Here is a 142,422-nt window from a genome sequence, read left to right as displayed (position 1 = left end):
ATGGAGCAGATCCACGCAGATGACGTCGCCGCAACATGACTGGAGAAGGAATTCTGGGAGTTGAAGTCCACAAATCTTAAAGCTGTCAGGTTTGAAGACCCCTGGGGATTTTTCCCTAAATGGTTATGGGTGCAAGGATCTTGTAACTTGACAGCTTTAAGACTTGCATGCTTCACTGCCAGAGTTTCTGAGCCAACATGACTGGAGGAGGAATTCTGGGAGTTGAAGTCCACAAGTCTTAAAGCTGTCAGGTTTGAAGACCCCTGGGGTTCTTTTCCCTAAAGGGTTATGGGTGCAAGGATCTTGTAACTTGACAGCTTTAAGACTTGCATGCTTCAATGCCAGAGTTTCTGAGCCAACATTTTGGTTGCTAAGCAGGAGCGTTGTTAAGTGATACTGATATTATATAACACTTTTAATTAAGCGGGTACCTTGAATAAACATAACTTTGAGTTTCAAATAATACTGATTTTGTTGTTGTCTTAGGTGACATCTGTGAAAAAAATTCAGGTGCTCAGGCATGAAAATATGCGCTCAAACACTATACTTTTCTGCTCACACTGAAAAAAAATTAGAGGGAACATTGGTTGGCAGAACCAGTCATCATCTGCAAGAGCTCCTTTGAGCTTTGTAACGAGGTCTTGTGTGACCTCCAATTTGGAAGTGGCCAGGCTTCTAGTGACAAGTATTTAGTATTTAGTACTGTACTGGACCCGTGTCCCTCATGGCTGGTTGTTAACAGCAGTGAGGTGACACGAGGCTGGATCCAGGTGGTTGTTACCGCCTCTCTTCGGGAGGGGCACTTCCCCGCCGCACTTAAAGCGGCGGTGGTGAGACCCCTCCTGAAGAAGCCATCTCTGGATCCAGCTGTTCTTAACAACTACCGTCCAGTCTCCAACCACCCTTTTGTTGGGAAGGTTGTTGAGAAGGTGGTGGCCTTCCAGCTTCAGCGGTCCTTGGAGGAAGCAAGCTATCTCGACCCCTTCCAGTCAGGCTTCAGACCCGGTTACAGCACAGAAACCGCTTTGGTCGCATTGACCGATGATCTTTGGAGAGCCAGAGATGGAGGCCATCCCTCCATCCTGGTTCTCCTCGACCTCTCGGCGGCTTTCGATACCATCGACCATGGTATCCTTCTGCGACGACTGCGGGAGGTGGGAGTGGGAGGCACTGTGTTACGGTGGTTCTCCTCCTACCTCTCGGACAGGTCTCAGTCGGTGTTAGTGGGGGGGGCAGAGATCGACCCCTAGGCCCCTAACATATGGGGTGCCGCAAGGTTCGGTCTTATCCCCCCTACTATTTAACATCTACATGAAATCGCTGGGTGAGATCATTCGGAGGCACGGGATAAGATACCATCAATATGCGGACGATACTCAGTTGTATCTGTCTGCCCCGTGCCAACTCAATGAAGCGGTGGACGTGATGAACCGGGGTCTTGAGGCCGTTATGGACTGGATGAGGGCTAACAAGCTTGTACTCAACCCGGAGAAGACCGAGTGGCTGTTGTGTTTTCCTCCCAATAATTCGATCAGTGTTCCATCGCTCAGGCTGGGGGGTCAAATTCTATACCCCTCAGAGAGGGTTCGCAACTTGGGAGTCCTCCTGGACCCACAGCTGACTTTTGACCATCATCTGACGGCTGTGACCAGGGGGGCATTTGCCCAGGTTCGCCTGGTGCGCCAGTTGCGACCCTACCTGAACCGGGAGGCTCTCACAACAGTCACTCGGGCCCTTGTGACCTCTAGGCTGGAATACTGCAATGTGCTCTACATGGGGCTGCCCTTGAAGAGCATCCGGTGACTTCAGCTAGTCCAGAACGCAGCCGCGCGAGTGATTGTGGGTGCACCTCGGTTCACCCACATAACACCTATCCTCCGCGAGCTGCGCTGGCTACCTGTTGATCTCCGGGTGCGCTTCAAGGTGCTACTTGTCATCATAAAGCTCTTCATGGTAGTGGGTCTGCGTACTTGAGAGACCGCCTCCTGCCAATTACCTCCCTGCGACCAATTAGATCACATAGATTAGGCCTCCTCCGAGTTCCATCTGCCAGTCAGTGCCGACTGGCAACTACACGGAGGAGAGCCTTTTCAGTAGTAGCTCCGACCCTTTGGAACGATCTCCCCGTGGAGATTCGTACCCTCACCACCGTCCAGGCCTTCCGCACAGCCCTCAAGACCTGGCTAGCCCGTCAGGCCTGGGGACAAAGATAATTGCCCCCACCCGAATGATGAATGAATGTTGCTTATTATTTTACTTCTATGTATTGTGTGTGTCTAATGTTTGTATATCCCCTCCCCTCATTTTATGTAAGCCGCCCTGAGTCCCCTCAGGGAAAAGGGCGGCCTATAAGTATTAATAAATACTCAAAAAATACTCAAAAATACTAGTATTTATTGGGATTTATAGGCCGCCCTTTTCCCTGAGGGGACTCAGGGCGGCTTACATTCATAGGGAAAGGGGAACTGCAATATAAAACAAAAACAGTATGTGAGTAAAATAAACAGTAAAAAACACAACTTTCATTCAGCATTCAACACTCGGGCGGGGTGAATTAGGAACTTATCCCCAGGCCTGGCGGGATAGCCAGGTCTTAAGGGCTGTGCGGAAGGTCTGGACGGTAGTGAGGGTGCGAATCTCAACGGGGAGGTCATTCCACAGGGTCAGAGCTGCTACTGAAAAGGCTCTCCTCCACGTAGTCGCCAGTCGGCACTGACTGGCGGATGGGATTCGGAGGAGGCACAATCTGTGTGATCTAATTGGTTGGAGGGAGGTGATTGGCAGGAGGCAGTCTCTCAGGTATCCAGATCCACTACCATGGAGGGCTTTAAAGATGGTGAGTAATACCCTGAAGCACACCCGGAGATCGACAGGTAGCCAGTGCAGCTCGCGGAGGATGGGTGTTATGTGGGCGAACCGCGGTGCGCCCACTATCACTCGCGCGGCTGCATTCTGGACTAACTGTAGTCGCCGAATGCACTTCAAAGGCAGCCCCATGTAGAGCACATTGCAGTATTCCAGCCTAGAGATCACAAGGGCTCGAGTGACTGTAGCGAGTGCCTCCCGATTCAGGTAGGGTCGCAACTGGCGCACCAGGCGAACCTGGGCAAATGCCCCCCTGGTCACAGTTGACAAATGATGGTCAAAGGTCAGCTGTGGGTCCAGGAGGACTCCCAAGTTGCGAACCCTATCTGAGGGGTGTAAAATTTGATCCCCCAGCCTGAGCGATGGGACACTGGCCAAATTGTTAGGAGGGAAACACAACAGCCACTCGGTCTTGTCTGGGTTGAGTACCAGTTTGTTAACACTCATCCAGTTCTTAACGGCCTCAAGACCCCGGTTCATCACGTCCACCGCTTCATTGAGTTGGCACGGGGCGGACAGATACAATTGAGTATCGTCCGCGTATTGATGGTATTTTATCAATTTATGGTATTTTATCAATTTATCATTTACAACAGGAATGGCCAGGCTTCTCGTTGGCATGACAGGTTGAACAACACTCAGCTTTGAACTGTTATATTGAGGAAGTCTGGACAAAGCATTAGCCATAAAGTTCTTCCCCCCTGGGATATATTTCAAAGTGAAATTAAATCTATTGAAGTGTTGCATTTGTTTATGGGATAGTTTCCTGGGGGGTTTCAACGCCTCTAAGTTTTTGTGATCCGTCCATACCTCAAAAGGGTGTTTTGTCCCTTCCAAAAAATGACACCAGGTCAGTAAAGCCCATCAGACAGCAAAAGCTTCTTTTTCCCAAATAGCCCATCGCCTCTCAGTTTCTGTAAGCTTACGAGAGGTATAGGCGCAGGGTTGTAACTGCCCCTGTGGATTCACCTGAAGTAGTACCGCTCCCATTGCAACATCACTAGCATCCGCTTGGACCACAAAAGGTGAATCCATGTCCGGGTGCTTGAGGACTGGTTCCTCTGCAAACAGACGTTTCAATTTCTCGAAAGCAGCCTGACATTCCATAGTCCAGTTCAAGGGTTTACTAGGTCTGGGTTTTCGTCCCCCCCCCCTCTTCGATTTCAGGAGGTTTGTAATTGGCAGAGCAACCTTGGCAAAAGAAGGAATAAATTGATGATAGAAATTGGCAAAACCCAAGAAGCTTTGTAACTGCTTATGTGTGGGGGGGGGCTGCCCATTCAGTGACCACTTTGATCTTTGCTGGGTCCATTTCTATTCCCTTGTGGGAGATGCGATACCCCAGTTAATCCACCTTTTCCTGAAGAAATTCGCACTTGGACAATTTAGCATATAGTTCTGCTGCGTGAAGTTTCTTGAGCACAGCATGAACCAGTTTCACATGTTCTTCACGTGTCTCCGTGTAAATAAGGATATCATCCAAATAGACCATCACACCTTTGTAAAGGTGGTCATGTAAAACCTCATTAATTAATTGCATGAAAACAGCTGGCACCCCTTGTAGTCCAAATGGCATAACTTGAAATTGGAAGCAGCCACGAGGGCAATTAAATGCAGTTTTCCACTCATCTCCTTCTTTAATTCGGACTCGATAGTATGCCTCTCTTAGATCTAACTTTGTGGAAATTTTCCCCATCCCCAATTGGGCTAGCATGTCCTTCATCAGTGGTAAAAGGTAGACATTTTGGGCACAAATGCCATTCAAGTTTTTAAAATTAACAGAGACGAAAGGAGCCATCTTTCTTTTCCCTGAACAAGACTGGAGCTGCCACTCACGGCCTAGCAGGCTCAATGAATCCCCTTTGCAAATTTTTGTCAATGAATTTTCTTAATTCATCCATTTCCCTAGGGGTCATTGAATAAATTTGGGGCTTAGGGAGTTTTACTCCAGGTAGAATATCAATGCTGCAATCCGTGGGCCTGTGAGAGGGCAATTTATCAGAAGATTTCTCACTGAAAAGATCTTTCAGGTCCCAGTATTCTTTTGGGATTTTCTCTTCCCCTTCAATTTTCTCTTGCCCTCTGGCTGCTAGTTTGGGGTCTGCCCCATCCGGTTCTGGAACCCCCTCTTCCCCTTCAGGGGGCATAGCAGACCGAATGCGTAACCAGCCTTTCCTCCAATTTATGTGTGGGTTCCATTTACGCAGCCAGGGTAATCCCAATATAAGGGGTTGGTCCATCCCTGGGGCTACAATAAAACTTATCATTTCCTGGTGGGTTGCCATCCACATTTCAATAGGTTCAGTAACAAAATGAGCAGCACTTCCCCCCCGGAATAGAGCCATCTAATTGGCAAAAAGCAATTGGGATTTTCAAAGTTTTTAGTCTTAAACCCAATTTTTCTACTATTTCTGGGCTCATAATGCATCGTGAATAACCGGAATCCAAAAGGCAAGAATTTTCTTTTGCGTGCCAGAAGAGGGCACTCTAAGCTCAACTGGGGCAGTCATGGGCTCTGAACGGGAACTTAACCAGAGATCAGCCTCATCAGAGTCACTGTCATTGGATGAGCTGGGGCTTTCGTTTTCTCCTTCTTCTGGCTGGAAATGTCGAGAAGGATCCTCTCCTGTTAAGGCTGGTTCCCTCCTTCTGCTGGGAGGTTTCTCCAGCTTTTTCTATTTCCGAGGGGGTGGGGCACTTTGGCTGATCTTGACTCGGCAATTTACGGCACGATGCCCCTCCTTCCCACAGTGGAAGCACACAGGAGGCTTGGGTTTGCCTGTAAATCCACCCTTCCCCCCTTTCAGCATTCTTGGGACGGGAGTTTTGGGGGAGGGGGGATTCTTCGCCCTCCCCTTCTCCTTTGTAGTAAAGTCTGGCTAGGTCAATTTCCACATCAGCGGCTGCCTCATACCAGGGCTGCAACCTACGGGGGGGTCTCCTGTTCACACATTGCTGGTAAACCTCTTTGTTTAATCCATCAGCGAAACGGTCTAGCAAGGCTTCTTCAGACCAACCCCTCATATAAGCTGACAGCTCCTGAAATTCTTGCACATACTCAGCCACTGATCTTTTCCCCTGTCTAAGAGTTGTAAATTTAATTCGTGCTCTGCGCTCAGTGAGGGGGTAATCGAAATGCTTCCTCAAAGCTGCCATAAATCTATTAAAGTCTCTTAAAAGAGGGGAGTCAATATTATGTAGCCCAATCATCCAATCCACTGCTTTTTTTCCAAAGCCATTAATACAATTCTCACTTTAGCCTCATCAGATCCCAGGTCTGGTCCATACATTTGCATATAATTCCATACCTGAATTAGAAATAGCCCGAGTTCTTTAGGGTCTCCTGCGTATTTCACACTTAAAGGAGGGACTTTAGCCATTCGGCATCGGTGACACCCCCCCCCCCCGCTCTTGGAATGTCTCTAGCCACAGGGATTGGGGTGGGCCCTGGGTCATCTTGGACAATTCCCCTTTCGCCCCCCCCCCCAGCCTCTCTCGAACTAGGCAAAGTATACCTTCTCTCCGATTCCTCCTCAAGTCCTCTGTCCACTCCAGTCTCTCAAGTCTGCCACTTTTCCCAGGCTCCTTCTAGAAGTTTCATGGCTTGGGACATCATGAGATCTTCCTCTTCAGGGCCTTGCCAGTCAGCTGCTGGTTTTCTGGGTCTCCTCACCATAATCCCAGTTAACGGTTCTTCCAATTCCTCTTTCTGTCCCACTCCCCAAGTCTACCTGGGTCGAACAGATTGTTCCTCTACTTGCAGGTCCGCCAACATTTCCATCACCGAAGGAATTGCAGCCGCTCCCATGTCTTCATCTTGATCACTGCCATGGAGGGACATTTTTCAGCATTGGGTACACCCCCCTCGGAAGGTGTTCTCTCCAGGATGGATGCGAAGTGAGTTCCAGCTTAATGTCACGCCTCCTTCATTTAATAACCAAGAAAGAAACCACTCAACTCCATGTTTCAGAATTAAGTGTACTTTTACTGATTATAAACGATGAGGAGTGAAGCAAAGCTGGAACTAAGTAAAAAAGTGCAAAAGCAATAGATATCATTACATGATTCATTCCCCTCCCCTTGGTACCCCAGTCCATAGTCCAATCATATATCACCCAACTGTCAGGTGGGAGACGTCTTCAAAAATCATCATCAGGATGGAATGCTGGACAGTTGGCCTCGGCGGGAAACTCCCCTTCTCACACATGCGCAAACGAATGGTGAGAATAACTCCCAATTAACAGTCCTCCTGCATAGATTATTTCCCTCACCCAAATACCATGCTCTCCCTCCCCATTTCAATGGCAGCCGAAAGCAAGCAGCAAAACAGAGGCTGACACAATATATTTTCCATAATATTGTGCTCCCTTTTATTTCTTTCCTCACCACTAATTTTTGTATAATCATTTTCCAGTTTATCTTTTTTTTAAAAAGTTCCACAAATCCCTTCAACTATACCCTTTTCATGATTTCTAAAGAATACCAAAACTTTTTGTAACTTTCTACTCGAGACATAGTGAGAGTTATTTATTGCAAAACATACTATCATAACTTGCTCCATTCAAAAACTCCAAACTTTACCAAATAACACAATAACCAAAATAACATTCAAATAACTATAATTAAAACTATTTTTTAAAAAGGTAAAGATAAAAAGACCATTGAACCATATGAAAAGTTAAAAACAGCATAAAATCCCAAATGTCTACTGGAAAAGGAGAATTTTCTTCACTTTGCTGAAAGTTTTTGTGAATGTGATGATATTGCCTATTTTAGAACTGGTAGCCATTTCTACGTCTACATTTTTTTTAAAAGCAGACAAACAAATAATGCAGAATTCCATCTCCTAAATTTCAATATGGCAAAGCATTGCAATATTACTGAAGAATGAATATACTCTAACGGCAAAAACTGGTTCCTAAATTTCAGATTTAACAACCCTGCCAGCTGGGCTTTGGTGCAACATGTTATGTCATGAGTTTAAAAAACAAAATGAAAGAGTTAGCTCCATCACACTACTTAAAATAGTGCTATTGTTTATTGTCATTAAAAATAGAAAAGGTTCCAAACCTAGAATATATATGCTTTATTGTAGTGTTTTCTAAGGGCTATGATTTATATAAGAGAAATATATTTTCAGGTAATACATTGAGAAGATCCTGTTTTGGTTAGGTTAATAGAAGGTAGGGTAGAAGAGTGTTTAAAAAGAAAACAAGTACTGTAGATCAGGTTACTCCAGATAAATGCCGGGAACTCAGAATTGCTGATGATCTTTGGGAAATGAGCATTGTTGCATACATTAATATCCTGAAGCACAACACCTTGTAGATCTGAGTGATAAGACCCAGTCCAAATTTGCTGAACACTAGAAAGTGTTTAGAGTTCTAGACTTCAGGAGCAGTTCCAAAACAAAATCTACCCAAGGAGAAATAAAAAAATAAGTGGTGGTTGGGCTCAATTAATTCCATATAATAAGAAAATAATGTATAGGGCAGCTAATCTCAGTTCTTTCTATAACGCAGTATGATGCAAAAGTCATCTGTTTCATCTTTTTAATAATCATTTCTTACTGTACAAAGTCAAATAACAGATTGAGGTTTTAAAGAAAAGTACAGATGAACTGCAAATATATTTATTATCATGACACAAGAGAGCTTAAGCAATTAATAGAGTTAATGCCAGGAGTTAGATTATTGAAATTCTCCCAAAGCATCTCTGCCACCAAGATGCCAGTCCTCAGACATATTGAAAAGTCCCTGCTGTTTCTGAAATGGTTCTAAATAGGAAATGCAAGAAAGTATGTCAACAATTTTGGCACTATAGCAGTTACCCACCCCCAGCCCTAAGCATGGTAGCATGCTACTGAAGGCTAAATTGGGGTAGGAGAAACAAAAGTTATTTTCCAGAGAAGTATCAGTATCAAAATGTTGAGCCTCTAATTGGTGAATGACAAAAAGACAATAATAGCTGGATTGCATTCCTCTTGCCTCATATCTGTTCAGTATTATTTTTATTTCTTTTCCTTCCTTCCTTCCTTCCTTCCTTCCTTCCTTCCCATCTAAATGTCTTTTGCTCGGAGTCCAATTCTACCCTGTTCTTTGTGTTTGGTTTTTCTACTTTGCTGTTTCTAGTGGAAGAGCAGAAGTCAGAGAGAGAATGTGTTTGTGTGTGTCTCTGTGTGTCTGTGTGTGTGTGTGTGTTGGTAAATTCCTATGCGCAAGATTGCTTCGCAGGTGTGTGACAAGAATGGCTGATAAATTCATTTAGGAGATCAATTTATTTTATAAATGGAATCGCTTCTTTTATGGGCAACTATAATGGTATGTGAGCGGCAGGAGGAAGAGACACAAAGTAAACAACAGTGAGATAAAAGGCAGCTGAGCCTGCAGAATGAATGGGAGTATCGCAAATATCTCTGAAGAGACCCTCCCTAGTTTCCCTGGCTGTAGATGTGAGGAGGGAGAAGTGTACTTTCAGTTGTGCAAGATTCTGTTAATGTAACCTTACAATAAAGATAGAACTAGTACTTCCAGATATTCTTCTTGTCTGGACTATTACACAAGGCTGCAGCAATTTGTTTTAATCAGCTGTTATATATCCAATGCAGGCTGGTGGCTGCACTGGATGACCCTGTGTAGGCTTAAGAGCAGTGCTTAGATTGGAAAGTGTCAGAGCTCTACCTTCAGGCTAGAAGGAAAATTAAAGAAACATTTCATCAAAAGAAAGCAGTAACTATCCTGTTGCTAAGATAATTGCGTAGGCATACCCAGGCAGTCACCAGGAGTTGACTCAAAAGATGAATTATTTTATTAGTTTTATTAGTCAATAATTAATTTTATTTATTTATTAAATTTATTTGCCGCCCATCTTGCATTGAAATGACTCTGGGCAACATTAAAATCCTAACCAATAAATATTTCTAAAATAATAAAAATGGTAATCACAATCAAAATAAAAGTATGGAGAGGGAAGGAATGGGGTACGTGCGGCGGGGAGGTGGGATTGCCTCTTAATTCATCAACCACCTCCAGGGTGATGTTCTCCTGTTAGGCCCCCAGGCCATCTGGCAGAGCCAGGTCTTCAGACTCTTGCAGAAGATCAGAAAGGTCAATCCGAACTCACTGTGTAAGATATTTCCAAAAGGCGGGAGCCACAGCAGAGGAGGTCCTTCTCCTGGACCCTACCAGCCAGATTTCCTTCACTGATGGGCCTCACAGTATGCCTCCTTATGATTGTCCCAGCTCAGCCCTTTTTTGGGAGTGAGTCTTCTGGCAGGTATATACCAAATTGGTAGGTTGCCAATTTTTTTACTACTGGTTTGGGCACACTCGTGCACATGCGCAGAAGTGTCTGGGTGGGTGGGCGGAGCCTCCCACCACTGCTACTACTGGTTCGCCCGATCCGGGCCGAACTGGGAGCAACCCACCTCTGGTATATACCTAGACATCCATACATCTGTGTGGGGGGTGGGGTGGGGGGGTGTCTCTGTCTGTCTCTGTTTCCCCCCTCTCTGTCTGTCTCTACCTCCCCTCTCTCCATCTGCAGGCATGTATCTTAATGTGTCACATTTACACATTTATTAGGAAAGGGGATCTTCACATCAAGTTTTTTTTAGAGTCAAGTATCCCCCATATACTATCATACTGAGTGGCAAAGTCCATTGAGTTGGTGAGGTTAGTTAATTCTTTTAGAAGTATTAGGAAATAAAATGCAGTAACATATATACAGCACAGTCCATTCAAGGACAGTTTATTGTCCATTATAAAGTTGGCTCTAATAGATCACTTCTGTCTATTCAAATGTCTTTCGACTCTTCATCCTCAGCGAGTCTTCCGTAAACCAGAGGGCATATCAGGGACTGTGCACAGTCAGAGTCCATACATAGTAGGCACAATTTGACCCAAAACTGCTTCTGTTTCACTCCCAAGAATTCAGCCAAAGCTTGTTTCGAAGCCTCAGATATAATTCTGATGTCTGAAATGATGTTGGATATCTGGGTGAGCTTATCAGATCGGTTCAGCCTTCCTACAAGAGGTGATGTCTTCTGCAGTAAACTCCAGAATCAACAGGTAGTGATTTCTTTATGACAAAATATTAGCCCTGGACTCCATATCTTTGAAATCATCTGAAAACACTTATGTGTAATTGATTTAAACATGTAATGCACTACCATAAATACAGTCTTAAAGTAATGGTTATGTGATAAAAGCACTGATGCAAAATTCAAAAGGCTAAATGAACCTGTTGGAAAGAGTTGGCAAAAAGTGGACTACTTTTGTAAGATGAAATGGGCTTTACATGAGCTTGTAAGATTGTTCTGTTGATAAGTTCAGAATCATTCACTCTTTCAGATTGTTAGATCATTAAGTTATTCTGGGCTTTATAGGTTAAAACTATAAAACTGAGCACTGAGCTCAGGCAACAATGTACTGCTTAGCAACCTAATTTTTATCTATTTGCATCAATTAAATGTGTCATATGTTTTGCAAAGCCAATGTCATGTAAATCCTTCACCTCTTTTTTTGGATGAGCACAAGAGGTCTCAACTGTTTAAAAAGGCTCAGTTTGTCCACTTTTGTGGGAAAGATTTTATATTTGGGAGAGGAGGATTGTGTTGGGGTCAACAAAATGGGACAGGATAATGCAATGGTAAAATTGTCAAATTAGAATCAGAAGATCTGAGTTCAACCATGCAATTTATTGGGATACATTGGGCCAATCACTTTCTCTCCGATATTGCTATTTCTATATGGACACCTCTAAGTAAAAGATTCATTTTTTATGAAAAAATGGATAAAAATGCAATAAATGAATAAAATAACTTTATCTGAGCTGAGGTGGCGCAGTGGTTAGAGTGCAGCACTGCAGGCTACTTCAGCTGACTGCTAGCAGTTTAACCGTTCAAATCTCACCGGCTCAAGGTTGACTCAGCCTTCCATCCTTACGAGGTGGGCAAAATAAGGACCCAGATTGTTGGGGGCAATAGGCTGACTCTGTAAACCCCATAGAGAGGGCTGTAAAAGCACTATGAAATGGTATATAAGTCCAAGTGCTATTGCTATTGTTATTTTGACCTCTGCCCTCCTCTGTTCTCAATAGCCAAATAGAAAGGCTGTTCAGAGGAATGGAGGGATACAGCCAAACAGCAGTCAAATGGAGAAGGTGCTAAGAACAGGGGAGTGAATCCTTAGCAAAGTAAAACATACAAATGCTCCATTCCTGTTTGGCCAAAACTATATTTTGCTGATTTTAACAAAAATTGTGCAATCGTCGCAAACCTTAAGTCTTTTAAAATTGCATCTATCATTTAAACTTGATTTGTTGAGTGTTTGAAATGTTTTCCTTACTTCTTTTGTGTTAGGTATTTCAGTTTTGGACTATATTAAAAAGTTACAATTTATACTTAGGAATTTATTCTCATGGAAAAAATCCAGTAAGAGGGAAACTAAACTTTTCACAGCTGGGCTTGTGCTGCCCTGACAACCCAGCCACAAATTCCTAGCCACAAGGACCTGCTGAACAGCCTTTTTCCATCTGTCAACTGCAGATTAAGATGATTTCCCATCCTACAGATGATTTGGGGGATTCTGCCTTTCTCATTACGCCTCTGTTTGTTAAGTATTCATACTGATCTTGATTCATTTCCTTTTTCAAATATTTTGCATTTAAGTTCTATGTCCCAGGTTTCTCCTATCTGCTACCATTCGCTAAAAATGTTGGGGCTGTAAAAAAATCCCACCATTTTGGAGGGCATGAAGTTGGAAGGCAGCTATCCCCCGTTACCTGCAGAAAACTCATTACAAACACACAAACAAACACACACACACCCTGACTTCTGAGTAGACAGTTGAGGGTTGGCCTTTAATATATTTTGAATAGCTGTGTATAAATACTTACCCAGGATTGAAGTCCAAACCTTGACTCTTTAATTTCAAAAGAAGCAGCATCCCAGTGTAAACACTGCTGAAACCTAATACTGATGTCTGCTTTCCTAGAAAGCAATTGTATCTTTCTGATGCCAAGCAGACATTTTGTTTAACCAGACAATAATAATGTAGAATGTTTTATAGCTAGGGGTGTTCATATGTGTTTGTGATTGGATTGCACAATTGTACTACTGCTACTAAGGGACGCGGTGACTCAGTGGCTAAGACATTGAGCTTGTCAATCAGAAAGGTTGGCAGTTCAGCGGTTCGAATCCCTAGTGCCGTGTAACGGAGTGAGCTCCCGTACTTGTCCCAGCTTCTGCTATCCCAGCAGTTTGAAAGCATGTAAAAATGCAAGTAGAAAAATAGGGACCACCTTTGGTGGGAAGGTAATAGTGTTCCGTGCGCCTTCTGCATTTAGTCATGCCAGCCACATGACTACTGAGACATCTTCGGACAGCGCTGGCTCTTCGGCTTTGAAATGGAGATGAGCACCGCCCCCTAGAATCGGGAACGACTAGCACATATGTGCAAGGGGAACCTTACCTTTACCTTTACTAATGCTACTAATTTTATCAGTTCCTTGATTTCTCTTATTGCACGCAGACTTGAGTTTCTAGTGATGGCCTATATATGTATTAAATTCACAAAATGTTGCAAACAGACCACTCAAAAATAGGCTTGATATGCAAGGAAACTAGAACTGCTGATAGACATTTCCGTGATAGTCATCTCAGCAGATACTGAGCTGCCATGGTGAAATTTCTGAGAACATAGAACTGTGGCTTCCTTCAGATACTCTCTGTGGCTTTACACTTAGATATGTTTAAAATTTAAAAAATGATTTAGAATGTCCTGTTAACCAACTGATAAAGTATTAACAGATGGTGTGATTATATCCGAGAGTTGATAAAACCGGCATGCTGTTGGGTGTTGGTAGGAATTCAGCAATGTCTGAAGATTTCTGCCACAAGAATGGATTGAACTCCATCATCTTATCAAGTATATCCTCCACAGACATTCAAATCCAACACTCCCACTCTTTTCTTGGCTTATTGCTTAGTTCTCCAAAAAGCTCCTTTGAACTTTCCAGGGGAGGTACAGATAAATAAATATTTTGCATTCTCCTAAAGAGGCAGAATTTCACTTACTCTCAATTTAATTAATATAAAATATAGTGAAAGACTTTTTTAAAAATAAATAAATAAAGAATTGGCTCTTCCTGCAAACAAAAAGTGGGTTATACAAATTGTACATTATAAAACCAACCTTTCTTAGTGTACACCAGTGGTGGGTTTCAAATTTTTTTAGAACCTCTTCTGTAGGTGTGGCCTGCTTTGTGAGAGTGGCTTGCTGGCCCTGTGACTGGGTGGGAGTGGCTTGCCAGCAATGTGACTAGATGGGTGTGGCCAACTTGTAAAATGTGATGAAACTCACTTAACAACACTCTTGCTTAGCAACCAAAATGTTGGCTCAGAAACTCTGGCATTTGGAGCACGCAAGTCTTAAAGCTATCAAGTTACAAGATCCTTGCACCCCTAACCCTTTAGAAAAAAACCCCAGGGATGTTCAGACTTGACAGCTTTAAGACAGCTTTAAGACTTCAACTCCCAAAATTCCTCCTCTTGCTCTTCATCTTCTTCTTTGGTATTGCTCATTCGTCTTATCCATTGTCTTCCCTTACCTCAGGGGTGTCAAACTCAATTTCATTGAGGGCCACATCAGGGCTGTGGTTGACCTCGGGGGGCTGGGCAGACCTGGCCGACTGGGTGAGTGTGGCTGACTATGTGGGTGTGACCAACTGGGTGGGCATGGCCAGCTTGACGCCATTCCCCAAACTGCTGGCATATTTCCTCTTCACATTGGGTAGACCGTGCTTAAGCCACACTGGTGTGATCTTTTCTCTTCGCATTGGGTAGACCAAGCTGAAACTACATTGGCCTGATTTCCTCTTCTCACTGGATAGACCAAGCCGAAGCTACGTTGCCCTGATCTTTCCGCTTTGCATTGGGTAGACCAGGACACACCCACAGGCCAGATCTGACCACATTGTGCGCTGACTCCAGCCTGCAGGCCTTGAGTTGATCTCCATTTCTATCAACTTTGTTTTTTTCTAGTCCATAATCTGCCCAGAATTAGAAGGTAAGCCATTGACTTTGGAAGGACATGATTTCTTGTGGTATGCTTTCTTGTGGTATGGGAAAAATAAGATACGTGGATTACATAAGGAATGCATTAATATTAGCATGGGAGAAAATCAAAGAACATCATTATTTGAGGATACCAGTTTGACTTTCAACAATGGAAGCACTGATTCCTTAATATGGGAAATATTGTTAGGTATCAAGACATTTTGAATGAAAATGGGGAGCTCAAAACTAAATAAGAAATGTGTAAGCAAGGGATCAATATAACATGGTACTCACAAGTGCAGATACAGTCTAGATATGAGAAATATGCTAAACTATATGGTTTTTTTTATAAAGAACTAACAGAATTAGATAAAATATTAACAGGAACAGAAGAAAGATTGATAAAGAAATTGTATAGCTACTTATTTGGTGTTGGAAGTTGGAAGAAGAACAAGTAAAAGAAACAATGATAGCATGGGTGAAAAATTTTGGTTATATGATAAGATTAGATAAATGGCAGAAACTGTGGGAAAGGAATGATAAATTAACAATGTCAACTGCATACAAGAGAATTTGTATAAGATGTTTTACAGATGGCACCTGGCACTGGCGAGACTGGCAAAGATGTTTAAAGATAAGTCAGCTAAATTTTGGAAGTGCCACCAGATACCTAGATCTTACTATCATATGTGGTAGACATGTGTAGAAGCAAACAGATATTGAACAAAAATAAAGACATGGTTGGCGAAGATGATAAAACAACGCATTAAGTTAAAGCCATAAATACTTTTGCTGGGGATTTTACCTGAAACTTATAATAAAGAGAATATCTATTCAATTATCCATGTATTAACTACAGCTAGAATTGTATTTGCACAACATTTGAAAAGTGAAGAGATTCCTATTGATGAGAAGGTAATCAGGAAAATATTAGAATGTGCAGAAATGAACAGATTAACACTAATGATTAAAGAGAAAGAATAAACTGAATATTATATGATATGGGAAGTATTTTATCAATGATTAGAGGAAAAAAGGAAAATAAGGGAAGAAGACTAAAGAAGAGTAAAAACTGTTAAGATAGAGGTATAAACAAGATGATAATTGTTAGTATGATCAGGAAGATAATTATGCTTAATGTCATTGTATTTTATTAGAAGTTATGTTAAGAGGGAAATGCAGTTAATAGTGTTCAATTGTTTACTAGACTATAATTTTAAGATTAGAGAATTAATATTAGTGTGAATGATGTAAATACTGAAAGCTGTTGCACAGAAATATTTGTACCCAGATGACACACTGTTTAAGGAAAGATGAAATGTTTATATGTTGAAAAAAGAAAAATTAAAAAGTTTTATATATAAAACAAGAAGATAAGTGGCCATAAGATAAACAAACAAACGAACAAATAAATAAAAATCCTCTTGCACCACATGCCCAAAGCAGGTGAGGTGTTTTTTTTCTTGCTGATCATATCTTCAAGAGATCACACTTTATTTGGCCCAGGATTGATAAATCAATTGTACTTCTGTAGAACATGGTACTTTCAATACAACTCCAGATCTATAATTCAAAAGCAGGCCCTTTATCTAGTTTTATCAGACTCATGTTACCACTGGAAAGACCATTGCTTTAGCTTTTCTTATCTTTCTTGTCACAAGAATTCATTCATGATCTTCTCTACGTTTATTATTACCTTCCTCCTCAAGCCATGAGAAGAAATCTCCTCCTTTACTTTTTCAGCATACAGTCCAATTTTATTCTTGAGTTCAAGCAAACAAAACTATCAGCTCATTTCCTTCATCATTAACTTTAAGCATTAAGCATTAAGCATCACTAGTTGATACTACCTGTGCCCTCCTCATATTTAACACAAACCCTTACTTTTCATTTTCAATATTATTTACATTATCAGTTTTTCTACAAATATATTTTCATATAACAACGGATGTGATCCAGATATCTCAAGTTGTTAGTGTTTTGCCTTTGTATCTTGACTCTAGTTAATTGTGCTATTCTTAAAGTACCGTAAGTTAAATTATTTCTGAATTCTCTGAATTCTGAAACTCTTTTCTACACAATCAGTGCTACAATTTTTTGTTGCAAATGTTTGTCTGAAAAATACTTACATTTTTTTTGTTATACTCATTAGCCTTAATATGGTTCACATTCCTATGTCAAAGCCTTGAATTTATCAACAAACCACATCCTTTTATTCTCCTGCTGTCTCCATTATCTATTGTATGTTAGCTACCAATTTTATATCCCTCTGTCTTTTCTCATACTAGCCATAATATTTAACTATTATGGAATTTAATTTTAAGTTTTTCTCAGTATAAGCTTGTCTGATCTCTGGGCCATACAATTTGGTTCTCTGTTCAGTGACCAAAGAACAACATTAATAATCTTCTAGAAAGTTACTTTTCAGAAATAGAGTTATCAACATATTTAACTGGTGCTTTTCCTGTAGCTGAATAAATTTTCATGTGTGCCTGAATTATTGCATTTGTCTAATCCAAATTTTCCAGTAATTTCAAGTTTCTCAATTTCTCCATTTTTGACACTTTAATTACCTATTAGTAGCATTGCGGCATTTAGGTAGTCCTTGACTTTCAACAGTTCATTTAGTGACCATTCAAAGTTACAACGGCATTGAAAAAAGTGATTTATGACCATTTTTCATACTTACAACCGTTGTGGCATCCCCATGGTCATGTGATCAAAATTCAGACACTTGAAAACAGGGTTATGGGATCACCTTTTGCCACCAAGCAAAGTCAATGGGCTTCCCAGATTCACAACAACCGTATTACTAACTTGCCACCTGCTGTGGTTCACTTAAGAACTGTGGCAAGAAAGGTTGTAAAATGGAACAAAACTCACTTAACAAGTATCTCACTTAGCAGCAGAAATTTGGGGTTCAATTGTGGCCATATGCCAAGGACTATCTGTAGTTACTTAAGGATACTTAGCCATGCAATTCCTTTGTCCGTTCTTATGGCTGCATAGTATATCCTCTAATCATTTGATTTAAAGCAGCTAAATTCATGTATTCCAAAAACGTAAAAGGTTTTGATAATTTCAAATGTTTTCTGGGTTTTATGCTTCTCATAATTCATGTTGTAATTGAGTATATCCTTTTTTTAGGACTGAAACCGCAATGTCAGATGTCTTTGCTGATTTGGTCTAGTCATATAATCATCTCCATATATCTACTAATAAAAATTTGAATTTTTTGTCTTCAGCAACTAATAGTGTGATATCTTCTGATATGGGAATCTCATCATCTGTTATCAAACTTCTCTAGACATCCCATACAGGAAGTCCTCATTTAACAACTGCAACAGAGACCAGAATCTTGGTTATTGAACAAAGCATTCAATAAGTGAAGCACCTTCCCCTAGATGAGGTAATTTTCCTCCAATTGCAGAGCCCTACCTGCTCTCACCCCCATTGTGAATTACCTTTCAGCAAGGATGACCCTATCAAGATAAGTTCTGCTAGTTTTGATCTAAGGGCCATTGAAGATACGAAGCCAAGTGTCAATGTTGTTAATCCCTTTGGAGTTTAAGAAAGCAACATCAACAAGAAAAAGCCTAACATTCAAGTTTTGTCCCAGGCACTTACAGATGCTGTGAAGAGAAGTGCAACACTGCCACCTTATGGTCAAAGATTAAAAAGGTAAAAAGGTGCACATACAGTAGAACCTCAGGTCACAAACACTTCTGACCATGACCAAATCGGGTGCCAACCAAAGCATCCGCTAAATGTTTCACTCTGGTCACGAACACATCCTTGGATGATGTTCAAACAGCAATTTCCCCTTCTACACCTTTTTTTTTTTTGTATGCACATGCGCAGTCAGTCTTGCTTTCGGTCATGACCAAATTGGGTTGCGACTGAAGTCCTGGAATGGATTATGGTTGTGACCAGAGATTTCACTATATGTGCTAGTTATTCCTGACTCTAGGGGGCAGTGGTCATCTCGATTTCAAAGCCAAAGAGCCAGCGCTGTCCAAAGACATTTCTGTGGTCATATGGCTGGCATGACTAAATGCTGAATGCGCACAGAACGCTGATACCTTCCCACTAAAGGTGTTCCCTGTTTTTTCTATTTGCATGTTTACATGCTTTCAAATGGTTAGGTTGGCAGAAGCTGGGACGAGTAACGGGAGCTCACTCCATTACGCGGCACTAGGGATTTGAACTGCTGAACTGCCAGCCTTTCTGATCGACAAGCTCAGCATCTTAGCCACTGTGCCACCACATCCCTGATCAAAGATTAGGATATCCCAACTTCTTAAATTGATCGCTTTTAATTTGTGGTTTTAATAACTCAGTGATCAGTTCAGTTTGTTTTTGACTATTTCTCCTTATTCGATTCCCTTATAATCAAAGGTAGCTATGTATTTTACTCTATGCTTTCTCTGTTATCACTCCTGAGATAAAATCTTATGGTACGTTTATAACTGTAACTGGGAGGAAGCCCAATTGAACCAACTTTGTAACTTTACTTCAAAGATAAATGCTTAGGATAGTGCTGTAAAATGGACTTGCTTCTCCCTTACTAAATATTTAATAATCTCCGAGGAAGTTACTGCTAAGATCTGCTAGGATTAATGGAAAGTAGGCACTATTGCGATGACAGAAAACCTTCCATTGGATTATATCTCTTGAATTAGATATGTTTGGACTTTCCACATGCAAGATCATCACTGATCTCAGATCACTACTTCACTCCACTGGTATTTTTTTACGATGCTTCAGTTTTAATAGTTGTCTGGAACCTATTTTTAATAGTTAACTGGAAAATCCAAAATGATTAATTCTGCAGATTAATTAGCTCTGCTTCTGTTCCAGAGGAAACGCTACAGTAACATTCAGTCCTCTTCCCATTTCTTAAGGTCTCTTTTCTTGCCTCAAAATATCTTTGCAGGATAAGGTAGAACTTGGTCAGGAATTGAATGCTGACCATAGCTGATGATTCCCATTGACAGACAGGAGGGAGGGTAGGCTGGCACCGGAATATGGAACAATTTTTTTTCTCTCTTGCTGCCTTTATAGCTATTTTTTCCAACTTCAAATCTTCTGGATGTGCTGGGACAATTCTTAAAACACCCAATAAGTATCACTTTACAAGTTCCTAGGGATAATGTGAATGGTTGTTTAGAACCTCTGAAGATTGCCAGATGATGAGACTCTTAAAAACATCTATAATTAGGCACCAAGAGCAACTGTTTCATATGGCTTACATTACTCAAGATTTGATGGACCTCATTTAATGCATGTTTAAAAATTACTGAATAACAGAACAGAATAACATAATAATAGAGTTGTAAGGGACCTTGGAGGTCTTCTAGTCCAACCCCCTGCTCAGGCAGGTAACCCTATACCATTTCAAACAAATGATTGTCCAATCTCTTCTTAAAACTCCCAGTGTTGGAGTATTCACAATTTCTGGGGGCAAATTATTCCACTGATTGATGGTTCTAACTGTCAGGAGATTTCTTCTTAGTTTTAGGTTGCTTTTTTCCTTGATTAGTTTTTTTCAGCAAGATATTCATAAGGGGAAATTAATACATCCCATGATGTTCCCTAATTCCTAATGTATACTACCCAGAAATAGTATATAAATGGTATACTGTTATGCTTGTTTTAATTAAAATATTTGGCAATCTTCATGCTTTTTCCTAAGGGTCTCAACAAAGTTTCCTCTTGAGTCATGACATTCTTTTATTACTTTTTTAGTCGTATGACCTATCCCCATAATTCTTTGCCAGTATTTTACTTTTGTCTCCACTCTTCTTTGATAATCTAACCCACAGATATATGTATATGTTCTGACCCTCCCTCCGTACGGTGAGTCACGCCGACACAAGATTACTGCTAGATAATTTATTCACAGTAAATTAACACACCGACAAGACTTTGGCAGCAACCCAGACTTCCCAGATAAGCAATACACACCAGAGCTTCTCCAGTTTTATTATAATAGTTGAATCCTGCAAACAGCCTCCTCCCAAAGTCTCATCTTATATATTCTCTTGGGAGAAGTCTAATCACAACCACCTGGGTCCAATTATCTCCTTTGTCTCCTTAATTGTTGCCGGCGCTTATCTGCCCATCTCTGCCGGGCGTCCAGGACCAATTCCCTCTGAACCTCATCACTGCTCAAGGGCCTGACATCTTCACCACTGCTTCAGGACCTGACGTCATGGACACACTCCCTTTGGCTTTCACTGCTGCTCCATGTCTCAGGTGCCTCCTGGTGGCCAGCCAGCCTCTTTGGTCCCTGCTCGGAGTCGGAACCCTGTCCAGGGTCCTCCACATCTTCCAAAGCCAACTCATAGGGTCCCTCGCTATCGGAGTCTGTTTGCAGCTCCAACGGCTCCTGCTGGGCCACAACATGTATGTATATATGTATTATGTATGTATGTATGTATGTATGTATGTATGTATGTATGTATGTATGAATTACACCAATACAAACATTATGTAAATTCTACATATATTCTCTTGAGAAAGCTATAGATATGTCATGCTTTCCAAACATTCAGTAGATCATGTCTGTTCCTCAGATAGTTTAATTCTGCAAAAATGTGTGGCTCATAAGTTATTAATCCCTGCCTTGATATCTCAAACAAGTGTTTGTGACTCTGCAATTTCAGGGCTCTACCTAGGCTTTTAAAAATTATTTTGTACTGATTACAAACTATTTTATCTATAGAAGCATCTATGCTGACCAATGAACATCATGGAAGAATAATTACAATAGATAGAATCAGTAGTCTGGTGAAGGTTGAATCTTGTTTCCATCCTGTTTTTTCCTGCCAATGTTTCCTCTTCAATAAGCCAATATCTTCATGTCTGGCTTAAAACAATGTTTTCTTAACTTTACAGCATGAAGCCACTCCTTTTGTGAGATTCACTGATGACATTTTCATTATTTGAACTCATGGAAAGAAATCTTTCATCAAATTCCATTATGATTTCAACTGTTTACACCAGGAGTCCCCAACCCCCAGTCCTTGGACTGGCTCCCTGCCGTGGCATGCCAGAAAGCAGGCTGTACAAACAAGTAAAGCCTCTTCGGTGGGAAGCAGGCAGCCCACGAAACCATGCCCCCTCTGGTCCATGGAAAAACATTTCTCCATGGAACCAGTTCCTGGTGCCCAAAAGGTTGGGGGCCTCTCATTTACACCCCTCCATCCACCTCAACTTAGACCTATCCAAAGAAAAATCTACTGTCTCGATGTCACTGTAAAGCTACACAATGGATATTAAACATCACACAGGAAATCTATAGATCTACAGATTGTCATGCAAATCTACATGCTTCCTACTGCCACGCAGAAGATACCACCAAATCCATCATCTATATCCAGACTCTGTACAACTGCATATGTTCTGTTCCAGTTGACAGAAATGCTCAACTGATGGAATTAAAGTGACTGCCTGATTCAGGAAACTAGACTAACCACCTGATGAAATGAGTAGACAAATCAATATAGCCAGATCGATTTTCACAGAAGATATATTGAAATTCTGACCATGGAAAGAGAACACCACTGGTTCTCATTTATTTTCACAGCTCATATCACTCAAATACATTATTAATAGGCTACAGCCCATATTGGACAATGACACTGCACTTTCTCAGTCACTGGATGGCTGGTCAAGACTTGCACAGAGACAACTTGCAGTCAGACTCTACCTGAAGAAGTTTCTTTCAAATAATAATGAGGGGGGAAAGGGGGGGAAATGTTGGGGTTTCTTTCTTTCTCTTGTCTGTTTGTCTCTTTCTCTGTCTTCTATGCAACCATGTGGTTTGTTTGTTAAGATTTGTGCCTTCCCTAATTTAACAGATTTGTGCTGGAATGACTAGGATGTGAAAACTTGGGAGTTCTTTTTTTCCCCCCTCTTATTTTCTCCTTGTCCTTGTCTAAATGTGTGCCTAAGTCTTTGTGCACCCTGAATGTAACTTATAACTAAGATGTCTCCAATCCAAAAGACAAGCATTTTAAAGTGTTCAAAGAAACAAAAAAGAGTAAACTGGCAGAAATTGCCTTCACTCAGTTTGTTGTCGCCCCACCACCAGAGAAGTTTTTTTCCCCTCCTTCCTTCCCTATACCTTAAAGTAACAACCCAGGAAATGTTTTAAGTTCATTTACAGGAAAAGTTTCATCCTTGCATTTATTGTGTGTTTAAATGATTTTACCTGTTTATTTCCTTCCTGAAGCATGTGAATCCAGACCCCATTTCTCATCTGTGATATCCCCATAATGTTACCAGTTTATCTGTTTAGTAACTGATGATTTTACCTTTTTTTAAACTCTGCCTGCAAGCTTTCTACCCACCCCCCAAGCCCCTCCATTACATCTAGTCGCCCAACAATGCCTTTTCTGTGGGGGAGGGAACCTTGTTCTCATGTCTTTCAGCCCTGGAAGATTATACTCTTCAGGTGAGTATAGATTTTTTTTCTTTTTTTGGGGGGGGGGAGGGGGAGACTGTTGCCTCTTGTGTGCATGTATGAGATGAAGGAAATTCCTACTAAAGGTTTGCCTTCAACCTGAGTAAAAACCCTCTGCACATTTATCTGGCCTCCAGAAGACAGTTTTGATTTAGATTTTGTCAACAAATTTGCTGATTTTCTGGCCACCATCATATGAACTGAAGAGAGGTTCTGCCTGAGTTTCTTCCCCAAAGTGACTAAGGAGCCCACAGGGATATGTTAGAAAGCTGTTGCAGCAGTAATAGTTGTCTTTAAAAAGAAAAGTAGAGCTCGAGCCCCACTCAGAGGCAAACGATGTGTTAATGAAAGTCTCCATATATCTTGGCCTTTAAAACTATCCCAGCAATTGTTGGGAGAACTAAGAGTTTGGATCTTAAAAAATATGCCAGTGCCCCGCTGGGAGATTCAACCTAGAACCCTGGCCAATGCAAACAAAGTGTGGACAAATATCTCTATGCATTGTCTCTATAAATCTTGATCTTTAAAAATATGCCAGCGTGGGCTGGGAGTTCAAGATAGAATTTGGATCTTTAAAAATTACCCAGCGTGGGCTGGCAGATCCAAATTTTGAAACGGAACACCCCAGGGCAGAGACAGGTATTAACAATCTAGTGCTTAAGGAGATAGAACAAAGGGTGTAACTTTGAGCAAAAGTAAGAAATTTAGCAGGTAATAAGGTAAAGCCTGTCTGAATGGGAAGACCTAGGTAATTGGACTTGATTAATTTAATGTAATGTCTGTTAAAATTCTTAGGTGTGCATCTATACTAATAACATGTAGAATTGAATGGCATTGAATTGTGATATGTTTGACCAGTAGCAAAATAAATAAGCTTGGGCTTGAAGCTGTGGGGGAGTGTAGTTAGGATTTAAACTGCTCTCTGAGTTTCCCCACTGCTTGGAGAATGAGCAACATGTTCCCCAAGGAAAAAAAAATTGAAAATTTAAAGGGACAGAACCACTGTTCCCTCTAAGGTGCGCAGCTGCGCGGCCGTGCACGTGGAAAGTACACACCGCGCAGCAGTTTCCAACTGCCGCACAGTGTCGTTTGCCGGACACAGACTGCAGTCTATGCACAATCGCGATTGAAACCCCCTCCAGCTAAACAGGAGTCTTGAGGTGCAGCAGGGCAGCAAAGTGAATAGGTTGAGGGCTTGTGGTGGCTCGGGCTTCCTGGAGCAACTATTTAGAGGGAACATTGCCCACAGCTGCCTTCGCACAAGTTTAAGAGGGCTAAATTTGTCTCATTGGGTGGGGGGAAGGGAGTGATTGGCTGAAACTCACTGAAAGTAAGTTCCATGTCTTTCTGACCCTCGTGATTAATTCAGCCTCTGAGATAAACGTATTGTGTGAAAGCAGCTGGCTTCCCTTCCTCTCCATCATCCGTGCCTCGATTAACACATAAAAGCCCACAAGGGGTGGGGGGGCTGGTCGCAAACCAAGAACGAGCTAACTAAGCCGAGCGTGGGTTGCTCCGCAGAGAACCCACGCCACCGTTTCTCTCGAGGCTACCCACCTGAGGCTCGCATTGGCAAATCCAGGGTGGTGCGGCAGTGATCCTAAACTCCCACCTAGAGTGACTGTGCCACAGAATCCAAATGCAAGAAGCAGGGTCTGTTTCCTCGCTCATCTCTCTCTTTCAAAGAAAGCCTTCCTTGTTCTACCTCTCCTGGCTGCAATCTCAGCTATCTTTGAGTCTCCCGCCGGCCAAGTGACATCACATGGTATTTGATAATTCATTGAGATTTTCAAAGTCATTGATAATAGTTTTGCTTTTAAGCTAATTAAACTTCCTATCTGTCAGTTTATCTGTGCAATTTTGTTGGATATTTTGGGTCACTAGTTACTATCACTAGTTATATGCAGAATTGTCTCCCAGAGTTCAGTAGTAGTAGGTTACTGAAACCACTTGTATAGAGACGAACAAATTGCCACAATTTTTTAAACAATCAGCAAGCGTCGTTGAACAGACAGGCAATAAATCCTTGAGTTTACAAATTAATGATGGAAGAAAACTGTTAGATGTGAATGAGACTTTATGCATGGGGATTTTAATCATTTTATTTAAAATAGCAAATTGCATATAATACATTAAAATGAAGTATATCAAGTGAAATTCATTAAAATGAAGTATATTAAACATTTACTATTTTAATATTACCAGTATTAAGTGCCATTTATATATTCATTTCAAAGCTCTTTTTTATTTAATCCAAAATGAATTTAAAAAGATAATTGTAGTGAGTTTGCTTTTGAACAAATATTTCTAAATTTATTTGTTTACAGTTTTATTCGTTTAAAAATTTTATTAGTTTGATTTGATATAACACCTCTTTCGTTGTTGTCTTGGGTGACATCTGTGAAAAAAATTCAGGTGCTCAGGCATGAAAATGTGCCGCTCAAACACTATAGTTTTCCTCCCACACTGAAAAAAAATTAGAGGGAACATTGGACAGAAGCTCCATGGTGTGTGTGTGTGTGTGTGTGTGTGTGTGTGTGTGTGTGTAATTATTTCCAGACCTGGAGGAAAGTTGAGATTCCTTAATAAGAGAAAATAGAGCTCATTGGCTTATGTACAGCTCCCTGAAATAATTGTAATAACTGCTTTGCATGAAGAAAGAATGAAATGGGATTTTTGTACGTGAAATTAATTTACACAAGCAGTCAGAATGACCCAGAAGGAAGAAAGAGGGGGGGGGAATTCACACAGGCAATCACAGGTCTCTGGATCCCTTCACTTATCACTCCCTGGTAAGTGATCATTTGCACTGATTGCAGTGCAAATGTGAGTATGTTGATGGTAAAAGTTGGTATGAATGTACTTTAATTCCTTTTCATATAAAGAAACAGTAAGTTGCAACATTGTTTAATGGTATATGTGTTTATATGCATGTGTGTTATCATTTCCAAACCTGAAGGGAGGGTGAGATCCTCTAATAAAAGAAAATGAAGCTTGGTGGCTTGTGAAAAAAGCTTCCTGAAATAGTCATAATGATTGTTTGGCATGAGCAAGCATGAATGTCTGATTGCAGTATGATTGTGAGTAAGTGTCCCCGATGCCCCAGGGAGTGATAAGTGAAGGGATCCAGAGACCTGTGATTGCCTGTGTGAATTCCCCCCCCCCTCTTTCTTCCTTCTGGGTCATTCTTTGGAGGGAAGCAGGAAAGGCGGGGAGAGTGAGTGTTTGCTCATTTTACAATGAGCGTGTGTATGAAATGCCCCCAGAGATACCTGTGAATGCCTATGTGCATCCCCCCGCCTTCTTTCCCTCCTTCCTTTTGGGACATTGAAGGGGGGTGAAGTTTTTCTGCTCATTTTAACCATTTTTTTCTCTCTCTCCTGAGAAATTTGGAGTAAATGGGTGACCTGCTCCTGCACCTTTACCTTTCACTGTTGTGATCTTTTCATCTGCATATAAACATTATGCAACTACATTTCCTTTTCTGCTCTGAATACAATTTTGATTTTTTTTTCTTCTGGAAATTTTTCAGGTTTAAATGCTTAATTAAACCTATAAAAAGAAATGATTTTGAGATATTTTGCTTACATTTGTAAATGTTTTAACATACTTAATGAGAATTTGCTTCCATCTGAATGGAATCTAATATTTTGGAGTATTGACTCAAAGTACCTCTTTTTTTAATTGCATTTTTTTTAAAGCTGTGCTTCTTCCCTTCCTCTTTTACACCTGAGTGCATTTTTAAAAGCTTATGAGTCAAGATGCTCTACCCTATGATATTTTGTTTGTTTGTTTGTTTGCAAAACGAGTTGTTGTCCCTTTTGGAAATTCACACATTTTATTGTAAAAGTGTTTCAATCATAGAGGCAGTGGGAATGTCATGTTCAATGAAATTTACATTGTCTGCCTTCTGGAATAATGTTTCGATTTCCACACTTGGACAGAATGGGTGAGATTCCACAACATGAGACTAAAGATATGTCTGTAAAGAACTGTATTCTTGGCTTCTCTTTTTCTTCACCTCAGAAATAAAGGACTGCTAGCTCAAACCATAACTCTTGAATTGGCTGCTGGTGATTGCATCCTGATAACACCTGACATGAGGGGGAAAAAACTTAGCCAAGCCTGGGACAGACTCTACCAAGCCTGACTGACCACTCTTATCAGCAAGCTAAGCCTAATGCCATCCAGCAGATATGAAAGAACGGACCCTGAGATGGAGAAGTAAAGATCAAAAGACTCTCTTCTATCCCCAGAAGACAGCTGTAAAGACTATGGGGAAGGGTGAAAATTGATCCTAAAGTTTTCTTTCTTTGCTTCCTTCACAGAAATTCATTGTAAGGTTTCTTTCTTGTCTCATTTATATTCTAATCAGTTTAATGTATTCATGTAAGAATTGTATTTGAGAATGGCTAGCACAGCAAGTTCTGAACCCCTTCGATGTCTGTCTAGTGAGAGGGAAATTTTGTCCAAAATGTCTGTATTTTCTGTATTGTAGAAGCAGCTACACAGACACACACACACACACAAAGAAAAAGAGAGGGGGGGGAGAAGGAGAGGGAGGGAGGGAGGGAGGGAGAAAGCCTACATAGAATTAGGTTGAAATTAGATCTCCTCCACACAAAGTTTTTCCTAGGTTGATTTTTGCTCTGGCACAAAAGCCTAAACAGTGATTTCTCCCTTTTTAATCCCATTGGGGGAGGGTCAATTCCCCTCAGGCAATTCCCCCAGTTGAAGAGCTAGCAGAGAGGATCTCCCCCAAAAAAACCCAAGCCCTCACTGTGATTAAAAAAAACCCACGCTGCCCAGTAAAGCAGGATATGTTACACTGGTGGTCTCATGAGTAGGAGTCCCCAGGCTCATTGTGTGTAATTTTACAAATACTAAATAGCCTGGATTGCACACTAGCTAAACTCAATTTGGCCTCACTAAAATAAGAGCTAGGGCAGGTTCAAGAACCATCCCTTCGAAATGGGCAGCCTGTAACTTAAAGGAAAGCATGGGTGTGAATAATTTTGGGATTTCTGCTTGCTTAAAACCTGTCTGGAAGCTCACAGAAAGTGATATCTGATACTAATTGGCAATCTTAATCTTTTTGTCAAAAACATGTGCGTTCCACTCACATGTTTTGGAAAAAAAAGGAGGGATTGTGGGAAGTTATCATCCAGCCCTCTCCCAGAAAAATGAAATATCCTAGGAAATATTGAAAAGGCAGAATATTTCTCTGGATATGAAAAGAAAGAAACATGTTTTAAAAGACAGAATAGTTGCCTGTAGCTTCCTGTCCATCCCCACTGTTAATGGGCCATTAAGAAGGCCAAGCTTGTCCACTTTTACATAATAAAGACTTCTCCACTGCAGCTCCAGGGTGAAGGGATTAAGGAATTTTATCCAACTGACCACATGGCATCTGAGAATTTAAACCAAATCTGGATTCAAAACACAGCCTAGAGAGTAGCCCCTGCATGGCCCCATGGGACTCTGACAACCAATAGGAATACATTTCTTACACAGGAACAGGAAACAGAGAGGTGGAGCTGAACAGGTTATAAAAAGCCTAGCAAGCCCCTCCCTCAGCACTTCTCTTCTTCTCCACCAACATTGAAGCATGTGATCACATTTTCTGTTCAGGGCTCAAGCCATGTGGCCCTGTCCACCAATAAACCATCTTTCCAAGCAACCTCCATGTCTCCAGTGTCTTTTTCCCCACTTGGAGCTGAACCCAGAAGGACATTTCTTTCATCATTGGACAATTAGATTTTGTAAAAAACATGTAAAAAGAATTAATAGAGACAAGTTTCACATCAGGCCTCAAAACAAGGACAAAATAATTAATGCAGGTAATCCTTGATTTCTGACAATTGGGACTGGAATCTTGGTCACTGAGTGAAGCAGTTGTTAAGCAAGATGGCCATGTGATTGCTTTGCTCAGTGACAACAATCTTAGCACTTTTGGTTTCAGTTGTTAAGTGAGCTTTCAGGTGATTAAGTGGACAGAGTGAAAGAGCCACCTGCCCAGCTCTTTTAGTGAAAGCAAGGGCCTGAAGAATCCAATCTGTCAATTTCAATAATATGGAAATAGGAACATCTTAGACTAATAAAGCTTGTTTCATAATTGAATTAAAACATATAATAATGTTTTACTGAAAAGCCACACTGATGGGACAATGTATATGTCTAAATAAAACATTAATCTCATTATTAATCTCTAACACGCCCTAAACTATGTTATTACAATGGACTCAAATGTCCAAATAATCATTTATTCTTGAATAAGACATAATAATAATAATAATAATAAGACAGAACTATTGAAGATTTTAATATTGAAGTTATCTCTCCCTAATGTCTATGCAAAAGAAGGAACCTCTAATTCCTTTTCCATTATTGAAAATGACATATCAAATCGGCTCATCACCAACAATATTGTGTAAAGAATAATTGATGCATAGGCTACTTCTATCATTATCTATATAGAAGTAATTGATAAACTGATTTAAAAAAAGACCTAATAAGATTCAGAATTATTTAAGGGCTAGGCTCTTACAGCAAAAATAATGGATCGGTAAGTCTCCTACTGAGCCTATGCATCCACTATCCACTAAGATAACCTCCCCCCCCCCCAACACACACACATACACACACACAACCACAACTTTTCGCAACATCTTATGGGCATTTTTGTCCGCCTTCTTCCTTTTTGCCTTGTGAAAAGGATTTCTGGATCTGGATGTCGGGCACCTCTCTTTTTCTTTTCATACGGCGAAACAAAAGGACCTCCAGGACTCCCGAGAGCAGCGAGGAGCGCAAGTTCCGCCAGGAGGCGCTGCAGAGACTCGGCGCCCGGCCCTTGCGTTCGGGCCTCTCGTGCCCGAAAGCCTAGCGCGCGAGTGGGGCGATCCCGCGGGTGCGTGCTGACGCAGGTGCTGCCCTGGCCCCGCCCCTTGTCGGAGCGCGGCGGCTGCAGACTTGGCGATCGTGGAAGGAGGTCGCGGAGGAGCTCGCGAAGGGGAAGCCGTCCGGTTCTTCGGCCTGGGCCCGCTTCCCTCCAGCATGTCTTCCGTGCCAGACGCTGCGGCAGGGGACGAGCTGAAGCAAGCCAAGGAGATGGAGGACGCGGAGAAATACTCCTTCATGTCCACGGTCACCAAGGCGCCCAAGAAGGTGCGGGCAGCCGGGGGACAAGCAGCAAACTCGGGCGGGGGGAAGAAAAGGCATTTGGTGGGGTGGGGTCTCTCGGGTTGTGTTGGGGTGTGGTGGGGCGCGGAATCGGATTCGACTCGGGCCTGGAAAGGAGAAGTGAAGTGCCGGCCGGGGACTGGCGTTCCCTGAAAGTCATGCCCTTTCAATGGGGAAACTCCTTCCTCTTGACCTCCTGGGATGGGATTGGGGCGTGTGGCTGACTTAGCTCTCTGCACATGCCCCGAGGAGCTCTTGCCCTTTGGATTTGTCCCGGAGGAGGGGGGCTGGGAATGAGACCCGGCCCCGAAAACAGAAAGGGGGGTGGCAGGCACCAATCGAGGAAGAGGGAAAGGTGGGGGGGGGGAGGAAAACTTCCACGAAGGAGAAAGAGAGGACGGGACTCTGGAGCTGGGCAGGCGGTGGCTCAGGTTATATGGGAGCTTTGGATTCTTGTAAACTGCTGGAAGCGCCCCGGGGTGTTCAGTCTTTTCAGGCCCAGGCGGGACTAGGTACCTCAGCTGTATTAAGGCATTTATCCTCCTCCTTTCCCTCCCTGCTGGAAAACCCTGCGGTTAGGCAGGATATTTAAAATTGGAACTTGGTGCCTGTGGTGTGATACTGCCTGCACCACTATCACACTTCTGGCTAGAAGCAATGTGGGGCCGGGATCCACACGGACTGTCCTCTACAAGATTAAACGTTAACTTTCCCATAACAATGGATTCAGACAGGACTACCCTTCTGAAGTTCGGAAACATCCTTTGTGACAATGTGACTTTCGTAGTTTGGGTGCTGTTCCAGGCTGCATCTTTGTATCATAAACCCCCAAGTATGTTCCTGTTACATCATTGCAGGGTTTTCTTTTTTTCTTCCCTTGGATCATGTCCTATTCTCTGAAATTGCCTGGATAAAATCCCTGCAGTTTTCTTGGCAAGGTTTTCCAGAAGTGGTTTGCCATTGCCTCTTTCCAAAGGCTGAGAGAAAATGACTAGCCCAAGGTCACCTAGCTGGCTTTTGTGTCTAGGGTGGAACTAGAATTCAGGATTCCAGTTTCTAACCTGCTGCCTTAACCACAAACCAATAGTGCTGGATTAATGCACACATTCTTCTGTTCTTTGTCTATGTCTTCCTTAAAGGTGCTGATCCAGAGCTGTCCATGAAAAATTGCACACATTGTTTGCACAACTTAAATGGAACTTAATTTCTACTCCTCTTTGCTTTAGACTTTTTTTTTAACTCACCTTCCATTTGCAGCTATTGCTTTTAGCGAAGCTGCTCTTGTCACCTCTTGAATAATGCACAATTAAGTTCTCCGTTTAGAATTGCTTGGGAATTCCATCTGAGCTGAACATTGAGTCCTCTGTAGATCCATAGTGCATGACTGAATTTATACTTAGAGCACAGAGCAAAAAGAGGCAGCAGGCTAAATGGATTGATACTGAAGCACAGTTGAACTTATTAAGATTGTTTCATTTACTTTATCTGGAAAGTTTTGTTTACTTTGTGCAACTTTCAGGTAGTAAATTCAATAGGTTGACAGTAACTGAAGGAGTTGCATCAAAAGGTGCTTTAATTGAAATGCTCTGTGAACCCAAATTTAAAACTAAATTAATAAAGCTTCCTTAAATATTGAAAAAAAATGAGATATTTTTCCTTCACATTTTCTGTCAAATTAGGTTCTTAAGAATTAGAATTTATGCTATAGATACCTGTTGTTTCTGTGAACTATATCTGTAAGCAAACAAATTTAATTCACATTTCCAAGATATAAGAAATGCATTTATCTTTACATTCTGTACTTATCTAAATTTTGCATTACAACTTGCCACTCAAAACTGGAATACTGTACAAGATTGTCTATTTGAAAAAGTTTCATCTAAAGATGTAATTTCTTTTTTAAAAACATGATTATGGTGAAATTTAATGAAATGATCTTATGATTGAAAATGGAATGTTTTAATGTCCACAGTATCTATGTTACATTAAAATTCAAAAGTGCTTACATACAGAGCATTTATTTAACTAATAATTTGCTTGCTTTGGTGTGACCATTTTGAACCTTATACCACCAAAATGTTTCTTGTAACCTTAGGATGAAAAGTTGTGGTTCTGATTTTACAAAGAAAACTTTCTCATGCGTGAGACTTTTCCTGTGCAAAACTAGAATTTTAAAACTAATGGAATCCTGTAATACCTTTATTTCCAAAAACTATATTTAGCATTTGATATGTAGCATGCAAAGACATATCTGGACCACATCCCTGAGAGTTCAGATTATGGAGGAAACAAATAATCCAATCTTATGCTGGCATCTGTCTCAGAAAAAATAATGGAGCATAGGGCAGATTAAATGCTTCTTGCTTGCATATGTTTTATGTTGTAGCTATTCTTACCTTATCTTTTTAAAAAGTATAATCTTTATTGTCATTGTACTTAAATACAACGAAATTGGTTATCTTTTCACATTTTTTCACATATTTACTAACTCTTTTGAAACTAGTAGGATTTATTTACTATAGGATTTATTTACTATGGCATGTATGTACATGGAGCCATATCTGAGGGCATGCGAGCCATTGCCCTATGTCCACTCTGAGCTGATTTTCATTTTTGCTCTCCCCAGGCTTCAGGAAAACCTGAAGTCTGGGGAGGGCAAAGAATGGGCCCACCGGAAGTCAGGAAATGTGCGGTTTCTGGCCTCCAGAGGGCCTGTGGGAGCGGGGAGGCTGTTTTTGCCCTCCCCAGGCTTCAAGAAAGCCATGTGCATATGCACGGGGGCAGTGGGGGGGTCGCATGCGCATGCACAGGTGGGCATAACATTGGGGGGGGCATTTAATTATGGATGTGGGCATGCCCGATAGCACATGCACGTGCTTTTGGCACCCGAGGGAAAATAGATTCGCCATCACTGTACTATAGGATGCAGTTGTAGAAGAAGCCCCTAACTCCAATTTCTTGCCAACAGCTGGAAAGGATTAAAAAAATTACCTCCAGAACCGTTGTGTAGAATTACTGGACTTGGGTATATGATTGAAGACCAAGAATGCTTAATATTCTGAAGGTCCAAAGTCCTCCTAGTTCGTGACATCAGGAATTATTGCTTTCAGAATTTAATGGTGCAGCAGGAGAAAGTTTTCAGTGTTTTCAGCGTTGCAATTTCTAGTCAGAGGTGCAGAATGCCTTCTCCAACTTCAGAGGGATGAATCTTACTGATTTCTGTGGCTACAGGTTTGTATAAAAACTAATGTTCATAACGTTTGGTAACTAAACAAACCTTTCAGAAAGTTCAGGGCCACTTCAGCAGTCAGAAATCTACGTAAGCTTGTTTCGTTCAGTGGACTAAGATTTTCTTGGTATATTGCAGTAATAGATGAGCCCTGTGATACTTGATCATTTTTTGGGGGGGGGGGGGGGGGGAATTATATGTTTTGCTTCTTAAATTTATCATATTACTTGGACCTTTTGGCACATGACGTATACAAGTATATGTCTACTGGTCATACATTTTCTTAGAATTCTGCATTTCAAAATAATAGATTCCTGTTTAGCTCGCCTATCGATTGCATAGGATATATTTCTTGTTAGAAACTAGAAACTATATTTCTAGTTTTCCAAATTGACCAGGTTTATTTCATACATAATTACATGCATACATACATATTGTGTTTTCCCCAAAATAAAACCTGGTTTTATTTTGTTTTGGGCCCCAAAATAAGCACCAGGTCTTATTTTTGGGAGATGTTTTATCCACTTACCTAAGGACCGCTGAAGCCAGGCCTTCCATGCCCTGACATCTGTTGCACCTTCCATGCCTTGGCACCTGCTGCCTGACTTCTGCAGTCGCTCACAGCCAGACACTGCGTGGTTTGTTGCACCGATGCTGCCCAGTGCTGCGTTGCACCATTGTGTACACAAGTAACGGCAACAGCACAACACGTGACCTGTCACAATGGCACCGGAGCAATATGCCATGCAGCCTCCTGCCATGAGCAGCAGCACCGACATGATGAGCCATGCAGCCTGCCATGAGCAGCAGCACCAGTACAATGCATCACGTGGTGTCTGGCCACAAGCAGCTGCAAGCAGTTGCAGAAGAAATTGGGCAGCTGTGTGACAGGTGTCAGGGTGTGGGAGGCCTGGCTGCAGTGGTTCTAAAGTAAGCGGGTGCAGGGCACATGGAGCAGCTCCCCTTCCCCCCACCCTAGCTTGATTTTTATGCATGCACCTCGCCCACCTTGTGCAACCAGATGGTGGGATGGAGTGGGTGGCGTCTTAACAAGGGCCTATTATTTGAGTAGGGCTTATATTAGGTGCACAAATAAAAATCAAGCTTCAGGATAGGTCTTTTGGGGAAGACGGTATATACATACATAGTTTTTAATACAAACCATGTATTATTGTGTTGTAAGATTTTTTTCAGAACATATATACTATGGTGATTATATTTTGTGATCAGAAATGATTTCTATGAGAACTGAAAATACAATTGTATTTTATCTATGTATTTGTTTGATGGACTTGCCCTTCAAGAGTTTAATACAGTGTACTTTGCACTCCTTTCCTTTTCACCTTGTCAGGTAGGTTATGCTGAAAATAAACTGACTTATCCAAAGTTACCCAGTGGTTTTGAACAAGTTTTTCTACATTCAGCCCAATACTATAACCACTACACTATACCTGTCAATTTTATTTAGAATCTTCATTGTACAGTACATAGTGGGAATTTAATATCCATGAAATACAGGATTTACATTCATTTTTATGCTTTTAAAAGTATTCTGATGAAATCCACAAATAGGAGTAACTTTGACATGCAATTAATTTCAGAATACTATAAGTGAAACTCATGCCTAAGTTAAAGAAGTGGTAACTCTGGATAGTTAAGAGGTCATGCATACCTGTAAGGGATTACTAATGGTTCATTTCTTAAATAAATGTTTCTCAGTCATATTACTAATGGTATACAGAATAGAGTTTGGCAAAATAAAATAAAAATATTTTCTAAATTGGGAAAGATCTCCTTAGAGAAAGCAGAGAACCGAAAAGAAGGGAGGCCTAACGGACCCTTAATGTACAATGAGGCAGAGGTTCTAAGTATCTTGGCAAAATGAGATACCTCAGAGGATTGAGCTTAGGATATCAAATATAATTAGATTTTGCATCAATTAGGTCTCTCATTTGGCTGTAGTGTTTTAGTCAGAGCTTAGGATAAAGTAGTTTCTCCAATGATACATACTGCTGCAGCCCTAGTTAGATTGCATTCATTATTTTACAGCAGAATTTTAATCAGTATTATGCAATTTTAAGCTCTTAAAATTTTTAACTGATAACTATAATGGCAAATGGATACAAACATACAAGAAAAGTGGGTCTATTCTACCTTTGATAGATTGATGGGAGTTCAGCCAAAACACTAGGAAACATATCATCAGCAATTTGCAGCTTTACTTGGCTGGTATCCCAGCCACCTTTGCACTGACTGGTACCAGTAATTTCCAGTTTTTCTGATTATGGAGTCAGTGCCTCCACAGTGCTTGGAATCAGCGCATGCTTCCCACAGTCTTTTGTTTCTTAATAGAATCTTCCATTCACCTGAGGGGATGAAAATGTAATCACAGCAAAAGAGATTCTGCCACCAAAGCAGTAATTCTGTATAACCACTCTATTGTATGATGGCAGGAAGAAGAAGTTAACAATTAGTTAACCTTTATTATTACCATGGTTTCAGTTTATAGTTTAACTTTCTACCTTACCCACAATATTAATTATGATTTGGAGCCAAATTCTTGCCAAGAATGGCTTAGAACAGAGGTTCCCAAACTTTGCACTACCATGATTCCTTAAAATAATTACTTAATCTGTATGTTCCCATCATAAATAAAATGAACAATTTCATCGGATTGGGAACGAGCAAGAATGAAATATATCAGTTCAAGAAATATTTCTTTTATATTATTGTAATTTATTGTATAGGATCTTCTTTAGCCATCTAACCATTATTTTGCCAAAAATAGCAGGCAGGCTTTAGGTCATGTCAATGGAGGCTAGATGATGCTCTAAGTCACTAGTATAGAAATTACCACTGAATCTATTGGTAGAGTCATAATCCTCAGTTTTTCTCTTACAACTCAAAAAGTGTTCTCCATTTTGAAAAGCTAAGCATTTAAAATTACAGGAAAAAATACTGAACTTCACTTATTTAAAAGAGCAGATGTGTTTTGGATTAAATATGCCATTTATCCCTGTTAGGGTAAAAATATTATGTAATATGATGATTCTTAGAGTATTCTTACAAGAGTTTTACATTCTTACATTTATGCCTTTTGTAAGAATACTCTTAAGAACGAATCACATTACACAATATTTTACCATAATAGGGGTATACAGGTGAAACTCGAAAAATTAGAATATCGTGCAAAAGTTCATTTATTTCAGTAATGCAACTTAAAAGGTGAAACTAATATATGAGATACTCATTACATGCAAAGCAAGATAGTTCAAGCCGTGATTTGTCATAATTGTGGTTATGGCTTACAGCTCATGAAAACCCCAAATGCACAATCTCAGAAAATTAGAATATTACATGCAATCAATAAAACAAGGATTGTACATAGAACAATATCGGACCTCTGAAAAGTATAAGCATGCATATGTACTCAGTACTTGGTTTGGGCCCCTTTTGCAGCAATTACTGCTTCAGTGTGGCGTAGCATGGAAGCTATCATCCTGTGGCACTGCTGAGGTGTTATGGAAGACAAAGATGCTTCAATAGTGGCCTTCAGCTCTTCTGCATTGTTCGGTCTCACATCTCTCATCTTTCTCTTGGCAACGCCCCATAGATTCTCTATGGGGTTCAGATCAGGCGAGTTTGCTGGCCAATCAAGCACAGTAATCCCACGGTCATTGAACCAGGTTTTGGTGTTTCTGGCAGTGTGGGCAGGTGCCACCTCCTGCTGAAAAATGAAGTCAGCATCCCCATAAAGCTCATCTGCGGAAGGAAGCATGAAGTGCTCCAAAATCTCCTGGTAGACAGCTGCATTGATCCTGGACTTAATGAAGCACAGTGGACCAACACCAGCAGATGACATGGCTCCCCAAATCAACATAGACTGTGGAAACTTCACACGGGACTTCAAGCATCTTGCAGTGTGTGCCTCTCCATTCTTCCTCCATACTCTGGGTCCTTGGTTTCCAAATGAGATGCAAAAGTTGCTCTCATCAGAAAAGAGGACTTTGGACCACTGAGCAACAGACCAGGTCTGTTTTTTTCCGTGACCCGACAAAAGGGCGAACGTCAAAACCGCACCCGACTAAACTGCGTCGCTGATGTCATCAACGCAGCGACAACAGCCAGCGCGGAGAAAGAAGGGTGCTTTACAATAGCATGTCGAAAGAAAGCCGATTTAACTTAAGGTAAGGGTTAGGGTTAGGGTTAGCTTTAGAGTTAGGTTTAGGGTTAGGTTTAGGGTTAGGTTAAGGGTTAGGGTTAGGTTAACGGTTAGGTTAAGGGTTGGGTTTAGAGTTATGTTTAGGGTTAGGTTTAGGGTTGGGGTTAAGTTTAGGTTTAGGGTTACTTTTACAGCGCGCTTCTGTCTCCGCGCTGTTGTCGCCCTGTTGATGATGTCAGCGATGCGGTTTAGTCGGGCGCGGTTTTGTCGTTCGCCCTTTTGTCGGTGAACCGTTTTTTTCTTTAGCCCAGGTAAGACGCTTCTGATGTTTGTTGTTCAGGAGCGGCTTGACAAGAGGAATACAACATTTGAAGCCCATGTCCAGGATCCGTCTGTGTGTGGTGGCTCTTGATGCACTGACTCCAGCCTCAGTCCACTCCTTGTGAAAGTCCCCAACACTTTTGAATGGCCTTTTCCTGACAATCCTCTCCAGGCTGCGGTCATTCCTGCTGCTTGTGCACCTTTTTCTTCCACACTTTCCCCTTCCAAATAACTTTCTATTAATGTGCTTTTATACAGCACTTTGGGAACATCCAACGTCTTTTGCAATTACCTTTTGAGGCTTTTCCTCCTTATGGAGAGTGTCAGTGATGGTTTTCTGCACAACTGTCAGGTCAGCAGTCTTTCCCATGATTGTGATTCCTACTGAACCAGACTGAGAGACCATTTAAAGGCTTGGGAACCCTTTGCCGGTTTTAATGCTGAATTAGCTGATTAGAGTGGGACACTTTGAGCCTAGAATATTGCACCTTTTCACAATATTCGAATTTTCTGAGATTGTGGATTTGGGGTTTTCATGAGCTGTAAGTCATAATCATCACAATTATGACAAATCACAGCTTGAACTATCTTGATTTGCATGTAATGAGTCTATCTCATATATTAGTTTCACCTTTTAAGTTGCATTACTGAAATAAATGAACTTTTGCGCGATATTCTAATTTTTCAAGTTTTACCTGCATGGCATATTTAATTCAAAACATATCTGCTCTTTTAAGAGTAAGTATATGGAGAATCATGGCCGTTAGTTGCAAGATGGTTGATGAGGAGAAATATAATTTGCTGACTAAGTTCTCCATTTTCCTTTATCTTGGTCAGACACAAAAGAGATAGAAGCAGTAGGAATACGGCAGAATACTTTGCCACAGAATCACAAGCTGACTGATTTTTATGTTTAAGGAACTAGGCTCTTTCTACTGGGAATATATTACAAATATAATTTAACCTAGGAACATTTTCCTTTTATGAATATTAAAAATTCAAATAAGGGAATACAAACTAGTAAACTAATAATTGAAGTATGAAAAAGCAAATAGTACAGAGTGAAAAAAGAAACAAAGCCAAAAGTGCAGAAAGAAAAAAAATAGAAAGAAAGAGAAAGAAATGACTTCCAACTTTATTTTACATCAGATATTATAAATTTACTTTAAGTTTACCATTTTTGCTACCCAAGCATTAAATCCAAATATCATAATTTCATTTTTTTTGTTCATGAAAAGTCCAAAACAAGTTTCCAGTCAGCATTAAAATTAATCAGTGTCTTTTCTCTGATAAAAGCTGTCAATTTTGCCACTTCAGCCAGTTCCATTACTTTCACCATCCATTCTTCCACAATAAGCAATGTCAGTTTTTCCATCATTATGTATATAAAAGCCTTGCTGCTGTGGCATGTGTAGAAACTTTCATATGTTTTTATACAACTATTCATAGCCAGGAACAATTTCTGATTAAAAATAATGCCTAGCCTTTTGTGACAGGCCAGTATTAAATTTCATTTTAAATTATTTAAAAGCCATTAAATACCACAACTTCCCTAACTTACCCTGGGGTAAGATGGGTGGCCAATACATTTTTATTTTTTAAATGTAGTTTGTGACAAACTCAGAAATTTTCAAAAGAAAATATATGAAAAGCATTAGATAGAAGATCTTGTGCAGTGGTGTTAAAAAAAGTTCCTTCGGAGGAAAAGAAAAGCCATGTACGTTGGAATAAAATAGAAAGAAAATAATAGCATAATAATCTGTTTCGTAACTATGTAACATGCTTCTTGAGTTCTAAACCTTAAGTTGCAGATTTGTACTTTGTTCAGACTGTATTGGAAAGAGTAACTTTTTATTGATCAAATCTAGTCAGCCATTTTAATTCACAAAAGATACTTGAGAAAAATACCAAGAGGCAACAAAATGTGCCTCAACTTCTTTATGGGCAATGGAAACTCTGAATCTTGTTATTATTCTTTGCTCTCTGGCCTATCAAATGTAGCTCCCTTTCCTGACCTCTCTCCATAATCATTACCATAAAAACAATCAACTGCTTTTCTTTCAGCTTTGTTTTAGTAATGTGTGATGGCATCAGAAAATTCTGCTGAAGCTTTTGGTGCGTTTTTGATGCCAAGGAGAATGTTAATGCCATGGTGCAGGTTTGACTCAGTACAATAAAGTGCAAACTGATGAGGAAAGATCATTCAGGGTGAACTCAAACAAATGGGGGCACCAGGGAAGCAGACTGTAGCCATATATAAGGCAATATTTAATTGGTTAACTGAATTTATCTCAGGTCCTTTGTAAAATGCTTCTGTGATTTTCCCCCCTCCTAGTTAATTAACCTTGATGCAGGAATGTATTCTTGTAAGATCCAAAAAAGGTTGCATTATAATTGAAACAATTGTCCCCTAAATTGTCCTTGGATTGCAATGGGTGCCTCAGGGCTTCTTTTTTCTGCAAAACAAATTAGATTTTACCTTCTTTAATAAATTTAATAATGAGAGAGGTTAACAATTTCTCAATATGGTTCTTTTTTATGGTGCCCTTTTGCAAAAGCTAATCATAGAAACTACTGAATCAGACATGTTTGGCTCTTTTATTTCATATAAGAAAAACATAGTTTCTTCCTGTGACCTCCTATATTTTGTTTTAATCTATTTGAATATTTGTATTACTTCCCTCTTCCTCCTATAATTGTCAAAAGCTCTTGGCACTAGTATTAAAACCTGCTTTAATACATAATGCTTTTTTTTTAGTTCCTATAAAAGAATCCATGTCCAGCTAGGGGCAATGATTAGCCAACTTTGGCTGATCTCAGAAAATGCCCAATACGTGAAAGGGAGAAAATCAGAAAATTAATGGCAAACTACTCAGTTTGTGAGAGTCTTTACAATTTTGTATGTATTGGCCTCTATATTGGGGTTTCATATAATTTTTAAAAAAGATTCCTTTTTATTGACATTAATTGTTGTTAAGTCACTCTGAGAATATACAAGATCTAGAAGATGGAATATAAATGTATTTCCAGTTCAGTTACAATATAAGTTGTCAACTGAGTGCTTGTAGAATTCCATGTATTCTAGATAGTTTCATGGTCTTCTAAATGGTCTGGGAAGTGCTGACAGAGGGTTACCAAAGGCCCAAATGGCATGCATAGTAGGTAGGATCTTTTGCCAGCTAAGCAATCCTTCCTGGGCAGTTACTTGGACTTTAACATTTGCTGCAGTCCTGGTATGAATTATACATGGGGAACCTAAGGAACCTTTTTATACCATAAGAAATGGCTTTATTTGCCATCAAAAGCCTTTTTGCTGAATTATCCACATTACTATTTCAAGGAATGGTGATCACTTCTTAGGCATAGCATCCTGTCCTCTTATCCTTTGCTTCATTTTGATTGGATCTTCAGAAAATGCTTTGGAGTTTATGAGAATATAAATATTAGTGTTTGAACCTAACATCTTAAAGCAGCCACATGTTTTCCAATGATCATACTGTAAAGCACGTTTGGAAGACATGGAATATGTTTCTCATGAGAAGCATTGATTTCTTTTGCATGCCAAGTAAAACACCTAATATTGCTGCCAAGAAAACCCAATGTAAAGTCACCAGGTGTTGACCCTGGCAAGAAAAATGTTTTAGCTTGAAAGAATGAATACGACGACAAGCATTTATTTGGATAGCATATTTGCTTCTTCATCTACATGTTAATGTAGACATATCTAGGCTCGGTCCTTTTCACTTCAGTATTCCATCGAGCATCCTTTTAAAAGATTGGACGTTCAGATCCATTATATTTTTCGCTGCTCTCTTAGTTTTGTTAACACACAGCATACCTATAATTATTTATTTCATTTCATTCATGCTTCCCTTTCAGTCCTCTTACGTGTTAAGTCACAATCTTCCATATACCACCATCATTACCAAATAGGCCCATATTATTGATCTCAATATTTTTATTATGATTTAAAACACTCTTACAAAAGGCGGATTTCCTTTGGACTAATTTAAGTCCTGGACCTTATAGTATGCCTTCCTGTCATTCTGAGCTAGTTGAACTATAATATGTGGTCTGATCAATAGTGTGTCCTTGGTAACAGGCTTACTGCTGTGCAGACTCTATTCACTTAAAGCTTGTAGTAGAAAAAAATAGCTGACCTAGGATCTGGACTGGAAGTGTGATGATGTATGCAGAAATCTTGTGGGTGAGGCAGATGCAGACTGCTCCAACAGTACGTGTAAGTTTCCCAAAGTTTCCATTAACATTTGAAAAGGAAGGTTTGTAAGTTTGGAAGTCAGGCATCTTGTTGAAGAATGGGTTAATGGGAAATTGTGGGGGATTTCTACTCATTTTTTTTGCAACTTTCAGCTATATTGTAATGTTTACATTGAAATATTTACCTTCAATTACTTTCCCCACCAAACCAGACAACAGATCTCACAATTGCATACATTTCTTGTTCAGTTCCATAAGGATAGTATTACCATGGACGGTTGTGAGCACTAGGTAAGACCATATTGTCTGTGCATGGATTCAGTGACTGAATACACAATAAACCATTATTGTTCTTTGCTTCATGAGACTACTTCCACTTTGTGCCTCTTGCTGCAGTTTATATTTGGTAATAAAAATCAGTAGCAATAGCAAGAGCATTTAGACTTACATACCACTTCACAGTGCTTTATAGCCCTCACTAAGCAGTTTACAGAGTTAGCTTATTACCCCCAAAAGTCTGGGTCTTCATTTTACCAACCTCGGAAGGATGGAAGGCTGAGTCAACCTTGAGCTGGCGAGACTCAAACTGCTGAACTGCAGTCAGTCAACAGAAGCACTGCATTCTAACCATTAAGTAATTAAAAACACCCTTTCAAACTGTATAAGAATAACTTACTTTTTCTTTCAGGCTCAGGTTTATAAGTGTGTGTGTGTGTGTGATGGAAAATCATTTTTGAAATTGGAAAAGCGTGTACAAAATAATGCATGTGGATCATTTGTGTTCTTACGTTTATCCACTCTCTGTTACCTCTCCCAATGAGGCACTAAAGTGAGAAGGCTGGCACTGGAATTGATTAATTGTTTAATTGACAATTAATAATTTCTTTATTTTATTGACACTTCCTGTACATTCTATTTCTAGGTGTACCTGTACAAGCATTGCAACACACAACTGGCTGTATTTTCATTTACTTGGTCTTCTGACAAAAAGATAAAATAATATCTACAGGCAGTGAAGTGAAGATTATTGGGCACCTACAACTATTTCTACTGATCAGTAAAAACAAAGTGCCTCTGAATGCCTATAGAATTTCCAGATAACTAATAATAGCAGGTCATTCAGTTTGGTATAGTGGTTTAAGGCACGAAGCTAGAAACCAGGAGACTGTAAGTTTTATTCCTACCTTGGACACAAAACCAGCTGGGTTCTTTGGCCTAGTAAGTCTTTCACAGCCTTAGGAAAAAGTTTTAAACCATTTCTGCATATTTTGCCAAAAAAAAAAAAAACCCTGCATGGACTTGTTCAGGTATTAGCAGGAGTCAAAAATGACTTGAAGGCCCAAGATAGTCCAAATTTCTTTGAAGATCTTTTTGAAAATTAATCATCATTTTTATTTTGCTGATAATGATTTCTCCATCACACTATTGATGTGTTGTGAGCTGCCGGTCAGTAGTTGTTTAGTAGTTTATGGAGTTAAATCTGGGAGTATTTGAAGCCGTCCATTCTTAGTCAAACAACAGATGTAACTTGCTTATTGAATTAATCCATATTTTATATTTTCTTACTAAACTGAACCACGGTCTGGTCTATAACGACTTGCTAAGCCACAAAAGAATTCTAAATAAGATGAAAGTCCATTTACCACTTACCTATGGTTAAAGTTCTTGCAAGACCCCCATTTTCTCTCTGCTCCTTTTTCTTCAAAGCCTAGTTTACCTGCTATAACATAATTTCCTTTCTGAGCATTTGTCCAAATCAGATTTTTCTACTTCTCAGTAGTCTTAAATGTATTCAATGAAGACAACTGTAGCATATTTAGGCATATTTGTGTTCCATTAGTATTCTGACACTGTATAAACACTCCTCAACTTCCTCCAACTTGGTTTTAGGAATCTCTAGAGCAGTCAGGTCAGAACAAACATTAGCTTTGCAAAATATTGCCATTGTTTTATCAAAACAACTCATTTCATAATTCTGCTTAAGCTTAAATATGCTGAAAGACTGCATTCTCTCCTATGAGGCTATCCAGTTTTTAAAATCTTGGAAAATGCCCTTTTCTCTTTGTAAGCCCAGTGGAGTTACATTTGGCTAAATAACAGCATGTTCTGCCAGTTCTGGAATTTCATGCCAAGGCCTCACCAGTCCCATTATTAATGACAAAAAGGAACCCTTTGGGACTCATTCTGATTAGGCCAAGATGTCCCCCAATGCCATCTTCCGCAGATAGAAGCAGTAGAATTGTAATGTTGTATCCTGAACACCCTCCACTCAAGAGTGCTCAAGAAGGTAACCATGGGAAGTCAAGAAGAATCAAAAGGAATTGTATTCTCACTTCGTCGCTCCTTGTCTAGGTCATCCATTTAGGCACCCAAATCTTACTCAATAACATAAGGCTTGAATCCAGATTGAAATGTTTAATAATTTATGGGGGGGGGTTGCTACATTTTTTATGCCAGTTGCTATAGAAGCTGATTTAGCTTTTTCTGAACAAAGGAAGGAAGGAAGAAAAAATAGTGTTATTGAGTAGAAAGTTCCTGAATGACAGGAGCCCTTCTCCCTCAGTTCTCGGGGACAAGAGACCATTAGACCTACATTAGAGAAATTTAATAAAAGAAAAGGAAGCCAACAAGTTCTCACTTCAAGATGGCCCATCTGGATCTGAGAAGTCAGAAATAGGGTTTTCATTCTTTTTCCTGTGCTATGGGAAGGGGAAAGAATAAGTAGAGCCTTTCTTTTAGGCTAATTAATTTCAGCTAATGAGAGAAAATATCTCTCAGGGATTATCCTAAAACAGAGGTTTTACTGTAAGAGATCAGATTTTGTGATGATAGCAGGTTCTGTCTTCAGATAAACCTTAATTTTGAAATTATAAATTATGGCAATGACTCAGTATTTCATTGAAATCCAGCATCAGACAAATAAGATAAATATGGAAATTGTATCTGTGTATACACATACAGTATATATAGTAGAACTAGCTTATAACCTATCTACCAATTCAGAACTTTCCAGTGAGAATGGTTTTAATTCAGTTGCAAATTAGCTGATTTCATCAGTAATTCTTGAAGGCAGATTTCAAAATATTCTCTATAATTTATGCCTTTATCCATGAGGAACAAATGTAAATGTAAGACTCCCTCAATATTTCATTTGCTGTCCTGTTTCTGCAAGGCTCTGGGAATAATGCTAGCATCTAACTTGCACTATGTATTGGTCAGATTGTTACAAAATCATTTTTCTTTGTCTGTTAACTATATTTTCCTTGGGGCTACAGCCTGGTTTGCAGCTGTTCCTAGGGAGAAATTGGTGCTGATGCTTGCAAACACAATCACATATGTTAGTACCTGGTTCTTGGTTTGTTATAGCATGTGCTATGCAAATAAAATTTACTGTTTCTGGGAGTGCTATCTGTGCTAACTACATTTATATAGTAAAACCAAGATTATTGTACTTCTTTGACTTAAATAGGAAGGTTAAAATCAGCTTAGATATTACATGATGACTACTTTTGTGGCTGTTGCTCTTAAGAAATGTCTATAAATTTTTAGTGTTGCCACCCTACAGAGAAGTGGGTGGAAGCACTACAAGAAGAGAGTTCACCAGAAGTACAGATATCCATGTTCCTGCTTCAGATATGTGATGCTTGAATATTATTAATGAAAAGTTTTCTTCTTCCATTAATGCAAAGTTTTCCTTCGCCAAGCTTGACTGCACCTTCCCTTTCAACTTGCAGGCTATCTTTAAATCTGTTGTGGGGGGGAGGGAGGAGATTCTTGCTAGCAATAGATTGAAATATCCATAACTTCAAATTTAGAACTTACCCAGTTTTGTAGATTTAAGGACATGGAACAATTCATCAAAATAAAACACTTTTTTATTGGTGTTTGTTTGTTTAATCCCTCATATAAGTATCATTGATTTGATGAAGAAGATCGATATTTGAGGGAAAGGACTTTGGTCAGGTTTTGTTGCAGGAACAATATGGTTTGTACATTCCTTTAAGAACACATGCCACCACATTGTCTGTATTTAAAAGAATTTTAAAAAGCAAGGTTCATTTCTCTAGATTGCTTTCCTTTCTTACTTCCCTTATGTACTTCTTCGACAAGAAGGACAAACTGCTCATGAAGAAGGAGGTACCTTTCAGCTCTTATTCTACTAATGTTATAAAACCATCCTATGCTTCAATATAGAAGAAGCTCTTTCAGTGTGATTCTTTCCAGAATTAACTTTTACATTGCTGGTGTTTCTGTCTATGAGCTATTATTATTCATCAGTTTTTTTTAGTAAATTTAATCTAGTCATCTGCATCTGGCTTTCCAGCACTGCTTTTTCACAAATACTTGTTATGGATATTTTCCATTTTAAAAACAATTGCTTTAAACAGCTACCTGGTTGTTATGTAAGACCCCTGGGCAGTTTCTGTGCATCAATAAAATTAGCATTAGTATGTACATTTTGATGGGAGGCCAAAGATTTGGTATAGTGAAAAATAAGGTTGCCTAGTTTCCCTTTTAACTCTTACAATGCAAACAGAGCCGAGGTGGCGCAGTGGTTAAATGCAGCACTGCAGGCTACTTCAGCTGACTGCAGTTCTGCAGTTCGGCTGTTCAAATCTCACCAGCTCAGGGTTGACTCAGCCTTCCATCCTTCCGAGGTGGGTAAAATGAGGACCCGGATTGTTGTTGGGGGCAATATGCTGACTCTGTAAACCACTTAGAGAGGGCTGAAAGCCCTATGAAGCGGTATATAAGTCTAACTACTATTGCTACATAGTCTCAACAGTGATTGTCTTTTCCAGTACAGCATATGTCAAGATTGACAAATTAAGGTTTACCTGAGATTGTACTGTCACAGAAAACTCCTCTTCTTCCTATCTGCTGTTCAAGCATTGCCCATTTCTGAAATTATTTTGTCTAATACCTTTGCCACGCTGGAAAATCTCATAAGGTACAATCCTAGATTTTGTTTTCTAGGATCATCTCTCTTGCTGCTTAAGAATCATTTGTATTGTAAACCTTTGCCTTTGTATGTAGTCTTTGAATATGGATATAGTTAATGAGTTTATGTATGCATGTATGTCAATTACGGGAGTAGTCTACCTTTGGCCACCAGTATTTCTACAATTATAATTCGAATGGACAAATCTGATTATATATAGTCCTTTTCCTTCCCCTTTAGTTTATTATACAAATTGTATACTATTGCCATTACTAGGAGCAAAGAGAAAAGAGAGAGACTAAACCCACTGCCTGTGAAAATTTTAACACACACCTTAAAATGGCTGGTTTCCAAAACATAATCTCAGATTTTAGCAGAGAAAAATTCAAGCTAATCTGCCTGTCATTCCCATTTTTATCATATTGAACACTGTACCATCTAGTTTCTACATGATTGGGAAACAGTCGTGCATTTATATGGTGTACAGAAGCAGAACTGATGTAAAGGTCACTGCATTTTGCGAAGTATGATCATTTGCTTATTATTTTAATTATTATTATTATTAATGATTATTATTGATTATTATTAATTATCAATTTTTTTAAAAAAAATCAATTTACAAATTTGGCAGAAGTGGTAACATAATGAAATAATGACTAGTTAAGCAGTTTGATTACTACTATTATGCAGCTTTAAATTTGTAACACTAGAATTTCATACTATACTTTCTGGATTTTGAAATGTTCTCCCTTTGTTTTAAAAATTGTAGTAGTTTTAGTCTGAGTCCTGAAGTTTGAACTATCGACATCAGTTGAGTAAAATAATAAAATGGAGGGAGATGTATGTTTGTGCGTGTTGGGGGGGGTAACTGCCAGATCAATGAAATATAATAGTATTTATAAAATCAACTTAATCAAAGATTTATTTATTTTATGCACTAAATCTAATTTTTAAAATAAATATGTAATGCTTGTTCTCTTGAAATGTAAAAAAATGGAAGAATTGTATCAGAACAAATATGATATAAGGAGAGAGAAAAACAGGTCATATTAGAAAAATCTAAAATATTAAATTTCTTAGCAGTGTGGCAATAGACGATAATATTATTCCTTCAGCATCATTGTACTATCATTGCTTGTTGTATATGCTTCTTGAGAAAGAAGAAATAATTTGGCTAAGTCTTGGCCACCTTGTAAATATATATTTATCCACCCCTCCAATGAGAAGAATGTCTGACTGACTGACTGACTGACTACACATATTCCAATCTCATTTATATGTTACATACATTCTTATGTAATCTTACTTGAACGGGGTCAATCTATTTCCAAAGCTATTGAAGGGAGAACAAGAAGCAATGGATGGAAACTAATCAAGGAGAGAACCAACCTATAAATGAGAAATTTTCTGACAGAACAATTAATCAGAAATTTAGATGATGTTGTTGCTCCATCATTGGAGATTTTTAAGAAGAGATTGGACAAACATATGTCTCAAAAGGTATAGGGTCTCCTGCTTGAGCAGAGGGTTGAACTGGAAGACCTCATTAGTCCCTTCCAACTCTGTTGTTCTGTTATACTTCTATTCCCACAACTTTATTTATTTTTTCCAGGTTAGAATTTCTTCCTATCATTTTATTACAACTAGATGTTTATACACTTGCATTTCATAAGACGATTGAGGAACAAAAGGATTTCTTGTTTTATTATTTTATTTAAAGTTCTTTGTTTATCTTATTTTCTGATTCTAAGCAATGGGGTCAGTTAGTGTAATTTATTTTGTAAGTACCATATGTGCCAAACAAATAAGTCACAAAGAAACTACATGCTGAGTTAAGGTGTTCTATTTGTTCTAAGTGAAATTCAGTGTGCTTAAATTAGCTAAGTAATCTCAGATATGTAGAGAACCAGTTCTGAACTGAGCAGCAGGACTGATCTGCAACCTACACATTTTTCTTAAAAGTGTATTTTTCCAAAACAAAACATCCGAGCCTGTAGATGTTTTCTTTCTTGCATTCAGTCACTAGCAAGGATTGTCTCCAGGAAATGCAATCGTTCTTTTTCTACCTGCTTCCAAAATGTGGCAGTGGGAAATTTCTACAGGTAGTCCTTGATTTACAAGCATGATTGAACTTCAAATCTCCATTGCTAAGTAAGACAGTTGTTAAATGAATTTTGCCTTTCTTGCCACCATTGTTAATCTGCAGTTGATAACATGATTGTTAAGTGAGTCTGGTTTCCCCATTGACTTTGCTTGTCAAAAGGTTGCAAAAAGTGATCACGTGACCCCCAGATACTGCTACTGTTGTAAATATATACCAGTTGCCAAACTCTGAATTTTGATCATCTGACCAAAGGGATTCTGCAGTGGCCTTAGGTGTGAAAAACGGTCATAAGTCACTTTTTTTATTGCTGTTGTAACTTCAAATGGTCACTAAACAAAAGAGCTGTAAGTAGAGTACTGTTTGTATTTGGCCCCATTGTATGAATGTTGTAGCAGATCTTGAGTTCTGGTCTTGATAATATTGCAATGAAATTTTTAGGCATTTGGCAATTTTCAGGTTAGTGTCATCAATATGTTGATGACACTCAACTTTTCTTCTTTCCTGCTGAGTCATGACAAGCTATGTAAGTGCTTGAATGAGATCCAAAAAAATCTAAAGTTGATTCTAGGTAAAGTGAAATCTAGATTACTAGAAAACTAGCACATGTGAGAGGAAGCATGACTTATTGTCATTGCGATACTAATTTCCTATATTCCAGGAGGCTGTAGATTAGTTTTTGGAATTATGTAGTTTCCATATGAGAGCCAGCTTGGTTTAGTCGTTAAAATATTAGGCTAGAAACTGAGAGACCATGAGTTCTAGTTCCACTGGCACAAAGCCAGCTGGGTAATATTGGGCCAGTAAGTTTCTCATAGTCCTAGGAAGGAGGCCATGGCAAATCACTTCTGAAAAACCTTGTCAAGAAAATTGTTTCCCCATGCAGACTCCCAAGAATCAGACATAATTGAATGGAAGAAAAAAAATGTGTACATACCTATCTGTAGGATGGTATTATAGTTTCAGTAATTGGCATTACATAGATTGCCAGATGCTTATTAAATTACCTTGGATTTAGCCTCATTCCTCTTCCCACCAACAAAGCAATTAAAAGTCTATTGTAATAAGCATTATGTATGCGGTCTAGTTTTCTATTAAAATTACTATTGCAAATTTAGAGTTCTTTTGCCCTGCAGTAAACATTTCATTCCTTTAGAAGTCTATAAAGTAGTTAATAAATTAGTTATGCTAAGTTGCCCCAAAATAGTCTTGTGGAACCTTCAACAGCTAAGTTTCTAGCTAGTCAGAAGAACAATTCGTGAGTATCACACCAGTGACAGTAAGTTTTCGTTTTCTCAATTTTTTTTTAGATTGTATATTTCAGCTGAGTATGTTTGTGAGACATATTGTTACTTCATGATTATATTTTCAATCTCTGGGGAAACACTCTATTGTAGGTAATTGAGGTTTTGAGTATCTGAAGCACAAAGTTAATAAGAATAGGGGCTAGGAATTCAGTGAGCAAATCGTTGGAGGTTTTTTTTTCCTTTTCCCTCTTAGTTTCTGAAACATCAACCTACTCGTTGTTAAGACTTGTAATCAGCTTTTAAAATATTTTTTCATATATTTGCCAAGCATTTCCAGGACAAACAAAAGTGGCAATATGCTCTGGAAATCTAAATCTAGTTAGTCTAGCTATCTAGCTATATCATCAATTGGTTTTAAGAAACTATTTTTATAGCTAAGATATTGGAATTATGCAACAAACAGGCATTTTATTTGAAAGTTGAGAGCACATGGAACTTTTAGCAATTGACAATGTAGCTTTTAGCTTCCCAAAAATAATCATTGTAGTAATCATTTTAGTAAATAGCAATTAATAGTTGGCAGTATGTTTTAATATAATCATATATCTCTTAAAATAATTTATAAAGTTAGAGTGTCCTACAGAGTAAGAGAGATACTGATTTTTGAATCTTTAGAATTAAAGCTCTAGGCAAGGACAAAATTACTTTCTTTGCTTTGTATTGAAGCTTTGGAATTAAAAATATTTTCTTTACTGCTAAAATGATGTTCCACCCAGTTAAGAAAGCAACTTCCAGATTTAAAACTAGTATGAGTTCCAATAATAAGATGACATTTTAAAAAATACTCTTGACTTTGAAAATCTAAAATATCTACTTATAGCGAAAAGGAATAGTTTGTTAGTTTTTCTGGTTGAAACAAACTACTAAATTCTAGCTATCTAAGCCACAAATGTATGTCTAGGAAATACTCTGCAACTGGAACTTCTATGACTAGGCAATGGAGGTGGATTTGGTGATTGATTTCATTAGAGGAAGACTTTTCCTAGATTCCCATTCACTTGTTACAACTTAATAAGCAGACCTAAGTGCAACTTGTTTTGTTTCTTTTTTTATTCTAGGCAAATATTAATAAATAAAAGGTAAATATGGGCCAATTTGAGTAAGAGAATCTTTGCTGTAGTTAAATAAGAACTTCTTACAAGACGAAATAGCAATCTCCTGTTGTTCCGAAGATACTGTATTTCTACCCTAAAGGAAGAATTATAGACTATATTTTATTTATTTGTTAGAGTTATATCTCCACCTTTTTTTCAGAAACTCAAGTGACAGAAGTCCATTTTTCATCACTGCAGCAACACGCCCTGTGAGTTAAATTAGTCTGAAATAAATGATTAGCCCAGTCATCCAATAACTTCCATGGCTGAGATGGAACTTCCTAGTACAGTAAAAGTCTAATGGTTTAACCTCTGCACCATTTTAATACCAAAGAAATAAATGTGATATTGTATAATCATTATATTTCAGCTTCACTTTGTTCAGTTTTAAAACTGAAACAAGACTGAAGATGTTAGTAGCCAATTTATCTTTACTAATTGCTTTAGGCGAAGCAGATGTTTTAAGACTGCAGAGTTCAAATGTGTTACAGTTAAGGCAATGTCAGATTATGGTGGTAAACTCAGTAAAGGTTCAGTAAAGGTTTAGCAGGTGAGAAGCCTCTGTGTAAAATATTTGCAAATAATAATTTTGATGCTGGATATCCTTTGTCTTTTATGATCAGAGCAATTAAAGTCACTAATACTTCTTTAATAGCATTGTCCCAACGTCTTAATTGCTATATATTCAAAACTCCTTGATTCTTTCATCAACTTTCTCAAATACAGTATGTTAAAGCTGGGAGAAACTGATTTATGATGATGATGATGCAGGTTTTATGGCTAAGCCTTTGGTGAGGTCAACAAGACTTGCTGCACTCAGCTAATGACTATAGTTTCTTTCTTGATTATTGCCTGGTTGTCCCAAAGATCCTTTCTTTTTTTTTTTTGAAAGAAACTGGACTTTGTTTTGCTAGAAGACATTTTGCTTCTCATCCAAAAAATTTCTTCAGTTCTGACTGAATGGTGGAGAATGGAAGGATTTATATTCCTTGCAGTCATGTGGCCATGCACCTTTGGGACAACCATGACCTGGACGACTGAGAATCTCCATAGACGTATTGCCTGATTAACACATCTTCTGCTTCTTATTTTGGAGCAAGCTCCTAAGTTCTTACTAAGCTTTTACATAGGCAGGGGACAGGAGGCTATCAAGAGCCAGATCTAACTTCCTAACAAGAACAGGCAGTTTCCTGGCTGCCTGTTCTTGAACATTATACCTTGCTCTTTGAAATAACTATCTGGCCCCTGCCTTTTGAAAACAAAGAAACTCTGTAGGGTTATGTAAAATGTTTGATAATGGGACATTCTGACCCCAAAATACACTGTTCTTAATATTATGACCCTGGGATAGGCTTGGTCAAGTTCCAAATACTCAAGTCCATTCTGAGTATTTTTGCATATCCCTCGAGTTCTGTCTCCTGACCCAAGCAACTAAGGAGAAACTGTAGAGATAACTTGAATTTAATTGGAAACAGTTTTAACCCATGGTTGGAAGCAGTGCATGCTTCTGTTGCCAGAGACACAGTTTCAAATTGATGTAAACATGGGAGAGACATCTAATAAGTTTCTTCTACATTTCTCCCAAAAGAATGCTGCTTGGAATTACAAAACAGAACTCTGGTAAACTTAATCTGTAGTTGGAAACTAGTGCTATTCATTACAAAAGTACATTCTCTTCTGATTTTTTTTTTACATGTTCATTTTTTGAGCCAAATTATCTTTGTTTTTATATCATTCTCAAAATTTACTGGATGACCTAGATTTACTTTGATAAGACTTGGAAGTCTCCTGCAGCAAATTCTAAATCTGTCCAAATCAGCATGATTTGACTGGGATGTACTAAATAATGTATTTTTCTTTCTTTCTTTGAACAAGTATACATGCATTTCCAGCGTTTATTCAATTTAATAAATGCCTAAATTTTGGTCCAAAATTTTTACCAAATTGCCTTTTATCTATAGTTGAAATAGTGTTTTATTGACACTGTACATATATCTTTCCAAGTTTCACAATATGTTTGGTCTATCTTTCATGCCAAAGAAATCTTTAATTTGTTCTTGCAGATTCCAAATATTGCTATTATACTAAAATGTATACTAAAATGACAGTCCTGGTGTTTCCAGTGGGTTTCAACTCAGAGCAATAAAGGGACAGGTTCATTCATATGATTTAATATTCCAACTCTTGAATTGCGTCTCCAAAAGAGAGATGATTGCAGAGAAACGTTTACTAAACAGCATCTTGAGTTATCCAGTATCTTCAGATAAAATGTTCAATTGAATTAGATACATTTGAAGATAAGAAACTAGTTTCACATTTTTAAAGTAACTATGTTAAAAAAACTTTCTAATTGGTTTTGGAATATAGCCCTAAGGAAAACAGTTATGGATAAAGATTTTAATAATTAAAGTTTTGCCCAGAAACTAGTTTTTATACCCATGAGAAATGAATGGAACTTGTTGGACTAGTCTGTACTTTTCATAATGGAACCCCAACAAGTCTGCTTGACACAGTCACAAGCCCTGTTGTTGGAGTTGAAAAATGTCAGAGCTGGTGTTTCATTGTGGTGAGACAGCAAGAATTTTTATGAAACTGCTGTGGTAATTTTCCAGGGCGCTGCTCAGGAGAGTCCAAGCAAGGGTTAAATACAGCCAAACTGCCCAGAGCTGAATTGAAACTTTAAGCCACGCCTCTGGTGCTGATTATCCCCAGATTTTCAATTCAGCTATCCCAGCTAAGATGCACTTTAAGTTTCTCTTTATTTAGTTTATTAGCTTGGACTCTCTTGAGCATTTACTGTGAGTATTTTCAGTTTAGGGGTGATCAGGCTGAGTGAGTGTAATTAGATTTCTTTAGTTCGTTTCTAACTCACTCTTTGGTTCTCCAGTGTCCTGCTTAACTCCCAGGCTCCGCGGGGAATGCAGGCAGCTGCTGGGGCAGTTAAAACCCTCGCTGGGGAGGGGGAAAGCCCCACTGAGGCTCCTGCGGTTGGCGTCCATGCCTTTGGTGGCCGGCGTGCAGGTGCGGTGCCTCAGAGCTCCAGATGGTTTGGTGGCTACTTTTAAAGTAATTAGAGCTCCCGGTCGCCATTTTGGGAGGTATTTGCAGTTTCGGTTTCTGATTTGAACCTCATGGCAGCTGCTTGCAGCCTGATTCACAGCAGGTGCCGCGAGGAGCCACTTTTTGTCCGGCCTGGCTGGCAATTAGGTGTATTCCTTTCACCTGAGCAGCAAGGATTGGGGCCGCTGGTCACAAGCCTCATTCCTGCAGCACTGGGAGCTGTTAATGCTCATGCTTTATTCCACCTGCTGGATATTGCTGTTGCGACACACACACCCCACGTCTCTCCAGAGTGTCTGTTGGTTTGCAGGGCTTTGCAAGGTGGTGAGTGGAGGTAGCCCCTGATTATATTTGGCCACAGTTTAATAATGGCTGAGCCAGCTCCCGAAGATTCCACCCAGGCAGAGGGTTCCTCCAGGATTTTCTCCAGGCAGGCTGGCGTGGCTGCCAGGGAGGCCATCAGGGCTCCAAACCATACTCCAGGCCAGCCCCGAAGCAGGGGCCAGATAAGGATGCATTGCGTCGCCAAAAGGCCCTTGAAAAGCAATTTTCCAAGGCCCAGCACCAAACACAGTCCTCCCAATTGGTGTCTCCTGAGGACCCCGCCATGGAGGTTCCTCCAGCCCAGCCAAGGCCTGTTTCAGACAGTGAGAATGAAGGCCAGGAGTTTCCCCCCACAGCTTCTATGTCTAAGGCAGTATCTCCAGGGGCCTCTATGGTGGATCAAACTGATCTTTTTGCTTACCCTTCGGATATTGAAGAAGGCCCTGCCACGGGCCCCTTGGCCCCTCAGCTTCCGCCTTCAAGGCCTAAACCCAGGGCGAGGCCCATGGAGGATCTTGGGCCTGACCTTTCAGTGGAAATGCAGGAAGTTATCAACAGGGCCATTTCCCTGGGCATCGAAGCAGGCATGTTGCACAAGGGCAAACGCACCCGCAAAACTAAGCACCTAGAGCCCCAGCCAGTTCCCAAGGTGGCTTCTCCTCCACGTCACTTGCATTCCCCCCACTCCTCTTCAGGTTCTGAGGCTTCTGACTGCAAGAAGGGGGATGACATCCTGCCTGTTCAGGAGGCTGAATTCTCTGGGGAGGAAGGTGCAGCAATTCAAAAACCGTCTTCTTCGGGACTATTTAACATTGCAAATTTCAAAACCATTTTGGACAAGGCCAAGCTGGCCACCCTTATGGGGTCCACTCCACCTGTTCAAGCTCCTGCTGAACTGGATGATTTGTCTGGGGATTTGTTTGAGGAGCCGGTCTTGGTTCAGGAGATCATTCCTATTCCCAAGATGTTTCTTAATTTGGTTCAGAAACAATGGGCTCAGCCTGCTACCATGGCTACCCCCTCTAGTAATGATAAGAGGCTGTACACTGTGGATGCCAGCCTGGAGGATTTACTTAAGCTACCACCTATCAATCCTCCGGTTGCGGCCCTCACCTCAACATCTGTGCTTCCGCCTGATCTGTTGGAGGGCCTTAAAGCTGAGGATAAGAAATCAGAGAATGCTTGTCATAAGACGCACCTGGCGGCCGCGTGGGTAATTAAAATGTCTGCCTCAGCTTCCTTTCTTTCCAGGGCAGCTCTCCTTTGGTTGAGGAAGCTGATGGCGAGGGTTGCAGTTAAGGATACCAAGTTGAGGCAGGAGATTAACAAAACCATGGCGGCCACCAAGTATACTACCAATGCCACTTCAATGTGTCTAAGTTCGCTTCTCAGGCCCTGGCTTCAAATGTTACCACAAGGTGTCTCTTGTGGCTGAGGCATTGGAACATTGATATGCGCTCCAAGTGGAAGTTGGTATCTGCCCTCGCAGATCTGTGGCGGCGTTCCTCAGATCGCGACCAGTAAGACTGCACTGCTATTTAGATGATGTGCTCATCCAGTCGTCAACCCCCCAGCAGGCGGTCGAGGATCTGCAGTACACTATGCAGGTTCTCCAGGGTCACGGCTTCTCCATCAACTTGGAAAAGAGCCATCTTCACCCAATGACCAGGCTTCAGCATCTGGGGGCGGTCATCGACACCGTCGCCTGCCAGGTCTTCCTGTCACCAGAGAGGATGGAGATGGCCATGCAGGTTCAGCGGTCTCCTCGTGCCAAGGTAGTTCTGCTGTCACAACTCCTGGGCAAGATGATATCGTGCCTGTCCATCATTCCGTGGGCACGTCTTCACTCTCATCCCCTCCAGTGGCTCCTGCTGCCCTATCCAAGGGCCAACGAGAGCAGCTCATCGCGGCTCGTTCCCGTCTCCGCGAAGGTGCGTTGCTCCCTCAGTTGGTGGTTGTTTCCAGCCCTGAAGAAGGGGTCTCCGTTCAAGGAGCCGACCCGGCTCACCATCATGACGGATGCCAGTCTGTACGGTTGGGGGGCTCACTTCCGCAACCAGATTGCTCAGGGCAGGTGGTCCTCGACGCTCAGCATCAACTGGTTGGAGCTGAGGGCGGTCCAGTTGGCCCTGCTTCGGTTTCAGATGGGCATTCAGGGTCATCATGTGAGGATACTGACTGACAAAGTCGTGACAAAGGCGCACATCAACTGCCAGGGGGGCATGCGGTCCAGGTCCCCGACGTCGGAAGCCGATGACCTAAGTCAGTGGGGGAGCTCCATCTGCTGTCCATTCAGGCGGAGCACATCTCCAGCACGGTGAACACCCAGGCGGACTGGCTGAACAGGGTGACTGTCAATCACTCGGAGTGGTGCCTGCCCCCGCAGCTGTTCCAGCACATAGTTCAGAGGTTTGGTTGCCCCCAGGTGGATCTGTTCGCGACAGCGGCCAACTCTCATCTTCCCAGGTTCTTCTCCAGGTTCCACGACCCAAGGACCAAGGGGGTAAACGCTCTTCACTGCCCTTGGCCAAAAGGTCTGCTCTACGCCTTTCCCCCGTTGCCTCTTCTTCCCAAAATCATCAGGAAGATCCTGGCGGAGGCAGCGGAAATCCTTCTGGTGGCCCCCTTTTGGCCCAGGAGGACCTGGTTTGCCGATCTGGTGAGTCTGTCTATCTGAGACCCGTAACAGATTCCTCCACATGAGATTTCTCTCTGCCAGGGGGCCCTTCTTCATCCAGAGCCCCAGTGGCTGCAACTAGCCGTTTGGCACTTGAGCAGGATCTCTTAAGCAAGGACAACCTTTCCACCAAGGTGATCCGCACCATTCAGGCATCACGTCATCCTTCCACGACTCAGATTTACGACACCACCTGGAGGTCCCTTGTTACCTGGTGTTCTTCCAGAAGTGCTTCAGCTTCTTCAGCTTCAATTCCTGTCATTCTGGACTTTCTGCAAGACAGCCTTGATAAGGGATTGGCGCCTAACACCCTTCATCATCAGGTCGCCACGCTCTCCACCATCCTGGCCCCTGAGGGGCAGCCTTCTCTCTGCTGTCACCCCACCATTCGCAGCTTTCTCAGGGCGACTAACTTGAGTCCCCCCGATGGTTCACAGATATCTGACTTGGGACCTTAATGTGGTTTTATGGGCTCTGGTTGAACCACCGTTCGAGCCTCTCCGTTCGGCCAGCTTGAAACATCTCACCTTTAAGACCGTGTTTCTCATTGCCATCACCTCAGCTAGACGTATCTCTGAGCTGGCTGCCTTGTCTGTCTGTGAGGACTTGTGCTTGTTTCACCAGGACAGGGTGGTCCTTCAGCTGGATCCTTCTTTTGTGCCTAAAATTAATTCCTGGTTCCACTGGGCCCAGGAGGTCATCCTTCCTGACTTTTGTCCGCACCTGAGGCATCCTCGGGAGGAGTGCTGGCACAAGCTGGATGTATGCGGTTACATCAAGCGTACGGTCAGTTTCGCCGTTCGGAGTTGTTATTTGTTTTCTTTCAGCTGTCATCTCAGGGCAGGAAGGTTTCCTCGTCTACGATTGGCGGATGGCTTAGGGCCTACATCGCTCTCGCTCATGTTCTTCAGTCTCGACCGGTACCCAGTCGCATCATGGCGCATTCAATCAGGAGTGCTGCCACCACCGCGGCCTGGGCAATGCAGGCTCCTATTGAGGAGATTTGCAGAGCGGCCACATGGACTTCCTTATCTCCGTTTGTGCAGAATTACAAGTTAGACAAGTTTGCTTCAGTAGACGGGGCCTTTGGGAGCTGTGTGCTGCAGGGTATTCATTCCAGCAGAGAGACCCTGACTGCTTATGCTTCCCGCCCTAGTGACATTTAGCTTGGGTATGTCCCTTGCTTGGGCTCTCCTGAGCAGCGCCCTGGAAAAGGACCATTGACTTACCTGAAGGGTCATTTTCAGGGCGCTGCAAAGGAGAGTCCACCCCACCCTGAGGTCTGGCTCCACTGTTATCACGTTTGTTTCTTTGGATGTTCCAGTTGGACTTGTTCCGGTTGTGTTTCCAGTTGATCCAATGTTGGACTTCTCAGCGCGCAACAGTTCCACATCTTCATTGAAAAATCTGAGGATATTCAGCACCAGAGGCGTGGCTTAAAGTTTCAGTTCAGCTCTGGGCAGTTTGGCTGTATTTAACCCTTACTTGGACTCTCCTTCGCAGCGCCCTGAAAACGACCCTTCAGGTAAGTCAATGGTCCTTCTTGGCAATGCAAAACATCAATAGCAATTATATTTTTCCCCACTAATATGAATATTGCCGCCATTTTATTTATTATATTTATGTTCTACCATTCAAGAACTCAAGGTGCAATATACAGTATAGCACTATCTCCTTCAATTTGTACCACCGCAATAATCCTGTGGAGTAGGTTAGGCTGCAAGTGACTGTTCCAAAATCACCCATTAAGTTTCCACACCTGAGGATGGTATCCTCATTCTAGTCCCCCATCTTAACCTATAAGTTTTAAATTTTGCTTGATTATTTGTTTAAAATACAAATAATTGGACTTAAATATATTCAGAATTCAATGACTTTAGTCATTATAGGATTAGAACAATTTATTCTTTTGGTCCTTAAACTGGATTCCATATCTTGAAACAAGTAAGAATGTTCCAAATGTGACCTAAGCCTAATATTGTTAACATCTTTAATGTTCTCCAATTCATGTTAGTATTTCTCACTCTATCTCATTAATCCTCAGCTATTCCAAAAAGCATGCATTTTATTTCCACAGGAAAGATAGTTCATTTGGGGGGAATGCAAGTTAAAATATTATTTAAACTGACCGTTAAAATCCCCCACCTCAATTTCTCTCATTATGTAAGTCACTTACTTGTTTCACTGTGATCAAATGCAGTAAAATTAATTATGGCAGCCTAGAGAAAACTACATTTCTATGCCATTTTGAAATATGTTTGCATTTCTTCCCCTTTAAGATCCTCAAATTTCAGCTCTAGTTCTTGGTATCCCCACTAATAAACTGTTCTCAAAGTCACACAAAAAACATGTGTGTGGTTTATTGAAATAATCAAATTACAGTGAAAGTAGTTGCTATAATGCCTGATTTGTATTCTTCAAGGATAAGATTTTTTTTAAAATAATGAGATGGTTTTCTATTTCTGTGATTTCCTTTTCAGAGATTAGCTATTAATATCTTATAAATATAGTATAGAGTATCAACAGTTATCCATTCAGAATGTGTATGTGTGTGTGTGTGTGTGTGTAATTGAATGAGAGAGCCAGTGTTGCTTCAAGTTTTGTAGATTTTGCAACAACTTAGAATAGTTGAGAATCAGAAAAATGTGCATCTTTTTTTTGTTTCCCTTATAATAATTAATTTTCTCATTTTCTCCTGGTTAAAAGTGTCAAGTTCACCTTGAAGGAGAATCTACTTTTCAGCCATGTTATATATTCACTGTGTTTTTTTAACAATCCAGAGTTACTTCCAAATAAGCAAAGTAATCATGGTTTGTTTAACCACTTCGGTTTTGTTGTTCCTTTTTTAAGTCATCCTACTTGGCACCCTTAAGGGTTAGGTTGATTAATAAATGAATTCATGAAATTGCACACATTGACATTTACTGCACAATTACAGTCAGTAAACTAATATCAAAGTTGTTTTCAAGTTTCAAGTTTATTAGAATTTGTATGCCGCCCCGTCCCATAGGGACTCTGGGCTGCTCACAACAGACAAGAAACATTTAATTTTAAAAAATAGAGATAAAAAATAAAAATATAGTATTAAAATTCATGTCACCCATTCTATCTAAGCGGGGCTGGATATCAAGCAACAGCCCCAGGCCTGCTGGAACAGCCAGGTCTTGCCGGTTTACGAAAGGCCGGGAGAGTGGTAAGGGTCCGGATCTCTGCAGGTAGATCGTTCCACAGGGCCAGGGCAGCAACAGAGAAGGCCCTCCCCCGGGGAGTCGCCAGCCGGCATTGTCCTGTGCAATCTTGTTGGTCGTTGGGAGGTAAGTGGCAGGAGGCGGTCTCTCAGGTAGCCAGATCCTAAACCATGAAGGGCTTTAAAAGTAATGACTAGCACCTTGAAGCGCGTACGGAGACCAATAGGAAGCCAGTGCAGCTTGCAGAGGATAGGTGTAATGTGGGTGTATCTAGATACACCCCAAATCGCTCACGCGGCTGCATTCTGGACCAACTGTAGTCTTCGAACACTCTTCAGGGGCAGCCCCATGTAGAGCATGTTACAGTAATCCAGTCTTGAGGTGACAAGGGCATGAGTGAATATTCGAAGTGCCTCCCGGTCCAGATAGGGCTGCAACTGGTGCACCAGGTGAACCTGGGTGAAAGCCCCCCTGGTTACAGCCGACAGATTGTGCTCTAACGTCAGCTGTGGGTCCAGAAGGACACCCAAATTGCGGGCCCTCTCTGAGGGGTGTATAATTTCACCCCCCAGGCTAAGAGATGGAATGTCTGGACTAACCTTGGGAGGCAGCATCAATAGCCATTCGGTCTTGTCTGGATTGAGTGCAAGCTTGTTTTCAATCTCTCTAAAACAATTCATATACTATTTGCTGAGTTCACATAGCATATTAAGCAAATACAAACAAAACCATAATATTGTTAAGTATGATCTGTGAAAGCAAACATTTTATGGAGTAGATATTTGTCTTGAGATACTTATCATGTTTTTGATTATGAGTTAATCACATGCTATTGTTATGATATCAGTGTTTCACCCTGAAGTTTTAATGAGAACATACAATATTAAATGAGTTGTTGTATTATGAAGATTGGAATTTATTTTTCAGTGTCCTTAGACTCTAGAATGAAAGTAGGTGATTTCATACCTTCTTACTTAAATGTCTTCTGGCTAAATTGTGAATGCTCCAACACTGGATTTTTTAAAAGATGTTGGATAACCATTTGTCTGAAGTGGTGTAGGATTTCCTGCCTAAGCAGGGGGTTGTACTAGAAGACCTTCAAGGTCCCTTCCAACTGTGTTATTCTATTCTGTTCTAAATACGCTAATACAGGGGTGTCAAATTCAAGGTCCAAGGGTTGGATTTGGCCCGCGGGGCCACCCTGGAAACAGTGAGGGACTGGTCCACGGTGCCTCTGCCAGCAAAAATGGAGCTCAGGAGAGCTGGGTGCAGCCCTCCCGAGCTCCACTTTCATTGGCATAGGGTTGCAGGAGGCCATCGCAGCTGAAAACAGGAGATTGGCAGAGTGCTTAGGACACCACAGGCGCCTCTGACGTGAGTGACGTTGAGCTGGCCATCAGACCCTGATGCGGCCCTCAATGAAATCGAGTTTGATACCCCTGCTCTAGTAATAGTAATAGTAATAGCTACATGAAAAATATTTATCAGATATTCCATCCAAAATGTGTAAATATTTTAATGATTATTACTTTTATATTATAATCTAATGTATTAATATTAAAATATTTTAATATTTTATATTATTGTATTACATGAATTGTTCCAAGTTCATAGCTGAATAAGCTTAAGAATATGGTATATTTTTGCATGAAACAAATTGTATTTATAGGTGCAAATTTGAGTAGCTGCCCAAATGTTGCAATCATTCTTGTTTTTATTATTAGGCATACATGATACATTGTCTGCTAATAGAAATGTCTTGCTACAAAGTACCATAACTTTATTGAACAGAAAGCTGGTGTCATCTATTTCATTCTGCAATGAATTTTCATGTACATTAATTGAATATTATGAATCCTGATATGTCCTCTATTTATATTTACTGGTAACATAAAAGGCCATATTATATCTATACAGGAAGGTTTCTTCTTTGGAATATGACTTGTAGTGAATACTGTAGAATGGGATCTTACGTTGCTTATGTTTTAAAAGTTGGAGAATTAAGCTTGTTGACCTTTAAAAAAAACAATAGTAACTTTTTATTTTTTGTTTATAGCAAATCCAGTTTGCAGATGATATGCAGGAGTTCAGTAAATTTCCCACAAAGACTGGTCGCAGATCGTTGTCTCGTTCCATTTCACAGTCTTCCACAGACAGCTACAGTTCTGGTAAGTGTCTCCCTTTAATAAGATTTATTTTCCTTTTGATTTATCTTCTGCTGATCCAGTAGTAGTTAGCTCAAGAAGCTTATTTGGCCCCTCAACTTCTTCCTTGTAATTTTTGAATACACACAGACACAAAACACACACACACACACACACACACACACAAACGGAAAGAGAGAGAAAGTCATGCTGCTGAATTTATTAATGTGATTTTTGTGATTTATTCAAATAAAAATTATTTTTTTAAAATCAAATACATATCAGCATATCCTTGCCGGATCCCCTGCAACTCTCAGAGGCTGATTGTTTTAAAAAAATAAAAATTCCTATCCCTGACCTTGTTATCCCTATACTTATTCATGTAAGTAGGAGGGATAAGTGGTTCATTACAATATCAGTAATAATGGGACTCAGTAGATAGTTGCTACCCATATTGCGGAAAAGAGTCTTGACTTGGTTACTTCCTGATAATCATTGACTTAGTTTCTTTTATCTATAGTCTCTTCTCATTGGACACTTTGATGTTGTTTTATAGCGGCATCCTACACTGATAGCTCTGATGATGAAGTTTCTCCAAGAGAAAAGCAGCAAACTAATTCCAAAGGCAATAGTAATTTCTGTGTTAAGAACATCAAGCAAGCTGAGTTTGGGCGCCGAGAGATAGAGATTGCTGAGCAAGGTAAAGCTCAAATTGCTAAAGCTTCTCCCTGGGTGTCATAAATTTTGTTCCATTAGTCAGCAAATATCTTGCTGGCAGTAAGCTCTTGGAAATGTCCACAAATGATGTAAATTTATAAACAAGGGCAAAAGTTTTGGATCCTATTAATTAAGTAGTATTGTACAATCCTTATGAATAGCAAGAAGTGATCAGTGTGATTTTGTTTTTAGTTATTTGTTTAACACATTAATAGGACCTTATTCACATAGTTCCATTTTGAGCAATTAAGCACACTTTGGCATTGTTCAGTTCAGGTTGCTGGCATTCTTCAGATATATACTAGGGCTGTTCAGAGTCTAGATTCACAGATGAAAGATAATTTGGAGTATCTTGTTTACAACCTTTTAAAGAAAGTGCTTTTTTCTGAGTTCATACAGCTGCTGCCATGTAATTCCAAGAAGACAGATGTTTGATTTAAGGAAAAGCTACTAAACACATGTGCTTTCATTAATTCCCCAAATCACTTTTCCCCCTTCAAATTGCTGCACAGCCTTATTATGTGCTACATTTTGGATTCAGAGTGGCATGTTTTCCTGAAACCTACGAAATAAGCACTTTGCCTTATTTTTGGGGAGGTCTTATTATTTTTGAGTTCATGGTTGCTGCTGTGTTGCAATATTTTGGGGGAGGGTTTATTTTGGGGGAAGGGTTTATATTAGCGCATGTGCTCAAAAGCTCGATTGGGCTTATTATCCAGGGAAACAGGGTAGTTGATAGTAAGTAAATGTGGTTTATTGTTGGAACCACAGACCATAATGAAGAAACATAGCATAAAATACAGTAAAATAAAATAATACAATTATATAATAAGAGTATTAAATACTAGGAGGCCAAAACAAGGTAAAGCCAGGGCTAAGATTAACGGCTTAAAAATTCTTAATGTTCTGAGGTTAAATGACAACAAACAAATTGGAAACCTTACTACTAACAGTGGGAAACATATCTACAAGAAGATAATTCAAAAGTTTGATGTCTGACTCCTTGAATTCACCTACCATCAATAACATGAGCCTAATCTCATTAATAGGACAGTGGAGGAGGTAGTAAATAATATCCTTCATTTGACCAGCACTGCAGAGAAACCCACACTATTCAACAAGGTGCTACACATCTCCCTTGAAGATATGCCATAAACATAGTCTGCAAGTTACAGGAGGCAAGATCTTTCTCGATGGAGCAAATTGTTTATTTCTCTTTCCAGAGCAATTGTTTTCTAGGAGCTTTTTACATACATCTAATTCTTTCTATGAACTGAAGATTATTGTTTGCTCAGTAATTGGCATGGGGGTTTGTTAAAGATACTTTTCGGTTTTTTTATAGATATGTCTGCACTGATTTCACTAAGAAAACGAGCTCAAGGAGAAAAACCTTTGGCTGGAGCTAAAATAGTGGGATGTACACATATCACAGCACAGACCGCAGTGAGTACACCTGTTTTTTCATTTGTATCTTAGTCTTTTATCTTTACTCTTTTTTGTTACCTCCAGAGGAACAAGGGAACTCATTTCTACAATGGGGTAATATAATTACTAAATCATCTTGATAAATATTTGTACTCTGCAAAGACAATTGGCCTTATGGAACTTCCTGGATCTCAAGTAGCTGATGATTTACTGTGGATTTTAACTAATTACTACAATTATTTGAATTGGAACTGCAGTCTTGAATAGCTCAAAGGACTGGAAATAAATGGTTTGGATCTTAGATAATCCTTTTCTTATATTCTAAAGGAGTAAGGAGTTGTGGCATCAATTAACAAATCTAGCCTAATTAAACCTCTAGAATCAGGTATATAAATGAAATTAAACTTCTGGAATCTAATTGTTTGTGAACTTTTTCATTCTGAGTTTTTTGTCGTCATCCCCCAATCCAATTAGTAATTACTGAAGCTTTTTAATTTGATGCTGTTTGCTTTATCTCTTAGGTCTTGATTGAGACTCTTTGTGCATTAGGAGCTCAGTGCCGATGGTCTGCTTGTAATATTTATTCTACTCAAAATGAGGTGGCTGCTGCCTTGGCTGAGGCTGGTGAGTATCGACTAACTGTACAAATAATTCATGCTAGAGTTAGAAATTATGTATTCGTTTTTGCAATATTTACTCATTATGACCTCAGCACTTAAGATACATAGTGTACCAAGTTATAAATAAGATATTTAACTTTTTCATGTGCTAAAACTGTTTCCTGAAGTTTCTCACTAATAAGCTTCATATTTTCAGGAAAAATAAGTGGATTTCATTCAGATGGGGAAAAAAACATTATTTTGAAGGAGAGTTTAATTAATTCCAAACTTATCATTGTAACAGACTAAGCATAGGTATGTTACCTATGTGGATGTGGAAGCTGAATAGAGAAAAAAACCTTTAATTCTGTGATTAAAATGACCAGCTAATGGATCAATGCTAAGTGATTAATAAGATACTACATCAAAATTGGATCTTGAGATATGGCTACAATAGTTAATACTATCTATCACAATACTTGCTTTCTAATTAGGAAGACGCTGTTTACAACTTTATTATGGCATTAATCAAATATGCCATTGCAAGAACACAAAAATAAATAAATATGATACTTACAAAAATGATGGCAAATTTAGGCTTTTCAGATAATTTTCTTTGAAAAGTAGCTCAAAATATTTTCTCTATTTCATTAGTTATATTAAAAGAAATACAACTGTATTCCTCACTTTGTTTTTAAGATTGTAGAAAAAATACAGTACAGAGTACTTTGCTAATATCCTTTTCCTAATATTTTTATAAATTCTCTCTATATGCCCAAGCTGTTGAGAAATCTGCCAGATCTTTTCAGAGAAACATTTCAGGTAGACTCCCTTGGATCTCTAGTAAGAGAATAGGTAACAGTAAAGGATACTTGTTAGCTTTAAATTATTTACTCTGTTCTGCATACATTTTTTCCTATGAACATTCATGTAACAATGAATATTTTGGTCTTTGGGTGCCATAAAATGTTTTATACCATTCTACTTCCTGCACATTCTGCCAAGAATCTGCTCTGATGGATTTTCTGAAAAACAAAGGACTCGTTGTCTGACCACTATTACTTATATAATTCTAAGAAAGCCTAAAGCCATCTGTAAATGTTTCTGATGGATTGCTTTAATATAACTTTTTTTTCCCAAAGGAAAAAAACACATGGTGCACTGTTCTGTTTTTAATTATAGTGGTCACCATAATGATTGGGATCTGATCAGTGGTCAGTTGCATGCGGTACACCCCGGTACAGGCGTACCGGAGCCTCCCTGGAGTACTGTACTGGAGGGTCCACCCACCCGCTTGAGCTCCTTACTGGTCTTTTAGTGTTTCTGTGCATGCGCACAGTGGGTACAGCGCCTGCACAACGCTCCACTGAGCAGCTGGAGCATTGTGGAGGTGCTAAGACACGTGCAGGGGTGCTGCGCACGTTCATGTGGATGCCGCCGGGGCCATTCCAACCGTACTGGTTGGAATGGGATCAAGAACCCACCACTGGATCTGATTCACACAAATTAAAATGGCCGATTAAACATATGACAAGCAAACAAATCACACAATGGCTTAGCATGATCTCTAATGATAGATTTTTATGTGTGTTCTGGTGATTAAAGCCTGGTTCATGTATAGAAGTAAACTATAATACAGTAACTTTTGACCAAAATTGAGTCCAAAATTTCTGTTGCTAACTGAGACATTTGTTAAGTGAGTTTTGCCCCATTTTACGATCTGTTTTGCCACAATTGTTAAGTGAATCCTTGCAGTTATTAAGTTCATAACAATGTTGTTATGTGAATCTGGCTTCTCCATTGACTTTGCTTGTCAGAAGTTTTTAAAAGATGACCCCAGGACACTGCAACTGTCATAAATATGAGTCAGTTACCAAGTGTCTGAATTTTGATCACATGTCCATGGGAATGCTGTAATGGTCATAAGTGTGAAAAACAATCATAAATCACTTTTTTAGTGCTATTATAACTTTGAATGGCCACTGAATGAATTGTTATAAGTTGAAGACTATCTGTATAGTTTGCCTCTAGCTTACTGTTCAGAAAACAGCAGTTAATGAATTTTGGCTTAGTTTTATATATAAACATAATATCAAATACATTTTCTAATAATCTGTTTATTTCAATTTTCTCAAAGCAAGAAAATCATTAGGCTAATTAAAGTAGGCAAATGTACTGTATTAACTATCTAGCTCTTGCAAAACATGGAAAGTATTTTCAACATTCATATAGCTAAAGTATGTGGAAGTAACAGCATGTTACATTTGCTACATGCCGGTAGTATGTTTAGCTAAGGCAAAATGTAAGAAGCCTTGCTTTTAAAAATTCATTTGGGCCTTTTTTGTTGTTTTGTTAGGTGTTGCTGTGTTTGCCTGGAAAGGAGAATCTGAAGATGATTTTTGGTGGTGCATTGATCGCTGTGTAAATATGGATACCTGGCAGGCAAATATGGTAATAGATCATTCCACTAAAATTCCACTGTTCTCATTTTTGTTGTCTTTTCCAAGAGGAGCAAAATGCTACTTCAGGAATGCCCAAGATTTTGGCACATTGAGTGGAAATATTGCTTTTTTCTTTAACCCACAGGAAACAATATACAGCAATCTCAGATGGTGATTATTTAACATGCAGAATATTTAAATCTAATCATTCCTGTTTGTACAAAACTAATTCCCCGGTTCTCTGGATTTAGGCTATTGCAGCACAATGGTGAATTTCTAGAGAACATTTTATAAAATGCATCATGTCAAGAGAACCTGTTCAATGTCAATTAGATGAATCAGTTAGATGAATCAATAATAGAATATCTGAATTAATTATATTTTCCATATTTCTAGATCTTGGATGATGGTGGAGATCTGACTCATTGGGTTTATAAGAAATATCCCAATGTATTTAAGAAGATCAGAGGCATTGTGGAAGAGAGTGTGACAGGTGTGCACAGGTAACAAAGAAGAACTTCTCTGTTCTTTAAATATGACGTTTTAGCTGTGTTGGGGCCTATTTATTTCTCTTTTGTAAGCACAAAATTCACTAAAGCTCACTATCAGAAAACTCTATAGCAGTGATGGCGAACCTTTGAGGCACTGAGTGCCCAAGGTGTATGCACCCATTGTCCGCCGAAACTGCAAGGCATGGGCGCATGTGCATCCGCACCCTGTGGGCATCCCCCACGCATGTGTGGCAGAGACCCAAAACACAGCTGGGGTGGCAGTGCACGTGCCTACAGAGAGGGCTCTGCGTGGCACCTCTGACAAGTGTGCCATAGGTTCGCCACCACTGCCCAGTAGTATAATAACTATTGACATGAGTGAGAAACAGGTGAAAAAAATCTATAGAGAGGAACAATAGAATGATGTTAAGTCAATATGTACATTTGCTTCTTATTTATTTCCCTAATAATACATGGAACTTTATATTATTTTAAGATAAAAATGAAGAATCTTTCTTTTAATTGCTTATACCACATTTTGGGTTTATGGTGAAGTAATTAACATGTTCAATTTAATATTCTTTTAACTTAAGAAATGGTTGGAGGTACTCTACTATGTTCACATTTAATTCTTTTTTACTCCTGTTCTCTTTCTCTTACAGTTTTAGTTTTAAATGTCTGTGGGAAATGCAACCTGTACTAAGTTTCCAGTAGTAACTCAGGGATGAATTGACAAGCATAAGACATTGTTTTATACCACATCTGACAATAGTGTCAGTTAGTTCAGTATCATCTACACTGGACTTTAGCCAAGGAAGAATATCTACAGCAGTATCTACAAATACTAAAGACTAAATAATTGTGTTATCACTGAGCTGTCACTCAAAATTGAATTAATGGATAAAGAATATGTTTCCTTGGGTGATGGCTGTTTTTGCTTCCCTTAAGGTAATACAGCTATTCTTTCATAAACTCAATATAATTGGCATTAGCAAAGATTTTCCTTAGATATTTGCTATTACTATCACTATTACACATACCACTATGTACATTAAAGCTTTAGTTATATTGGACTAAATAAATCTTGGAGATTTCATAATCCTTCCCTATTCTGATCTTTTAATAATTAGAATACTGTGCATATTCAAAAGATAATTTGTTAGAGTCCCATATCTATTGCTGCTACTTAAAATTCTTGAGCTTTGCTTCTAACAAAAAACTGTAATAATGTCTCTTTCTGTTCATTGGGTTTCTCATCTGATTTTTAATTAGGGAGCCCATATCTGGGCTGCAGAAATTCAAATGACCTCTAGATGGCAGCAGAACAATGTAGAAAAATGTACCATAACTGTTTGCTACTAACTAGGGGTTATCCAAATATTTGCAGACATGATATGATCATCGTACTTTAATTTGGAAATATTCCATCTTCCCCTCTTTTTTCAGATTGTACCAATTATCAAAAGCTGGAAAACTCTGTGTTCCTGCCATGAATGTAAATGATTCTGTCACCAAACAGAAATTTGATAACTTGTACTGTTGCAGAGAGTCCATCTTGGATGGGTGAGTTTGGACCTGGGGGGGGGGGGGGGGAGAGCGCAATTGAACATTCAGGTCTTATGCCATAACTTTATGTTCAGTTTTATGCAGAAGTTTAAATCAATACACTGCTATGGTACATAGTGACTGCAAATTTTATTTTATTGAAGAATCTAAGAGAACAGTATTTTCACAATGGGTTGCTTTCTTTTTTATAGTCTAAAGAGGACAACAGATGTTATGTTTGGAGGAAAACAAGTAGTAGTATGTGGCTATGGTGAGGTGAGTATTAGAAGCAATCCATGATCCTAATGTCCTTTTTTGAGCACACGAGTACAAGCAGATAGCTAGCTTTATACAGCCTTCTTTATTTGTTGTATTCATTATCTGCCTTTTACTAGTTTTACTACTTTTTTACTTGCTTAATAAAAAGTACAATTAGCAAGCAATTGTGTTGTAACAGAAAATGGTGTATCTAATTGTAAGCTACTCAGAGTAATTGCAAGCTGCTATCAGTGACTATTTTTACAACACTTCTATTAATAATGTATGTAAAATACATTAATTATATTCAGGATAATCTTAACGTGAATGAAATGTACTATTTCAGCATAGTACTATATAAATGGCAATGTGGAATTCTTTTTTAAAAATTTTACAACAGCAGCTAATTCATGGCAATAGTGCAAGTGATTGCTTATGCAAGAGACTTAACAGCAAGAAGAATCTGGAATTCTTTCTAGCTGTTCAAAATCAGTATTAAAATGGTTCAGTTCCTTTCCTATTCCATCCTGCCCCTTCCCTTCCCCCCCCCTTATTTTTTTCTTATACAGCAAAAAATTGACATGTATTTTTCCTCAAAATTTTGAGTCTTCATTACATGATTAAGCTGATAATTGTTGTGAACTAGGCCTTAGTAATAAACTGAGCTGAGGAAGTGGTAATTTCTTGGCCACATTTTATTTTAAACACTCATTTTCTCTCCTGTTTCCTCTCTCTAGTGTGGTATTATATTTCCCAACTCAGAAAATAAATCTAACTTAAATAATTTTTTTTAAAGTTGTTGATGGGAAAACTTTTTTTACTGATACGTATGGTGATATCCAAGATATTTATGGTTTGTAAGACAAGAATATAAAGGGCTGAGCTTTCAGGTTCTTCATTTTGTTTCTCTTTCCCAGGTAGGCACATACTCCAATTAAAATAAACACTTAAAAAAAAAAAGTCATATATTTGGAATCAAGTGCAAACATTATCAATTCCATTTTTAATTGCATCAATCATATAATTTTATGTAATGAACCAGTACTGTAAATACCGTAGTAGTAATGCAGCCATGAGTAAAGGAATGAATAGAAGTAACATCTTCATGCTATATCAACAGGAAGAAGACTATTAAGGGGAAGACTACAAGTTATCCCTCAGTATTTTTGCTGCCAGTCCATCAATACTCATTAATTAATACACCAATTATATACATTTGAATTGTAGTGTAGAAATTTAAAACCAGTTTCATAGTTACCTACTGTTGCTTTTGAGATGAATAAGACATTGTTTTCCAGCTTCTGATTTTGTGTTTCTTTTTGGGTACCACAGGTTGGAAAGGGATGCTGTGCAGCTCTGAAGGCTCTGGGAGCAATTGTTTATATCACAGAGATTGATCCCATCTGTGCTCTTCAAGCCTGGTAAGAAATGAACTGTTACAAGCATTATCCTCTGAAAGCATTCAGCTGTCTTTATCACTTTTGGTTGGTCTTCTGGTGACTACTTCGGAAGGTTGAAATGAAACCAATTATTAAAAATTCTTCTATCTAGAAATTAAAATCAAAGCTATCCTTGTAAGGAAATACAATCTTCAGTAGATGTGCACTCCTGTATTAGGGTGTTGTGATTAAGATTGTTCCTGAAGATCTGGTGCACAGCTTGATGGAGGCCTTGGCCACCATTTTGAACAAGAGCACGGCTACAACTTAGGACTGAATTGTGGCTTTTCCGTCCTGTAAACAAAGAAGTAAAATTACATGCAGCCCATTAACTTTTATAAATGTCTCCATCAATGAAGATGGATCCTAAGGGAAGGATTAAATCCATCTCTTCTAAATAGAAGGGAGCTCATAAAAGTTCTTCCTGACCCTCAGTATAACAAAGCCATTCTCACCAACCATCTTCAAGCTGATCAGTGAGGCAATACTAGGCAATAGACAAGATGCTATTTGGCAGCTGAAGTTTAAAACATAAGGAAAAAGTAGTGCCTCAAAGCTAGCCCAGAAAAGCTGGGCCAAGCTAAAAAGTGAGAGTTTCCTGATGTGAAACAAAGCAAAGACAAATGATAGCACCAGCAACCAATCTACCAGTAAGAAATTAGTGGTACAACCAGATTCCTGCTTTACAACCAAGGTCAAGTCTATTTTACTTCGATTCTTTGTTCACCCCCCACTCCAAATAATGGATATGGCATATGCAAGACTTTTAAGAATCCACATTAGGTATACTTTAGAGGATTTATTTTTTTAAAAATGTTAGATTTTTTAAATCTCGCCTTTATTATTTTTATAAATAACTCAAATCTGTGAAGGGCTGGTGATTTGTCTCCTTCAAAAGAGATCAAAGAAGAGGAATTACAGTACAAAGAAGAGGAATTACAGTACATGATCCACTATTTGCAGATCAGTACTGTTGAAGATGTACTGTTTTACAATAACCAGCTAGTCAGAAGTAGAAGCACCCTTCCAGCATCACAGTTGACTTAATAAGGAAGCAGTTACATCAATAGCTTTAACAGCAGTATTAGACATTTTGTAGGGAGGCAGTCTATGAACAATTAACCACCTTTCTTATACATTATAAAATAAATAGGTCCATCTGTACAGATGCAGCTTTGGGGTATCAGTATTACAAAAAAGGTTATAACAATTATAATGACTTATGCTGGAGGTACTACATGGTAACTTGTTCTTTCCTGTCAGCTCCATCTTTGGTAACCCAAAACGCCAGTTAGGCTTTATCATGAAATACTTTTCTAGCTATCAAAAAAAAAAAAAAAAAAAAAAAGATGGACTCAACAGTCCCACTGTACTGGAGGTGAAAAAAGTTGGAGAAAATCCAAACATCCAGGTTCAAAATACACCCTGTACTACTGTGCCTATGTTAATAGTTTTACATTGTTCTTGTTTGCCATGTATTCTCTGCCAGTGACAAGTCTTGTGAGCCAAGGTGGCGCAGTGGTTAAATGCAGCACTGCAGGCTACTGCTAGATCAGCAGGTCAGCGGTTCAAATCTCACCGGCTCAGGGTTGACTCAGCCTTCCATCCTTCCGAGGTGGGTAAAATGAGGACCCAGATTGTTGGGGGCAATATGCTGACTCTCTGTAAACCGCTTAGAGAGGCCTGAAAGGCCTATGAAGCGGTATATAAGTCCACTGCTATTGCTATTGCTATTGTTACTATGAAATAGTAGGGGGGAAATACTCGTTTGAAGTCAATGTATATAATTGAAGGGAAGAGGTTTCATCTATAGGATAGGAAGAAGTGTTAGGCCCTATTTCTCAGCTATTGGAAGTGGGGATCCTTTCTGTTGGATCCAAATTCCAGTTACCAGAAAGGTACTTCATGGTACAATAACTATTTAACAGGTGTGGCTATTTACGTTTTCTGCAGTTATTTTTTAATAGAATGGAATGAAATGTAATTTGAATTCTAGAAAGACTTGGATCATGCTAAGTAATTATTCCTTTAAGAGTGTCATGCACTTTATTTGCTTTTTCATAGCTGGCAAAATATTGTTTTATGTGAACAATGTTTCAGTATTGTATATCTAGTGTACACAAAAGCAGTCAAGTAATATCAATCCTTAACCTGATATTAGCTGTTCTCAGCTACTTTGGTTTATTTATTCTATTGCTGCTGTTTCAGACAAATGTCAGTCAATGAAATCCATGAAATGAATAAAGAAATTGTGAAAAGAAAAATGGTACTTGGTCATTGAGAATTGGAAGTGCAGTAATTCACCCTTGGGCATGAGGGAATCAGTGTACCTTATGGAATATTTCTCTTCTTTTGCTCTTTAAAACATAGCAAAACAAATTGGCTTGGATTCTTTGACAGTAGTAATAAGAACAAACCTAGTACTATTAATTGAGGTACTGTATCTAACTTACAAATATATATGAAGAATTCCTTTACATTTCAGGAACAGTAAAATTATTTTTATTGATCCTTCTGAAAATACCTTTTTATCAACTTATTTATGAAATAAGTTATTGAAGAATAGCATCATCTGAATAACATTTAAGAATAGATATATTCAGTTATGCTGCGATATTGACAATGAGTTTTTAATTTATTTGATTTTGAGAAGTTGATTAGATGGACAAATTGTTCATCCTATTGTTTTGCATGTTGTGATCAGTGTTCCTTTATTCTTTCATTTCTGTGTGGTAGCATGGATGGATTTCGGGTAGTGAAACTCAATGAAGTAATTCGACAGATGGATATAGTCATAACCTGCACAGGTAAAACTTACTGAGAAGGATAAGTAATGTGCCTGTTTTAAGTTCATATTATTTCCAACTGGTGAAATTTTAAAATTCTGTTTTTCTATTTTGGGATGGTTAAGATTAGACTTCCCTACTCAAAGTTCAATGTTAAAATAATGTATGAATTGTTAAAGTGTTGGGAAATATTAGTTATGTAACTTGCTGTTTTGTTGTGTATATAAAATTTGGAATTAAAAATTTTGGGACAGGCAAGGAAAAATAGGATAGCTAAAGTAAATCATCAGCTTGCTATAGGTGCCTTTTTTCAATGTAGGGAATAAGAATGTGGTGACTAGAGAACATTTGGATCGAATGAAGAATAGTTGCATTGTATGTAACATGGGACATTCCAACACTGAAATTGATGTGGTGAGTATTTATTATCCTTGGTTTCTCTTTTCTCCCAATGAAATCTTGTAGTTTAATCTCTCTGAATGTTTCCTTTCTTAGGCTAGTCTTCGTACCCCAGAACTTACTTGGGAGCGGGTACGTTCTCAGGTGGATCATGTAATCTGGCCTGATGGCAAACGAGTTGTTCTACTAGCTGAGGTATGTGTAGAAAGATTCAGGTATGTCTTAAACTGTTTCTCAAGATCCAAGATAGTGAAAAATAGCATGGTGTTGTACCTAGTTATAAATAATTACAAATAAGAATAAATTATTCTGGCAAACAGTTACGGAACTGAAACAAAAAACATTTTTTCTGCACAATTATGCAGAAATGCAAAGCCAACAAGATCGATGTGGGTTTGACCCTCATTTCTAGATTGTGTGGTTTCTTTTGGGTTCAGCTAATCTTAACATCTGAAATTGATTATTTTCCCAATGATGAGTTAATTTCCTCACATCTAAACTATATACTATCTCAAATTTTCAGGATTTAAAAGATTTGAGATATTATTTAATAATTTCAGATCAACTCCACATTTCTTGTCAGTTAGGTATTTGGTAAAGTAAATTGAAACTAAAGTATTGTCCTCAGTTTTAATGGCTCTAATCCATGTTTACCACTTGCAGTTATCTCAGAGGTGTTTTGTTTTGTTTTTAACATAGGGGCGACTTCTCAATCTAAGCTGTTCAACTGTTCCTACTTTTGTCCTGTCCATTACGGCTACCACTCAGGTATTCAGTTGCCAATACTTAACTTAGACACTTTGCCTTAGTCTGCATTTGCAATATATTGATTGTGAAGAAAGAAAATAGAAGAAATCTATACATAGTATAGATCAGTGGTCGGCAAACTGCGGCTCACGAGCTACATGCGGCTCTTTGGCCCCTCGAGTGTGGCTCTTCCACAAAATACCACGTGCGGGCGCACACATACAATGCAGGGGTGGGTTTCAGCCATGTGAATGAAGGAAACTGCAGGCTCATTTGCCTCGGCTACGCTATCTCCTTCCGTTCTCTGTCTCCCTACTTCACTCGTTCGGGCAACAGAGAACGAAAGGAGATAGCATAGCCAGGAGCAAAGGAGACTGCAGCCTCCTTCATTCCTTCCTTCCCTCAGCGCCCACCAAAGCGTTCCCCCTGCTTGGCTGCCGTCACTGCGACCACACACTCTGCGTGTCCCCCCAGGCTACGGCCTGAGTGGTAGCGAGCGATGGCGCCGCAGGGTGGCTGGCGGCGACTACTGGTCCTAGGCTAGCTGTGGGTTGCGCTGCTTGGTGGGCAGCGCCCCAACTCCCCTGCTGCTGCGGCACCTCACATTCCTTGTCTTCCGGCTGCAGTCCCACTCCGTGGAAAATATAGGCCCGCGCACTCCCCGTGCAATTACAGCCCGGAGCAGGACCAAAGCCCCTCTCCCAACTGGCCCTTCCTCCCTCAGAGGGAAGTTTCTGCAGAAGCCTGGGCGAGTGAGAACAAGTTCCCGCCATTACAAAGTCTCTGAGACTGTAATTGTACGGGCTATGCGCATGCGCCTGTTTTCCACGGCATGGAGCAGCGCTGAGGCTCTGCATGGCCGGCGATGATTCCAGAGGCCATCTGCGGGGGATGGGTCCCCCTCACATTCCTCATCTTCCCGGATGGCCTCCAGAGTCATCGCCAGCTGTGCAGAGTCTCGCCACTGCTCCACACAGTGGAAAACTTAGGCACGCGCGCACAGCCCGTACAATTACAGTCTCGGAGACTTTGTAATAGCGGGAACTTGTTCTCACTCACCTGGGCTTCTGCAGAAGCTTCCCTCTGTAGCCCTCCGAGGGAGGAAGGGCCAGTTGGGAGAGGGGCTTTGGTGCTGCTCCGGGCAGAGAGATACAGAGATACAGAGAGTTATGAGTGTGGATGGGAGAGTTGGAAGGGGTCAACCACAGCGAACGTACCTCAATCAGATTGAGGATTTTTTTAGCAAAGGCTAGCGAAGGAGTACCCTAATTAAGTTAATAACAATGTACCTACCTATATAATTTAAGTTTAAAAAATTTGGCTCTCAAAAGAAATTTCAATCGTTGTACTGTTGATATTTGGCTCTGTTGACTAATGAGTTTGCTGACCACTGGTATAGATTATGAAACATATACATTCTGCAGCAGATACTAAAGAATAAATTTCCTACAATTCAGGTTTTAGGTACATAAGTTTAGCTAAAATCAAAGCATGAAAAATAAGGTGACTTGCATTTGAATAAGGGAGTAATTGCAGGAAGCAGAATTTGCTGGTTGTAGAAAACTCCACCCATTACTTATTTGAAGAGTGTCCAGCTTTCTTTTTATTTATTTATTAAATGTCATTTATTTATTTCTGAATTTTCCCCTGTTCCTCCCCTTGTGTTATCAGGTGTTTTATTAGCTGTGAAACCTCATATTTGCATAATGAATCCTTAGACAATATATTAAAGCTATTACCCTGTTCTATTGCCCGAACTGTCTTTTTTAAAGGCAGTTAATTGTGCATTGTTTTGGTACTCGTGCCTTTGAAAACATACTTGATTTGTATAAAAACTATTAAGGGGGAGAACTTTTTTTCTGTTAAATGGCTTCAGTTACACATCTCAATTGAAATGTTACAGTTAACTTAATAACTTGTTCTCATTTTTCCCAAATCACTGCTTGTGCATTATGGTCAAAATACAGAGATATTGGTTGCTTCCCTTTCATTTAGAATGTATTGTGTCTAAAATAAATAAATATATATATGTGTGTGTGTGTGTGTGTGTGTATTCCATCTGTCTGATGATCTACATATATAATAGTACCTTAGCACTTTCTTCAGTTATCCATAAATGCTAGTTGTCCCACAATCCAGTATTTAAAGTATATTTAGTATTTCTAAATAAATGTCTTTATCACTGGCCATATGAGAGCCTCAATTTAAACTCTGTAGTTATTGTTAATTTCAGCATCTCTCTGATCTTAATAGGCTTTGGCTTTGATTGAGCTTTACAATGCTCCTGAGGGAAGATACAAACAAGATGTATATCTGTTGCCTAAGAAGATGGGTAAGCAAATAATCTGTGACTTAAGTGTAATTTATTGATTATTGAACAATAGCTTCTATATTGAAAGAGACCTTGAAATGTAAGCCATATCTGTCTGTCTTGACTGTCCCTGTCTGTCTGTCTGTTTGTTTGTCTGTCTGTCTGCCTACCTTTATTTTGGTATACTTGTGATTTGTATTACCTACCTATTTCATATTAGACCATTGAGCTTTAAGCCATTTTAATCCTAATGTTTTTATAAATAATTCTTAATCACTTTTTATTTAATGCATTTGTACTTTATTATCCAGATTCTGAACTTAATATAAACTTGGCATGCAATGAAAGCTGTGAGATAATAGGATGTGTATTTAAAAGAGCTGCTAGCACCAAAATAAGAAATTTGAAAAAAGGAAATTGCATAAAATATGAGGAAATTACATAAATGTTTTCATGGGGCACTAATAAGTTGCTGATTAAGTATATTAATGAAACATCTTGTTTGAAAGATACAAAGTAGAAGCAACTACTTTGCTTTTAGATAAGAATTAGAAAATATTTTTATTAAATATTAAGTTTAGAATGGGGAGTGTCAAGATATTTTTACCTCTTAGATCATGTCTATTTCAAAATCAAAATTTAAAATTTAAAATAATAAAAAGATCCACATTAGAATGATGAGGGAGCAAAAGTAAAGAAAATACTCAGTGTATTATCCTTCTGCCTCAGTGTTTATGCAATCTGTAATAATGGCTCTGCTAGACTTTGCATTAGAGACTAATGATGGAGGGGACTATTTTTCAGATCAGCTTCTTAAAAGCTTTGAGGCAGCATAAACAATTTTTTTTAAAAAGCTTAAACTAATAGTGTTTTTGACCTTCCTAGATGAATATGTTGCCAGCTTGCATCTGCCATCATTTGACGCTCATCTGACAGAACTAACGGATGATCAAGCAAAATATTTGGGACTCAATAAGAATGGGCCCTTCAAACCAAACTATTATAGGTAAGATCTCCATGAGTTAAAATGAGAAAGAGACTTAATGGCTGTACATTGTTACAACAGAATGAATAGAATAGTGTCATCATTTCTCAGTGATAAGCTATTGTTGTTGGTTTTTTTATCATTCCCAGCCTAACCCTGATAATGTGGTTATAAAAGCTGAAATGTTTATTTAAACATAGATTAAAAGTAACACAAATTGGCTTAATTGTTTATAGTGTCAACTATGTGGTGGTTTTTGTTTGTTTGTTGCATTGAACAAAGAAAGATAACATATGTGAAGCACAAAAGGTACTTGGTCTTACACCCTGCTTAACTTTGTCTTTTTTTCTATCCTTTGCTGTAGGTACTAATGGACCATAATGCTGAAGAACCAGACCACATAATATACACAAGAGCTTTAGCAGAAATATTTTTAAATAACTTTTTGTGTGTCACTTTGGAAGACTTTTGTTTTATTCATGTGATTATATTATCCTGTCCAGTTCTTTTTAATATTTCCCTGTCTCAGTATTGATCCTGCAAACAATTTGGGATTCCTTGCTACACCGCCACAGAAGTAATGTGGTTTTAATTCTCTTCCTCTGGTACTGGGGAGAGGATTTCCATTGGTGATGTGGGGTATTCTCTTCATGTGATTTTGTTTTTTAATTTAAAATTTTCAGAGCACCTTAGTTGTAGCTGGTAGAACTGCAGAATATTAAGAGTACTATTTTTTCTGTGTGAAAATTAATTGCAAATTCTAAATTGCCTTAATGAGCCCCTATTTATTAGCTGCTACATTAGTGTTCCTTCTCCTCCATGGGAACAGACTTGACACCTTGTGGCCAGTTGGGTTATAGGTGTATATTCCACAAATGCCTAATCTTCATTCTTTATGTGGAAAAATGTCCTCTTGATTTCAGTAGGACAATATCACCTATTATTTATGATCAATTAAGATATTTTTTCCTACTTCAAGTATATAACCGCATGCCTGGTTATACTAAATGTAGGCAGTTTTAACTTCTCTTTTTAAGTTGCTAGGGTGCTAAACTGAATTGAAATGGATATGGCTATCCATTTTTATAGCATTTCAATTTTCAATTATTTTATTTTATTTTTGCTGCTTTAAACCAAGATGTACCCATATCATATTCTTAAAGGCTGTGATTTTTAAAAAAATATTTTGCTTCTGGTTTGATAAACTAGAGAGACTATTTTAGTTAATACTTAGCAGAATTTTGGGACCACCAACAACCAGATTGGCCCTCTTGAACTGAGATGGCATCTCATGTTCTCCATTCCTTCCTTCACATAGCACAGGAAACATTTGAATTATCATTTATGGTAGGTTTTAAAATCCTATAGAGAGACTTACTCATTGTGTAAGGCACTTCCCTCCATCTTCAGACTCCATTTGTACCAAATGAATAGTGAAGGTGGATCCCTTTTCATTGGCACTACTATTTCAAGTGCTCTGCTGCTTTAATTTTTTATCCTAGTAATTAGTATATTCTGTCCAGTTAATATGATGCACTGGTATCTCTCCTGTGAGATTATAGTACAGCCCGGATTTCATATTATAGTGCCATGAAATGGAGGGGGAGAGAAGCTTCAGGATTAGGAAAAGCAAATGTTCAGTGAAAGATGGTGAATCAAGCCAATTGCTGGGTTCTGATCTGCTGAAGTATCAAGGGATAGCATCTGTGAGCCAGAGATTTTGTGAACATAATGACCAACTTTGATTTTTTTCCTGCCTTTTTATGTAATCCTTGTGGAAAACTAGATGTAAATATTGAACGTGTCATTATTAGCTCCTTTATAGGTTTTGTCCCACTATTGTATGATAAAGACCTTTTGGTAGCTAGTCCTTCACTGAAGAGCGTAAAGCAATTACAATTTGATGAGGACCCTGAGACCCCAAACATTTGCACATCCATCATGCTTGCTCTCTATTTCTAAATGACTCAATAAGTATCTAAATAAGTATTTATTTTTGGCAGTAGCATAGTGACATCTAGTCTTGCAGAATGATGCAGGACATTGACTTTTAGTAGAAAAGCTTCTACTAAACTCTGCCTCGAGATGTTCATATACCCTCAATTTCAGAATCTGATTTTAAATATGGCCAGGCCAAATGATTGTTTTGATCATACAATAATCTCAGCTTGAACAAACATACTTTTTTCCCAAATATTTCATTGGGATATCTTGAATTTTATTTTTTTACTTTTCACAGCACTCTTACAATTTCTTATAACAGAATTAGGTAAATCCAGCAGAGTGTATTCCAGAAAGGCTTCCAGAAGTTTGGGAGGGCTTTTTCATTCCATTTCTCTGCCTCTATGTTGCAATGTCGATAAATATCTTAGCTAAGGGCTCCATCTCTGTATAAGCCATGAAATAAATTCTCATACCTAGCAACACCTCAGTTCAATCAGAGGGAGCATGTTATAGCATTAGTCCAGATGGGGATAGGTTTATTTTGTATATGAATGATTTTTAATGAATGCAATATTAATAATCCTTGCAAATGAGCAATAATCATTACGCAAAGTCTGAATAAATGATTAGAAAGCTATCTCTGACTTCAGTATTCTTTTCTTCTGCTTAAATAATGCTGTATAATATTTTACCTCTTTATAACTGGCAACCTAGTCATCCCCTTGAACAGAGTAAAATAAGTATGGAATGAGGAATATATACAGGTAGTCATCAATTTACAACAGTTCATTTAGTGATTATTCAAAGTTACAGTGGCACTGAAAAAAGTGACTTATGACTATTTTTCATACTTAGGACCATTGCAGCATCCCCTTGGTCATGTGATCAAAATTCTGAATATTGGCAATTGAGTCATATTTATAACATTTGCCATGTTCCCAGTTCATGTGATCACCTCTTACAACCTTCTGACAAGCAAAGTTAATGGGGAAGTCAGATTCACTTAACTATGTTATTAACAACCGCTATGATTCACTTAACAATTGTCACAAGAATTGTTGTAAAATGGAGCAAAACTCACTTAACAAATATTTCACTTAGCAATACAAATTTTGGGCTCTATTGTGATCATAAGTCGAGGACTACGTATACTACATTTTTCTGCCTTGAAGGCTGCATACCTATCCTTTCCTCCCCAGCAAGTTTTGTGAGGAAGAAATAACGTGTTGTGCTATCCTCTGAAACTACAAATCAAGGGAAAATATCAGTGGTTTAAATGTTTCTAGAAAACATCTGCAGTAGATCTAAGCTAATTCTCATTCATCCACATTCATCCGCATGGTTCTTTTCTGTTATTGATAATAGTCCAATTATGCAGTATATAACTTTATCCAATGAATAACTTAAATTAATGAAAATTATTAAAGTTCAGCGAAGATAGATTTATAGATACTGCTTGAATATTTGCTTCTATAAATTATGCTGTTCAAAACAAAGAATATAAATTCATGCTTAACCTAAAACTGCTTTGGATCATCCTCTGGTCATGCTTTTTCAGATAAAATTGTAGGTTTGCCGTATCATAAATGTACCGATTGAGATATTATTGAGAAGTCCAGGTTTGTTGTATTAATGGTTTTTTTTAAAGTGGCTTTTCAATTGAGCTGGTGATCTAACAGCTATATCAATGAAGCAGTTTGCCATGGCCTAAGATTTTCCTTCTCAGTTTAGCCTACCAGCCCTAGATTTCCTCCTGGCTTCCCATCTGTGATGATTTGACATAAAATAAAGGCAGACAGCAAGGAGCTTGAACTAGAGCTTGTCTTTATTCAGTGGCAGCCATCTTAAAAACTACCTTCTGCCCCAGATGATGTCATTAAAAAAGTTAACTGTTTCCTAACCTTCTTAAAGAGCTAGGCATAACAATTGAACTTGAAATATAGCATAAAACATACACATCATTACATTTCCCTTTTTAAGTATAAAACATCTAATATGATACAAAGTCTTTCCATATTTTTGGTTTAATAGCTCGACCGTAGCGAGAGAAAGTTACCGCTGTCTGATCAGCAGTAAAATTGCTATCAGGTTGTGAGTCAGTCCCAGCACTGTCACATGCTGATATGCTTATATTATCCTTGGCGTTCTCGGTAGGCTGTACATCCATGTTCAGGAATTCTATGCCATCATGTGCTTGCGCTTCATTTTCCTTGTTTTCTTTTTCCAACGCAGTATCAGCAGCAGTGTCTGGACAAAGATGACGCTGTTTCTTCTCAATTGCTGTCCACACTTGGTATCAACTACATATGATTTTGGTGAATTGCTTCTCTGACAATTCGAGCAGGTTCCCATGTTCTCCCAGTGACTCTGTGTCTCACAGCTTGCCCGGCACACAGTGGACAAAGAGGCTTGGTAGATTTATCAAAATACAGTTTTTGCTTTCTCATGTTTATGTTCCTCCGAGCTGTTACCCACTCATATGCGATGGAATGAGGCTGCAATTTATGCGGAGCAGTAGGCACTGTAGTCCTCAGTGTTCTCCCCATTAGCAACTCTGCCGGTGAGCATAAACCCTCAATGGGTCTTGCACGATAGTTTAATAGATCTAAATGCACATCCTGCCCTGACGATTATGCTTTCTGTATAATGGATTTGGCTATGCCAACATACTTCTGCTAGGCCATTGGCCTGTGGGTGATAAGGGCTTGTGGATTTGTGCTTGATTCCCCATTCACGCAGAAAGCACTGGAATTCAGCACGAGAAATGTGGCCCATTGTCAGACACAAGTTCTTCACACACTCCATGTCTTGAAAGTATTGTCTTGAAAGCCCATATGACTGTTGACACTTTTAGACTTCCAAGCTGCACTAGTTCAAAGTATTTGCTGTAGTAGTCTACTATCGTCAGGTAGTGGATGTCTCCAAAGTAAAAATGTCTGTAGTCAATCTCTGCCGGATGTCCTTGTTGAGTCAGTACAGCACCTAGCCCAAACTGGGATGTATCCACTTGAAGCACGGTGTCAGCATTTGCGTCAAAGTATTTCAGTATTGACCCTGGATGTTTAATGATCAGTTTCTTCACTTTGTCAAAAGTCCTTTCCATGTTTGCATCCCAACACCAAATGGCATCCTTCTGCAGCAGTACACGTAACGGTGCTGTCTGTTGAGCAAGGCCCTTAGAGAATTTAGATAGATAGTTGATAGTTGCCCAATGATGTCTCCAGTTCCTTTCTGGAGGCTGGGGCCATGTTAAGAACTGCTGTGATCTTCTTTGGATCAGGCTTCAAGCTCTCTTTGGTTAGTAGGTGTCCAAAATATGTCACTTCTCCTACCCCAATTTGCATTTTATTTGGATTGAGTTTAAGATTTCTCTCACAACATCAATTGAGCAAAGCAGTAAGGTTTCTGTCATGCGCAACTTGATCCTTTCCATAGACCAGTGGTTCTCAATCTGTGGGTCAGGACCCCTTTGGGGGTCGAACAACCCTTTGACAGGGGTCACCTAAGGCCATCGGAAAACATATTTTTGAAAAAATCCGAAAAACATAAAATAATCTTATGGTTGGGGGTCACCACAACATGAGGAACTGCATTAAAGGGTCACAGCATTAGGAACGTTGAGACCTACTGCCATAGACCAACAAATCATCAACTATTACTTCAACATCCTATAGACCAGCAATCAGTTCATGTGATTTTTTTAAAAATATCTCCTGTGCCGATGCTATACCGAAAGGCACCCTTGTGAAGCGCCATCGACCCACAGGGGAGTTGAAAGTAGTGAGGTAACTGTTGGCTTCATCAAGACACAATTGCCAGTAACCAGACTGGGCATCTAATACACTGAACACTGTTGCTCCTACTAGCTTATGTGCTATGTTCTCCATGGTGGGGAGTTTGTAGTGTTCTCTCATTATTACTTTGTTCAAATCGTGTGAGTCAATGCATATGCGAATTGCACCTGTGTTCTTCTTCTCCACCACAACCATAGAACTGACCTATTCCAATGGTTCAGTGACCTTCTTTACTACTCCCAATTTCTCCATCCAAGTGAGTTCCTGTCTAACTTTATCCACAAGAGTTAGAGGTATTTTCCTTGGGGCATGGATGACAGGCTGTGCACCCTCTTTTATATGTATGTGGTTTATGCCTGGGAAACACCCCAGGCCCTAGAATAGATTACAGTACTCATGCTTAATGTCAGCTTACGTCAGACCTCTATGCCCTCCATCCACAGTCATGATCTTCACAAGTCCAATCTCTACTTGTTTTGAGACCTAGCACGGCTGGGGCTTGCATTTCTATCACAAACAATTGTAAAACCCTTTCCGATCCCTTGTAGGCACATTTTACATGACAGCGATCCATTACTTCCAGCTTTTCACCACCATATCCCATTAATTTCGGTAGGTCCAGAGTCTCTAAGGGTGATTCATTCCTGAGGTGTTCCAGATATATGTGGCTTGGCACACAATTTACTTGTGCTCCAGTATCTATTTTGAATGTGACTGCAGTTTTGTTGGCCCCTATCTGTAATGTTACATTGGCTTCATCTGTAGACTGATGTGCTTTCTGTATCACTGCAAGATATATTGGGGAGCAGTCCGAGTTTGACCCTGCATTGTCATCATTGTCCTCTATGGCATGTACAGCCCGTGTTTGTGGCCTTCCGGTTTGCGAAGACAGTTTACACATCCTGGCAAAGTGTCCTCTTTTCTTGCATTTGATGCATATTTGCCCCCTTGCAGGACAGACACTGTTTTTGTGGTGCATATTTCCACAATATCCACAAGCTGCTTCTCTGTTACTTGTTCCAGTGCCATAGGTGCATTTTGTTCCTTGCCCTTTCTTAACCGTATCTGCTGCTTTGAGTTTCTATAGCATTAATCTGGTGCTGTGTTCCGTCCAGTACCTGCATGTCTTTTCTTGATATTTCATATGCTCTGGCAATCCTTACGGCTTTCTCAAGATAAAGTCTTCTTCCTGCAGCAGTTGTTCCTGAACTTCCTTAAATTTACTGCCCATCAGAATATGGTCTTTAATCATATCTCCAGCATCATAAAAAGCAGTCTTTGGCAAGCAAGCGCAGCTGGGTCACCCATTCATCCACAGATTCACCTCCACACTGGTTTCTCTCATAAAACAGTTTTCTGTGCACTGTGGAGTTTTTTTTCTTGGGTTGCAGTATGCTTTAAACTTTGCAAACAGTACCTGTTTTCTTTTTGTCCTCTGCAGTGGTCTCCCCACTTGCTTGCCAGGCTCTGCACACATCACGTCCTTTCTGTCCCACACATATTAGAAAGTGTGCTACTTTCTGCTGATTAGTCCATTTGTCTGCATCAGATCCTGCAAACACAAGCTCTATCAGCCCCCTTCACTTTGACCAGTTTTCAGATATGTTCCCTGACTCCAAATCCAAGGAAGGAATGTTCTTTGTGTTGCTGTTTGCTGCCATGACTCTTTTCACCCCACTCCTGGTACCATTTGATGATTTGGCATAAAATAAAGGCAGACAGCAAGGAGCTTGAACTAGAGGCTTGTCTTTATTCAGCGGCAGCCATCTTAAAAACAACCTTCTGCCCCAGATGACTTTGTTAAAAAAGTTAACTGTTTCCTAACTTTCAAAGAGCTAGGCATAACAATTGAACTTAAAATATAGCATAAAACATACACATCATTACACCATCCAATACTAATGAAGTATTCACCTGCTTAGATCTTCTAGATCAGTTGGGTTAGCTAGATGCTGCCACCTGGCTGAGCAGAAAAAAAAATGTCCTTAAACTGAACTTGGCTCTTGGTGATGTCATGGAAAAAGTCATGCAGTTTTCTTGGCACCAGTATAGAGGTGGTTCCCACTGCTAACTTCTGAAGTTCTGTTTGTTTTTCAAGTTCCCACTCTAGCTTTTCAACTCTGGAATAAAAAATCTATTCTAAAATTTGTTAACATAATTTATCTGATTAAAAACTATGGAAATACAGAATATGTGGTGCAGCATAAAAATCTGCTTCATCTTAATCAAAGAACAGGAAATGAAAATGGGGACTAACAGATTTTAAAGGATGCAACAAGATTTGAAAGTTCTGGGAAATGTAAAATGTCTCTACAAATTCATCTGAAGCAAACATTCTGTTACTACAGGTCCAGAGGTGGGTTGCTCCCGGTTTGGTCGAATTGGTAGTGGTAATCTGGCCTGGGTTGCAGAACAGCAGCGACCCAGGCTTGCAATGCCCCCGAACCGGTTCCCCGGTCTCTGTTGCTGGCATATTTTTATTAGCTTTTAATGGTCTTTGCATATGCGCAAAACCATTTATAGTGTACTGTGCATGGCTGGTGCCGAAGTAGCATTCAGAAGAACCTAGAGTTTGGGACTTGATCCTGGGAAGTTTAAAAACTGCAGCCATAAAACCAAGGATGAATCTGGTCAGTGTAGTAATAGCTTGTCTATGATCAGATGTGCACTTGATTTGGCAGTATCAATTCAAACTGCGGATTTTGCTTTATATTGCAAATGTGCCGTGTTTCCACTATCTCTGGCTGAATCCACATTAAAAATACTAGTAATTATACTCTTTCTATTGCTTCAAAATTCAGTATAATGTTGTAAATGTTGTTCCTATTCCACAAGCCAATGTAATGCATATTTAATATGTGGACATTTTGGAATGTTGGTTTCTCCTATACAAGAAAGCATGACCTGAAGGCGATCAGAAGTAACTTGCATTCAACTCCATATTCCACTGTGTGTGAACATCATAAAAATTAGGAAGCAAAAGTTGCAAAAACCTTTTCCTTAAATTGCAATAATACACTTTATACATTTTATAAAATATTTGTTCCAGCATACATTTGAACTGGAGACCTGCACATGATAGATTAAAAACACATACCAGTTTATTGACAAAGCTGGAGGCAAAGACAAGTTTTAAGAGATAAATCAGCCATATTTTCCCAAATTATATTTCCAACATGCTCCTTTTGCTGCCAGCAAAACAGATTATTCAGCAGAATGGTGAAGTGATACAGATTTGAAGAGCAAAATGTAATTTGGCAGGCATATACAGCAGCTGTCAGGGAACACTGTAAAGCAGTGTTTTTCAACCTTTTTTGTGCAAAGGCACACTTTTTTCATGAAAAAAATCACGAGGCACACCACCATTAGAAAATGTTAAAATTTTTTAACTATGTGCCTATATTGACTATATATAAAGTAATTTTCCCACGGCACACCTTACACTATGTCACAGCACACTAGTGTGCCGCGGCACAGTGGTTGAAAAACACTGCTGTAAAGCAATGTATCTTCTCCCAAAAATGCCTGCACATTACATTCCACCCTTCAAATCCAGGTCGCTGTATAGCCCTATTTTACAGTACTGCTACTTTCTTTGGAACTTGAAATTTTATAATATGGCCTTTTAAAAAGGACGCATGAATAAATGAAAACTTTTTCATCATCTGGACTGGTATACCTAAAGTTTGACTTCCAGTAAGTCTCCCTCTGCCTAGAAATATAAAAGCCTAGTAGTGTTGACAAAATGTCTCATCACTTAATTGCAAATTGGGTGTTAACAGATGAATTAACTCTTCATAGTGCAAAATAAAAGGCACGAAATTTTGAGTTCCGTTAAACACTTACATTTTTACAATTAATCAAAGTACTTTATTAATGTAGGTACAATATTTCTCTTGGTGTGTATTATTAGCCCAATTTCAAATACCATGTTCACACTGCATAAATACTCACCTACTTATAAAACCAATTATGTTCGTCTTCTTATATTTTAATAGGGTTACTGTAGCAAACCCGGGTTAGGTAGCTGTTGTGACTTAGCAGCAGCTTGCTGTGAATTGTGTCAGGATGCAGGAATAATGAACAGCTGTTGCTCGTTAGGGTCGTCTTCTGCAGATAAAAGACAGATGGTGCCACGCCTTAGTGGCAGAAGTCAACATTCATGGTTCGTATGTGGTTCATTGTTTGGAGATTCAAAGAGGCACTTGGATAAGTGATTTGTTTTCTGTAAACCTGATTCAAAGAGGCACTTGGATAAGTGATTTGCTTTCTGTAAACCTGGTTTGCTGTTAGAGCTTTTTGTTTTTGCATTATAACTTTTTGCCAGAGACTTTATCTATGTTTATTTTGGGCTCGCAGTCAGCTTGAGCCAGGACTGATAAAGACATTCTTTTACTAGCCTTGTCTGACTGTCGTGTGTGTAATAGCGAAAAGGGGGGTCAGAACAGGTAGCAATCAAAAGAGCTTGGATTTTATTTACTCCAGATAGTGGCCTTCCCCATTTATAAGGGATAGGCTTCACTCCCCTGGTAAATGTCATTATTACAAGCTAATTTTTAAGCAATACCATTTTTTTCCCCTGCTTCTCTCGGGCGCCACTCTCCCTTCAGCCATTTCTCCCTCTTTCTCCTTTTTGTCTTTTCTCCTCGTTCCCCGCAAAAAGAGAACGAGAGGGAGAAAGAGAAGGTGTAGGGGAGAGTGGCATCCTTGCTGCTTTCTGAGCTTCGTGCAGCAAGGATCCCACTATCCTACTATTTCATTTTTCTTTATGTACACTGAGAGCATATTCACCAAAGACAAATTCCTTGTGTGTCCAATCACACTTGGCTAATAAATTATTCTATTCTACACTACTCTACTCTATTCATTTCTATTTCAATTCTAACAAGGAGTTCAGCTTCTCTCTCTTGAAAATGTAAGCTTAGTATAAGGCATTATAATGCAGGCTAGCCTTAGCTTTCAAACAGTTCATTTAGTGACCAAAGTTAAAATGGCATTGAAAAAAGTGACTGATGACCATTTTTCACACTTAGTGACCATTTTCACACTTAGCGACCATTGCAGCATCCTCATGGTCACGTGATCAAAATTTTGGTGTTTGGCAACAGATTCGTATTTATGATGGTTTCAGTGTCCTGAGGTCATGTAATCGCCTTTTGTGACCTTTTGACAAAATATAAATTTTTTAATCAAGCACACACCCCGCCCCCGGTCAATGGTGTCCCTCTTTACTAAGATGACCAGATGTCCCGCTTTCGGCAGGACAGTCCCTCTTTTGAACAATTTTGTCCCGCGTCCCGGTTTTTTTTTTAAAAGTCCCGTAAGTTACGAAAAAGCCTCCAGCCGCCAAGGCTCTCCTAGCAACTGGGAGCATATATTCTTCTTTGAGCCGAGTGCATTCCCGCCCGCGCAACCCTGGGAGCTATTGCCAATGGCTGAGGGAGGAGAAGACTTTACTCCATGTGGAGACCACACGCTTCCCTCAGATTTTTTTCTTCTTCTGATGCTTTGAGCACCCCCCCCCTCCTCTCTCTTTCTCTCTCTTGCAGCTGGCTGGCTGCCTCCGAGGCTGTCCAAGTTCAGCCCCTCTCCCCCTCCCCCTCCCCAGACTGCTGCTTCACCTCAGCTGCTCGGGGCTTCTAAATTGGCATTGTGTCTTGTTTGAGGAGGGGATTACTGTGCCATCGAAACACAGCATATGTCTCACGTGGCAGATAATCTGGTCTCTACAGGAGAGATAATTTCAAAAACTTCAGAGCGAATCCAGAAAGAGGGGAGAAAGAGGCTGAAGGACTGTGTGCACAGGAGGGGGAATTTTCTAAATGTCCCATTGAATCCAGAGGAGGGGGGGGAGAGAGAGAGAGAGAGAGAGAGAGAGAGAGAGAGAGAGAGAGAGGCTGAAGGAGTGTGTGCACAGGAGGGGGAATTTTCTAAACGTCCCATTGAATCCAGAGGAGGGGGGAGGGAGAGGGAGGGAGAGAGAGAGAGAGAGAGACAGGCTGAAGGAGTGTGTGCACAGGAGGGGGGATTTTCTAAATGCCCCAATGAATCCAGAGGAGGGGAGAGAGAGAGAGAGAGGCTGAAGGAGTGTGTGCACAGGAGGGGGGATTTTCTAAACATCCTATTGAATCCAGAGGAGGTGAGAGAGAGACAGAGAGAGAGAGAGAGACAGAGGCTGAAGGAGTGTGTGCACAGGAGGGGGGATTTTCTAAATGCCCCAATGAATCCAGAGGAGGGGAGAGAGAGAGAGAGGCTGAAGGAGTGTGTGCACAGGAGGGGGGATTTTCTAAACATCCTATTGAATCCAGAGGAGGTGAGAGAGAGACAGAGAGAGAGAGAGAGACAGAGGCTGAAGGAGTGTGTGCACAGGAGGGGGAATTTTCTAAATGCCCCAATGAATCCAGAGGAGGGGAGAGAGAGGCTGAAGGAGTGTGTGCACAGGAGGGGGGATTTTCTAAACGTCCCAGTGAATCCAGAGGAGGAGAGAGAGAGAGGGAGGGAGGGAGGTAGGGAGGGAGGGAGAGAGAGAGAGAGAGAGAGAGAGAGAGGCTGAAGGAGTGTGTGCACAGGAGGGGGAATTTTCTAAATGTCCCAATGAATCCAGAGGGGGGGAGGGAGGGAGGGAGAGAGAGAGAAAGAGAGAGAGAGAGAGGCTGAAGAAGTGTGTGCACAGGAGGGGGAGACAGAGAGGCTGAAGGAGTGTATGCACAGGAGGGGAATTTTATAAACGTCCCAGTGAATCCAAAGGAGCAGTGTGTGTGTGTGTGTGTGTGTGTGTGTGTGTGTGTGTGTGTGTGTGTGAGAGAGAGAGAGAGAGAGAGAGAGAGAGAGAGAGAGAGAGAGACTATCACTAAGTGTTGCAGCTTATGATTCTTGATGAATGTATTCTATTTTATTTTTCTTTATGTACACTGATAGCATATTCACCAGAGAAATTCCTTGTGTGTCCAATCACACTTGGCTAATAAACTATTCTACTCTACTCTACTCTATTCATTTCTATTTCAATTTTAATAAGGAGTTTAGCTTCTCTCTCTTGAAAATGTAAGATAGCATAAGGCATTATAATGCAAGCTAGGTTTAGCTTTCAAACAGTTCATTTAGTGACCAAAGTTACAATGTCATTGAAAAAAGTAAAGTGACTGATGATCATTTTTCACACTTAGTGACCGTTGCAGCATCCTCATGGTCACGTGATCAAAATTTTGATGTTTGGCAACAGATTCGTATTTATGATCATTCCAGTGTCCTGGGGTCATGTAATCGCCTTGTGTGACCTTTTGACAAAATATAAAAATTTTAATCAAGGCCCGCCCCCCGCCCCCCGTCAATGGTGTCCCTCTTTACCAATCTGATAATCTGGTCACCTTACTCTTTACCAATCTGAAAATCTGGTCACCTTAGACTAAAGTTATAATAAGGCAACGCAGGACACCAGCAACAAAAGGCTCCGGGAAAACCCCAGAAGGGGAGGTCTGAGGGTGGCGTGTGGCCGTCAAGATGACTGACTTCGTTCCGCATTGGCCCCGCATTCCCTACAGTACCTTCGTTGGACTGCAGCAACGCTCAAGATGGCACCTTGACAAAGCCGCCCTTCAACCGCCACGCTCAAGATGGTGACGTTTCCTCTGCGATTCCCGCGCCACGCCTCTCAATTTACGCGAGAGCTGCCAGCCCGTCGTGATGGAGCCGGGCTGCGGTGGTGGTGGTGGCGGCGGTCCGGGCTTGCTCATCGTCAATAACAAACAACGGAGCGGAGGAGTTGGACTCAACACGACGACGCCCCCGCCGCCGCCAGGAGGGAAAGGCCGGGAGCCTAATCGTAACCAGCGTAAAGACTCGGAGGTTAGGCGGGGCGGGGAGGCGGCGCGGACTTGGCCACCCGCCTCTTGGGGAACGACGCCAAGGGGCCTTGAGGGAGTGCTCCCCACCCCACCCCAATGACTTAAATTGTGGGGGGGGGGGAATGTCTCTGAATCGCTAAGGGCGAGCAGGATCGGTTTGGGAGTCCTCGTTGTGTTTACGGGCCTGGGTTTTTATTAACAGCCTCTCTTTCAAAGCCCCCTCAGCCGCCTCCGCACGAGTTTTGCCTTCCTTCTTTCAGAAGGAAGGCTTGGCCAGGTAGCCCCTAGAACAGGATTCCCCAAGCCGGGCAACTTTTAAGATAAGCGGACTTCAACGCCCAGAATGCCAAGCTTGGAAAACACCGCTCTGGAGTTTTGTTTGTCAGTCTGACCGGCTTCTTTTTTTAAAAAGAAAAGAGCTCTTTCCTAGCTATCTAAATAATAGAATGTCAAGAATTTGTAGTGATGTCATAAATCTTATTGTACTGAAACGACAATGTATTCCAGATGCATAGCAACACAACAGAAACGGGGGAAATACAATGAAAAAATATCTCTCCCCTCAGTCTGGGTACGAATAATTTACAAGAGGCAGGGCAGACGAAGAAATAGCCCATTTATCTGGAAATAGCTCATTAAAATTGGTGAGTTTGGTTTTGAGGAGAGAGTGGCACCGTAGAGCTGTAGAGGGTGTTTGCTCTGGCAAGCCTAGATGGGGCATAAGTGACTGAGCAAAGTAGCAAATCGTCCTGGGTGAGAGTAAAAAATAAAGACCGGAGGTTTCTTGGATTTGAGCTGTGCTCTATTCCTGGTGAAAGCACCAGTTTTGTACATATGCGTTACCATGGTAACAGTCAAGCTATATGGGGAAGGTTTAGCTTCTGTAATAAAAAAAACAGCCTTGGAAAACAGTTTAGTTAAGCTGTCATTTCTTCCAGGGCTATTCAGAATCACCAGACTTTGAGTTTGAATATGCAGATGCCGACAAGTGGACCGCTGAACTCTCAGGTAAAGCAGGGATTGCTTGAGTTCCTTTGCTTATATCTGGCAACGTTTTCTTTCAATGACCCGTATAAAACAAAAGTTAAACCAGTTGCTATAATTTTTAGGACTCAATAGGCTTCAGATTCAAAATGGACAAAGTTAGGTATGCTTGTAAGCAGCTGTCAGCAACTGGGTAAAACAAGCATTACTTCCTGAATCATGGTGCAGCTCAGAGTGACTGACTGGTGCTGGAGGAATGTGCCTGTCAAGTCCTTTGAACCTGAAATGCAATGTAGCCTATTAATTTCCACTGGTGGTTTCATGTTACTAGTTAATTTTGCATAATTATTATGAGGACTCCTTTATAAAGTTTTAGTGAAGTAGCATTCACATGAAAGTTTTTATTTGGCATTTCTTTTGTACCAATACCGTATTTTTTGGACTAGAAGACGCTCCAGACTATAAGATGCACCTAGCTTTTGGGGAGGAAAACAAGGACAAAATATTGACAATCAGCTGTTCCAGGCTGCAGGGACCATCACTGCCTCTGCGCACCCCATTTTTGGCCTCCACTCATTCCATTTTCCACATGTCCCATTCCAAGGCAATAGGTGGCAGGGATCGCTGCTGCCTATCGCTGCCAAATGGGACGTGCGGAGGTCAAACATGGGGTGTGCAGAGATGACAATAGGCAATGGTGATCCCCGCAGCCTGGAACAGCTGATTGTCAGTATTCCGGGAGGCCAGTCCAACTGCGAATCAGCTGCTCATGCTAAATCAGGATGTGCTGAAGCTAGCCAGTCTGTTTGCTGTTTGCTGCAAGGAGGCAAATTGCTGGGAGGCAGAGGCCAAAAGGTGGGGGTTGTCGAGTGGTCGGGACTTTGGCAATATTCGCTCTATAAGACACTTCCACCCACTTTTTTTTGGGAGGGGGGGTTGTCTTATAGTCTGAAAGATACGGTCCTCAGTTTCTTAATGACCACTCAAAGTTATGACAAGTTATCATCCTCAAGGTTATGATTGCTGCAACTCCCATGGTCACATGATCACACTTTAGGGCCTTGGCAACCTGCTTGCATTTATCTCCAATTGCAGTACCCCATGGTCACACGGCTGTGATCTACCCTATTTTTGCCATGTTCTGGGGGGAAAACCCCACACTGAATATGCTGGATTTTCATAATGACCACAATGTTCACTTAACAATTATGTGATTCACTTAATGACCATGGTGACTAGCTTTACAACTGTTGTGAAACCAGTTATAAAACTATGTCTGGTGTCTTGACTTGCATCTGTAACCACTACAATCATAATTCTGGGTTTCTTTGTGATTATAAATCAAGTACTATTTCTATGATTTAAGTTGTGCAAACTGTCAAGTCTCTTAACTGCAAAGCGCAATCAAAGAAACTAGACTCATACCAATGACTCATCCCATTACATCAGCCCTCCCACCGGGTTAGGAGGGAAAGTATATTACATACCCCATTGGTTAATGAATTTTGACTGTGGGGTCTAGGAAAGAAGACTTCTCTCCCTCCACCGAAGGAATATTCTCCTCTCCACCCCACACCAGGAATTCCTCTGAAGGGAATGAGCGGTTGAAAAATGTGAAAAATAAATAAATGTTATTTGATGTCAGAAATAAGGAGTTATAAAATAAGGAACTTGAGAAAAAAAGGTATAAATCCTCCAGTCCCCTCCAGCTTTATGAAAGAGTCCATTAGGATTTGGGCAGGAATCTCTGCAGAATTTAAATCTCTTTTTTTCCATAATGTTTGCTTTATGGATTGAGTCCACTTACTTGATATTTTTATTTGATCATTTATTTTTAGGGATTCTATTTTTTTTCAACTTCAGCAAAGTCTCTGCTTCTCAATATTAGTCAACTTTCTAAATAGTGGTCAATTTGTCAATATTCTATGCTATCCTGTGAAGTGCTGATAGGACATCATCTGAACTGGTTCCTCTTTAACACCAACATCATCTATTATGCTGTTTGAAGGATTTCTCCATAACTTCATTAAGATTGTCATTTTAGCATAAGAAAAAATTTCTATCATACTATTTTGAATCTATACTTATTTTATAGTACTTCCGTAAAAGGGAAATATGTATTGAGACATAACACATAAACAATACATAGTTGAGCATTAGATCTGAATATCTAAATATTATTACGGGCTGGCTAATAAGCAACATGTGAAGCCATTGTTTTAAAATCTGTTTTCAAATCATGCTTTGTGTTACCTATGATGGATTAGTATCTTCTTTTCCTGCCTGCTTTCTTGTAGGATGTTGAACAGAGTTGTCTGGGATGATACACCCTACTAGAGCCCAATTAAGCTTGGTAAACTAAGCTTTGATAGCAATTCAAGGTGGCAAGTTATCTTTCCATGCTAATTTTTTTTTAAATGGATGATAGACTTGATTTAATATGAACTGCCAAGAGTCCATTCTATTTGGAATAAATGTCTAGTGTTATAAAGTAATGGAGTTTTGTTCTCTATTTTCAGAACTGTACAGTTATACTGAAGGTCCTGAATTCCAACTCAACAGAAAATGCTTTGAGGAAGATTTTAGGCTGCATGGTAAAACTAGTGACCTCTTTTTTCTCCATGGAATGTCTTGAGACTTAGTCTATATATGCTGTATTTGAAATGGGGCTAAACAACAAAAGGTTGATTATTTTAGTATCAAGCATTGAAACTGAACTATCAACCACTGCAGATTTTTTGTGATCTGTAATGTTTAGGGTGGGATAGAAGTTTCTTGTTTGGTTTTGCTTTGACATTAACACATGACAATAATATGAATGGCACATTTATTCATTAGCTTGTGGATGATGTAAACTTAGATCAGTTCAGATCTTTGCCAGATTCTGGCCATGTTTACATATTATATCGGTAGAAACAACTAGCTTTTGTTGATAGTGCTAAAAATAGTCTAGCCGAAGGGTTAGCAACATAGACCTATGACTTAATACCATAAAATAAAGTCTGAAGCTGTCCAAAATAAAAATAAAAATCTAATTTTGTTAATTACAATTGGCTAGAATCTTGTAAAGTCACAAAATCTCATAAATAAAACCACATTTCATTAATGTTACATAAGCTTTTGAGATCTTGGAGGAAATAGCTGAAAGCACATAAGATTACAACCACTTTTTAATGACCATTGCACAAAATTATATTTTTTATTGCTGCAAACGGTTTACTTTTTTTGAAGAAAGAAGTCAAAGCTGTGTTGTGATTTCAAATAACTTGTATTTCTAGTCTTGGATAAAAAGTGGACTGAACTAGACACTAAGCAACATCGTACTCATGCCATGCGACTTCTTGATGGCCTTGAGGTCACAGCTCGGGAGAAAAGGCTCAGGGTAGCTCGAGCCATCCTCTATGTTGCACAAGGTATGCTTGTATCTTTCAAAGAAACTGCTTAGTCTTAAATACCTACTAATTATGATATTTTAGTAGAATTTTTTTCACACCAATGTTTCCTTTCAATAATAACAAAGAAATGCTAAAAAAATCAGCAAAATTTATTTATTGGTATTTACTCTAAACATAAAAGAATGTATATTTCCATTCAGCATGAAAACTGAATTACTGGACCAGTTTCATTTTTATTCACAGATGTTGGAACTGTATTCTAGAAATGCAATCACAAACCAAAAGTAATGAACATTTATTTGTGTGCCTCAACTTTGCAAAAAGATTCTTCAATTTTTTAATATAAAACTCCTTGTGATTTCTAGTTAGTTTTATAATAAATAACATAAATGCATTATCTTGCTTTAATTTTAACATAAGCTCATCTGTATATTGTCCATAGGGAGTCAGTATAATTAAAACTTCTCAACCTTCATGTTTTATTACCTAATTCTATAAGAAATTTCTAGTTCGGTCCTAGAAATTGTTTGAAATGGGTGTGATACTTTTGGAAAATTGATACCATAGTTTCTGTGTTAATATTATTTTACATTTCTTTTATTATTTGAATGTTGTAGTTTCTCTGCTTTTCAGTGTAAAACAAGGGCAATCTGTCCTGAAATGCATCATATATTTTTTTATTTCAGGTACATTTGATGAGTGCAGTTCGGAAGCTGAAGTTCAGTTTTGGATGAGATACAACATTTTTCTTCTGCTTGAAGTTGGAACATTTAATGCTTTGGTGGAGCTTTTGAACATGGAAATTGAGTGAGTTTCATGTTGTAACAGTGGGGCCTCTGAAAAGACCACATGCTGTTTAGATAGCCTAATTATGATCTGCCTCAAGATACATTTTTGCAGCTTATGAAGGAAACATGCCAAACATTACCTTTTATCTGTTCATCCAGTTTTATCTAATTATTTCATAGAAAATTACTTATTTGAAACAATATTCAGAGTGTAATTTTAAAAATGTAGGTAGTGCTACAAGTATTTTCATCTCCTAACATGTTCCTAACCGATTATTCAAAAGATAACTAGAAGTTGCTCCTGAATTTCTAGTAATTTCATACTATGAGGCACATGGGTTTTCTCTCTCTGAATTCTTTCTAGGTAATCAAATTAACAACTACATTGGGTAACTGCTGTTGGATAAGAGAGAGAATTAGAAGAAGGTGAATGCCTTTGCAGTATGCCCATGGTATCCATGCCATTGTTTGTCTAATATCCAATGTGACGTTAGTTTCAGGTGGTGGTTTGGCCTAGAAAGCAGAAATGTCTTTCTCTTTTTCTAGTAACAGTGCTGCCTGTAGCAGTGCAGTGAGGAAGCCTGCTATCTCCTTGGCTGACAGCACGGATTTGAGGTAAGTCATTGCTTATCAGTCTGCACTATCAAGAAACTGAGATTCTTTTTTGTTACACTAACTTGTATTGATAAGAATGTTTTACCTTTTTTTGCTTCATCTTGGATTGATATATTCTTATTAATACAATCTGATTTTCAAATTATCACAACATACTGCATGCCTTTATTGGGGCAATGAAGAAGAGAAATAGAATAAGATGAGATACTGAATAGAACATGCTTAGGGTGAATATTTTATATATGATATATGAATAACTGCTTCCTCATCTTTGGGTTCACTATGACTTTAAAACAGTTTAGCCTCCCAGAAGATATTGCAAAGCTTTAAATCACACAGCTTAGTGAATCCTACTTCTGAGCCCCATTTTTATAGGTACAGAACAGGGGTGTCAAACTCAATTTCCTTGAGGGCCGCATCAGGGTTTGTGTTTGACCTCAAGAGGCTGGGATGGGAGTGGCCAGGGTGGGCATGCCAGCTTGACGTCACTCATGATGGGGGTACCTGTGGTGGCACCGCATATGTCCCTCCTGAGCTCCATTTTTGCTGGCAGAGGCACCACTGCCTCAAAGGGCAGAGGCCCTTTGCTGTTTCCAGGGTGGGCCAGATCTAAGCACTTCATGGGTCGGATCTGGCCCCCAGGCCTTGAGTTTGACACCCCTGGCATAGAATCTCCCCAAACCACCAAACGTCAGTGGTGTATTTCCCCAGCATTCTTGGTGGGAAACCAACAGAAATAGTTATGTTTAAGCCTCCCACATTATTTATATAGCTCAACACATTAATGTTAAAAATTTTGCCACAATTTAAGTGCAGAGTGGGTCAAATTCAAGCTGTGACTTCTTCAGAGACGTCGTTATATTATCCATTGTAGCCACTGTCCATTTGAAAAAAGCCCTATCTATTAAAAAAAAACCTAGCATGCCCTTGGTTTGCATGGGAACCTTTTCTATAAAGAGGGTGTTTTTCTTAGAAAAGTATAGGTTGCTAAGCAACAGCAACCCTCAAAATAATGACATGGACCAAAAATAAAATGTTTAGCTACGTGTTACCGTAAAATTTGTTATTTCGAATGTAACATCTTTTTGCCCCTTATGAGGGATGGCTCATTTACTTGGCTTATTGTTTTGTAAAGTAGTTTTTAATGAAGCCAATGGTGTTGTCAGGAATTTCTCCTTCTAACCTGTTCAGTCTTTGATTGCAGGGTGCTTCTGAACATTATGTACCTTATTCTGGAGACTGTCCGTCAGGACTCTGAAGGAGATAAGCCTGAGTGGAAGACAATGAGACAGACCTTCAGAGCTGAACTAGGTAGTCGTCTCTTCTTGCTCATGATTCAGAATTTAGCTAGTTAAATAGCATTTGCTCAGAAAGATAGAATTATTTTATTGTCAGAAAAGGCTCATGACCCGACAAAAGCACGCACGACAAAAGTGCGCCAACAAAAGCACGTCGCTAAAACCGCAACATCATCAACGCGCCGACAACAGCATGGTGACAGAAGGCCGCTTTACAACAGTGCGGCGACAGAAAGCCGATTTAAGTTAGGGTTAGGTTTAGGGTTAGGGTTAGGGTTAGTGTTACATTTAGGGTTAGCGTTACGCTTAGGGTTAGGTTTAGTTTTACAGCGCACTTCTGTCGCCGTGCTGTTTTCTGTGCGATTCAGCGCTCATTCATTGGAGCGCTTTAGAACACGCAGTTTTGTCACCGCGGTTTAGTCGGGCGCGGTTTTGTTGTTCGCCTTTTTGTCGGTGAACCGAAAAGGCTATGCTAATATGAGAAAGAACTTTTTTCCTTTGTGTTAATCAGTGCTCCCAGATGAGTCAGCATCCCCATATTGTTTAATAAGACAGGCCTTTATTCCTAAGATCTCAGCTCATGATTGCTTCCAATCTTTCCTTTTCCATTGCCCTTCACAGACACTCCTATTGTTACCTGCTTTGCTTGTCTCAGCACCTCCCAGGCATTCTTCTCATTTGGACTGTGCACAGAGAAAAAGACATTCGTTATCACCTCAAAGCCTCTCTCAAATCTTCTTCCTGGAGAGATTTCAGGAGATGATGTACAAAAATTAATTAGCAGTTTTCAGGTGGAAACTCCAAGGAAATTTTGATCCCCCTTCAGACATCATTGAAGCTTCAATACTGAGGCTGTGTTACTACTATTACTATACTACCATTATACCCAGAACACCTTTAAAGACTGCCTAATTTATAGTGCAGTCTTATATATGTCTTCTTACAGATCAGTGATATTGAGTTAGGTGAGATTTACTACAGGTAAGTATGTTTAATATCCAGCAGAACCTAGGCTTTAACCTTCTTTGACAATTATCTAAGGAGAAATTTAGCTAAACGCTTTACCCTATTTCTCATATCAAACTAAACAAATTAAGGGTAATTTGTTGAAAAAATAATAGCTAGATGATAATATAATGCACTGAACCAGAATCAAACCATTATAGCTTTGTATAATGTGTGGCCAATCAGTATGGCTTTTTAAAAAACCTGGCTTGCTTTTAATCCTAATTTTCTTATGGGGAACTGAGGCCCAGATTTGCATATGTATCTTAGAGGCCTTCTATCATGTTCCCAGTTCCTTTCTGTAGTCCATTGTGATGGACACTGACCCTTGAAAGGCTGGAAGAAAAGGTTTTTTCCCCCTGCATATTTTCCGAGTGGGGTTCAGCTGGGATCTGTGTGCAAACGTAATGTGTTTGATAGAATGTTGAACGAGTTCGGCCCAGGTCCACATTCAGTTCTCCAATGAGCCTCATAGTTCATTGGATTCAATTTGATTTAACGCACAGTGATTGTCTATGTTCATGCAACTTAGTGAATTACAGACTAGCCAGATTTTAGCCTAGTATGCTGTGTGACCCTACCTATGGTCCACTGGTAATTATAGATAACTACACTGAACAAAGGTCTCAACTAGATGATCTCCAAACTTCCATTGAATATTTTAGCTGAATTCATACAACACCTTTAGCCATGGTTTTCTTATTAAACAATATTCTTTAAAATGATGATTGAGCTAAGTCTTTGACTCCTGGCACCATAAGACAAATAAATTTTTTTTCATTTACTTTTGAGAAAAACTACAGCATCTGTATGAGGAATCATGGACCATTGTTGATGTTATTTGTTGCATCATGTGATATAATACATATAAACATAAAATTCTAAATTTTGATGTTAGCATCTGCCTTCCTGCAGAACAGTATTTCACGCATTTGAGAACAGAGTGAAGAAAGCAGATAGGCATGTTTTTTTCATGAGGCCTTGATTCCTTCTACTCCCAGAATTATTGTGTTCACTGGATCAGACAAGGTGGGGAAAGCCGTATGGTGATGATGCAAGTCCCACTCTTGTCTGTGCAAGGCCACCTCCACATATAGGTGCTGCTGCATGTTCTCATAAATCAAGAATGAGGACAGCAGGATGAATCTTGATACACGGAGAATGATTGCATTAATTACACTATTAGAGTTAAATGAATGCCATTGCAGATATGAATATATTATTTAACTGGACTAAACTATATAATAAATCAGAATAAGCAGAAAATTATTCTGAAGAAATGTGGTAAATAGCTAGAAGCTTTATTGGATTGACAGTAGAGAATGATGTTCAAATACTCAAAGGTGCCTTTTCCAAAGGCAACTGGACTTTTGTTTTTCCTTGAAGACATTTCGCTTCTCATCCAGGAAGCTTCTTGGATGAAAAGCAAAACATCTTCAAAGGAAAAACAAAGTCCAATTGCTGTCAGGTTTCTGAAAGATGCCCTAATTAATTCATGAGCCTCGAGCCAAGTTTCAAAAGAAATCCAGTCATTTATTAGGAACACCATTTCGGCAATATCCCATTGCAGTCAGATCTGATCTCATTTTAATTATGGCTGAACTTTACCCCTGTTTCCTCCCTTCCCTCAATCTGTGTCATAAATCACATTCGCCAACAAGGTGCACATCTCAAAAGCCTGCTGTAGTAATCTGAGATCTGACTCTAACCTAAGGTATGCATGGAATGCACTTCCCTCTCCTTTCCTCACCATGGCAACTTTATGAGTTGATAATTGCCTTTGGAAAAGGCACGTTTGAGACAACCGTGACCTAGATGACTGAGTAGCTCCATAGATGTTCAAATATGTAACACAAAAATTCAAGGGTCTCATATAACATGTTTGTTATCAATATATTATTTTTCAGGGGCGCCTCTATATAACAACGAGCCGTTTTCTGTGATGCTCTTTGGCATGGTCACTAAATTCTGCAGTGGCCATGCGCCACACTTTCCTATGAAGAAAGTGTTGCTGCTGCTCTGGAAGACTGTCCTGGTAAGAGGCTCCTGTTTATAAATATATGATGCTTCAACAGGTTGCTTGCTAATATCTTTAAATTGGTGGTTGGTACAATGCTAAAGTGATGGCAATATTGTAATTTAAAGCTAGGGAACATACTTAGGTCTAAAGTTATTTTTAGTATGGCATCTTATTATAATTAGTATTGCATGTAATTATAATTAAACAATATGTGTAATTGTGAGATTGTCCAAATAGTCCATTTGTATGTTCCTTGTCCTAGATGAAAACAACTAAAACCACTGAAAGTTTTCACATTTTTACACCCTCTTTATGAGTGCTCAGACCCATGTGACTGGAATGGTGTATAAATTGTGTTAATAAATAAATAAACTCTCGAGTAATGCATTTATTAACTACCAACATTGATGGCTGAGGCAGGATCCTGAACAGTGTCTAGAAAAATATCTCTGTTCTGTATGTTAATGAAAGAATAAGCAGATAGTTATTTTTAGCAGTTAGTATATCTGGCCTATAGCCGTATTCTCTGCACAAATACATTGAAATATAATGTACAATAATATAAATTATTAAATTTGAAAACATTTCCACTGCAATGCTGTAAATTGCCAGGTTTCCGAAAGATGCCCTAATTAATTCATGAGTCTTGAGCCATGACATGGCAACTGAATTAGTTGACATAAATATGAAATGAGAAAACCGATTCATTTATTGGAATTTGCCAATGTATGTTAACAAAAAACAATACATACTCACTTGGCTAGAATATATACTTTATGAAGAATTTCAGGTTTAAATAGGGGTTGCAGGAGAAACCACTTGGTGAAATCCACAGCCGAGTTTTTATCTATAGCTTATTAAAATTGGAGGCAAGTAAATTCCTTCACAGAAATCCAGTTTGGTGTAGTGCATGGGAGTCAAACTGGCGACCCGCAGGCCAGATGCATCATGTGTAGGCCAGGCCCACCCCAGCTCTTGAAGGGGGAAAACGACGTGAAATGTCACGTGATGGCAATGTGACTTGGCGAGTTTGACACCCATGGTGTAGCAGATAAAGCATCAGGATGGAAACTACGAGTTCTAGTGCTACTATGAGCACTAGCAGTCACTTTTGGTGAAAAGAGGCAGCTATAGAAAGGAGGCAGTGGTAAAACACTTCTGAAAAATATTTTCAAGAAAATTGCTGGGACTTGTTTTAGCAGTCTCTGAGAATCCAACACAATTGAATGGAAGAAGAAAAAAAACATATTCCATCATAGCTCTCCATTGTTGCCATGATGGTACCTCTGGTCCCTTGGCAATTTTCAGTTCAGCCATTTGCTGGAAAATGCTATCACCCTGCTGAAAAAAACTTCCTCATGTAATAGTTTTCATTTTCCAGCAATAATATATCCTTTGACAGACTACTGGAGAGCTCTTTTCCATATTGTAGCAGAGCTAATATGGGCAGAGGGAAAGCTCATTCCTTCATCATTCCTAAATATCTTATTTCAATCCCTGCCTGCCTTTCCTGGATTCCTGCTCATTAACACAAAACATACACTGTAATCTAAATCCTTGGGTCAGAGGTTCCTCCCATATAAGAGTCTTTAAAAGTTAATTGAAAAAGGGATTGTGAAGCAGATAATTAGCTAAGCTGTGGCCGAGTACTGGACCGTGGACCACAGGTTGGGGAGCCCGTTTTTAATGTCTTTATATTTAAATACGCATAATTATTTCTAAAATTGCCTAGAAAGTACAAAGTATTGGGGGGTGAGGAATTAATGTTAAGTGAATTACTATAATACATAACTGAACAAGACTACACATCATAAAAGTATTTTAGAATGACACAAAAAATACAAAGATCTTGATACCTCACAATACCACAAGTTCAGTGTGTTTGCTATCCTTTTAGTGCACCCTTGGAGGATTTGAAGAGCTTCAGGATATGAAAGCAGAGAAACGAGAGATGCTGGGTCTTCCCCCACTTCCTGAGGATAGCATAAAAGTGATCCGCAACATGAGAGCTGCATCTCCTCCAGCATCAGCTTCAGATTTGATTGAGCAACAGCAAAAACGGGGTCGGCGGGAACACAAGGTGAACTTTAGAACTATAGGACTCTGGGGGAGGTATGGTGAACTGTATGGCAACCTTTTACAAAACCACAGCAACTGCAAAGACCAAGGAATTCTCTCTGGATAAGGAGATGATAGGACAGTGATGGCGAACCTTTTTTGGCTCGTGTTTTAAAAGCCGGGGGGGGAGCGCAGGCGGAGTGCATGGGCATGCCACACATGTGCGTGCTTCACCCCCCTCTGCACATGCGCGCACAACAAGCACTCCCACACACACACACTTTTTTCGCCCTCCCCAGGCTCCAGAGGCTTTCCAGGAGCCTGGAGAGGGCAAAAATAGCCCCCCCTTCTCCCCGGAGGGCCTCTGGAGGCTTCAGGAGCTTTCCTGATGCCTCTGGAGCACGAAAAACTGGCCCTATGGGCAGAAGTCCATTCCCGAACTTTCGGTTTGCCCATAGGGCCGTTTTTACCTTCAGGAGGCTTCCCTGAAGGCTCCGGATGGTGAAAAACAGCCCTACGGCCAAACAGGAAGTGACCGTAGTGCCGTTTTTTGCCCTCTGGAGGCTTCAGGAGGCTTCCCTGAAGCCTCCGGAGGGTGAAAAACAACCTCAAAAGAAGGCCGAAGTCAGCTGGCCAGTGCGCACATACAAACTGGAGCTGACGGCAATGCCTCACGTGCCTTAACAAATAGTTCTGCATGCCATAGGTTTGCCATCACGGTAATAGAATATGCTCCAGATGGCATGGAGCATGAGGGGACCACAGGATTGTAGTTTTCCACAGATTCAAGTGCCTAAAAATGATAGGATCAGTCATATTTCTCACAACTGCAGCAGAACCATTTAAACAACACTGAAATTGTACTTTCTAATCAGCTTTGGAAATTGCCTATTAACTTTCTTAAAGCTGTTAGAGAACTTCAGAATAACAGATTTGAAGACTTCATCATGTTAGTTTAACAACTCGGAACAAAAGAAAAATTAATTATAAGAACTGAAAGAATTTGACATAAATAGCAAAAAGCTAAAGAAGATTTTATCTTAAAGATTATACAGTAAATGGATTGAGGATCTATATAAATTTGGAATATTGATTTTTACTATAAGATTCTAGAAATAAATATAAAAAATAAACAACTTCTGACTTATTTGGCTATCTTGGCAATTGCATGTCATAAATTAAAAAACAGTTAATACTGGGACTTACAAAATAATACAAAACATTATAACATCAGAAGTATTAAAGGACATTTTTGAAAAATGGAGCCAGGATTAGTAACTATAATATCAATACTGTCAGTAATAATGTCAGTTTACATTATAAAAGATAATGAAGGAATGACGGATGTAGACATTTTTTATCAAGCTATAGAAAGTACAGAATGTGAAGTACAAATCGCAGACTAAAACAACAGTTTCAAAAAGGACACTTTCCTGGATATGCAAAATTAACTAGATTTGTTAACAGCTTGAAGAAAACTGATGGGATAAAGAAGACTTGAAAAGAAACCAAGTTCAGCAACAGTATTTGATTGAATTAAAAATTAAGACTGTTAGAAGTAAAAGGAAGGCATATAAAGTTGGTTTATTTGATCAAGATTAAAATATGACACTTTTCAATGTCTTGGCAATCTTTTATGAACTTTTTGCTGAAGCTGGGATTAAAAACTTGATGTTTTATAGATTTGCTTATAGATAAGAGATTTGATATGGGATGAAGAAAAATCTGTTTAATTTTATAGGAAGTGAAGAGTTATTAAATTTGTTTACATTTGTGATGATCGGAAGTCACTTTATGTATTTCTTCATTTTTTCTTTTTTCCTGCACGTTTTATTCTTTCCATTCTCTTCTCTTTCACTTAGTTTATATTATTTGTTACTGTTGTAATTATAATTATTAATAAAATAATATTTTTAAAAAATAACCAGAGTGCTTAGCAGCAGAAACAAATATCATTGAGATGCAGAATGTGAGCTAACTAGCCTCTCATTGAATGTATGTTCCTCCAGGCTCTTATTAAACAGGACAATCTAGATGCATTCAATGAGCGAGATCCTTACAAAGCTGATGATTCCCGAGAAGATGAGGAGGAGAACGATGAAGACAATAGTCTTGAGGGGGAAACATTTCCTCTTGAAAGGGATGAAGTGATGCCTCCTCCTGTGCAGCACACTCCAACTGACCGACTGACATGTCCAAAAGGTTTGCCTTGGGCACCCAAAGTCAGGTCAGTCCTTAGCCAGGATTGTTGAAATGAAAAATCTTTTAAGTTTAAAAATCAGCTTCTTGAGCTTCAGGTAATGAGAGTAAGCTGTGTATTTACAGTGGCAATCTTTATAGGTTGGTGATTTGGGGAATGCTTGAATTGGGCAATACTTTATCCATTTCCTATTGTACTTCCAGGGAGACTTGGTTTGCGAAATCTAGATGCATGGCTACACAGAGAACAAAGCATACCAGAAATTATATATACAGTGCATTCAAAAAGTATTCAGATCCCCTTCACTTTTTCCAATTTCGTTATGTGATTATGAAATGTGATATTTCAAGTTTTTTTTCTTTTCAATAAATTTAGTAAATTTACAGACATATCTAAAATTCCATTTTTATTTTGTCATTATGGGCTACTGAGTATGGATTAATGAGAAAAAAAATGAATTTCAACAACTGTAGAATTAGGTTGCAGAATAACAAAATTGACAAAAATGAAGGGGGTCTGGATACTTTTCAATGCACTGTGCTTTGGGATTATGAAAGACTGCTATAGAATCTCTCAATCACCATCTTCAGTCAAGAAAGCCAACAGCTCCAAAGGCTGTTTAAAGTACTTTTAGTATTTGAAAGCACTAAAAATAAAAAGAGCTATTGTGATATATGCAATGTCTGCTGCTTTCAATGAATTCAAGGGATGGCTAATTACAGTAAGAAGGATATAGCGGTTATGCACAATTGCTGTTAGATATAGAGTTGGAAATACGTTTAAAGCCAGCACTGGCTAATCCCTATAGTGGATTTCTGCTCAGTTTGATTAAATGTTGATTTGGTTTCTTTTCTGTAGAGAAAAAGATATCGAGATGTTCCTGGAATCTAGTCGAAGCAAATTCATTGGCTATACCTTGGGGAGGTGAGTTAAAGCAGCTTAATTTGCATGTTGGCCATTAGACTAAACTTAATTGTTGGTAATTTGAATTGTGTTTATACAGTATGTGTGTACAAATGTTTATATATGTTACCAGAATATGAAGTTTTATTGTCTTAATCATTCTTGCTGGTGCCATTATTGTAACGTGTATAAATTTCTGCTCTATTGTTGCACAATATGCCCAGCACTGGATTCCCCACTCCCTCTTTCAAATAAATGCATGGTCATTTTGAAAGTATAAATATAGCACTAGCCTTTTTTTAGAAAACCTTCTTTAAAGTTATTCTGTGTATATAGGATGTCCTCAGGTATAACCACTCCTTTAGTAACCATTCAGTCTTGCAGCAGCACTAAAAAAGGGTCACTTATAAAGTTCCTCAGAATTCTAGCTGTCACAGCTTCTCCAGTTGTGTGTCCACAATCCAGGCACCTGGTTTGCAATTATGTTATTGCAGTGAGCCATGGTCACATCATTGCAATTTCTGATGTTCCCTGCCAACTTCACACAAGCAAAGTCAATGGGGAAGCCAGCAGGAAATTGAAATTTGTAGTCATATGAGGTCCTACTTAATAATGGCAAGGAAACTGTCAGAATTGCCATCACTAAGCAACATGGTTGTGTGACATCATACTTTACGGCCACGTTAATTAATGATAGCCTAATTGCTATTCTAATCTGCAGACTACCTGTAACTTTTTTTTTGGGGGGGGGCAGGATGCCTTTGACTCTTGATTACTCCATGGACAAGTCCATGCTATTTTTTAAGCAACTTTTTTTAAAAATGGTTTGCCATTGCCTTCTTCTTAGGGCTGGGATAGTGTGATTGGCTCACGCTTGTGCCTAAAGTGGGGCTAGATCTCATTCCTCCTAATTTCTAGGCTGGTGTTTTTAATGACTACATCAAACTGACTCTCATAACTCTTAAGAAAGACTTAAATATTATTAAGACTAAAATATATATACATATATGTGTACATAGTGTCTTTATAATTTCTATTTTATTTAGGTTCTAAAATTTATCCAATTTTTTTATTTTTCTTACATAATATAGTGGGCTGAATGCATGTCTTTCTGTAAAAGCCATTGTTTATAACACTCGCATTTGCAGGTTTAACTTTTTTTTTAACATTTTTATCAGCTGACTTTTTCAATTTCTTTTTTCCCTCCAGTGACACCAACACCGTAGTGGGATTGCCAAGACCAATTCATGAGAGTATCAAAACTCTAAAATTGGTGAGTTTCCGATTGCCCATGCTTTTCCATTTTGAGGTTTAGAGAAGCTCTCACAGAGATGCTCATTTTCAGTTTTATCCCATCTACTGCTGCAGCTACTTTCTCAGACAGGGTTTGACAGTTCAGGCTTATGAAGTAAATTTCCTGTGTCTTGTTACTTTATAGCACAAGTATACATCTATTGCAGAAATTCAAGTTCAAATGGAAGAGGAGTATCTACGTTCTCCCTTGTCAGGGGTAAGTGTCTGGGAAGAATGCCTTGTATTGAAGAAAGGCATCTGTATGAAAAAAGGAGAGTGGTGGGAAGAAAGCATATTTCTCTTGTAGAACTGGACTTGTCATTGACTCTTATCTGGAGATGCTGTGTATGACCTAGTCCTTTTATTTTATAAAGTATTTTATAAAGTACTGTATATGTGTGTGTGTGTGTGTGTGTGTGTGTGTGTGTGTGTGTGTATGTGTATATATATATATATATATATATATATATATATATATATATATATATATATATATATATATATATATATAATGTTATATTTTATGCTGATAAATAAATAAAGCATAAAATATAACAAATGTAACAAAAAGGCAACAGTAAAAAATATTGGGTTTCTGTCTGGATGGTCTCTTATGACGAGCCGAAGACAGAGAGTGGAAGTGTGTCCTTCCTCCCATATTTGGGCATACCAGGGGTTGTGATTTTAAATTATATATATATATAATCATTTATTCCTCCTCCTTGCATTCATGACAGAAAGAGAATTGATTAAAAAGCATTTCTCCCCCTTCCTCAAATAAAAGTTTCCACAGAACTCATTATCTTCCATGGAAAAAAAATAGCTGTTCCATTCTGCATACAGTTGTTTGTATGTCAAGATGCTCTGAAATTGTCTGACTTTGGGGGGGGGGGGGGAATGGGTCAAAGGTTGCTTTGGCTTCATTCTGATATGGAATGAAGTATTCAAAATATACCAGTTAACTTTGAATGATGGGTGAAAAACATATTGCGACCATTTGCTTGTCTTAATAGGGGGAAGAGGAGGTTGATCAAGTTCCAGCTGAAATCTTATACCAGGGTCTTCTTCCTAGCCTGCCTCAGTACATGGTGAGTTGCAGTCTGTTTGTGTGCATATTCTCTCTTAAGGAGTTTCGCCTCTGTTTCTTAATTATGTTGCACTGTCTCCCCATCATTTTCTTGTGGCAGAAATTAACTCTTTCCTTTAGCATTCCATTGTGTTGTTTAAACATATCTTTGTGATGTACCGTATTTTTCGGAGTATAAGACGCACCTTTTTCCCCAAAAAAATAGGGTGAAAACCTGGGTGCGTCTTATACATTGAAAACAACATATTGGGCCTCCTGAAACCCTGCCCCCTTCACCAAAATGGCCATGCATAGCCTTTAGGAGGCTTGTAGAGTGCTCCTGGGGGCTCCCCCCCCTAAAACGAGCAAAAAACAGGTCATTGTATGCTTGTTTACGGGGGCAGCACCCAGGAGCACTTTGCAGGTCTCTCAAACTCTCTGCATGCCCCGTTTTTCACAAAAAAATAGGTGTGCAGAGAGTTTGGGAGGTCTGCAGAGTGCAAAAACTTTTTTTTAAAATTTACCTCTTCAAAATCTTGGTGCATCTTATACACCAGTGCATCTTATACTCTGAAAAATACTGTATATTTTTTTGTTTTCTGAAACTTTATGTTAACATCCTGCCATCATTGAGATCTAGGAAGTCCCCTCTTTCTTACCCATGCATGCTTCAGAAAGTCTTCGCTACAACATTTAATTATGATTTGTAGATTGCCTTGCTGAAGATTCTGCTCGCCGCAGCACCCACTTCCAAAGCCAAGACTGATTCCATCAATATCCTTGCCGATGTTTTGCCCGAGGAGATGCCGTAAGTTTTAGTCATAAGCCAGAAGCAAGCAGTGCATGTAATGGATGAAGATAGAAGATAGCACTGTGATTATTTCTGATTTAGAGTTTTACTGGTTTAGAATTTTGGCATCACTTTATATGTAAGATCAAAATGGCTTGCCAAGTTAATCACATATATTGAAATAAAACAGGCAGTAATATTTCTATCCAACCCTCCCCCCCCCAATTTTAAAAAGATTCAAATGAGGGAGGTTTAGATAAATAAACCTCAACTAAATGCTGAGTTAAAGAAAAAGCATATTTGAAACTAAAAATAGAGGCCCCAAGTTTTCCTTCCTTGAATGAGAGTTGTGGTGTTGTCTTACAATGTGACCAACTATGTTTGGAAAGTAGTGGAATGTATAGCAGATTTTTATTGTTGAATGCATTGGACTAGTAAAATCATAGACTGGATTTTCATTTAACCTTTTGTCAAAAAAGGGCTTTGCAAAACCTAGAAACAAACAATAGCTGAAACGAAATTTAAATTAAAGCCTGCCTATCAATAACGAAACCAAAATTTAAATTAAAGTCTGCCTATGATATACATACTATTACATTTAACATAGCAATCACAAAAGTTAATACTGCTGGTCTGGTTTCCAGAACAACTGTGTTGCAGAGTATGAAGCTGGGCGTTGATGTGAATAGACATAAAGAGATTATTGTAAAAGCTATTTCTGCTGTTCTGCTGCTGCTGCTCAAGCATTTTAAACTGAATCATGTATACCAAGTAAGTATGTACTAGTGTGAGCCAATATCACTGGAAATGGGATGAGGGAATGGAAGAATTTGCTTCCCTAACATACTCTGTTCTGTTTTTCTTCACCAGTTTGAATACATGGCTCAACATCTAGTGTTTGCTAACTGCATTCCGCTTATATTGAAATTCTTCAATCAGAACATTATGTCATACATCACAGCAAAGAATAGGTAGGTGGGAATGATGAGCATTACATATGTAAAATAGTATGTGCATGGTACTAAATATATAGCCCTTAAAATAACAGGTCATCCCCCAGGTTTTTGCTTACAAGTAGAAATGTAGAGTAAAGTCTTCTATGGTGAAATGGGCGGCAAATAAGTTTAATAAATAGGTAATAAATATGCCATTGAGAAAGGCCTACTGAAGAAATGGCCAAGATAAATAGCTTAGAGGTGTGTGGTTTGAACAAAAAATTGAGCTATGATTAAGAGATAAATGGAAATTAATGTTACTAATCTCGACCAATACTCTTCAAAACTGGCTGGAAGTTATGAATAATGCATACTTTACCTAATTTGCCAATCTTCTACAAAAGAAATCATTTCCTCTTTCCAATAAGAACCATAAAGTATTCTAGCAGATATTACTATATAAAAAGCCAATTCAATATATTTTGTAGGAATAAAAGGTTTAGTAATATTTAATAAAATAGATAGTAGGCTGGGCAAATCAATTCTGGTTAATCTTATCAGTAGGACATCTACAATTTTATTTAACTGTAAAATTGATATTTTTCTTTGCTTTGTTGCACACTAGTTGATTTGATTCTGCAACCATTGGATCACACAGTCCTTAACTGGATAACTTTCTTCATCTGACATCCCTAGCAATTCACTCAGGCATTCTTATGTTTCAGCATTTCTGTTTTGGATTATCCATATTGTGTGGTACATGAGCTACCAGAGCTGACTGCAGAAAGTTTGGTAAGCAAAGCTACCTATAATTTTACTTTGGGAGGCACATGCCAAAATCGGACAGAATACCCTGGCTTGCTCTGTTAAGTCTTCTCTTTTGGCAATACTTATTTTTGCTTTCCCTTACAGGAAGCTGGAGACAATAATCAGTTTTGCTGGCGGAACCTATTTTCTTGCATTAATCTTCTTAGGATACTGAATAAGTTAACAAAGTGGAAACACTCTAGGACCATGGTAAGTCGGAATATTTCCATGTTTGTTTATCACTATATAGATTTTATATGTATGATGCTCTACTCTAGACACTGTTGGACATTTACCATAATCTTGATCCTGGGCATATAAATTATGACAGAGACAACAATGTAACTTAGACAGCTGATCTGCTACTTTACCTTTCCAGATGCTGGTAGTTTTCAAGTCTGCTCCCATTCTAAAAAGAGCCCTGAAAGTAAAGCAAGCCATGATGCAACTCTATGTATTGAAACTTCTCAAAGTGCAGACAAAGTACCTTGGACGTCAGTGGAGGAAAAGCAACATGAAAACTATGTCTGCAATCTACCAAAAAGTGCGACATCGGCTCAATGATGACTGGGCTTATGGCAACGGTATATATCTTGCGTCTGTCTCCTCTCATGGCCTCTACCCTCCCAGCCTCACTGTAAACCTTTCAGGAATGCTGATTTGTTGGTAGCAGTCCATGTCCCTTAATGAATAGACTTCTCTTCTAAATGAGCTGTGATAATAAATTATTTTCTGAATAGATGTGCTTTGCTAAGACAAAGTATAGCGTCGTCAATAACTTTAGGTACAGATTATCACAGTCTTGGATAAGGTGCTATTAATGAAAATCAATTTTGTGTTACATTAGTTGTGAAGAGCAAAATTTAAAAACCTATGTAGGTCATATTATGGTTGGTTGCCAAATAAGCCAGATGTTTGGATTTAGCATTTTTATCCACCTGTTGAGTGTTTCACAAGAAGCTGGGATAGATAAATATTATCATTTTATGGTATTGAAGATATTGTCTCAGGATGTAAGTTATTTCAAGTAATTTTTATTAATTCTTGCGGTGTTCAAGTGGTACTACAGATGTTTTGGGGTTTCATTCAAGGAGCCTTTTAATATTTGTACTATCTTGGATTTCTTTTGCCCCAGTCATTTTACTTGTATTTTGTAAGTTTTGTTATTTTGCAATTTTCTCCAGTTCTTTCTTTTCAATTCTACATTCTCTAGACACTTCCCTGTCCACTAACCAGAATTTTTTGTCTTTTTTTATTGACACTTGTTAAATCTGAGTTGTTATATGGCAGGTGCTTGTATGTTTGAATTCTAAAGTCCCAGAGCATTTCCATTTGCTATTACTTTGTCTATTGTCTAGTGGTCCCACCAGTTCTTGCTTGCAGATATTCCAATGCACCATTGCTACTTTGTCATGCCATTGTTTATAGTCAGTCTGTGTGATCTTCTTGTAGCAGCTATTATTATTGTTGTTGAAAAAAGATGGTGTCTACGTGTGAGATGTCCTAAATGAGAAAATATATGCATTTTATCCATAGTAATTATATTTCTTGAGTGTCTCCAGTGTTGGAAATCCGGTAAATAAATAATACTGGGAAGCCATATGGTAACATTTTGGAATTCTTCTATCAATATTATTTAGCTGTGATGAGCAAGAAACTGTCATGAAAGAACCTCTACAGATAGTTCTCAACTTATAACCAGAATTGGGACTGGAAACCCCATCATAAATCATGATGGTCATAAATTGAGTTGGACCCAATTTTCCAACAATTTTTACAACAGTCATGTAACCACAGTAGTTAAGGAAATCACATGCTCATTAAACAAATTGTGTGGTCATTAAGCGAATCCAGTTTTCCTAATGAGTGTTTCTGCCAAAACTCCACAAAAAAGGTCGCAAATTATCTCATGACCACCAGGAAACTGCAATCAATCATAAATGCAAAGCAATTGCCACATGCACCAAATTGAGATCACATCAATGCAGTGGTCATAAGTGCAAATACCAGGTCATAAGTTACTTTTTCTGAGATCGTTGTAACTTTGAACTCTTGTTAAATGGTTGTAAGTCAAGGACTTAAGAGTCTGCTGTAAAGCACTGTTAATGCTTTGATGGCTGGTGCAGGACTGAAAGTAACTGTGACTTCTTAAATGTGTTCTTCATGGAAATCGTCAAAAAGCTGGAGCCTCAAATTCAGCAGCATAGACCATTACAATTACGGTTAACTAGGAGAGGAACTGGGACCAAGTGCTGTTCCAAAGGAACATATTCTGGGAGAGCTCTACTTTCCCTGTGTAGCATCCCAGCAAATGGTATTGCCTCATATGTGTTTTTCTTAGGCAGATAAATATACCTGTTCCCCATAGAATAGTATTTAATTACAGGGAACCACATAGCACAATACATATACTGCCAAAAAAATGAACATGATTAAAGTAGTAATTTATCATTCCATAATACAGGTAGTCTTCAACTTAAAACCATTCATTTAGTGACCTTACGAAGTTACAATGGCACTGAAAAAAGTGACTTATGATTGGTTTACACACTTGCCATTGCAGCATCCCCACAGTCACATGATCAAAATATGGGCGTTTGGCAACTGGCATGTATTTATGAAGTTGTACTATCCCAGAGTCATGTGATCAGCATATATAACCTTCCCAGCTGGCTTCCAACAAAGTCAAAATGGGGGGGTAGTCAAATTCATTTAACAACTGCAGTAATTCTCTTAACAACTGTGGCAATAAAGGTCATTAAAAAGGGGTGCAGCTCCCTTAACTGCCTTGCTTAAAAATGACATTTTTGGGGCTCAATTATGTCCATAAATCAAGGACTTATTGTTTTGAATGAAAAGATTCATCTCTGGGGAAAATCTGTCTTTTTCTTACAAATTACTTTGAGAGAAATTCTATCGTATTTTCTCGTGTCAATCTCTTCAGTTACATGAAAGTATGTTTGTATTGTGCTTATTCCTGGTCCTCTTTTGGTTGAAGATCCAAAAGTAGAAAGTAATAATTGCAGAAGCTTTCATTTGTAGACCTTTCCTCTTCTCTCACTCATGTAAGCCACCTTTGACAGACTTGAAACCCATCTCAATTCAGCTGTTCAAGGACAAAATGTATTTTATGTAATTGTATCACTATTATTCATTGAGGTTTTCTTGATAAGCTGTCTGAACATTTCTAATGTGGCAGTGTAGCTGTTTTCAGTTAATCGCATTCATTGATTTTCTGCCTCATAACCTCCACAGATCTGGATGCACGTCCATGGGACTTCCAAGCTGAAGAATGTGCCCTACGTGCCAGTATAGAACGCTTCAACTCTCGACGCTATGACCGGGCACATAACAATCCTGATTTTCTACCTGTTGACAACTGTTTGCAAAGTGTGTTGGGCCAGCGGGTGGAATTGCCTGAAGATTTCCAAATGAATTATGACTTATGGCTGGAAAGGGAAGTTTTTTCTAGACCGATCTGCTGGGAGGAGTTGTTGCAATGATGGTTTATAAATGGAAAAATCTTTCAAGACACGGAGCTAATACATGTGCCCAAAGATAATGTTCCTGGTCTACAGTCAACCAGGCATAGAGGAGATAAAATTGTTTTGTGACTTATAAACAGCAGTTTTTTCTTTTTCCTCCAGGTGGCAGCATGTAACCGACAATGGCTTTCCTACAACTTTGGGGCTGCTTTGGTTATTGATTGCTAAATAAGTATAGAGTAGCACAGCTTGAGCTCTGGGCCTGTTGTGGCAAAATATCAAATGCTGATACTATTGTTCACTAAACATGGACAACTATTCTGTTCCAAAATTAAAATGGCAGCTTTTTTTTAGCTATATTCACTATCCTTGTTCCAGAATGACAAAGTGACATCATTTTCTTACTAGCTTCTAAGAGGAAAAAGTGAATTCTTAGTCATGCAGATGGGAAGAGAAAAAGGATAGAAAGCTATCTAATACAAAAGGATACATTCTGATTAAGAGGAATATAAACTGGAAATAAGATATGTATATAGTAGTGCCATAGAATCCTCAGCTTCTGGGACAAGATTGGGTGTCTAAGTGCTAAAATGCATAAGCGCAATTCTGGGCTTATCTCAGTCTTGAAATTAAGTTGTTTTCCCAATTTGTGCCTCAGATTGAATCAAACTTTACATTGAGTCACACTTAATGTAATTGAGATTGATAAATATTCAATATTAATATCAAATTTGTGGCATTTTAAGAGACAGAAAACATACTGCTTTTATGTTTTCTAAACATCCTTTTTCCTGTTGTAATTGTCTGAAATCTAAAAGATTTTCCAATGAGTGTTCAGCACAGGTGCGTATGCCTGTGTAGCTTTCTCAGTTTGGCTTAGCATGATATATTCATTCTCAGTTTCCTCAATCTAATCTTGTAGAGCCAGACAGCTCTGTCCTCCATGGATGCTCCACTTCAGTCTAATTCTAGCAAAGAGAAGTAGGTGTGTTATTTCCATTGTTGTTTTGTATGGTGTCCCTGAATGAGATGGAAGAAAAGGCTCAAAGAAGGTGATAAAATGCATTTGTTAATTGGGTGAATGACACCTGTTTCCTAGGAGATAGTATTCCCTTTTCTGATAGACTAAATCTCCATAGCTTCAATTGGATTTATGAGTGTTTCATTATATTTGTGAACCAGGAGCAAGCAAAATACTGCTCTCTGTGTGGCATGTTGTTTTTCTAGATGGTTTTATAACCTGGTAATTTTGGATTGCAATCCTAAAATGATTTACTTGGAAATAAGGCCCAACAAAATTAATATTCCAAACAAATATGTTTAGGACTGGAGTTGCATTAAAAGGCTACTACAAAACCAGAAGTGCTTTCCAGTTAACCTGATTTACTTATACCCAAATTTTCCTGTATGGTTAACTGAGTGATGATTGAAATTGTAGAGTATCTCTCATAGAACAATAGGAACCAAAGTTTATTTTATCTATTTAAGAGTAAGAATTAAGTTTAGCAAATCTTTAGGACACTGCAAACAAAATCATGTAGGAAGCTAATGTAAGGATTATAACAATAGTTAGAGATTATAACAATAGTTAGAGATTTCTAACTCTTCAATTAAAAAAGTATCCTTTTGCTTACCTCAGCATTGTGAATAGTATAATGAAGATTTACAATTAGATGAACAAGGGAAAAAACATTAAAACAGCAAAATACCTCTTATTTTATGATCAGTGCTTGCTTATATTAGATGCTTATTAATACTTTCTAGATTTTTCTACACACTTTTCTACATGAAAAGTATGGGCTGGAGAAAGTGGGTATAACTCTGTAATATAGGAATAAATTATTGAAGGCATTGTTATTTCAATGTTATGCCTTTTTGCTGCTGCACTGAAATCAATAGGAAATCCTTCCATAGCCATCATAATGAAGAGTGTTAGTGTAATAATTGCATTGTCTTATATCTGCATTTGCGACTCACAAGGTCACTCTAGTCTCTGGCAGTTCTCCAATTGAGATGGCAATTAAATGTGTTTGGTAGAGCCAGAGCTAAGAAAGCAATATCTCCTTCCTATGTCATATTAAGAAGGGTTGACCTACCATGTAGTCTATTAGCATGAAATAGGGTATTCTTCCCTGCTTAGTTGTAAATAGCACTAGGTTGCTACCCCATCTGAGGTGGGGTAAAATTGATTTTCCCATGTTTCTTGCAGGTTAGTAATCCAACTTCTACACATTCTTGTTTCTCTGCCTCTGGGATCATATTCCCCATGTGTCTTCGTTTATGCCTAAAATCTTACAGTTTTTGCCAGAAAGAGATATGTGTCAATTCTTGCTTTGCCTTGATGGCCATTGGTTTCAGGAAGCCATGAAGTGAAATGAATAGCATCTTGACAGTTCATGCAGAAAGCAGATTTCTCCTGCTTTCCCCCTAATTACATTTTTTACAGGTAGGTAGAGTTGAGGTAATGGGATCTTTATTTTTCCAGTCTCGAATGTAAATAGATGAAAGTTAATGCATATTTTAACACAGTTTCAATTGTGCTTATTGGCAAACATTTTGCTACAGAAAGTTTGAGAAACAAATAGTTCTTTGGCATTCTAATGTATTTGGCTTAGCTGTAAAACAAAATAGCTTTTTTTCATTTCTGATATCAGCAAGCATATGATACTTTAAATTCTTCCATCCTAACCTTAAGGGTTGTTTTTGTTTGTTTGTTTTTTGTCAGTACTTATTTATCAGCAACTAGCCCTCATAGTTAATGGGGCCAATTGGAGAAACAAGCAAGTTTCAGTCGATAACTAATAGAGTGGGGTGAGGTGGGAGATAACCTGTCTTTCTCAAAAGTCGTTTTGAGAAATCTGATTGTTGTGATACCAAACCAGAAGTGGTTGTGCGATCTCTGCATTATCATCAATAGATCATAACTGTTGATAATTTTGAAATAGGTTTTTCACCCAAGCATAAAAGGAATTGTGCATTTCAGTTTATTTAATCTTTTCCATCTTTCTGTTAAAAGCTGAACATGCTTAATAAATCATCATACATTTTGGGGAAATACCTTACCTGCAATGGTGGATTAGCACCAGTGGTGGGTTGCTAATCCCGTTCCAACCGGTTCAGTTGGAACGGGGCCGGCGCCGTCCTCGTGCACGCGCACAGTTCATGCATGCGCCTTAGCGCCTGCACGATGCTCCAGCTGCTCACGGAGAATTGCGCAGATGCTGTATGTGCCATGCGCCTGCGTGGAAGCGCAAAAGCCTTCAGAGACCGGTAAGGCGGGTAGGTGGGCCCTTCGCCGTTCCCAGAAGTAAGTTACTTCCGGGTTCGCCGACCAACTGGTTCGCGGGGACCGCCGCGAACCGGTTGAAACCCACCCCTGATTAGCACTCACCAGGATAGTTGTTCTAATAGTACAGAAATCCCTCTGGATGACTAGCCCTGTTTAGAAAATAACAACCTGTATTACATTTGCACGCAAGAAACGATTGTTTTTACTTCAAACGAGAGTTATCTTCATAACTATAAGGAAAAGAACTTCATGTTGGAAGTGAGTCAGTTTTACTGAATAATATTTATTGCTAGCTTTCTATAAAAAGTCAGATGTGATAATCCAGATTAAAAAAAAATAGGAAAGGTCACTTCAAATGATTCACACTTCCTACATATTCTTTCTTTCTTCAGATTCTTAGTACCATAGTAATGACTTTTTGACGCTCAAATAAGTTTGTCTTATTATAATACAAGCGTAATCAGGATGAAATTTTGGCCTGGAAGTGCTGGTCTGTCAGTCAAAGAAAACAATCTTATGGTAAAAATTATCGAGTCCCACTAAGGGCAGTCTTTCCTTAGCTTAGCCAGGCATTCACAAACTGAAGCCCTGGCTTTCAGGTAACTTAAGAGCTAATTAAAATTATTACCAAATTGTAATATCCCTTTGGAGGGAGAGAAGGGGAATAGGCAGAACTAAAATTATCTCAGTTTTTTTCTTGGCCCAGAGAGCAGTTCTCTGGCAGGCCTGCTTGTTCAGTCCTGACTTAAAGAAACTTATCTCTACAAATCAAGCAAGACTTATTAGTTGTCCCACAGAATAACAGAGTATGCCAGTAAATACAGTAATTATTACTGGGTAAAGGGAATAAATTGACTCCAAAGCTAGAATTTACAATTTATATTTTATATACATTACCCTTCTTTCTCACACACTCAAGTTTGGGGACATTCTTTACTAACTTGTCATTCATTGATCATGTAGATATTTGGAATTGGGCCTTTCTTCTATGTGAAAATGAGATCTATAGCCAATGAGTGGAATTTGTAAGCATTTTAGTGGGGTGGAATTGGTTAGAGTGAGAATTATCAGAGCTGTTCTTTCTGCATGTTGTTACTGTGTGTAGTATAAATACCAATCATGAGAAGGAGAAGGCCTGCAGAATCATTGTCCTTAAGGTTAGAATTTTGAAGGAGTTCTTGTGGAAGAGACAGATTCCACAGTTTGGTATAAGAGCGAAAGACAATGTCCAGTCTCCTCAGTCTAGAAGAAGGGGAGGACTGGTTCTTGCTTTTTTACAGTAATAGATCTATGCTAGAGTGGGAGATCTGTTTGGAGATCTTTTTCATTTTCTTCAGCGAATCAGATTAAATTGACAAAGTTCATAGAGGATGGCCAGATAACTCTGCCCTTATCTCTTGAGATGAAGGAACACTGCACAAAAGGTGGTATTTTGTAGGGCAGTGATGGCTAACCTTTTTGTCGTTGCGGGCCAAAAGCGTTTGCATGTGAGAGAGACACCCCCCAAATGCCCCCCCATGCATGCACATCCCCCCCCCCCATGCATGCACTCCCCCATGCCCCTTTTTGGGCCTGGAAGTCCTCCTGTACCAACCTGGAAATCAAAATGTGTTAGAGTTAAGTCCCAAAATGCAACGTGAGCGCCCCCGCACATGCATATGGACCCCACCCCCCCTAAGCATGCGCGGAAGAAACCCGAAGAACAGCTGGCTGGCAGGAGGCACAGGTGTAGGCGTGGTGGAGCTGGACTGGGGCGATGGCTGGCTTGCCTGCAGAGAGGGCTCTGCATGCTACCTGTGGCCATGCGTGACATAGGTTTGCCATCACGGTTGTAGGGTTAAGCTTTAGCAGTGTGTGAAAAGACTAATCTTTGTGCCATGTTCTTTCATTGTGTTCAAGCATACCAGCATTTTGGATGGGGCTGCTTGAAATCTCCAAATATTTTCTTTAATTTGGTGGGAATAGAAAACACCTCCTTTGGACTTTTATTTTGATACAATATCTATATTAGCCCTCTCCATAAAGTTTCTTGTTCAGAGGTATATATAAAATAAATTATGTATGCCTTTAATATAACCCCTTATTTTCCCATGTCTTCCTTCCTTGGAAACGTAGCTTCAGCCAAGGCACAATTTGTTTTTCAAAAGTGTGTCCAAATCAGCCCAAGTCTTTTTTTTAATTGAGTTTAACTAAAATGTATGGAATCTGTATGCCAAGTGCAAAGCATTTTGCTTGAGGAAAAGCCTCTCTGCTGCTGCCTATAATCTTATTTTCTCCTCTTCCTCCTCCTCTTCAGCAACAAGCTCAGGTTTCAAGAGCCACTTCACTAGGTAATTTGGCTTCCTAATTATAGCAATCATGGTGCCACTTCTGCTTTGATTCTGTAATTACATCTTGCTTATTTTCAATCCAATGGAGAGAAACAATTGAGTAGTAAATTTCTAGGAATTTACACCACCAATTACCATTGGCCAAACTTTAAAAAGATAACCCTAAACACGATTTCTTTTACAGATGGTGTTGAGAAATGGAAAAAAACCCCAGTATTTTGTTCACTTGGGTTAAGTACTGCAGTTTACGTTTGCATTATCCTGACAAGAGTACAAGAGTATGAAAAGAAGGTGGCAACATCAGGCTTTTTTGGGTGTGGGGGTGTATAGTTTCCCTGTTTTATTCACAATATTTTATGGATGGTACAAATGACTTTTTCTTCTGTTAGTATTCCATATTTTTCAGGGGGCCTTCCTCCCCATCTTTTCCTCTACTTTCCATTAAGAGCTGGCCAGACTAGAAATGACGATGATGTGAGTTCTATTCCTTTATGCATGAAATTGACAGGGTGACTTTGGGACCATTCTGTACACAGTTTTGTGGTTAAAAAAATAAATAAAAGAAAGCAAATCAAACAAGGATGAACAATCCAGAATATCTTTATTGTGACTGTTGGGGGTTGGCCATCCAGAATCACTCTAAATGATGTTCAGGGCTTCTGAACAAGCTACGGAGTTTGGTGTTTGTATAACATAACTCTAACAGATTATATGCACATTCATTTATTGGGGTTAGGTAAAGGTGCATGACCTAAAGGCTCAGAGTCCCCATCAATTCCTTTAAAATTGCTACTAAATTGTAAATGTGTGTGACATAATCGAAAAATTGTTAAATATACATAAACATGCTAATTGTAATTTCAATTAAATGTAAATGAAATCAAAATTTGTCCTGGCTGCGCATACTGGTTTGTCTTGCCTCCTTCAGTTTTTGGTGCATAACCCTATCCTATCACTCAAAAACCAAGTCAATGTAGTTTTTTTATTTGTTATGCACCCAAAACTATGTAACAGCTCAAAAAAAGTTGTAAATCCTGCTCTCAGCTGAACACAAACTCTGCTGATTTAGCAGTATGTAGGAGTACCTATTGTGTTTTGCTTTTCTGAAATTGTCAAGAACGATAGAGCTAAAGTCACATTTGACAGGGAGCCTATGGGAAGGAACTAAAAGGAAGCAGTCTTGTACACAGACAGAGGATTGTTACAATAACTTTGTTCTGTTTATTTTGACCCTACTTTTTTGTATCTTTGAATAGGAAATGAGACTCTTCTCTTTCAATATAGCAGTTGAAAAAAAATACTGATATTTTATGACCAATTAAAAGCATTGTTTCCACTGTTCCTTCTCTCATACATTCATTATTTATGTTCATTTATTTTCATTTATTCTTTTTATAATACTTGAGTCAGGTATCGGGGTTACTTTCATTATATCCTTAGTAGCTTCGTTCATATCTTTAATGGGGGATATGATCCATTTGGATTTTGAAAATCCAAGTAAAGTTTATAAATTCAAAATCATGACCATTAAGCAAAATCACTATCATCTGCTTTTTCTGCGCCTTTTCCTGCTATTGATTTTTAGTCAAGGACTGTCTCTGGAGCCTATCAAGCAAAGCACTGTTGATCATACTGGGTGGGGGTGGCGTGGGGGAGTGATGTCAACTCCAAATGTCTAGAAGGAGAGGATATCTCTTGACCATAAGAATTCAAAAGAAATAAATGTTCTTGAAATCTTGCTTTTTCAAGGCAAAGTACTGTAAGGAGAGACAACATTATCAAACAATTCTATTGGTCCTGAATCCATCCTATACTTGGTGAGACTTTAAAAACAGCACATTGTCTCACAGACCAACCAGCAAGCCTGATCACAAACCTGATTTCATTCTGTAATATGAGCCCTTTCAAGTTCTAGTGAAATATTTTGGAACATCTGTAAGGAAGATGGTGCTGCAATTGCTGTGGGGAGTCTTGCTAGAAGAAACTGGGTTAGGATCTTCAAAATAAAAGAGATACAAGGTCTAGCAAGTTGATTTTAGGCCCCTAAGCGGAGTGGTGAGTAAAGGCAAGCAACTTACTGCATGCAGAAGGACAGAGCCAGGACTATTGATAGCATGAAGCACGGAGGCATGTTTACATGCATAGGTAAACTGCCTTGTCATAAAAGGGAGCTGTTTGGAGGAAGCAGTGTATCCTTTGAATACTTTTCCCCAAGGCATGTATGTTTCTTAAGTTTTCCCTGTCAATAGGTCCTTCAAAGTCAATTCTTCCAAGCAATATCCTCTTGGTGAGGGATCAGCTATTATGGTGAGCTCATATGTAACTAAAGAGATCTGAACATATGCCAATAAACCTTGTCATATTAAATGAAGGACACAAAAGAAGAATAGGTTAGCTGTGTGACAACATTCTATAGCGGCAGTTTAATTCTTCTATATATAATGCATTGGTGTAGGACAGTGATGGCTAACCTTTTTTGGATCACGTGCCAAAAGCAGGGGAAGTGCAGGGGTGTCATGCATGGGCGTGCCACACCAATAATGCTATGTGTGCCACCCCAGCATACATGCGTGTGCAAAAACACACACACCGCTTTTAGCACACTTTTTTCACCCTCCCCAGGCTCCAGAGGCTTTCTAGGAGCCTGGGGAGGCCAAAAACGGGCCCTCCGGAGGCTTCAGGAGCTTCCCTGAAGCCTTCGGAGGGCAAAAAATGGCCATACGAGCAACCCGGAAGTTTGGGAACTGTGATTCTGTTTTGTCCGTAGGGCCATTTTTCACCCTCCAGAGCCTTCAGGAGGCTTCCCTGAAGCTTCCAGAGGGCGAAAAGTGACCCTACGGACAAACCGGAAGTTATCATTCCCGCACTTCCGGGTTGCTCATACAGCCATTTTTCACCCTCTGGAGCCTTCAGGAGGCTTCCCTGAAAGGGAAGGCCTTCTCTCCGGAGGGCGAAAAATGGCCCTACGGACAACCCGGAAGTGACTTCCGGGTTGCCCATAGTACTGTTTTTTTGCTCTCCAGGGCATTCATGAGGCTTTTCCCTGGAGCCTTCGGAGCATGAAAAATGGCCCACCGCTCAAACCGGAAGTCCGTTCCCAAACTTCCAAATGCACGTTGGGTGGTTTTCCGCCCTCCGGAGGCTTCAGGAAAGCTTCCAGAGGGCAAAAAATGGGCGAAAAAGAAGGCCGAAGTTCTGCTGGCCAGGGCAGGCAACGCCTAGCATGCCCTAACAAATGGCTCCATGTGCCACCTGTGGCACACATGCCATAGGTTTGCCATCACGGGTGTAGGAGAATCAGGTGGGTTGCTGTTGGTTCACACCAGTTCGAGTGAAACAGTAGTGGAAATTGTGACTGGGTCACTGAACCGGGAAGGACGGCAGGCTCGCCACGCCCAAGAACCGGTTCCCCGGTTGCCCATGCTGTTGTTGGCATGTTTTTTAGTCATTCAAAGCGAAACAGCATTAACGCCAGCAGCAATCCCCCCCTGAGGAGAATCCACACTTTTTGACAAAAAATGTAGTGTTTGTTCCCTGTTTCCATTGAACATTTTACATGATTGCTGTAGAGAATGTATAGGCTGCAGCCTATCACTCAGCCTTTCTGTTACTCTGATGCTCATATGCTCAGTATACAGTATATACAACTTATACATCTGGGTATAGCAGAAGAAAAGTGATTGCCCTCCCCCGCTTCCCTTACCGAAGAGATAAAGACTTTATTCTGTTAAAACAGTATTTCTGGGAATTAAATGCAAGAAGATGGAGGAAAAGAGAGATATTTGTTCAATCAATAAAAGAAAAATGTACACCAGGTTGAAAAAAATGAAAGGAAGCAGGAGATTCTGGCTTCAGCCATCAGATCATCCTAAGAAATATGAAATATGAGAAACATGAACTCAGTCTAATAATTGTGTATTCAGTTTAATTTTTGTTATTTTCTGTGCTGAAGTCACTTTTTGTGACTTTTCACAACCTTGGTCACTAAGCAAATAGTTTTAAGTCGAAGGCTATCTGTATACTGATACTAATATTCGTATGCTATCAATATTACTCTACTAATATTACATATTTCCAGAAATAATTCTGGAAAAATGGGTATACTCCAAGTCCCTTCTATTAAATATTGTTATCTGATGGGACTAAAGAACCATGACATCTTGTGGCCCACATCCTCTGAAACAGCAACCCCCTCCCCCCACCCAAGATTTCATCAGTGCCCTCCCTCTGCATGTTGCAAAACATCTTAAGGACCTGGCTTTGGTCCCAGGCTCAGGTTTCATGTGTTTATGGAGCCCCTCATTGGTTCTATTTGATGTTATCTGATTGTGTTAGTCCCGGTTACCTACCTATATTTTTCGGAGTACAAGACGCACTTTTTTCCCTCAAAAAGAGGCTGAAAATCTGGGTGCATCTTATACACCAAATACATCATTCTTTGCCTCCCAAAGCCCCTTCCTTTCACCAAAATGGCCGTGCATCGCCTTATGGAGGCTTTCAGAGAGCTCCTGGGGTCTGGGGAGGGTAGAAATGAGCACAAAATGGGCCGTTTCTCCCCCCCCCACCCCCAGCAGCACTCTATAAGCCTCCACAAGGCTATGCATGCAATTTTTGGGGGACAAAAAAATGGCCCGTTTTCGCTAAAAATGGGCTGTTTTTTGCTTGTTTTTGTCCCCCCCCCCAGGAGCACTCTGCAAGCCCCCCCAAGGCTATTCATGCCTTTTATTTGAAAAAAAAAACGAGCCCGTTTTCACGAAAAATGGGCCGTTTGGGGGAGGTTTGCAGTGTGCAAAAACTTTTTTTTCCCGCTTTTGGAAAACTGTTTAGATTGATGAGAATTACATTGGTCAAGTGCTGTGCCAGCAGAAACAAAGTTTTAGGTGCTACAGGTTGTCTGCTATTTCCTTCTCCAGCACATAGATAAATACACCTGGAAACATCTACCTACCTACCTACTCTCTTTTGCTCCCTACCTAGCTACTGTATTTCTCTCTCTCCCCCCACTCTATCTACCAACCTACCTACTCACTCTCTCTCTCTCTCTCCCTACCTATCTACTGTATTTCTCTATCTCTCTATATTTATCCCGCTACCTACCTATCTACACTCTCTCTTTCCCTACCTACCTATCTACTGTATTTCTCTCTCTATTTCTCTGTCTATCCCTTTGTCTACCTACCTACATAACTACTCACTCTCCCTACCTATCTATTGTATTTCTCTATATATATTTCTCTCTCTATCCCTTTACCTACCTACCTAACTACTCTCTCTCTCCCTACTTATCTACTGTATTTCTCTCTCTCTCTTTCTATTTCCATCTCTATCCTACCTACCTATACACACACTCTCTCTTCCTACCTACTTACTATATTTCTCTCTCTCTATTTCTCTCTATTTCTATATTCCTTTATCTACCTACCTGCCTAACTACTCTCCCTACCTACCTACTGTATTTCTCTCTCTTTCTCTCCCTCTGTATCCCTCTACCTACCTATTTTTTTTTGCCTCTTCAAAACCTGGTTGCGTCTTATACTCCAGTGTGTCTTATACTCCAAAAAATACGGTATTTGTTTTTAACAGTTTTCGTTGTGTTTCTAAGCTGCCCAGAGTCTTATCAAAGTGGGCAGCTATAATGAATTTACAACAAGTCTGAAATGAGTAGGGAGAAAAGAAGGTAAAAGTTTTCACCATCTATCTATATCAACAGTTCTAATTACAAATGAAAGTATACCTTTTAATGACTACCTGCGCTATAGGTCATTGCTTTGGAAGAGCCAATGACCCTGTTAAGAAGTACCTTAATAATGTTAGAACAGTAAAGAGTCTAAACTAGGTTTTTCAAAATAGGTGTACCTCCCTTGGAGAGGAGGGGGAATGGAGTCCAGCAGAAGTGTGAACAACCTTTGCTTTTTTATTTTGTACATCTTTATTAAAAAAACAAATTCTTCATATTTTTCTCAAAGTTCATTTGTTTTTATTGTGGTGTTTGGATTTTTAGGGGGGGGGTATCTCTATTAAGTTTACACTAAAATATAAAAGTTTAGGAGCCCCTTGTCTAAAGTTTCTCCTTGATTATCCTGCTTAAAAATCTCTTTGGGAGGGAAGGCATCTGTTCGTTCATTCTTTCATTCATTTTATTCAACTTACATGGTGCCTACCTCATGATGACCCTAGGCAACTCACAACGATTGATTAAAAACAAAAGATAACATCATAGTCCAACACTTGGCGGAAGGGTCTTCCCAGCCTTCTGAAAGGATAAAAGGTAGCAATTCCTTGAATCTTTTGTGGGAAACTATTCAAAAAAGCTGGCTATCAAGAAGACACTTCTCTCAGGTCCTATTGCATGACAACATGGAGAGGAAGAGATCCAAAGCATATCCATCCTATCTATCCTAATGGGATATGTTGATACCCATACGCAAAGGTGGTCCTGCAAATTACGTGGCTCTTTGCCATCAAGGATAGGGGTGACAAACTTGATTTCATTGAGGAATACATCAGGATTGTGTTTGACCGCGGGGAGCTGGGGTGTGCGTGCCCAGGGTGGGCATGGCCAACTCGATGTCACTTGTGTCGGGGGCATCCGTGGTGGCCCAAGTGCTATGCCAGTGAAAATGGGCTTCCGAGCTTCATTTTCAGCTGCTATGGCCTCCTGCAACCCTCTGCCAGTGAAAATGGAGCTCCATTTTCATTAGCAGAAGCACTGCAAGCCAGTCCTTTGCTGTTTCCAGGGTGGCGCTCCAGGCCAGATTTAAATACCCCGCAGGCTGGATCTGGCCCCCGGGCCTTGAGTTTGACACCCCTGATCTAGGGCCTTAAAGATAATAATAAGAATCTTGAACTGCATCCAGAAATCAACTGGAAGTCAATAGGGAGGAAGAGGTTTTATGAGTGCAAATGTGTGAGTGAGTGAGGTGCATATCTGGGCAATTGCCCACGTTGTTCATTGAAATGACCCCTTGGGTCACCAAAGTTTGCTCTCTCAAGTATTCCAATTGTTACAATGTCCTTGGATAGACTCCAGCTAACAAAGTAAGAAACTCTTAACTCCTGGTGGCTCCATGGAAAAACAACCATGTACTTTCCTTGGCATCAGCATTTACATGGCTTACCCAAGGTTTATTGGATGAATAAGCCATAATAGGATGGATTTTTAAACACTCCAAATTGTAAACCTTCATTTGCAAATAGCATTTTGCCATAACACGAGTGAACCCAGTTTGCTTTCGTATGATAAATGCCATGAAGATTGATATACTTTGTCATATTATAAAGAAGCCTGTTGGCTGGACAATCATTGGAACATCCAGACCAGAGGCAGCTGTACTACAATGCCCTTGCAATGTGGGAATTAATAATACAGCCATATGGTTAGAATGGAAGTAATGGTTTCACCATATCTGCAGAATCAAGGGCTCCTCACCTCAGTAAAATTTAATTTTCATATAACCTGAAGTAATATAAGAAACAACCCAGGTCCAATTTTAGACACTTAAAAGGGATGCATGCTGATTTAAGGTATGGAGGGAACTGAGCTTGCTATGTGCCTCTACTCTAATAACAGAGCTCCAGACATTGGTAGCAGTATTCCACCTTCCTTGGCACCATCAAATTATGCAACTTTTCCCAGGAATAGAATTAAATTGGCAGCAACTGAGTATTTAATTAGCATGTAACATTAATTCTGTTTGTAAACACCAAATCCAGTGGAGTACATGCCAGTGTAGCAATTGAAACTGTTTAAATGAACCAAATGTATTGGGCGGGGGGAGAGTGGTGGGGATTGGCGATAACTTAAATCAAGTTCTGAGGCAGCTGGTCTAATTTCTGTAGCATCATATAACCCAAGCATCAAAATGGTACAAGAGAAGAGAACCTAAATGCAAGCCCCAGCATGGCAAGCATCCTTGGCTTTGTCTCAGAAGAATGTAAGAATACTTTCTTGTCATTGTACATATATACACAGTATACCCATATAATAAAATTCACGTAACACCCAGAGATCAGGCCCAACACACATGACAATCCCCACACACACATATACACCAAAAATTTCCTGTCCCTACATATCATGGCAGTTGATGTGTACTGTAATGAGCCCAAATCTTCAGATCCGTTAGGCTCTATTTCAGAGGCAGCTCAATTTCTAGGAATATGATCGGCAATTTACTCAATCCCAATCCCGACACAATTATTCCATTTAATTCCAAGGATACCATTCACAAAAGGGACTGGTCTGAGACATTTTGTACTGGCAAGGACACTTCCCTCTTGCCTCCTTCAGAGACACTGCGGACTGGTGGGTAATTCTTATTCCAGTTCTGGCAAGCAGAGTAGCTTAGGAGGGTGAGCAGCTCTCCCTTTCTTACAACTGCTTGCTGCTTACACCCTAGTGGGTTGGAGAGAGTACAAATAACAAATGTGATAACCAAAGAACAGATTGGCTTTCTTTCATAATAGACACCATTCTTCAAAATGTTTCATGTTTCTGTTGATTGTACTAGCTGAAGACCAGCCACTTGAATAAAACCGGATCAATCCAATCTTCTTTATTGACTTATGAAGTGACGTGGGTAGCAGACCTGGATACCTGACACCTGAAAAACACTCCATCTATAAACACTTGATATTGGGGTTTTTTTTCCTCACTGAAAACTGAATAACAGAATCAAGCTGTCAGTTAGGAAGAGCTCCAAGAAGAAAGATGGGCACTTGGATGAAACACAAATTGAGAAATCTGTCATCCCAGCTCTCACCACCCACATTTTTCTTTGCTTTTCTTCTACCGGCATTTATCCACATTTAACTGGAGCTGGGATGAAGCAAGGTCAGGCATTAGTAATTACCATCCAAAGCCTTTTAGCTATTGTATTTTGTATTTTTATATGTTTGTAGTATTTTACTTAAGTAGTTTTATCTTTTTAACATTGTAACCTTCCCAGAGTTACCTTGTGATAAGATGGGCAGCCAATAAATCAGATAGATAGATGATAGATAGATATGGATAGATGTGGATGGACGGACGGACAGACAGACATGGACAGGGATGGGTGGATGGATGGCTAGATAGATAGATAGACAGATAGACAGACAGACAGACATGGACAGGGATAAATGGATGGAAAGAAAGAAAGAAAGAAAGAAAGAAGGAAGGAAGGAAGGAAGGAAGGAAGGAAGGAAGGAAGGAAAGAAAGAAAGAAAGAACGATGGAGAGGGGGGAGAGGAAATAGAATTGAGCACAATTTTAGTTGTGACTTCCAGACCATCTTGGCTGTACATTTCCACCTTGCTGTTGCTGTCCTTTTGCTTACCTTCTCCAAGATTTTGACTGCACTGAATTAAAAATAATGAAAAAAGCTTAATGAAGAAGGATCAGCTTCTCCTTAACACACTTCACTTTCCTGTTGGGCAATAGTCTATTGTGAACTAAATCTAGAAGAAAAGGAAGCAAGAAAATGTACAGCAGTGACATTGCTATGAGGAGGACCCACTTGTTAGTGCAACTCAGAAAAGAATTTTGGACACTGATTATTCAGATTATTAGCTGGGGAAACCTGGAGGAAACTTTTACCTAACTTTGTACACATGATGAAGATCTAGTAGAGGTGGCTGAGGGATAACCTCAGCCTGATTAGATTTCAGGAAATCATCCTTCCTCAATCTGATGTCTTTTAGATCTGTTAGGTAATTAATTGACTGACTGACTGATTAATTGATGATGTGCCATCAAGTCATTATAGACTCTTAGATGTTCTCCAGGACAGTCTGTCCTTAGCCTGGTCTTTCTGGTCTCCCAATGGTGCAGCCATTTCCATCGATTTTGATGCTCTTCTCTTTCCTTCCACCTTCCCAGGATTAAAGCTTTCTCCAGAGTTGGGTCTTCACATTATATGTTCAAAGTAGGATAATTTGAGCCTAGTTGGGTTTTTCTTTTTTTCTTTTTCTTTGCCTCAAATAAGAACTCTGGATTGAGTTGGGATTAGCTGCAAAAATGTCCTCCTAGCTTGATTGCAAGTAAAGGATTGTTTTTTAAAGTATTTTATTCCCTGGAGATTACTGTTCGTTAGCATATCAGAAGGGGCCTGCACAATGACTCAGCAGTTAAAGACACTAAGTTTGTCAGCTGGAAAGCTGACAGCCCAGATTCAAGACTTGAGCTCCTGTTACCTGCCCCACTTCCTGCCTACCTGGCAGTTTGAAAGCATGCAAGTACAAGTAGATAAAAAGTACCACTTTGGTAGGAAGGCAACAGTGTTTCATGCACCTCAACATATAGGAGGCCACATGACTACAGAAATGTCTTCAGACAAAACTGGCTCCCTTGGCTAAGAAGCAGAGAATGTACTGCTCCCTAGAGTTGGATATGACTGGACAGGGGAAACCTTTACATTTAGCATAGTGAGGCAAATGGCATGCGCACTATCTATGCTTGTTTAGATATTCTGGGAACTATACTTTCAACATATTTGGAAAGTACTAGAATATAACAGATCTAGTTAGTCTTTTGGTAGAATATGAATAATTACTATTGAGTTTTCCTTTCCTAGTCTCTCACTCCCCCCACTGCTTTCTCATGGCTTAATAGTCCATGTTTCTTTTCCCCTTCAAAATTAGGAGTGTAGTATACTATTTAGATATTGGTCTACTTCATGGGTGTTAAACTCACATGAAGTATCATGGCTTTTTCCCCGTCCACTAAACCAGGGGGGGGGCAGTGTGTGATTCATCTGGCCCAAGGGCAGCAAGTTTGACACCCCTGGTCTACTTCAACTCTGAATTTCACCTATTATTGTAGAGTACATAGTAATTAGTAATTTAGTACTTTAATAAATTTGTATGCCGCCCAATCCTGTAGGACTCTGGGCGGCTTACAGAAACAAGATAAAAGTTAAAAATTAAAAATTAAAAGATACAATTTTAAAAACAACACACCATACATTCCGTCTAGATGGGCTGGACCTTGTTCAACAGCCCCAGGCCTGCCGAAACAGCCAGGTTTTAGTGGCTTTTCGGAAGGCCGAGAGAGTGGAAAGGGTCCGGATCTCTATGGCTAGATCGTTCCACAGGGCCGGAGCAGCTACAGAGAAGGCCTTCCCCTGAGGGGCCGCCAGCCAGCATTCTCCGGCTGACGGCACCCGGAGGAGGCCCAACCTGTGAGATCTTATTGGTCGTTGGGAGGTATGTGGCAGGAGGCGGTCTCTCAGGTAGCCAGGTCCTAAGCCATGTAGGGCTTTAAAAGTAATAACTAGCACCTTGAAGCGGGTTCGGAGACCAATAGGAAGCCAGTGCAGCTTGCGGAGGATGGGTGTAACATGGGTGTATCTAGGTACACCCGATATCACTCACGCGGCTGCATTCTGGATCAACCGTAGTCTCCGAACACTTTTCAGGGGCAGCCCCATGTAGAGCGCATTACAGCAATCGAGCCTTGAGGTGACGAGGGCATGAGTGACCATTCGAAGTGCCTCCCGGTCCAGGTAGGGCCACAACTGGTGCACCAGGCGAACCTGGGCAAAAGCCCCCCTGGTCACAGCCGACAGGTGATATTCTAACGTCAGCTGCGAATCCAGGAGGACACCCAAGTTGCGGACCCTCTCTGAGGGGTGTAAGATTTCACCCCCCAGGCTAAGGGATGGAATGTCCAGTATTTGGACCATCAAGATCTGGAGGGACACACATTCCAAATATCTTTTTTTTATTATCTCTAAAATTCTGCCTCAGAAATAGTTTGATTGAAGTCTCTCAATAATTAAAAACAAATTTGTTTTATGCTCATTAAGTGGTTAAGGTTTAGCTTATTTTATTAAGCATATGTCTTACTTGAAGCAGCTTTTGTCCTTCAGCTCTGACCACAGAGTAAGAATAAGAACGTTTGATGTGGTCCTTCTGAATGCAAAAGGGTTTGATCAAGGAAGAAAATGTCTTTTCCTGCTGAGAGAGGGACAAAATGGAAGACAAATGTAAAGGTCTCTCTTTGCCTATGTTGTAGTTTATCGTCACCATCCTTAGTGCCTTGAAATGAGAATAATAGAAAGAGCAAGCTCAAAGGTTGCAATCTAATCCCTGAACACAAAATAAATCCTGTTGAGATGGGAAAAAGTGTGACGTCAGGAAGAGGCTTAAAATATACTGGGGGGGGGGGGTGAAAGAAGAAATCACATGATGGTTGTGTGAAACACGAGCTGCCTTTTTGAAGCATAATCTAAACAGGAAACCTCAGGATGAAAGAAGGCAAAGAAAACTGCAGATTTTCAGACAGGAAGATCTTGATTGCTCTCCATCTTCTTGTCCTTTTCCAAGGACATTAGCAGCATCTAGATCACCAGCATGAAATAATTTATTCAGTATGGACCTCCTGTACAAGCACTACATTAGTTCCCATCTGCTTTGCTTAATGTGCCAGTTAGTTAGCAAAGGAGGAAAAGAAACACATACGAAAAAGCCATGAGCTGTTTTTGGAAAATAGAGCAGTAGCCACAAAGCTGGTTCACATTTCATTGCCTTCACTTGTTAATGATTGGAGTTTAATATGATGACCTTCAAATCTCTTCTTTCTTTATTAACTATGAATTAATTCTGGACTTTTCCTTTCAACCAGATTAACATCATCACTGCTAAATTATTCCTCATAGCCTAATATGATCTTTAGCAATGTAGGTTTCAACAGAACAGAAAACGGAGTTGGAAGAAACCTTGGAAGTCTTCTAGTCCAACTCCCTGCTCAAGCAGGAGACCTTATGCCAGTGTTGGTGAATCTTTTCGAAATGTAGCGCACATGGGCACAGGTTCTTCTGGAAACCAGAAGAGCAGCTCCCCAGCGCACATGTGTGGAAGCACCTGAACCCGGAAGAGCAACAGGCACCGGCTGGCGAGCCCGGAGAGATGGCTCTGTATGCCACCTCTGGCACATGTGCCATAGGTTCGCCATTACGGCTCTATACCATTTCAGAAAAGAGACTGTCCAGTCTCTTTATAAAAACCTCCAGTGCTGGAGTACCCACAACTTCTGATGGCAAGCCATTCCACTGGTTAATTGTTCTCACATTTCTCCTTAGTTCTAGGTTGTGTTTCTCCTTGATTAGTTTACATCCATTGTTTCTTGCCTTGCCTTCTGGTGTTTTGGAAAATAGGTTGACCCCCTTTTCTTTGTAGCAAACCCTTGTGATTGTCAAGGACCAAACATGATTTAAATGGAACTTTGGCCTGCTCCAAGAAGGCACTGCAATATTTATAGGTAGCTTGCTGCATTTCCTGATGCCTACTCCCGCAATCATACCCTGACTGAGTTAAGCTAAATGCAGGGTTGGATAGTTTATGGCCCAGCATATTGTAGGAAGACAGTCATTGTCTTAGCATGTTGTATGAACAAAGCCGTGACATTAAATAATATCATTTGTTTAGGCAGAGCATGATATGTGGACACAGGAATCATTTTCTAAACTCTGTTTTAGGATTTAGTAGTGAATGCGGCATGCAGTATCTGATGAAGTGATATGATTCTTTTGCAGGACTGAATTACTGGAATTAGACCTGTGAAGGCTTTGATATCTGATCTGAAAAATGAAGTCTTTAGTCCTATGTTGCATGGGGTTAGACCTAAAGCCCATCTAGTCCAGCATTCTTTTCCTTAGACAGCCAACCAGGCACCTAGCAGAAGTACAAAAAGGAGGAGGAGAATAGGACCATTTTTACACCTATTTCCCAGCAACTGTTACTGAAATGTTTCCTATTATAGATGCCACAGCACCAGCTTCTTACATGTTGCAAAGTCTGTAAAAAGTGGATTGAACCTTCATATGAGGCTTTAGATGAGATTACGTATAAGATAATTCACTAAATATTTTTTTGATCTGCCAAACTGTTTAATTTAAATTGATTCTACTCTAAAATCAAGGATAGCAAATGGATTCCCTAATCAACCTGGGAACATTTAGGACGTGCACAGTTTGAAGCAATCATAAAGGAAAGAGAGAATACGTATTTTCTGGTTCATAGGATGAAACCAACTCCACTTATATTTTTCAATCGGTGAAAATGAATCTAAAACCAGTACTAATGACAGATATAATCTGTATAAAATAGTAATATACTATGATGTTCCAATCTTGGCAATTCTCAGACAAAATTGTAATGTAATGTATTTTCTTTGATAGCATAATTGTAATGACTGGAATTTGGACAAGCAGCCATATTCGTATGTTGCTTGTCACTTTCATAATGATGTAAGTCTAAGGCCAATAATGTACCTGGCAAAGTGATTTCCTTTATGTATCAACCATTATGTATCAACCAATTAGATCTTATTTACTACATATCCATCTGCATTTCCCTCATTAGTTGCAGTTATTCAGGCATTTATCAGGATGTTTTCATTTGGCTTCTGCAGTTCCCATTGAGAGATATAGAGATGCTCTCCTTTCTTTCTGCATTTCCTCATTTCCTGTCACTTTGCGGCAGCTGCAGCAATTTGAAGGCACTAAGAAAAGGTTCACGCTAGAGCAATATCAGGCAAAATAAGTAGAGCATTGGTAAGAATTTGGAGGCAAGGATGGAAGTGGCCATCACACTATTGATAACATTTCATCCAAATAATTGGATGATGTGGACTTTCCTTAGAAAAGGCCTTCATGTGTATCTTTAACATGTTTAATAACTTGGTTGTCTTATAAGCAAGAACTAGTGAAGATTCAGGGTCATCAAATAGTAGAAGTGATTGCCTTAGATTGCAATGTCTGTCTCAACCTCTCTCTATAATTAAAAAGCTTCATATTGGTACAGGCAAGGAAACTGGAGAAGCCCCACTTTTTACCCATTTACACTTAACGGGCTCTTGGGATTAAGATCTGGTAGCCCTTGCTCTAACGAGTGAGATTATTACTCTTTCCCTTACCTGAAAGTAAAAACATACAGCACGTCTTCCTTAGTGGTTCAGTTTTCAATGTTATTTGTCCCCTAGCTCCTGCCCCTCCTTTCTGTAAAAAATTGCAATAAATGAATGAATGGTGGATGGTCACATGATTCTATTGCCATGGAGACAAATGGCAGCTGCAAGATTCAAGAACCAGGATGACAAAGAGGGCGGCCACATATCCTACAAATTATTTATAAGCTGCTATTTGTAAATTTATGAACCTGCATCTCAGTGCTCTGTTTAATTGTCACCTTGTCTTAAGTGGATCAAGGCACAGGATTGTTTTTACAAATGTACAAATCCTCGAAGTTATGCAGTGCCAGGAAGGTGATTATAATATATGCTTAGACCAGGCAGTGTTGTGATTCACAGCAATGTCCTTTTTCTTCAACCCAACTTCTTAGAATCCTGCAGACATGCCTTCTAGGCTCAGGCTAGTGGCAGAAGATTGCTTGAAGATATTTTGCTATTTTTAATAGAACTGCACCCTTCCATTTGAATTTCCATTAGGTGTATTCAAGGCTGCCTGCAAATAACCATCATGCATTACATGATACACTGAATAGTGGGAAATTCCACTTCAGCAGGTTCAAATGCTAAAGCAAAACAATATTATCTGTCCATCAGGTAACAGGTAGAAACAGATGAGACCTAGGAAAACTAAATGTCAGAGACCAAATCTGGAGGATGGGATTTCTCCTTCAGGTGGACTTTTCAAAAGAAACAAGAGTTTCTTTTTTTCTTTAGGGAATTTTGTTTTGCCTCAGAGGCTGGCTAAAAATGTCATCAGAAAAAGTCCCCAACCAGCCCAACTAGGTCTGGACTAAGGGGATTTCACAGCAATTATGCTCAGCCTCAGCCTCAGCTCTGGTATAGTAGATAAGGTATGGCATCCATTTATTCATAGATTGATAACTGTGCACATGTTCTGCTGTATGCAGACTTAATGGACATAGGACTAGGAGGGCATTGGTCTTGGGTCAATATGGACTGAAACAGCCTGATTAGAAAGTATTTGTTCATTCTTTTTTTTTTCTTTTCAACTTTCTTCTTGGTCTATGAAGTTGCTAACTTAGCACATGCTCCCCCATTCTAAAAGAAAAGGGTTGCAATTTACTTGCTTCCTGATAAATCAGTGGCAAAAGGGATGTTCTCTGGAATAGAGTGGATGGTGACAACATGCTTGGCTGCCTCTCTCCAGAGCTGCAGGTGAGTTGTTGGAAGAAACTTTATACCCATATTCCACGCAAATGCATACATTATAGTTGACCAGCATTTATTGTTCTTCAAATCAGATGGCCCAAAGGATCATTTAAAGAGCTGTGGACTATAAATAGAAGGAAGGAGAAGCTACATGACAATCTATTTTCTTCTTCTTCAGCTTTAGTAGTTAGAAATGGGGGAGGCATGTAAACTGAATAACTGAAAGAAAGGTTGGAAAGCCTAAAGTTTGGCAGCCTTAACCTTTACTGGAGGGCTAGTAAAGAGTTGGCTCCACCTCCAGGCACTGGAATAGGGTGAGTTTGGAGCATGAAGATATTGGTATTGGATACATTGAGGAAGATTGGTTGTGACCTCAGGTTTTTTGTTTTTGCTTTTACTGTTTTTATGACATTAGATTTTATACAACTGTTATCAGCTACCCAAACTTGTGTTTCTTAAGACATTTAAATCATATAAATAAATAAACAATCCAAGCCAATTTCAACTCTGTGTTAGGCACACAGAGTACTATTAGCTTGTAACTCATTGTCATACACCCAGCCCATTTATGTTTTCAAAATAATTTCCATGTTATCAAAATAATTAAGAAGCATTGGGGCTATGATTTTCAACCAGACTCCATGAAGTTACTGCTTGTGGTCCCTGTTACAGGGGTGTGTGGGAGAACATACATACGTGAGTGTGTAGTTGAAAATCTCAGGGATATGTAGCACCTTTGGCCACATTGACTGATGGCACCACCTCCACCTAATGAAATCATCTGATTTTTTAGAATGATTTGGAAGGAGGGGTGGCACTGGTTCCCCCTTAGCTTTGGCTCTCTTGGACACTGCCTATTTGGCCTTAGCCTAATCCTGTCCCAGAACTATCAAATCTTTTAAAGATTTTATCTTCTCACTTGAAATCTTAAAAGAGATGTTGGTATCTAGGCTTGATTCACCAGAGTTATCATATTTTCATGTGATCAGTGAAAAAGGATGATATATTTTACACATACAGAAAGACACATTTTGAAAATGTGGCAGTTTTAAAACCAGCTCCTTCCTGCTGCTTTTGGCTATGTCATGGGGAAAAGGTAGTTCCCATGCATATTAAATATATATTTAATTTGCTCTTGTATATTGCATTTCCAAATTCACGCAAATATAACAGGGAGATAAAATTGTAATTGTGTGCAATAAGGACACACTTCCTGGCTAGGCAGATAATAGTTCCATCTTATCCCATCTCCACTCTTTTGGTTAAAAAAAGGTTCACAATTTGGCAAATAGTTAATTGAACACATGTATCCTGTAGCACACATTTCCAAGTAAATAATCTTCTCTTCATTCTCTCCTTTAATAGTCTTCATTTTTGAAGTGTTAACACTTCTGCATGTTATTAATGTTGAACCTAATACTTGGTTTTTAAAGCAGAATCAAGAAATTGTTTGGTGATAGAGATTTTGGTTAGATACCCACAAGATACCAGGCTATTCAGATATTCCCCAACTTACAAGCATTCATTTAACAACCTTTCAAAGTTACCATGGCACTGAAAAAACTGACTAACAGTGGGTCCTTGCATTTATGTCTGTTGCACCATCCCTATGGTCATGTGAATTTTGGCACATGGTAACCAGCATGTATTTACAAAGGTTGCAGTGTCCCGGGGTCATGGGATCACTCTATGTGATCGTTCTATTCCACAAGCAACTGCAGTGGCATGGCAAAAAGGACGTAAAATTGGGCACCACTCACTTAACAACCACTTGCTTAGTAATGGAAATTCTGGTTCCCCTTGTGGTGATAAGTCAGATGGTCCTTGAATTATGACCACAATAGAGCCCAACATTTATGCTGCTGAAACATTTGTTAAGTGAATTTTGCCCAATTTTATGACCTTTCTTGCTTCAGTTGTTAAGTGAGTCACTGCAGTTGTTAGGTTAGTAACCTGGTTTTCAAGTGAATCTGGCTTCCCCATTGACCTTGCTTGTCAGAATGTCCCAAAATGTGATGATCACATGACCTTGGGACACAGTAACTGTCATAAATGTGAAAACAGTTGTCATGCAGCTGAATTTTGATCACATGACCATGGGGAATTGGGGACACTGGAAAGGTCGTAATTGTGAAAAAAGGTCATGTCACTTTTTTCAGTGCCATTGTAAGTTTGTACAGTCACTAAACGAACTGTTGTAAGTCGAAGATCTGTACCTTAATATGGTTTATTTGTTTTTACCTTAATGATTTATGCAATGATTCAGTAATTTGTGCATTTCCTTGGCATTTCCCCTTTTCAGTATAAGTAAATGTGCCACTTTTATAGCTAATACAATTTCTTGTGTGTCTCCCCCCCTTTTTTTTAACACAGAGCTTTTAAAATTGCCTTTTCTCTTGTAAAGAAATGAGTTTGACAGTTCAGCTTTAGCCTAGAATGTGACACCTATTTAGTAGAGGCAAAGAGCGGGGGATATGTTTCTAAAGTGAAAAATCTAGTCAATGTTAAGTTTTAAATTTACAGTATAAATCACACAATGAATTTTTTTTCATTTAAGCACCACCCATTATTAACCTAACTACCTTCTTGCCCTTCAACCCCAGCCCCTCCTTCACTCTCTCTTGAAGAATTCAGAACCATTCCTTTTGACTCCAAAAGTTTAATCTTGGATTTCAAAGGCAGAACCTGGAAATCCAGCTATGAATAGAGAAGCAGACTAGGGATGAAGCCAAACCAGAACTGGTCAATTTACTGGCCTATTGTAGATGTGGGATGACAGAATGAATTGATTACGTTGGTATTGTTTCCTTCTCCTCTGGGTGGTCTTCCCTCAGATTGTTTGCTTGCTTGACCAAAGTAGAGATGTAGACGATGCCCAAGTGGCAAAGGGGAGGGCAGATCCATGCCAGCCTTCCCAATGGCTTCAGTTACAACTCCCAGCGACCCCAAGAAGCAACACCTTGATGAGATGTGGTTTTTGGATTGAAGATCACCTCAGGTTCAAATTCCTGCTATCTGCCTCGCCAGGTCGGATTGGTTTGTGCCCAGTTATCAATCTAGGAATAGGAATAGGAGAGGGATATGGCATCATCTATTTTCAGTGTACAACACTCTCTTATCAACAGTTCCAAGAAGGCTCTACATCCATTTGCACTACTCAGGTGATCCTATTGACACAGATAAACCTCCAGATGGACTCAAAGACTCTCTAAAAAGAATGCAAATGACCAGCTGTCTGCAAGCAGTACAAATCCTTCCATTCCCCACCATCCAGCCAGAGCTGAAGAAGCTTCTTGGATGAGAAGTGAAAGTCCTCCAAGAAAAAACGAAGTCCAGTTGCCTCTTGAAAAAGCATCCATGACCTGAATGACCAAGAACCTCCATAGACATTTAGCTATGCACTTTGGGATGAACACTTTCGAATAGTGTGGGAATATGAAGAGTTTTCCTGACAAATTGCGGACTAACAGAAGACTTCCAGTAGTTCTAAAAAGGTTTTGTGTCCATTTGTATTATTTGGGTGACCCTGAAGACACAATAAACCTCCAAGTGGCCTCAAGGACTCTCTAAAAAGAATGCAAATGACCAGCTGCCTGCAAGAAGTATAAATCTGTCCATTCCTCACTATCCAGTTAGAGCCAGAAGCAAAAGGTCTCCAAGGAAAAATCTAGTCCAGTTGCCTCTTGAAAAAGCACCCTTGGGACAACCATGACCTGGAGTTTAGTTTAGTTTAGTTTAGTTTATTTGTCTTGTATGCCGCCCACTCCCATAGGACTCCGGGTGGCTCACAATAAACAAGGGAAGGGGGATAAATAGACAAAAACAACACTTTAAAATACCCAACATTCACAGTTTCCGTGGGGCTGGATGTTTCACAAGCCCCCCCCCCCCGCCCTGCTGGAGCAGCCAGGACTTGTTGGCTTTGCGGAAGGCCGGGAGGGTAGTAAGGGTCCGGATCTCCACGGGGAGGTCATTCC

At 39.5% G+C, this 142,422-nt stretch overlaps 2 protein-coding genes across 2 annotated transcripts; both read left to right on the top strand.

Moving 5' to 3' along the window:
• The first annotated feature begins 30,434 nt into the window (after window positions 1-30,434).
• On the top strand, window positions 30,435-82,063 carry AHCYL1 (adenosylhomocysteinase like 1). The gene is made up of 17 exons (XM_014056016.2): window positions 30,435-30,557; window positions 63,252-63,363; window positions 63,896-64,039; window positions 65,399-65,499; window positions 66,003-66,105; window positions 68,437-68,531; window positions 68,918-69,024; window positions 70,459-70,575; window positions 70,770-70,833; window positions 72,148-72,236; window positions 74,991-75,061; window positions 75,360-75,454; window positions 75,536-75,634; window positions 76,139-76,207; window positions 78,440-78,518; window positions 79,383-79,503; window positions 79,847-82,063. Exons 1-17 carry the CDS (start codon window positions 30,447-30,449, stop codon window positions 79,851-79,853), a joined length of 1,584 nt encoding a protein of 527 aa, XP_013911491.1. The 5' UTR covers window positions 30,435-30,446; the 3' UTR covers window positions 79,854-82,063.
• Window positions 82,064-92,903: 10,840 nt separating this feature from the next.
• On the top strand, window positions 92,904-117,059 carry STRIP1 (striatin interacting protein 1). Its single transcript, XM_014056014.2, has 21 exons — window positions 92,904-93,065; window positions 94,003-94,072; window positions 96,568-96,642; window positions 97,327-97,461; window positions 98,130-98,250; window positions 98,778-98,846; window positions 100,051-100,157; window positions 103,057-103,184; window positions 105,067-105,249; window positions 107,237-107,454; window positions 108,286-108,351; window positions 109,540-109,603; window positions 109,769-109,840; window positions 110,637-110,711; window positions 111,400-111,497; window positions 112,124-112,250; window positions 112,350-112,450; window positions 113,140-113,206; window positions 113,327-113,431; window positions 113,601-113,805; window positions 116,477-117,059. Exons 1-21 carry the CDS (start codon window positions 92,904-92,906, stop codon window positions 116,722-116,724), a joined length of 2,496 nt encoding a protein of 831 aa, XP_013911489.1. The 3' UTR covers window positions 116,725-117,059.
• The last annotated feature ends 25,363 nt before the right edge of the window (window positions 117,060-142,422 follow it).

The sequence above is a fragment of the Thamnophis sirtalis genome, unplaced genomic scaffold (assembly GCF_051295495.1).
Source record: "Thamnophis sirtalis isolate CommonGarterSnake01/CBP01778 unplaced genomic scaffold, rThaSir2_p1.2 scaffold_7, whole genome shotgun sequence".
NCBI lineage: Eukaryota > Metazoa > Chordata > Lepidosauria > Squamata > Natricidae > Thamnophis > Thamnophis sirtalis.
The sequence above is the reverse complement of the archived record's forward strand: the minus strand, read 5'-3'. Positions and strand labels throughout refer to the sequence as shown.

Bases quoted from the DNA above. Each gene is read 5' to 3' on its own strand.
- AHCYL1 (XM_014056016.2), top strand. From the start codon at position 30,447: ATGTCTTCCGTGCCAGACGCTGCGGCAGGGGACGAGCTGAAGCAAGCC. The intron at 75,635-76,138 runs GTATGTGTAGAA...TTTTTAACATAG, and splicing joins GAGTTGTTCTACTAGCTGAG to GGGCGACTTCTCAATCTAAG. The intron at 78,519-79,382 runs GTAAGCAAATAA...TGACCTTCCTAG, and splicing joins TCTGTTGCCTAAGAAGATGG to ATGAATATGTTGCCAGCTTG.
- STRIP1 (XM_014056014.2), top strand. From the start codon at position 92,904: ATGGAGCCGGGCTGCGGTGGTGGTGGTGGCGGCGGTCCGGGCTTGCTC. The intron at 100,158-103,056 runs GTAGTCGTCTCT...ATTATTTTTCAG, and splicing joins GACCTTCAGAGCTGAACTAG to GGGCGCCTCTATATAACAAC. The intron at 103,185-105,066 runs GTAAGAGGCTCC...CTATCCTTTTAG, and splicing joins TGCTCTGGAAGACTGTCCTG to TGCACCCTTGGAGGATTTGA.